The 124,469-nt window shown below is 40.6% G+C and overlaps 11 protein-coding genes and 1 long non-coding RNA gene across 14 annotated transcripts; 7 read left to right on the forward strand and 5 right to left on the reverse strand.

Annotated features, from left to right (window-relative positions):
* Positions 1–239: 239 nt before the first annotated feature.
* On the reverse strand, positions 240–7,428 carry LOC127537490 (uncharacterized). The gene is made up of 2 exons (XR_007947146.1): positions 7,368–7,428; positions 240–6,797 (listed from the first exon to the last, which is right to left on the reverse strand). It is a non-coding gene; the product is annotated as an uncharacterized LOC127537490 (long non-coding RNA).
* A 2,662-nt stretch (positions 7,429–10,090) lies between these two features.
* rps24 (ribosomal protein S24) lies at positions 10,091–13,506 on the reverse strand. The gene is made up of 5 exons (XM_022212584.2): positions 13,427–13,506; positions 12,671–12,736; positions 12,369–12,578; positions 11,739–11,852; positions 10,091–10,177 (listed from the first exon to the last, which is right to left on the reverse strand). Exons 1-5 carry the CDS (start codon positions 13,427–13,429, stop codon positions 10,175–10,177), a joined length of 396 nt encoding a protein of 131 aa, XP_022068276.1. The 5' UTR covers positions 13,430–13,506; the 3' UTR covers positions 10,091–10,174.
* Positions 13,507–16,076: 2,570 nt separating this feature from the next.
* On the reverse strand, positions 16,077–21,855 carry eif4ebp2 (eukaryotic translation initiation factor 4E binding protein 2). Its single transcript, XM_022212549.2, has 3 exons — positions 21,528–21,855; positions 18,959–19,138; positions 16,077–18,226 (listed from the first exon to the last, which is right to left on the reverse strand). The coding sequence occupies exons 1-3, from the start codon at positions 21,658–21,660 to the stop codon at positions 18,195–18,197; spliced, it is 345 nt and encodes a 114-aa protein (XP_022068241.1). The 5' UTR covers positions 21,661–21,855; the 3' UTR covers positions 16,077–18,194.
* Positions 21,856–23,614: 1,759 nt separating this feature from the next.
* Positions 23,615–29,528, forward strand: ppa1b (inorganic pyrophosphatase 1b). Its single transcript, XM_022212523.2, has 11 exons — positions 23,615–23,778; positions 24,743–24,807; positions 25,205–25,258; positions 26,132–26,251; positions 26,353–26,439; positions 27,064–27,190; positions 27,302–27,429; positions 28,671–28,756; positions 28,898–28,973; positions 29,065–29,104; positions 29,191–29,528. Exons 1-11 carry the CDS (start codon positions 23,718–23,720, stop codon positions 29,220–29,222), a joined length of 876 nt encoding a protein of 291 aa, XP_022068215.1. The 5' UTR covers positions 23,615–23,717; the 3' UTR covers positions 29,223–29,528.
* Positions 29,529–29,667: 139 nt separating this feature from the next.
* sar1ab (secretion associated, Ras related GTPase 1Ab) lies at positions 29,668–36,077 on the forward strand. Its single transcript, XM_022212536.2, has 7 exons — positions 29,668–30,757; positions 31,762–31,832; positions 33,384–33,503; positions 33,602–33,667; positions 33,774–33,877; positions 33,970–34,101; positions 34,855–36,077. The coding sequence occupies exons 1-7, from the start codon at positions 30,564–30,566 to the stop codon at positions 34,969–34,971; spliced, it is 804 nt and encodes a 267-aa protein (XP_022068228.2). The 5' UTR covers positions 29,668–30,563; the 3' UTR covers positions 34,972–36,077.
* Positions 36,078–38,114: 2,037 nt separating this feature from the next.
* Positions 38,115–42,483, forward strand: tysnd1 (trypsin like peroxisomal matrix peptidase 1). Its single transcript, XM_022212492.2, has 4 exons — positions 38,115–39,699; positions 41,317–41,447; positions 41,582–41,767; positions 41,942–42,483. Exons 1-4 carry the CDS (start codon positions 38,618–38,620, stop codon positions 42,142–42,144), a joined length of 1,602 nt encoding a protein of 533 aa, XP_022068184.2. The 5' UTR covers positions 38,115–38,617; the 3' UTR covers positions 42,145–42,483.
* Positions 42,484–44,144: 1,661 nt separating this feature from the next.
* Positions 44,145–75,102, reverse strand: spock2 (SPARC (osteonectin), cwcv and kazal like domains proteoglycan 2). 2 transcript variants are annotated; one of them, XM_022212502.2, is made up of 11 exons: positions 74,803–75,102; positions 60,196–60,204; positions 59,618–59,663; positions 50,603–50,717; positions 50,135–50,240; positions 48,983–49,091; positions 48,722–48,856; positions 47,180–47,398; positions 46,652–46,714; positions 45,715–45,846; positions 44,145–45,156 (listed from the first exon to the last, which is right to left on the reverse strand). In XM_022212502.2, the coding sequence occupies exons 1-11, from the start codon at positions 74,989–74,991 to the stop codon at positions 45,020–45,022; spliced, it is 1,260 nt and encodes a 419-aa protein (XP_022068194.2). In that variant the 5' UTR covers positions 74,992–75,102; the 3' UTR covers positions 44,145–45,019. The 2 variants fall into 2 exon arrangements, with proteins under 2 accessions (XP_022068194.2, XP_022068203.2); XM_022212511.2 differs by lacking the exon at positions 60,196–60,204.
* Positions 75,103–89,049: 13,947 nt separating this feature from the next.
* LOC110963945 (DNA damage-inducible transcript 4 protein-like) lies at positions 89,050–90,428 on the forward strand. Its single transcript, XM_022212480.2, has 2 exons — positions 89,050–89,346; positions 89,584–90,428. Exons 1-2 carry the CDS (start codon positions 89,181–89,183, stop codon positions 90,096–90,098), a joined length of 681 nt encoding a protein of 226 aa, XP_022068172.1. The 5' UTR covers positions 89,050–89,180; the 3' UTR covers positions 90,099–90,428.
* Positions 90,429–90,809: 381 nt separating this feature from the next.
* Positions 90,810–96,151, reverse strand: dnajb12a (DnaJ heat shock protein family (Hsp40) member B12a). Its single transcript, XM_022212435.2, has 9 exons — positions 95,977–96,151; positions 95,439–95,616; positions 94,592–94,737; positions 94,334–94,504; positions 93,243–93,322; positions 93,023–93,132; positions 92,577–92,749; positions 92,121–92,263; positions 90,810–91,430 (listed from the first exon to the last, which is right to left on the reverse strand). The coding sequence occupies exons 1-8, from the start codon at positions 96,107–96,109 to the stop codon at positions 92,142–92,144; spliced, it is 1,113 nt and encodes a 370-aa protein (XP_022068127.1). The 5' UTR covers positions 96,110–96,151; the 3' UTR covers positions 90,810–91,430; positions 92,121–92,141.
* A 48-nt stretch (positions 96,152–96,199) lies between these two features.
* Positions 96,200–99,461, forward strand: trmt2b (tRNA methyltransferase 2 homolog B). Its single transcript, XM_022212423.2, has 2 exons — positions 96,200–97,240; positions 97,904–99,461. The coding sequence occupies exons 1-2, from the start codon at positions 96,374–96,376 to the stop codon at positions 98,516–98,518; spliced, it is 1,482 nt and encodes a 493-aa protein (XP_022068115.1). The 5' UTR covers positions 96,200–96,373; the 3' UTR covers positions 98,519–99,461.
* Positions 99,462–100,543: 1,082 nt separating this feature from the next.
* Positions 100,544–111,580, forward strand: scdb (stearoyl-CoA desaturase b). Of its 2 annotated transcripts, none has more exons than XM_051959806.1 (6): positions 100,544–100,843; positions 103,142–103,382; positions 105,951–106,081; positions 106,405–106,610; positions 108,209–108,441; positions 109,820–111,580. In XM_051959806.1, the coding sequence occupies exons 2-6, from the start codon at positions 103,163–103,165 to the stop codon at positions 110,017–110,019; spliced, it is 990 nt and encodes a 329-aa protein (XP_051815766.1). In that variant the 5' UTR covers positions 100,544–100,843; positions 103,142–103,162; the 3' UTR covers positions 110,020–111,580. The 2 variants fall into 2 exon arrangements, with proteins under 2 accessions (XP_051815766.1, XP_022068160.1); XM_022212468.2 differs by having other exon boundaries at positions 100,544–100,791.
* A 1,376-nt stretch (positions 111,581–112,956) lies between these two features.
* Positions 112,957–119,505, forward strand: wnt8b (wingless-type MMTV integration site family, member 8b). Its single transcript, XM_022212446.2, has 6 exons — positions 112,957–114,230; positions 114,905–114,938; positions 115,981–116,119; positions 116,722–116,847; positions 116,958–117,100; positions 118,230–119,505. The coding sequence occupies exons 1-6, from the start codon at positions 114,160–114,162 to the stop codon at positions 118,797–118,799; spliced, it is 1,083 nt and encodes a 360-aa protein (XP_022068138.1). The 5' UTR covers positions 112,957–114,159; the 3' UTR covers positions 118,800–119,505.
* The last annotated feature ends 4,964 nt before the right edge of the window (positions 119,506–124,469 follow it).

Here is a 124,469-nt window from a genome sequence, read left to right on the forward strand (position 1 = left end):
GGATCCAGACGGTGATTCGGATCACCTCCAAAATCTAATCGATTCTTACTCATGCTCTTCCGGACATCCTGTAAAAATTTGGTGAAAATCCGTCCATGACTTTTTGAGTTATGTTGTTAACAGACAGACAGACAGACAGACACACACACACACACACACACACACACACACAGACGGACAGACAGACAAACAAACTCCGGTGATTACATAACCTCCTGGCAGAGGTAATAAAACGGACATATTCTTTATTCTTTATTCACAGGATAACCCCTTGAGATGAATCATCTCGTTTTCGAGGGGGTACTAATCATTAAAAAAAAATAACAAGACAGAGACAGTACATGCATTGCACAGTACAGACTGCAACAAGTGAAAACAGATAAAATAAAGTTTTAAATTCATCCAACACACAAGCAGACACCTACCACACACAACATACACACCATGCGTATACACATTCACACCCCCACACACACTCCCACAGGGTATTAACTCTCCTCAAAGTTAAAATAAATAAATAAATAAATAAAATAATAATAATAATAATAATAATAATAATAGCTGAATAAAGAAAAATAAGTTAGTACAAAATTATAAAAAAAAATGCACATACACACATACATAGATAAACACATTCAACGAGCAAAATTAAATTCAAAAACAATTACAAACATTTTGAAAATGTTGCACAAGAGTATTTTTAAACAAATTGAAGGACATTATAGAGCGGACAGAGGTAGGAAGATCATTCCAATCTGAGGGAGCTTTGTAACTAAATGAGAGTCTACCAATTGCTTTATTGGTCCTAGGAGTAACAAAGTATATTTGAGACACATGTCTCAAATTATATAAAGATCTAAATGGAATTAAATATTGCTTTAAATAATCTGGGCACTTGAAGTGAATACATTTGAATATAAAAAGTAACCAGTGGAATTGCCTTCTAGATGATGGAGTAAGCCAGGACAAATATTGATACATTTGACAATGGTGGGTTCTAAAGGGGCAGCGAAGGATAAACCTGCACAGACTGTTATATACAACATTAAGTGGCTGTAAAATGTTAAGCGTGGTGTTTTGATAAATTATATCACCAAAATCTAAAATAGAAAGTAATAATTGAGTAATAATACGTTCTCGAACAGAAAAACTGAAGCAATTAATTGAACGGTAAAGTAATTTAAAACGATATAAGATTCTGTTTGTAATAGAATTAACATGAGAATTAAAAGAGAGAGTGGAATCAAGCATGAGACCTAAATAATTTACTTGCTCTAATGGTATAATTGGAGTTGTATCTAAATATGTGAGATCAAGTTCACGGGCAGTGGTACAAATGTTATTCCACCGAAATAACATTGAATGAGATTTTTTTGGTTGAGTAAAAGTTTATTATTTTGAAGCCATAACTGCACTGCATCAAAGTCATGTTGAAGTGATTGTTGAATTTCAGTAATGTCAGATTTTGAGCAGTAAATTACAGTATCGTCTGCGTAAAGTTGAATATTACAATCTGTGCAAGTAAGAGGGAGATGATTGATAAAAATTGTGAACAAAAGAGGGCCAAGCGAGGAACTTTGTGGCACACCTCTATCTACAACCTGAAAATCTGAGTAACTACAACCAGCTTCTCAGGATTGAGGAGGAGCTCGGCGCCAAGGCCCGTTTTGCCGGCCAGAACTTCAGGCACCCCATCTGAGCGGATTCTTCCTCTTTGGGTCTCGGTGTGTTCACTGCTCATAAATAATTCCCATATTAAAGTACAAGTACCTCGAAACTGTACTTCACTGTAATACCTGAGCAAGTGTACCAAGCTATGTATCTGCATTTCTAAACTACAGATGGGGTCCATGGTAATGTGTTTCTGTTTTGCAGGTATTTGGTCATTAACTGAAGTGTTAGAAATTAAAGCACTGACCCAATGATGACACTAAATGAAATATTAAGGGACCACCAAAATCTTTACATTTCAGCTTGAGGGAAACATAAATGTCTACACCAATCCATCGAGACACACCACTTGCTGTTTATCTGACTTGCAACACTTGTTTGTTAAAAACCTGTTCATGCTTCTTTAAAAATGTCCTGCTGTATACGCACCAAAACACCACCTCAAACTCCTCATATGTGAAAATCTACTTGGCAATAGTGACAGTAATTCTATTTCTTCTGATTCTTTAAAACTACCTCATGGTGGCACTATAAAAAAAATTAAAGGGATCAACAAAGACATTTAATATCTTGGGAGCATCAATGTCTGGTCAACATTTCGAGGAATCTATCCAGTGTTGCTGTTTAGAAAATGCAGTCTTAACCCTTGTGTTGTTCTGCAGGTCAAACTGACCAGTTTTAAAGTTTGAAAATGTGGAGAAAATAAACAGTTTTCACAGTGAAACTTCTGATGTCCACATTTTCAACATTTTTGGGAAATTTTTTAACATTTTTTTGGTGGAAAAAAAAGAAACATTGAAAAAAAGGTTTCTTAAGAACATTCCCCAAAAAAATCAACCAAAATCCAGCAAATTTCACTGGATTTTGGTCGTTTTTTGTGTGAATGTTCTTAAAGAAAATATTGGACGTTTTGCTGATATATATGGAATCACTTTAGATATTTTTAGGATTTTTTTTGGAAGATTTTTACTCATTTTTTAGAAAATATTTACAAGAATTCTCTTACCAAATTTGGGGGATTTTTTATAAAATACATTTTTTAAAACTTTTAAGGAATTATTGGAATTTTCTTCCTGAAGGTTTGGCAAATCTTCAGAAATTTGGGGAATTTTTTAGCTGAATTTTTTTTTCAGACAAGGAAACTATATTTCTTGGTGCCCCTAAATGAAGACAACAGGAGAGTTAACCAAAGTGTTCGACCATGCCATTAGCATAGCTACATAGCATTTAGCATCTTACTCTTAAAGATATATGTAAATTATAATTAAATTCGGATATATCGCAATAAAGCTGAAATAATACTCTCTGTGTAAACATATTAGCATCAATACTTTATAAATTAAACGCTAAGATTGCTGAAACTAGTTAAAATCTACAAGCCATAAGCACTCAACTGCCGCAGATTAGCCTTAGCAGTCAACTGGTGCTTTTACTGAGACAGTGGAAGACAAACTGTGTCCTGATCTGTGTGTTGGGGTCTCCAACACTGGCTCTGACAGAGGTAAGGTCAGAGCCTATTGATTTTTGACGCTGCTCAATGAGAGATCAGACTGTCACAGCGCAAAAGACACCACTATAGAGCCAGTGTAAAGAAACATGGCCTCAGCTCTGTTACACCATCTGCTACATCCATTTCATGTAGGTGTGCTGTAATGAAAAAGCAATACAAGGATCCCTATATGATTGGCTTTCCACCTGGATGCTTTCATCCATTTTATCACTGAGATCAGCAATCACCTTGAAGAAGAAAGGCAGAAGAAATGGGGAGGCTTCCATTGCAGCATCGTGCACTACACAAGTGCGGCCTTTGCGCGCTCGGCAGTATAGGTGGGAGGGAAAGTGGGGCACGGGGCCTTTAATGTGCAGGGTGGCATTATATATCCTTTTAATCATACTCCCCCACCAAGCAGCAGTTTAGGATGAGAGTGACAGAGAGCCAACACAAAGCTAATTCCGCCCCTGTCACATCCGATCGTCTCTTACCTCGCAAATGAGCAGCAGTAATGACACTCGCCTGATGGCCCATGTTCATGCACATTTGCAGGGATAATGTTTGATAGAAATCAATCCATGATAATATGGTGGATGGGAGCACTGAGGTGATTTTCAAGAGATGGGTTTTGTCTAGTGAGAGCGGTCTGGGCTCTGAGGATGTCTCTTTTGGCTTCCCAATCAGGCTATAAGACGAGCAGTGTTTTCCAGCAAACGTAACCTATGGCACCTAAACACACATTAGCTGTTTTTACCTTATGCTAGCTCACAGTTCTTGATATGATAGTGATTGGCAGACTTTTAACTTCATTGAATTGCGACTAAAAGTGAGAAAAATTACACTTTTATAAATTGAAATCATATTGACAACCTTTCATTGTCAATTGAATAAACTTGCTCACTAAACTTGTGACTAAAATTTCGCTGCAGCGTATAAAGAAACCGCAGCATTTACACATCTGCTTATCTGAATTCAGTAAAAAAAAGAAATCAGCTTAATCACCTGCAAGATATTTTGGATTTAATCAATTATCCAGCTCATAATTTAGTCAGGAAATACAGGCATATTGATGAGGAAAACTATCCAAATAACCAGAATACATAGTAGGTCTTCACTGCTAAGTGAGCTTCTTTTGGTTTGCAAAACAGATCGAGTCTTCTATCTGTCTCGACGTGTCAAAGCCTTGGATTACCACAAAATGTACCAGTGGTGAGATGATCCGTCAAACAGCAATAATAACATCTATTACATTTTAATTACTTGGGCAAGAGTTAAGCGAGCGGTGAATAAACCGAAAGACCCAAACTTAAACACGAAACATCAATTATTCCAACTATGATCTGATGTAATGATGATCAGTAATTTGATTTTTCCATTTATTTCACACATGTGCAGTACATGTGGATATGTCAAGAGCCACTAACAACACCATGAATTACACTTTTTTTTTCTTCTAGCGACAGAACATATTATGGGATCTGAGAGCCAATATGAGCAAATCTTCCTTTTTATTCATGCCAGTCCTGTTTAATGAATCACTGGGAGATTGCTCTCACAGTTGCCATTAATCAGAGCTTCTCTGCTGCTGATTGAGGAGGGTAATATGAACAGGAATACCAATGAGTGGAGGAATGTGCATGTGCTGAAAAATGGCAGAATAACTCAGCCGTACAGACAGCCAAGTGCTGTGTGCAGCCCAAACACAACCTTGTCTCATCCTTACTAGGAATAAAGTCTATTACAATTTCACCATGTTCTCCAACAGGGACTATATCAAACTGCTGTGCACCCGCAGAGACTGAGACAATTTGGTTTTTGACTGCTATTGGAAAACCATGTACCACAGTTATATTGGTGCTTTGGAAGCAGCATGATGCAACGTCTAAAACACAAATTTGTTTCATTGATTGAAGAAAACTGGACCAGGCTTGTGCTCAGGGGAGCATTGTGTTCATAAATTGAATCTATAAATTTGTCTGTATGCAGTTAATGTCCCCCGAATAAGGATAAGTTAGAAACCGATCGAGTTTGTGGGATGTAATTTCTCTTTGCTTTTCATATTTTGTTACTCTTTGAGATGCCAATTCACATAAATGACATTCGGCAGCCCTTACAAGGAACTGTAATTGACATTTGAAACCGAGGAATTCAAAGGAATATTTTGATATTCTGGAAAATATGTTGCTGCGAGTGTGAGGAAAACCTGAAGAACAGTCAGACATCAGTCTGTTAGATATGCAGCAGCAGCCCACGCCATACATCCATTAGCATAGCTTAGCATAAAGACTGCAAACCAGCAAATAGTCCTGCATGGGAGCCTCTGTAACACCAGAACAGACTATTGTTACACTTCAGTTTTTGTGGCAATTAGCACATATAGTAAATAAAAGGCTATAACCAAAAAGGTGGATTGTCACAAAGACTGGAAAAAACACACAGCTGGAGTGGGTTTTATGATATGTTAATACAGACAATAACCACAGTGTTAAAATAAAATAAATAAATTCAATAATAATAATAAGAATACAGATATGGCATCATAAATATTCTAGTGCCAATAGTTTTCTGCCTGACACTTCATTATATGCCATTTGTAGTGCAATTCATTTGCAATAAATGATAAAGATTTTAAAAATGTAAACGTTTTTTTCTGGTTAATTATTTCTGATTTTCTGTAGATATTCTGACAATATCATTATTGTGAATTCTTTTGGCCACACTAATTCCGAAATGAAAATCTGATATCATGACAGCTTCTTTCCAAATTTAGCAAAAATCTGTCCTCCATCACTTTCCATCATCCATCATGTTGACACGTTAGTTTGTTGGGAGGGCAGGTGGGTGGATATTTTTTTAAAAAGCAATGTGTGAAATTAGTGAGTTTTTGAACCACTCATTAGCGTTTATTTTATTATCTTTGGATAGAGCTGGCTGCCTCTCTACTTCTAGTCTTTGTGCTGAGCAGGATTACCTGGCTGCTGGCGGTAAGGCTCCATATTTAGCATACAGGTGTGGATGTGGTATCAATCTTCTCATCTAACTCTTGGCAAGAGAGTGAATGAGAGGCTAATCAAAGCCAATATTATTACGATTAACATTAACTGTACAACAAAAGGGCATAATGGGGCTTTATGTGTAGGATTTTGGTATATTTAAGTTTAATGAGCACATTGAGGGGCTATTATGTGATGAATACTGTTGCACAAACGTTATATCAAATATCCTTCCCCTAAAAGCCAAGGACACACAACATGCACAAATGATCCCTCAGTAACTGTACTCTCTCTCACACACACACACATCTCCCAGTCTGGAGAGCATGACTATCACACAGAGCATTCCATCATACTGTCACTCACATCTGCTGCCCTTTCTCATTACCACACCCTCCCGATTCTCCCTCTCTCCTTTACCTCCCCTTCAGCCAAACCCCCTTCTTTCTCTCTCTGCTCCTCTGCAACCCTCCACACTATTCCCCCACTTTCCTTTTCTTTACTTGCTCTGTAGACCGTCCTTCCACTGCCAACGAGAATGAGCAGAATTCCCGGCGAGTGGTGTGGTGGGGAGGCAGGTGAGCTGACAGGCTTTTACACCGGTCTGACGTCCTCTGAGCCTCAGACAGCATGTTAACAGCCTGGGAAAAAAATAAAAAGAGAGAGAAAGAAATGCCACAGAGTGAATTCAATACACCTCACATGATTGAAACCGAGAAGTGATTTTTCACATGTGCACACTGGTAAGAGCGCCAGAATTAGACGGCAGGTATCATTTTTTTTCACCTCTCCCTGAACCTGTGAAAATGGAGTGATGGAAAATACCATTGTTGCATTTCAGCGACTATACAGTGTATCTACGGTGAGCTCTGTCTGTTTGGGCAGATGTAGTTTTGCTGCAGTCTCTGCAGGTTTTTTTTTTTTCCTTTCCTCCCCTCCACCGCTTCCAGAGAGGGATAAATGACAAAACCATGTCAGGCTTGGTGATGCAAAGAGGATAATTAGGATTCACGAAACACAGTTTGTCCTCAAAAGCAAATCACTTCCCCGGTGCTCAGGGGCTAGCAAGGCACAGATCATTTTATATATCAGCACCTAGCAACTGGCAGATGGAGTGAACTTAGTGCAGGCTGCCAAAGCTGATAGGACACTGCAGGACTGCAAAATGAGCTGTGATGATTCCCCTGCTGAGGCCAACAAGGGAGACATACCTCATTAAGATGCAGCACATCCTCGAATGCCCGGCCACACTTTACAGCAGCAAGTTGCCCCTTTTTGCAAAAAATAAAAATAAAAAAATTCACAGTGGTGTTAAAAACATATAGCTGAAATGTAATAATTACAGTACAGAACAACATTGCACATTAACGACCTATCACACAGTTACATGACAAGGGAAGCAACAGCTCTGTTTTGGACATGTATTGTTGCTATTGATATCTGCATGCACATGCTGGCAAAAACACACACTGAGTCACGAGGAATTCTGTCCATTTTCTTCTTAGAATACCACAATTGAACTCTGCATGGAGAGAAACAGGCCATTAAAATGGCACCTGTTGTGAGGGCATAAACATGTGTTCCTCATAACCATTTATCATAACCCTGACGGTAAAAAACACCTTTGTGGTACAAGGCGGGGAAAGAAGAATATTCTCATTACAAAGCCCCATCCCGGCCTGAAGGAAAGCAGAAGTGAATGCTATCCTTTGTCTGTTTTCATGCAGCATGTGTGGATGTTCTTAGGACCGCAGGTACCGTACAAACATACCAACATGCAACTCAGTGTCATACATCATCTTCTTAGCACTGTCAGCTCATTTATCTCTCATCTCCATCCTCCCCAACATTATTGCACCATCACACCACCAACCCATCTCCCCCTTTTCCACCGTCTCCTCAGTTTATTCCTTCAATTACTACCTCAGTAATATGCTATTTATTACAGTGGGCTCCCTCTGATGTCATCCTGCTTTAATGCTATCAGAGAATTAGGGTGGAATGAAGCCGATTTAATTTCTCCGGTGCCGAAACACAACACGGAGGGGCCGGCAGATAAGAGACAGAAGCAAGGAAAATGAGTGAGATACACTGGGAACGGGGGCTGCGAGAAGAAAGGGAAAGAGAGACAAAGACGGAGAGGCAGAGACTCCTGGGACGGACCAACAGGGCTGCGGAGAGAGGAGCTTAATTTCCCAACACCATCTGTTACCAGTCCCTGGGTTGAAAGCTCCACTTATGTCAAACCTCCCACAACCACACACCAGTAGAGCACCACAGAGCTGCGAGAGGCACCACGGCATCTCTCTTGTCTGTCCCTGACAACTTTTTTCCAGCCTCATACCTATGCTGCATCCATTCTCGTCTTCCACCAGGACACGATTACACACATTTCAGCTGTGATCGGTGAATCCGGATGCTATTTTCTGGGTCATTTTGGATTTTTGCTGAGGAAAGGATGAATATATTCACCTTTACATCTGTCCATTTAATCAATGACGTCGTATTACAGCACACTCTGTTTTGTCGGCCTCCAAATTATCTTGATAAAATGTCATTGTTTAATCTTAACCAACTGGCATCGATTGGAGAAAAGCCCACAGGGGATGCTGGGTATATATAGGCGCTTCTACTGGGAAACAAGAGCCCACGACTCAAAATGTGTCAATGGAAGTGCCTCCAAGCTACTGTTTCCCCCGTTTTTTTTCCCGGTGGTGTAGGCACTGAGGAGTGTGGTGGAGAAAATGTCTGGCCTACATTCAAGACTTTGTAGAGGCATGAAAATGTGTCAAATTGCAAGGTTAAAGGCAATCCTATACATTATGTACAACACAGAGCTTCACCCCTAACATACAGGTGTTACATCCAAATAGACAAAGTTGCAGCACTTCAATGCAATAAAGTTCTTGTTTTTTATAACCATCATTAATACAAGGCATTAGCTTTCCTGTTGCAGGCTATTATTCATTACTAGTAAAGTGTCTACTCAGTTTGCAATTAACATTTTACCTTTCATCTAGCATTTCTCTCTCTTAAGTCAAAGGCAAATTTCACGAGAGCACACCTGATTGCAGCTACATGAGGAAATTGTAGCCAGAAAAGAATGAGAGGCGGGCGTGAAGTGAGGGTTACCCTGAGGACAGACCATTCCCTGGCATTTTAATCACTTCATTTACACAGTCTCTGAAGGTATTTCAATGCAAATTATCTGAAAAGGTCACGCAGCAGAGGAATATCTATTCTGTTCCAAATGGTGTTTATTTATAAACAGGGAGAGGCAGGTTCATACACTGACTGGCTTCTGAATTAGCAGTTAAGCCAACAAGCCTCTCTGATGGACAATTATTTTATGACTGATTAGCAGTGAACAGTTTGACAGGTAAATGTTTGTAGTGCCAGATCAGTGTATCACACCAGCGTCACATTTTCTTCAATGAAGTGAGCCCTCATGTGGCCATTTGAGTTACTACAGCTAATTCTTTAATTACAAATAGCTTTAAAATTATATTTGAGAATACTTCACTCCCCCATGAAGGTGGGAGAGGTTAGGGTAAGATCAAAAAACAAAAAGAAAATATGTCTTACACAGATCATGAGAATTTCACACTTGCAGTGACATCAGTCAATCATTTCCAACCACTGGATGTCACCATCAACACAGTTCAAGTTTGTGAAATTTCAGGTAAAGCTTCTGTGCATTTTCTACTTAAAACTACAAAATAATGTCTGAATATACAATATGATGTCAAAGTATGTCAGCTGTTCACTCAGCAAACTCATCCCAAGTACTCAATACTCAACTGAATACAGAAATAGGAATTATTATTTTCATAGAGACACCCTATCGTCTTCCTGTTTTTAGGCAACGAGTCAAAACAGACTGGATGCAGAGATCAAAAAATGGCTGTTTAAAAGAACATACCCAAGGACCAAATTTTTTCCACTTTTTTCCAAATTTTATTTGATGACAATATACAAGAACATCTTGAGCACGGAGACCCTCCCTGGTTGTCCAGGCTCACTGTAAAGAGACAACAGCAAATTAGAGCAAATTCAATTTTAACAAGTAGAAATAACCACTGGCAATGTGAGTACTCGTAAGTCAAAAACTGCAAAACTGAGACAACAATATTTACAAAGTAGTATTGTTTGGTAGGAGAGTTTCAAACCAAAAATTACATTCTGAGAAACACATTTTAAAAAACAAAAAGAAATTCTAGTGTAAAATGTACACATTGGCGGGCTTTTAGTTGAGCTGCCCCACACACAAGACACAACAAAAACTAAGAACCACATGCTACACTCTGCTTCTATTAACTACAGATTTGCATTGTCAAAGCATTTGAGTTGAAGACAGAGTGGGCAAAGCCTAATGGTTATGCCCATTACAGCCGAGACAGCGGTACAAAGGACTGGGGTAGTAGGAAAACCTATTAGCCAGGAGTTTGAAACAACACAGAAAGGGGGAGGCACACTGAAGGAAAACTGCAGGGAGAAGTAGGGTGTGACATGCATGACACAACTCAGGTCTATCAGCTTTTGATGTGCAACACAATGGCACACCATGCTTGTTCTGCTTCTATACCTGCAAACTGACACCTCATTTCTGCAAAAGAAATCCATGGAAAGCAAAATCAAGAACAAAAAGGTGGAACAAAAATAATGTTAACATGTGGAAAACTGAATTATGGAATAGAAAAGATCTCTGAATGGGCTTGCAGCGGCTGCACTCAACACATCTGGATGCAAGCCATCATATTACAGATCAGACACAGCTGGACAGTGTCAACATTTTACCTGCCATCTGTGCTGTAACTACTGTAGATCAACTGTATGGTATTAAAGGCAGTGCAGCTGAATTTTGAAATTCAGAGATCAGTTCTATGTGACTTTATGTTAGTGACTGTTGCTGTTGGGGGATGCAGGAGTATGCAGGGTTTCACTGAAACAAAACTACACCAGGAGATTTCACTGATTAGTACACTACATTAACAACTTGTCTTTGCTGTTAGGAGGATCTCCTCATACTGTCTTTTCTAAAACAGGTACTACTATTAGTTTATAGTCCTCATTAGTACTGGGAGCAGGGACGGTCAGGTAAGCATTATTCAGTGGATCAAATCCTTTCATACTGGATGCATCATGTACATCCAAAGGGAAAAGCGTTAAGGCCTTTGTTCTCAGATGGATAGCTGAGGGTGTGAAAGCAGGAGTTAACTACTATCTATAACTCCTGGACTATCTGCACACTGCAATTAGTCTATTCAGGGTCAACATTTACCTTCTACAGTTTCCGAAGAACATTTGATAGGATTGGAAAGATGACAAAAGAAATTAAAACAGTAAAAGAGTGGTGAGAACGAAGATTAGCAGGATAGCAAAAGAACAGGTGGCAATGAAAGTCAAGAAAGAATGTGGAGTAAACTGCATAACTTCCTCTGAGTATATTTAGATCAGGATATATGACAAAGAAATTCTGTTTTTCACTTCCTACTATAATAGGACTGTATTTTTATGTTGTGTCTAGAAGAAACTACAAATGGCGTGTTTACTTCAAATCAAGTATTTAAGTGTGACGTTACCTTCTTGCCAGCAGCGCCAACACTGGCCTTCTTGATGCCTCGTACTTTCTTCATTCTGTTCTTGCGTTCCTTGCGCTGTTTCCTTGATGTCTTCTTTTTCTCATAGAGACCGTGCTGAGGAACACAAACAGTGTGTCATTTTACCATGGTACACTCACTTTTTCTGCATGTCTATATTCATACAAAACTACCATTGCCAAATTAATGGGTAAAATACTAATTTTCCTACCATTAACACCATTAATAGCAATTATGTATAATTGACCTACACTTCATGGACTAACTTTTCATGCCATCACATCTTTCAATTTTTACCTGTCATTCAACCTTTTTAACTGTCAAGTGCTGCTCTGCTGGCTCGCTGCCAAAATCTTTAAATTATACCCATGCAAAATAGGCACTTCAAGTAACTGACAAGTTTGAGCGGTAATAAGAGCCTCTACAATATAATTAAAAGGTCTGATAGTCAAGAAGAGTTATCCATAAAACAGCATTTGAGGTCCAGAACATAACATTTCATCTTCTTGCAGCAGCAGAATTAGAATGGATGATAACACAATGTTGGTGGCTAATGAGTGTCACTGTAAAATCACAGCTCTCTATCACACTAAACGCGCAGTTTAAACTCACCCTGGCAAGTCTGTGTTTGGGCTCGTTCTTCTTAGCATAGTCTAGAGAGTCGTACACCATGGCGAAGCCTGTTGTCTTGCCACCACCAAACTGAGTCCTGAAGCCAAAGACGAACACAACATCAGGTGTGGTCTTGTACATCTTGGCAAGCTTCTCCCTGATTTCAGTCTTTGGGACTGTGGCTTTGCCGGGATGGAGGACATCGACGACCTGCAGAGAAGACAGTCAACACATTGATGCACAGTGAGAGAGCTGCTCATGATGACCAAACGACGAAGGCGGCAAAACACGTGAAGTCTTACCATTTGCTTCCTCTGAAGCAGCCGGTTCGTCATGAACTTGCGGGTCCTGACTGTTACAGTGTCATTCTGAAGAAAGGAGAGGGCAGAAGGTGATGCCATTAGACACAAAACTACTCAATATGCAACCATTCAGTACAACTCTCAACATCACAAGCTAATAGCATGTTGGTGAACTGTCACGTAGCACTAGCATTACAATCAGCTTCCTGGCTATATTATTGCTTGGAATAGTTTTCAGTACCAGAACTGTGAAAGCTTTTGCTAAATACACCGTATTCTAACAAACACGTATCCGATAACAGAGCCGAGTAGCGGATTTTAACATCCCTATTCGTCTGAACAGTGGGCCTCGTTACAGGTAGCTGTGTAGTGTATGCTAACGTTTAGCCACGGGGGCTGCGACTGTAAATTGTTCCTAAAGTCTGTGTAATAAATGATGTACTTGGTCTTGGAACAGCTGTGTACTTTAACGTGATTCTGTCGTGAATGTATAACAACGAAAACACACAATGGGGAATATTAAAATCGGCCCCAAACAGTTGAATATAGTGTGATAGCGTCTGGACCGACATTAGCCAGAATAGCATTTGGACAATGTCGCTAAAGTTTCTCTTACAACTTCGCACTACATCAATATTCACATTTTATTATACAGCAGACTTAAAGGAGCATTTAGTCTGCAAGAAATGTGCGTTGGTGAGCGGATGGCCTCGATGATCGACGGATTTTACTTGTAATTTTCACCACAAGACTCACCATCTTGACGCCGGCCTCGCTCAGGGACGTAGAAAAGGAGGAAGGACCGGCAGGCGACCGGAATAATGCCTGCAGAAAATTCAGTGGGCACGTACTTGTATTGCCTGACGTAAAAACATCAGAAAACGAGGAAGTCGGCGAAATTATTTTATTTTGTTACATTAAACGTAATGTACTGGCAGTAAGTGATGGAGTATCTCAAATAAATGCCAAAGAAATACAAATATAAAATATAAAGCTGGTTTCTTTTTTCCCACCACAAAAACATAAAAAGTCAGCATGCATAACAAATCAATAAAACAGATAACGTTTTAAAAAGCCATATGTGTACATTGTCAAATACTTTAGGGAACAGACATTTAAGAAAACACCTCTTGCTTTTCCTCTTCAGTCCACTAGACATCAATAACACAACACCTAATATAAACTCCATTCATCTGAGAAGATGGGACAGTATCTACTATTGACTCAACTAAACCTAATAAAGAATCATAACATGCACATACTGCAATAATGAAAATTTCTAAAATATTTGCTTTGTTTCACATTATTGGATGACCCTATTGGGTGGGTCAACGGAAAGAAATGCTATTTGACCCCTGATGACCCCTGCTCCCACCCCTCACCTACCAATATCTGTACATTCTGTATGCACCCTAAAGTCACCATAAAATCCACTGCACACAGCAGAAAACAACAGCATTTTAAATTCCCCAGACACACCAACAAATAGGGCTATATTAAATTAACACTGTGTTACTGGCCCTGGATATTCTGCATGTCAGCTGGTTTGTGATAATATGATTAACAATTTTAAACATGCACAATGAGCATGATATACAATGCAAAAGTACCATCTGCTGCAGGACACTTTGATCCTCTTGTCATTGAATCGGGTTGTTGATCATTATGGCTTTATGTTAAGGATTTCTGTCATGCTGCAGAAAACATATGGCGCAGGCCAGGCATCTTCCTGATGGTGATGGATAAGAATTAATAAGCATTTAATCTTTTTAATTTTAAGTCAATAATAGAGGACTTAGGCACAAATTGTGACACACTGGCCCTGTAGTACATTGGTGGTACAAATTCCCCTACAAATGAGCAATTACCTTCACAATCTCTACCTCTTCATTATTTATGATTTTTTTAATATTTTGTCAAGTTTTTTCTGAATGTTTTTTATCATGTCTTATGATAAATGTTTTTTTAATAATGTTAATTGTAAGTAATATGTTACTACACATCCTTGCAGTTACTTTGATTTCCACTGCATATACTGTGTGAGCATGTGACACATAAAATCTCCTGAATCCCAAATAATCTAAAGATATATACAAAAAATTGTTGAAATACAGAGAACTTTGGGTGATTTGAGGTCCTGTAGAGTTTGATGTAGCCTTGTAGCAGATGTTTAGTTTTACAATTTGGGAATCTAGGCATGGAAAGCCTTGGCAGAAATCTATAAATTTCCCATCAGCACAGCTCTAACATGAACACAATCAAATATGTGCAATCGCTTCTAAAATAATAATAATAATAATAATAATAATAACAATGATTTTATTTTTAGGCATCATACAATAGGACACCGCACAAAGTAAACAAAGTTAAAACACATTCAGATGAATGATATAACACTTAAAGATGCAAAAAGTTCAAAAGAAGGAACTTTAGCAATTTTAAAAACAGAAGAAAAATTTGCGGATGAAAGTGAGTAGACTTGTTTGAACAGGTGGGTTTTGAAACGGGATTTGAAAATGCCAGTGTTTCTAATATCAGGTGAGAGGGAGTCCCAGAGACAGGGAGCAGAGCGGCTGGAGGCTCTGGAGCCCATGGTGGTCATACAAGCAGGAGGGATGATGATGTTGAGGAAGGAAGATGATCTGAGAGTCCGGCTGCATGTGTTTATGTGGAGGAGTTCAGTGAGGTATGGAGGAGGGAGGTTATGGAGAACCTTACAGGTTAGAAGCATGGTTTAATAGATAATGCGGTGAGCGATTGGGAGCCAGTGAAGTTGTTGTACAGCAGAGGTGATGTGGAGGAGAGAAGGTGTCCTGGTGATGATTTGGGCTGCAGCATTCTGGAATAGTTGGAGTTCATGGAGGGACTTCAGAGGGTGACCAGAGAGAAGAGAGTAATCCAGAGAGTGGTGGCTTCACACTCAGGTTTGATACGTTATTGTAGAAGACTGAGTCTCACCTCTGACATCCTTTCAATGCACTATTTATATTTGGAAAAGTGTTACTAATGCACATCCATTCATCTGTAATAGAAACCTTAACAGTTGGTTGCTTAAAGAAACAGTCTCCTATGAATGAAAAAAATGAATAAATGCCTGATGAAGGTCAGACAGACCAAAACATAGTAATTAAAAAAATATTTCTGCAGTCAGGGAGACAGTGCGGGGAAGTTCTTCTCTTTGTTTTGTAGAAGGAACACAAAATGCATATAAAAGGTTGTATTTTTAGTTGCTACGTACTTGTGATGAGGCTTTTCAGATGTGGAAATGGAGTTCTACTCTTTGTGAACATAATGATAAGACACTTTCCTACTCAAACTGAGTGACACTAATGGCTGACTAAGTTATGTTCAGTGATTCCAAAACATCTGCACAAAACAGAGACAATTAAAAACACAAAATCCTATATTCTTTGTTACGGAATTTTATTGATCTTGCAGCAACAGTGTCCACTGGCATTGGAGTTTCATTTTAAAATAAAGTTATTTAAAATCAGAACAGAAGGTTACAGTAAGTTTGTTTCAAATCTCTTTCAACACATAATGTTAAAGCCCTCTTTGTCAAACCAAACGGATTTGAAATGAATCAGCCATCTGAATTACGATGCCATAGTATAAAGACTTTTATCGGCAAAAATGTGCAATGCAAACTGGGCTCGAACAACCCCTCGATGTATTTGTCACCAGACATGGCCAGAGTTAATTACAAAGCCAAAAAGAAAAAAAAAGTCTTTGATAGACATCATTCAGTGGTTCCAGTCATACAGAGAAACAAACTCAAATGAAAAACAGGAACTTCATGGTGATTCATGTACCAAGTTTAGAGCTGCTACTCAAATAGAGTACAATTAGCAGACAAGACTATGATTGTGGTGCAAAAAAAATCAAACTAATTGGGACAAAATAAGTATGTGGTTCACTTTCCCTGTTGCCATCTGAACAGAATCCCACTAAGACGTGTACACCATCACAGCTGTTTGAGGAAGGACAGTTTGTTGAGAATAAAACAAAAAAAATATTTGATTCGCTCAATTGCCAAGTACAATGTTACCTGTTCAATGTTACAGTGAAAAAATAAACATCTGTTGGAAAGTACAAATTGATGAAAAGGAACCTAGTTTTAGTTACTGCATTTCATGTAAAGTAAGGCATGGGCGGGCATGACTCATGAAAAGAATAAGGTAATGTAAAATGGATTAAGGACACTGGGGACAGATTTGTAGATTAAGGGACAGCATCTATCAAGCCTTGATGCAAACTATTATTTTCTGGTTCCTTTTGACAAATCCAAAAGCTTGACAGTGCTTATACCCAAACAAATACCCTCAATACTAAGAAACTGTATTAAAAAATAAAATGCATATAAAACATCTGGATTTTCTTCAAGTTTTTTTTCAAAATTGCACCCAAAAACTGAACAATGGGATATTAACTATTTCCATGTTGTTCTCAACGGTTATACTGAGATATCGCATATTCAAAAACACCTGGCAGATGGTGCCAAGCATTACCTCCTCCTTAGATTTATCAAATTATGCACACAAAGCTCCTGCCAACACAACAAGTTAGATCAAAGTGTAGTAATTTTTCTTGGCAGACGAGAAATGTGTAAATAAAATTCACAGCGAGGCCACAATGCTGATAAATCGAGTGGCTTCGTATTGTTATACTGCGCGGAAACTGAAATCTGAATGAAAAGCTTCCTTTAAACTGCCCGATTTATAATTATCTTTATGGGAAATACAATCGTTTGATGACTACAAAACAGTTTCAATCACAGCCCAAAATTCATTTAAAAAACGTTTTACCCCTGAACGTTGAGAAACTCGCGCGGGCTTGTGTTGATAATGGAAACTAAAATCCTGGAATGGCATGAAATCTTCACCTAATCGGAAAATAGAAGCAACACAGCATCCCTTAACATACCATCACTGGAAACTAAACGATCCAACTGATAATAGATTGTGGAGCTTTTCAAGTAGTTCCAAAAACCAAACAGGAAAAAATAAAATCACTTAAATAACATGCTTACAGGGGTCTTCAAAACCAAAGACTGTGATGAATATCAAAGCTTTTGACTGATTCTAAGGCCAGTACTAAAAAGAGTAACTACTAAAAATTCTCCCCGAATTAACTTGGAGTTTGATCGGTTTTACCAGGTGCTCTGCTCTGTTAAGGGCTTACGGGAAGCTGTAGAATGAGCACTGCAATCGCCTAATTCGACAGTTTTGTTTGTCTGTGTATGTAATATTCAGGCCCGCTTCCTTGTTGTGTAGTTGCTGATTTGAGCCGTGACTGGTAACCGTGGAAATAGATTCAGATAAACCTACTTTCCAGAGTTGGCCACACGGTACCTGTATGAATGATATACTGTATCCCCATGGTTTACACACATTACATCCAGCAGTGAGACAAAGAGCTAAAGAAGATGGCTGCCATGAGGGCTCACAACATTGGTTTCTACAAGCCAAGCCACTGACACGCGTGATGCCAGGTCATTTCCTTTTGCTGGTGTGGTTTTGTTCTGTTAGATGTCCATTTCAAACTGAGCATCATCGCCTTTAAAGCAAGACAAAAAGGACAACAAGGCATTAAGAGATGTTTGGAACAGGCTGGATTAATATACAGGGTGTCCATGAAGTCTCTTTACAGTTTTAAGAATTTATTACAAAGCCAGTTGATAAGACATCGCAACCAGATTTGTTTTATTGTATTCAGCATTTAATAAAGTTTGTAATCATATTAAAATTGTGTGTTTCAGGTATCCTGTTGGTGAAAGAGGTACTGTCAAATGAAGCCCGAAAAAATGGCAACACCTCAGACCAGTGGATTGGAAGGGATGGGCCAATTCCTTTTCCACCATGTTCACCAGATATCACCCCTTGGACTTCTTTCTGTGGGGTTATGTTGAAGATATCGTGTATTGAACAAAGATATGGGACATTACTGACTTGAAGCAAAAGATTTGTGATGCCATTGCCACCATTGATGAGGCTACGATGCAGCAAACATGACAAGAAATCCAGTACCGTATTGATGTGCTTCGTGCAACTAATGGTGCCCTTATAGAGGTGTATTAAATGAGATGGAAAAAACTTTGACAACCACTGATTACAACAAAACAAATCTGGTTACAATATCTTATCAACTGCCTTTGTAATAAAGTCTTAAAATTGTAAAGAGACTTTATGGACACCCTGTATTATTATAGCTGTTAGTTTGTGGAATAATAACATTAGGAACAACAGACTGCACAAATTAAACACACTAATTCCACATTGTCACTCTCACCGGTTGTGGGTTTGCCATCATGGTTGTTGATGTGGTTGTTAGCTTCATTCTTCCGGTTCTCACTCAGGACATGTTGGCTGGTCACTCCGGGGATGACGGGCAGGTGAGCCGGGGGAGTCTGGGCGATGGGGGAGTTACGCCTGTCCAGCAGGAACTTACGGTCATAGATGATCCGGGTTCCTGAAATAGGACGCGTCAAGTTGCTGTCAATCAAATGCGCTGCGACTCAAAAAGCTGGTCTTTTTCTAGATGACTCAGATTGAAGACACTCCGTCCGCAAGCAGTAACTCGTCTTATAACAAGTGCTTTACAGCAAAACACATTCATCCCTCAGTTTGAGTTTATTCAGTGGCAGTTGAAGGTGTTTGACAATAAAAAGCAGGATGATGGCCATCAGATTTCTAAATCAAAACAGCAGAAAAAAATGAAAATATAAACAGCTTTTTAAAAAAATGTCCAAAAATGTGCTGAGGTTAATTGATTATTCTAAATATGTGAGTGCAAGCGTGATTGTTAGTCCTGTTTTCAAGTTACTGTATTGTTTTTAAGTTATTCTCACTGTGAAACACTTTGGTTACCCTTTAGACTGTTGTAAAGGACTATACAAATAAACTTTTAATTGATTGATTGATTGATATCTCCCATTATGTTCTGTTTGAAAAAGTGAAACTGTACTCCCCAAACTGCCAGAATTTAGACACACAGTAAACACAAGACTTCTCTAAGTCAACAATTTTTTTTCTTTCAAAGTTTTTTTTGGCCTTTGGTTGGCTTTATTAGACAGGAAGTGAGAGAAGCAAGCAGGAAAGTATGGAGAAAGACCTGCAGCAAAGTGCCGAGTGCTGGAATCGAACCCAGGCCACTGCGAGGAGTTGTCTGCTCAACCTGTTGAGCTACTTGGACGCCAAAATAAAAGATTTTTTTTTTTTTTTTTTCAGAATCGGTCTGTCTTGAACTTTTTGTTGCTTTCTAAACAAAGGTGGCAAAACCTAAATCTTGGAAGCCATGTTGGCACAATACCACATTCTTTATTTATTGTCGTTAAATAAATCAGAATCATTATATGCACAGCAGACATTGTGGCTTGTCAAAACTAAAAAACTGTAACAATGGCTCATTTCCCATCATTTTTGCAATGAAATGTCACAGCTAATTTTATCAGCAACACCTGTATAACAGACGAGAAAGTGTGCTCTGAAGAAGGCCAACTTTAGTTTCACTTCATTTTTCCTTGCAATTGCTCTACAGCCCCTAGAAACCACAGTTATAAATAATACCAATCTGAACAGTCGCTAACAAAACATTTTCGTGAAACCTAGCAAGTTTACAACCATTTAAACCAGAAGGCATGGAGTCTTGGATTGTTAATTGTTAATTGTCAATTCTGTGTGACAATTTATACCAGCATATACACTGATTAGAAAGTTTAAGGGAACCCTTAAATCATTGATATACACTGTGTAAGTTACTGAGAGCAAAATGATGCAAGAATGCACAGTGAAAACCAAAATTATTAACCCACTTATGCTTCCTTACTGGACAGATCGATATCCCAGAAGTTTATTGGAATCGCTGTTGTCAGAATCATAAATATTTTATTGATAGCTGAGGGGAAATTGCTTATGTTACAGTTGCTCCCATTCAAAGTCTTAGAAATATACAAAGTACAAAATGCAAAGATAAACCTAAGTAGAAAAATATGCCCAAAAGACAGAAACATAAGTAGAAACAGTATAAGCATAAATATAAAATGTGCATTTCCTAAGAAAATAGAGCATAAGTATAGTCATAATGTGATGATTAGGTGTCGCCTTGTGTTTTTGAGCAGTGCATATATCCCCTTTAATCAGCTAGAAGCCTCTTGGATGAGAGCTGAAACTTCAGTAAAAGTACAGTTGCTTTTACTAGAATGACTGAGAATGTAGACATACCTCACGGAAAACATGCATTCAAAATAGAGCTGACATACAGGATTGAAAGAAAATCTGAAACTGTAACGAGTTTGATTCTACATCTTTTGTTGTTCGGACTGCTGGTTGTTTGCAACTACGACGAACAATTACACTATTTTCTGGCATTTTATAAACAACATGATTAACCGATAATGAAAGTGTTAAAAGTGTGTTCCCACTGTGATAAGTGTAGAATAATCTTCCTAGATTTATTATACTTAGCTACTAGGAAGGTCCTTGTATTTATTGTAATGAATCATGCATCTGGCTGTGTTCCAGCAACATGTTACACAGCTGGTGCATAATATTTGCTTTTAGTCACTTGATGTCTAGTTCCTATTTGTTACGTCTGGCAAACAAAATATTTTCACCTTCTTTAAACACAGTATCAAGTAACACTCAAAATCTCTGCGCTGCAAATCAGCCAATCAGGCTGCAACTAGAGACCACAGGGGAGGGTCTTAGCTTTGTTTTTGTTTTGAACAGGATGACAAGGCAGCATAGGCCCCACTGACAGCAGCAGTTAAAGGTTAGCTGAGAGCACAAGCACCACGAAACAGCTAATTAGCCTCCATTTTCTGCAAAACGACACCAAAGCACACGGCATATCCCTTTACCTCCGGGAGTGGTAGAAAATAAAGTGCCTCCAGGGGTGGTACAGTAGTCATGAGGTAGCTGCGTTGTGTCGTTGATCAACACCGTCCTGGTCGGGATGGCCCTGCTCTCGCTAAGCTGACGACTGGTCGACATTTTCAGCGCCGATTCGGTGACAAATCCAGCAGCTACAGAAAATTGGGGTGTTTATTTCCCGACGGACGGTGGAAACCCGGGCCGTTCCCCACTCTCTTTTATCTTCCCGAAGGCTTTCTTGTCTCTCCTTTCGTCCTCCCAGCCGTCAGCACCTTCCCCTCCCTCAGCAAAGGCAGGAAGCACGACAGGCTGCGGGAGGATGTGAAGTCAGCGGCAGGAAGCGTCACCACGGTACCAGCCTACTTTTTAGTTTCTGTTTTTTTCTGGTCATATATTTTTAGAAACATGTATTATTTTTTATACATGTGCATTTACATATTTTTTTGTGTTCTCCATTAAAAATTCAGCCATTGTTGAAAATAGACAATATTTGCATACGTTAACAAAACTTATAGAGTGGACAACATAGAGCAACTTATCTACACTATGAGAAAATTATTTAAAAAAAAAAACAGGCAACAAATGTACCAAAAAAGGAAAACGATGGAATAGTGTAACATTAAAAAACTGGAATAACTACAATATCTGATTTACATACAGAAAAACTATGATTTATGGTCCCACATTATGAAAGAACAATTTTTGTGTAAAATTACACATTTTTGATTGGGGCAGTATTTAAAGTTATAGCCTTGTTTTTTGCATGTTTTTTTCAGTCGTATGTAAATAATCACTAGTTTTCTATTGTCTGACTCTGGCCATATAGTATTTTAAAATCTAATTATTATTATAATTACGTTTTAAAAATTATTTAATTAAATTTAAATTTTACCTGTAATGATTTTAAGAGCCAGCAGGTGTCAGTACGGAGCGACACAGGATATTCCATATATTCATCATCCCTGTTTGCCTGTAGTGGGAAAAGAAAATATATGTAAATTTAAGTAAACGGAGTGCGAGATCTCCCTGGTCGATAGAGTGTCGAAGTGGTTTTCTATTACCTGTGGCTTCTTACAAAAGTTTATCTAAATATGGAGATGGGTGGGTTGTCCATAAGAAAAGATCACGATGTCTGAGCACTGAAAGACACTAACTGAATAATTTAATTCATTTAGGATGATAGCTATTTGTATTGTATTCGTTAGGCATAAAAAGCTTTTAATATGATTTACATAATAACTTAACTCAGATCATAGCATGTGTCATGTTTGAGTCAGTCAGTAATCCAGTTTAAGAAGCTTTTAGTAACTCACCTGCACAGATTGGCAATTGCAAAATATTTTTAGAATGTTTCATTGCTGCAAGTTTTCAATGTTATATTGTCTTTTGTAATCTTTTATTGTATTTTGAATTATTTTTTTCTCTTGGTGTCAGACTTCAGCAGAGTGCAATGATCATTCTCTGAAGTTTTTATGGCAAATATTTGGAGACATTTGAATTTCACAGGAAATCAAATAGGTTCAAAGGAGTTATTAGCATTTACATTTGCACTAATGATAGTAACTCTTTACTATATTTAGTGAAGTTTAAATCCAAGATAACCCTTAAAGCTAGAGATGGACAATACAGGTATTGATATGTAATATATCTGATATGCTGATATTTTCTGGCTCACTTTGACCAATTTCAATAAATGCACATAATTTTTCCATTCAATTGGAGAGTACACCAAGTCTCTCTCGTGTAGTGGACTTGACATATTATACGAGGGTACTTCAAAAAATTTCTTGGCATCACTCCAAACAAGGAGCATAACTCCCATTTTGAGTCAGAACTGTATACTATATATATACTATATACAAAGGTACTAAACAAATAACGTTTATTATTAATTTCGTTATTCTAATTTACAAATGATGTTTCTCTCTTTCTATAGACTTTGACGTTAGTTCTAGTTGTATTCACAATTCTGACTTGTACGCCGAATTTATCGTATTAGTGAAAGCATCTGCATGGCCCTCTGAAAACTTCGTATTTCCGATAGCCTCCGAAGGCACCATTGGCTAAGTGCGCATGCGCTGTGCCCTCTGTAATAACCCACCCCTCAGCTCAGACGTCTCGTTCAGCTGCCATCCTCCATCCAAGAAGCCGATAGAAACGCAGATCTGCACCTAAACATGAGCTTCACCGTAGAAGAGAGGGGAAACCCGAACTCCCTGAACTACCGCCTGTTCTTCAGTAAGTAGAAAACGAGTAGAAATATTAAAGCTTTGTGTTTGTTCGTTACTTTGCAGACTCACAGCTAAACACCGCGGGGCCGGATCCGCAACCTCTCTCCCACGTGTCACTTATTTCTTCCTGCTGGTTAGTTTTATTCAGTCAGTATTAACGGTGATTAACCACCCTGCAGTAAAATAGCACGCAAAACTGCACATTGTTTGTTCTTAAGACCTTCTTTTGATCCATTCAGGCTGCAGTAACCAGTTCTTCCAGTCTTGCCCTGTAATGCTGGTAACGTGAACTGACTTACTCATGTCTCATTGTCGACCTCACACCTGTATTATTGGCTGGACTTTGTAGAAGGAAGTTGTTTCCTTCGGGAAATGGCGCAAGGTGCTTCAACACGTCCTCTGGGTTTAAAATAATGAAAGCTCGTTGGTGCTAGACAACGCCCTCATCGGTAATGACGAGTTTTAAGTCTGTTGTTGTTGCCTGGTGGACAAAATGTTCGTTTTGAATCCACAGGCAGGTTAATGATTAAAAACATTTTTACAGTTTGTTTTAGTGTTGCTCTCTTATTGTTTACAGATTTTGAAGATAGTTGAAGGTCATGTCCCAGATTTGATAGAAGAAGCTCAAATCAATAGACTTTCTAATCAAAATTTAACACTGAATGCAGTATAGGAGCTTTGCATTAATAACATATGAGCAAAATAATCCTCAGATAACATTGGTTTACTATAAATAGCAACTTTTTTATTCAGTAAGCTCCTAACTGAAAGTTAACCCAGCACCGCCTTGTCTATTATCTGCACTGACTGGTTAATGAACAGTCACATATGTAATTTCTTGCATTGCTTTGACAACAAGTGACAACAATTGTATATCTCTGGTGAAGTTGTAGACATCATACAGACAAAAAGCAGCTGTAATCAACCTAACGTATTCATATAGTGTTTAATTTATTTCTCCTGTCTTCCAGAAAATGCCGATGGGAAGTATATCTCGCCATTCCACGACATATCCATCTATGCTGATGAGAGCCAGGTAAAGGAAGCACCTGTCACCTCTGCCTCATTTAATATGCAAATATGTGTGCATAATTTAAATCTGCCCTGCGGTTAAATCCAACCTGCAGCGCTGCTATGAATCTGTAGCTGTAGTATCTCTGTTACATTGGCACAGTACCGTTTTATGTAATACACTCCGACATAGCAAGATCACAGTCTATTTGCAAAGCAGTGGCCTTTACTCTGTGTTTCCTTGGCACTATGTCAACATCTCTTGTGATTGCAATAGATTATCTTATCTGTCTGAAACAGTTGGTCCTATTGGTGTTTTTACCAGACCAATCAGAGCTGGCATGTAGCATATTTAATATATAAGGATGACAGTTAAGTAATAATCGTAGAATTTAAGGTAATTTCATTCTTCTCTCTTATAGAACATCTTTCATATGGTTGTTGAAGTACCAAGATGGACGAATGCAAAGATGGAGGTAAACCTTTCTTTTATAATCTCATAACATTAGGTTTTTATGTGATTTTAGGTGCTTTAGCTTCAGCTTGACCTCAATGTATTTATCAGTTTTTTTATGCCCGTTCATCCAGTACCAAAAATTATATGTAATTAGTGGTCGACTGCTGTGGGTTTTTAATGGCCTGAGCTGATATTTAGAGAACAGGATGGATGATGAATCATAGCTAATGCTGATATCCTGAATGAATGATAATGAAAGTGAAACAGAAAATTGCATAACATAAATTAGCACTCAGTTAGCATTGTTGTTATGACAACTATCTCTGTTTTCTAAGGGGTAGGAGGTATTTTTTGACATCAGTAGGCAATATTTCCGTACTAACTTTCCGGTGTAATGTAATTCAAGTGGTCTGGGAGGAAACTAGACTTCTGCACCTCCTCCTTTCTACTGACCGGATGAGATACTATTAACAAGTGGTAACAAAGTCAACAATGAGATCAGGATGTGGTGTTGCAATGGGTTAGATGGAGGACTTCCATTTGGGAAGCTGGGCTTGATTTTCATGTGAATCCACAAAACAACGCTACTTGTAGCTTTTAGCATATTCTTGTGGTGAAAGGGGCCTTAGAAAGAAGAGCTATATGTTTACAGATGTAGGTTTTTCAATTGTGATATTCCTGTTTTTGCCTTTTCTAGAGTTCTGCCTTCTGCAGCTTTTAGCAGATCTGCAGAGCTCTTGTTTTAAAAAGAAATATATCAGCTGAAGAAATATGCACAGGAAATAAAAAAGAATGATGTGAATTTAGCCATTTATGTCCATTAAGCATGAATAATAAGTATGTGTTTAGGTCTGATTGTGTCTGTAATCATACCAATTCATTTTTTTTTCAGATTGCAACAAAAGACCTCTTGAACCCAATTAAGCAAGATGTGAAGAAGGGCAAGTTGCGATATGTTGCCAATGTTTTCCCTCATAAGGGCTACATTTGGAACTATGGAGCCATTCCTCAGGTCAGTATTTTGTCTGATGGTGTATGAATTAGTCTTGTGTTGTAACAATGAGAAACGGCAAACATTTCATAGTTTTGTTTAATTCTGTTCTCATGTTGCAGACATGGGAGGATCCAGCTCATAAAGACAGCGACACCTGCTGCTGTGGTGACAATGATCCCATTGATGTCTGTGAAATCGGCAGTAAGGTACAGCACCGGCTGATGATGTTACAGTCTGAAGTATATGTCTGTCATTTATCTCAGAAAGAGTCTCAGTGATGCATGATTTTAAAATTTTGCAGGGGGTCCTCGACTTACATCTCAGTTCCATTCCTACAGTCTGACGCGAGTCGATTTTCACTGACAGTCAGAACTCTGGTGAAAATGTAAACAAAGCCCTTACATGCATCACCATATCAATCAGTTTACTTGTACAAGTACGGTAACGACAAACGGTCATTAGCTCACCCTGAAACACAATAAGAGTCTGACTTACACTTGGGGCTGTAATGAAAATGGTGAAAGTAGCATTATCCAATGTGGCAGCAAATGTAAACAGAGCCATCTTATAGTGTCGCGTGGCTACTGTACATACAGTATTCATCCGCTCCGCTCGTTGCGTGGCGTCTGTCAACTGGTTTGACTGAACCAGTTCCGACGTAACGCCGTACGTTAAGCCGAGGACCAGCTCGTAATCATTTCTGATGTAACAGCAAAACGTCATAAATCGAGGACCACCTGTACGCATTCCTGTAGTGGAAAATATATAGTACTGTCCATGCTTTCCATGAATACTACAAAATGAACCGCCACCTGAAACGTCCTCTCTAGGTGTGCTCCCGTGGCGAGGTAATCAAAGTAAAGGTGCTCGGAGTCTTGGCCATGATTGATGAGGGGGAGACTGATTGGAAAGTGATTGCAATCAATGTAGAGGACCCTGAAGCCAACAACTTGAACAGTAAGCGCCTCAGTTTACTTAAATCCCCTTTTTTCTGTCTTGTAGTTTCTCTGCAGTGCTGCATTACTCACATCATTAACTTGTTTTTTTTTTGTCTCTGTCGATGTCCAGACATCAGTGATGTCCAGCGCCTGAAGCCTGGTTATCTGGAGGCCACAGTCGACTGGTTCAGGAGGTACAAAGTGCCAGATGGGAAGCCAGAGAACTGCTTCGCTTTCAATGAAGAGTTCAAAGACAAGGTTTCTACTGAACACACCTCATTCAGCCATTGTTTTGGATCTGACAAATTGATTTAGATTAATCTTAAAGGGGACACATTGTGCATTTCCTTATTTTCTAGTATGCTATAATGCCAGACGTTAATTAAATGTTGCAAAAGTTTTGAATTATGAGATGTAAAAGCCATCCTTGTCAATAGTTGAGGCTTCAGGTGGCTCTGAATTCTTGGTTTGCAATATTCTTTTCTTCTTGAACAATAAGCTGATGTGAGTTTGTCACAGATTTATTTGTTTGTTCATCTACTGTTCATCTGAAACAGTCTTCTTAAGAATTATTACGGGCATTTATTGGATACAAATAATCAGTTGTACTTTTTCCTTAATATGTTACCTTTGCTATTTCCTGACAGCAGACATTTTCCACTTAAGTTGGTACTGCAGTTCACAAATACGCTTAAAACAGGGAATACCTAGAATTTTTTTATACATATCCTCGGAGTGATAGACAGTCAATCATAATGTCACACAAGGAGCAGGTATTGAATGCAGTATTCACTTTGTTACTGCGAAAGTTCGTGCTGTCTACTCTAATTTTCCAGATCAGATTTGTGCATCAACATGTACAGACGGAAATTTGACTTTGGCATGTCCAATTAAGTGGTTAGGATGCATACCACATGGGTGCAAATCCTGTCTAATATTGAGTTCCTCGTGCAGTCCCAGGCCTACAACACCTTCACTGCATGTCACTCCCCAGCTCTCTCTCCAGTTTTACCTGTTTATCTTCACACGTAAGTTTACAGTTTGCTTTTGGCATTTCCACACCAACAAGAGGATTGGACACTGCTAGCTAATAGCTGAAGAATCAGAAGAAAGTGGAATTTTAGTGATGGAGACCTTGAAGAGCTTGGCGCTAATCTTGCCTGTTTCCGACCAACGCTAAACTGAGCGGCTAGTATGGAATAAATCGGGACAGAACTGTGAGTGAGGCACAACAACGCTAGTGGAGTTCTTCAGTAAAAATATAGAGCTGTACATGAGCATAATGTGTCCATTATGCTCATAACCAAAGCTAAAAGGGGACACTCTTTTAGCTTTGGTCCCTTTTCAATTTGCAGTGCAGTGAGGTAGTTGGTTTTCAAGGGATTGCAATTCGTTGAACTTGTTGTTGCAAGTTCTGTTGATATTGTGCACTAGGATTACAGTGTAATTAACTGTGAATACCACACTTTCAACCAAGTAATTAATGTTTTCTGTTTCAGGACTTTGCCATTGAAGTAATCAAGAGCACTCACAACTTCTGGAAAGCCCTCATTTCCCAGCAAGCGAATGCAGGAGAACTGAACTGGTAAACACCGCATTTCTCTTCCTAGTTTGACTTCAGCTAAAATACAGTTGCTTTTAGAACAAAAATACACTGGCATTCAATAAAATATCGGTCATAAATCACTGTGTTTAATATAAATGTCTATATTGTCGAACAAAACAGCAAAAACACGTGTGTCTCGGCCTGTGACAGTCCTTTCTGCTGCTCAGCGGATGAAGCTAAAGCTGCTGTCAGTGAGGTAAGTAAGACTCTGTTTGCCACATTTCACAAGCTAGTTGTAAATTTTCCCACAAGTCTTCTTCAGCTGATGTCTTTTTCTATTTTTTTAGACATCTCCTTGTGGAAAAGAAGAGCCTATCCCCTCATCAGGTAGCCTTTTGTCAAATAATTCTTTCCAGATTGTTGAATTTCTGCTGAAGTCCGGTGTTGATTGATTGTCATGTTTTCATTTGCAGTTGACCAGTGGTTCTACTATGAGAAGAAATAATCCAGGAGCTGTTCTGATTGGAGCAGAATGAAAATGGCCGATGGAACCAATAGAACGATATATTAGGAACCAACAGGGTGACGGGGTGGTTGGATGTGGGTCGGTGGTTGTCCTGTAGGTGGAGGGATAGTTGTTAGATGCTGTAGGGAAAGAGAGAAGTCAAAAAGTGCTCATGTCTTGACCAATTTATTTTTCACTTATTTAACAAAGATCTCTTTGGAGATGTGCTGTCAAACAGTGTACAGGTAGACACTTGTGTCTTGTATGAGAATAAACTGCTTTAATAAAGCTTCTCTGGGTAAATTATCATCAAAGTGTGATTTTAATAATAATAGTAGGGCTATGAGTGTGAGACGGGTGCTGGAATAATAAGACATTTCTTTATCTTTTAAAGCAGTCTTGCCTTACGTAGAGCTTCCCATTTATTGAAATGCTGCCACCTTGTGTTCACTGCCCCCATTAGCTCTCTTTTTGCAATCGACTTTTTCTCTACTTATTTTAGACTATGTGGGATGTTTTTAAGTGTTCACACCTGGTTTATATAGCATAAATACATACTGCACTATGGGACAAGTGCTGTATTTTCTATTACTAGCAAGAGTGGTAAATGTTAATTATGTAGATGCTCTGCTGTATGTAATGACTTTACAGCAAAATATTCAGCATGTGCATCCTGCTGATAGTTGATTATATCCCTGAATACTCAATTCTGTGTATAAAAAGGTACATATTTAGATGTTTTTTTCCCAAGAAAATAATAAAATGTGGCCTTAACATAATTTAAATTAAACTCTACACCTTTTGCTTTATTTAAAATGCACTAATCTGTGAAGTACTGCTTCTATCTACACTCCTCTGCCACCTACGCACTACGCAAGTATTACTGGAGTAATTCAGCTGTATATGCCCAAAACTGATTCTGAATAAGGACTATGATATGCAATACCTGGCATGTAAGGTGACAGGATTGGTTCCTCTGGTTTGTTGCGTATGAAAAACAAAAATCTAAGACTATTACAATACTTTTGAAAGAGCTTTTGACTCGTGGTAAGGCAATTAAATAAAATACATAAATATGACTGGAATAACGGCTGAAATAAGTGAATCAAAAAATAAATTTACAAGATTGCTTTTACTTATTTCAGCAGGCTTTTATGTAATACTACATTCCTTTATTTCAGGATATATTTCACAGCTATCATTAAAGCATGGTTAATATGGAATGTCATTTTATGAATGTTTTTTTTTTCCACTTGCATACCTTTGTATATGCCAGTACCATGAAAAATGACATGGTAAATCTTATATTAAAAATCCTGTTGTAAAACACAGGACGGAGAGATGGCGTCAATCAAAACACAAACAAATAAACTAAACATGAGTGACGCTTGGGTCGATGCCCCTCGCGCTTCATTAGCCGCCCCAGTGACGTCATCCCGTTTAACGGTCAGACTCGGACGCTTCACGTCAGTCGACCGGACAGACTCGGACCATAAACCGACGGACGAGGAGTTCACAGTCTCGGTAGAAACAAGGTAGAATCGCAAATGATGTATTCGGTTAACTTTTTATTTGACTTTACACAGTTTTCTGCTCGTTGAAGCGTTTTTCTAACGTCATGAAGTTACTGGTGTAGTTTGTGCGCTCATGTTGTTTACTAAATTTGTCGTTGTTTACTCAGTGATAGCTGATGTCGTTACACGTAAATAAGAGCAACGATAAAATCACTACAACAACAGTTTTTGAGGAGCTTTGTTATGAGTTTAGCGCTCTGACGTCCTTTCCAGTATTATTTAAGTGTATTTATCATGGAGTACTGAATGAAGAATTGCAATAAAACCTGCTGCTATTTCTGTCATGTGTTTTTTGATGGTTAACTGAGCAGCATGCTTGTAATTGTTACGGCTTTTAATCCACAGCGGTAGGAATTAAGTGATTTGTAGTGGATATGAAGTTTGGGCTTTAAAGTAATCAACAATTGGGTAATTGCCTGAAACCTTAGTCACTAGAGGCCTCAGTGTTCCTGCAACTTGAAGTTCACAGAGAGTGACAGGTGTTTGTGAGTCAGTGAGAGAGAGAGAGAGAAGCCGGGGGTGACCACCCAGATCAAGTGTCCTTGCCACAACTTGTCATAAAAATAGTCAGAGAAAGATCAGCGTGACCGAGTGAGACAGCACTCAGAGCAAACTAGCATCTAAAAATCACCAAGACTGCTTGTTGTTTAGCTTCTTTTCCCCTGTGCTTGAAAACTTGTGTGATTACACAGAGCTTACACATACCAGGAGTGTAATCCAGGCTCAGGAATAATGATTAACAATGATCCTCAATGCTGCAATGCTCTTTCATTTTGCAACAGTGTTTGAAATTCTTCTATTTTCTGTCATTTGGGATTTTTTCCATTCATTCTCTGGAGCGTTTGAGTGAGAGGAAGCGTCTTGCATCTTGCAACTTGAACAAAACGCTGACTGATACCTTATGTACTCCACTGTGTTCTGCTTTGATGTGTCATAATGCGTAATCTCAGTTTTCTATATTTCAGGCAGTCAAGAGAAATGTCTTTTATATTTGGTTGGATCTACAGGGGCTTCAGCAGCGTCTTACAACTATTAGGTAGAGTATCGTACATTTGTATCACTGTTGTCCAGCCTACAACATTGTGCAATCTACATAATGTTTTTCTGTGTACATATCATGTCATGTTATTTGGGATGTTTTTTTAAGTGTGTGTAGCAAAAACACATACTGTGCTATGAGACGAGTGCAAGAAAAGTACTAAATGACAACTAATTGTCTACAAATACGGACAGGTGACAAATTAAAGGAAAAACCTGAATAAATGAGTGAAGGAATGCAATATATGTTGATGCTTTCACACAGGTCCACTGTATAGTACAAATCAGCAATTAACATCTAATTATGCTCTGTGGCATTTTTAACAGTGTTCAGCAGGCCCTGCTAATTCCATATCAAGGTGAACAGATGAAAAGATCTAAGTGGCTTTGAAGAGCGCTCATTGTTGGGTCACTGATGGCAGGAGCTTCAGTCATAGAGGTTACTCAGCTGACTAGTATGTCAATAGGAGTGTTGACCAAAGTGACATCTAAATGCAGATCTATGGGAAAGACACCAGTAGCTAAGGTCGAAAACTGTGGTTTACAGGAGATATTTTATGACCGTGATGCTTGTGCATTATGTTAGAAAAAACAGAAGAACAACTGATCTTCAGGTGACGGAGAATTTCAATGCAAGATGTAATCAAAGTAACAGCCAAAGCAGTCTTTTGACAAATAAATAGAGGCTGTTGATTATAGTAGGAGTGTGAAGAAAGTGATACTATCAGAAGAGTCATACTTGACCATATTCTTATCAAGCAGGCGAGTGCATTTGTAGCATACAGGAGGACACCAGTACAAGCCTGAATGCCTGACTCCTACAGTGAGGAGATCCGGCGGCTTTGTCAGGCAGTGGGGGGTGTTTTGCTAGTATGGTTTGGGCCAACTTAGAGGGAGGGCTCTGGAAGGATGACAACACCTCTGTCCATAGGGCACAAGGGTTCACTGAAAGGCTTGATGAGCATGAAAAAGTCATTGTAAATCATATGATATGGCCTTTGCAGTCACCAGATGTCAACCTGACTCAACACTATGGAGGTTTTGGGCCGACATGCTAGACAGTGCTGTCTGCTACTATCATGAAAGCACCATCTGAGGGAACATATTTGGAAGAATTTTGTTTGGTCGAGGTCTAGAGACTTGGAGAATAAATGTGAAGGTTCATTGAGGCTGTTGTGGTAGCACACTGACCTCCAATATCTTAAGAAGATATTTTATATTGGTTTCTTGTTTAATTCGTCACCCACCTAAAGCGCTAGGTGAATCTCAAAAAAGGACAGTAGGGGATAGCAAATGGAAAATGGTACTTTTCCGCGCAAATTTGTTTTGGCTTTATCTTCTTTCCAAAAAAACATAGCAATCAATGTGTGCTCGTATGTCATAAAACATTCATTCTAACTTCAATGCTATTCCTGTGTATACTTGTATGACAAAAAAGGAAAACTCCAGTGACTATGGGAGCTCCTAGTCCTCTTTTTCCTACTCATCGCCAGACTTTATAGTCATTTTATAGTAGATTTCCATCCCATTGATTCCTTTTTGTCATCAGGGTTGTACAAGAAGACCGGCAAGCTGGTTTTCCTCGGACTAGACAATGCAGGAAAAACAACGCTCCTCCAGATGCTCAGAGACGACAGGCTGGGACAGCATATGCCAACGCTATACCCAAGTACAATCAGAGATTCGGCATGTTGTCAGTTCAGCAGATAGCCTTGTGTTACTTGCTTTATCACCTATCTAAAGTCAGTGCTTCTCCTCTGCCCTCAGCATCTGAGGAGCTGACCATAGCTGGGATGACCTTTACGACATTTGACCTCGGGGGTCATACACAAGGTAGGATTAAGAATGTGCCACTGAGCTTTACTTTTCTTCTTCAAGAGTTGAATTCATGCATTTGCAGTCATGCCACATAAATACTGAAGTGCTTTTGCTCTCACAGCACGAAGGATCTGGAAGAACTACTTCCCAGCCATAAATGGAATAGTCTACTTGGTGGATTGTGCTGATCATGAGCGACTATTAGAGGCTAAAATTGAACTGGATGTGAGTTAATTATATTGGTTTCACTTTATATGTAAGCACAGATTATAGTCACATCAGTTTGACCAACATATGATCCTTTTTCTTGTGTTTAGGCTCTGTTAACAGATGAAACCATCTCAAACATCCCCGTTCTTATACTGGGGAATAAGATAGATCGCCCAGAGGCCATCAGTGAGGATGCCCTCAGAGGAATGTTTGGTCTTCATGGACATACAACTGGAAAGGTAATGAACACATGTGGGATTAAATGATGTGACTGAAAGCAGAAACCTGTCAGGTTTTTGTGTATTTCTACACAATGCTTTAATGCATCTGTGCCCTTTAAAGTAGTAGAAACAATAAAATGTATTTGCAGTTGTTGGAGACAATCTCTTTATTCTGCTTTTCAATAAATATGTAGTACCTTTGTGCACAAGCTGCCTGGTTGTCCAAGGACATTTTCACTGCATAAAAACAGTGAGGTGAATCTACTTCATAGATGCTGCAAGGCCAGATTACATTATAGAAGAAAGTGTTATTGTCGCTACTGCTGCAAAGTAATATTTTACTCCTCGACTCTTTCTAATTCAAGTCAGAGTTTTCTGATTTAAATCTCAATCGCCAAGGGCAGGTGTAGCAGTGCGTAGATCATCACCGGTCTTGGTAAATACAGTGACAGTGGGGGGGCATTATTCTGTTGAGAAACATTTGGCACATTTCTCATCATTAGTGTAAATCTTCTTAACCACCTGCTGTTTCACAGCAAAAGAGAGCAAATGGATACAGGATGCATCAGTGAGCCATTTAGAAAGCTTGTTTCAAGGATCCATGTCAGTGAGTCAGGGGAAGGCTTTACAAATATCACACGGTGCTATCCTCCATTGAATATGTAGAAAGTTATAGGTTTGAGATGCTATTTGTTCAATTTAAGAGAATGGAAAAAGATGTCAAAATGAGCAAGTCTGGATTTTTACATGTGTATTATTGTTTCCTTTCAGGGCACTGTGTCACTGAAGGAGCTGAATTTGAGGCCAATGGAGGTTTTCATGTGTAGCGTGCTGAAGAGGCAGGGATATGGAGACGGTTTCCGCTGGCTCTCCCAGTATATTGACTGATTGATGTTCTTTTATTAGACTTTTGTTAGCTGTATGTGCACACAAAGACCTGTTCCACACAAAACTACCTGCAGTAGAGAGATATTTTTTTTTAAATATACTAAGTGTAGGACTTTGGCTGCCAGTAAGAAATACATTTTAAGTAGCTTTTGTATCACTATACCCTGTTCTCTTAATGCATTCAAAGGTGGTGTATGTCATAACACAGAAGGTCAAAGATAAATTATGAATCATCAGTCTGTATTATTCAGATAGTGTGTGGAGAATAATTTTCAGTACTGTCATTTCCACCTTTACTTAAAGCTTGTAGGGAACTTTGTTCTCCATATAGAACATGCCGCTGCTGTGAACCAGTTTCTGACCGAGGTTTATTTTTGGATGCCGGTGTTGCCTTACAGTGAAGGTCAATTTAGTTGACATCGTGGGCTTGGAGTTAGTCTTCTTTGACTTAGAATGAACCCTTTTTTTTGCTGGCACAGATGGGAATCTTAAACTACCACCAGTTGTTTCCAGTTGTTTCTCTGTAAAGTGCTACAAAAGTTTGGTGCCATATTTGTTATTGTTAATACAGTAGCCTTCTACCTCCAAGGATACTGACACATCTCCTGATCACACTTTTTTTTTTTAATTCCTGAACGTTTACAACTACAGGACAATTGTATGAATGTGACCACAAGTGCATTAACTGACTTTTGCCATGAGAAGCTTTATTTAATACTGCACCATGTTAAATAACTACAGCACAGCTAAGTGATGTAACAAACTCATACTACTTGTCTGCAGAGAGGATGCCAAACTACCTGTTTCCATGATGCGTAATTTCTGTGAAATGACTTGAGTACTTTGTGATTAGTTGCTGCTCATAACATGCAGCGATATTATGAGAGTACTTGGGTAGTGCTTAAAAACTGTGTATGCACATCATATGCATGAAACTACCTTTCAGTATTATGGATTGTTTTGTGTAAAAGATCTTATTTATATTTTCCAGTAAAACTGGCTTGCCTTATGCTACGTAAAGCATTGATAAAGGTATAAAAAGTACATCATATTCTTGTTGGATGTGATGTGTGAAGTTTTAGCATAATAAATATTTTTGACAATCATTGAAACCCTGGTTGTGTCACTGTTGCTGAATTTTTTATATGTATTATTGCTAGATAAGGTCAGAAATGGAACAGGACTATATCACATTATTCCAGACTATGATGATTTAAAATGCAAGATGCACTGTCCAGAAATAACTTCTTACACAAAAATCCCAGTTAAACATTACTGAATAGCGGTTTGCAGCTTACTTACACATTCATCCACTGGTTAAAGTATGATTACAAAGAAGTTGCAGATAACAAGCAAACCCACAAAGGAAATAAGTAATCTGCTGTGGACATGGTGTACTCCTCCAGGGAACTGTATATACCTCACTGTTTCAATCTGAATAAATGAGCAGAATGATCGTCTCAGTTATCCAGGTCATGGCAATCCCAAGAACTTTAGAAAAAGGCAATTAAATTTCTCTGTTTTAGTTCTTGGAGATGCTTCACCTTATCCAAGACCTCCAAATCCACAACCACATGGCACACAATAGAGCCAAAATCTCAGGACAAGAGTCAGCAGGGACACTCATTTAAACACAACAATGTTCACATTCTGGACAGAGAAGACAGATGACCTCAGAGAAGAGCGAAGAAAGGCATCAAAATTAAACTGGAACAGCTGTATCTCAACAGAGGAGCAGCACCAATTACAACACCAGTGATACAGTACATACAGTGCAGTCTTGAAATCTTTCCTCACAATGTTATATCATGTTGACTCATTCCTAACCTTGCAGTTTCACAACCATTCACACCTCAACATTCGAGTTGTGGGCCATTAATTGTCAAAGATAATGCATCATGGATTTGGGGATAACTAATACTATTCACAGGAAACCACACGTGCACACTTTTTTCCAATTAAAGCTCCTTTGTTATATATTTCAGAGGAAACTACAGTGTTCCTTTCAGTTTTAAAAAACATAAATCCCAAGACATTGTAGTATTTAGTAAAGTAGAAATAAATAAATTAATAAAACAGAAAACTAAAAAACGGTGACATTTTATTATTAATAGAACGAAAGGTGCAACTCTTTAGGGAGGCCTTCAGTAGAAACTTTACAATATTTACATAATAATAATTCATTATTATTATTATTAATTATTATTATTATTATATGATATTATTGTTAAAATTCAAATGCTGAGTAAAGAAGCCACTACTTCCTATATTCTTGTTTTCTATTGGCTAAGATCCGTCTGTCGGCTCTGAATTTGACCAATCACAAGATTAGACGAGACAGAACTCCATGGTTACTGACAGAAATAAAGGTGGATCTAAGCTTATTGGAAAAGAAGTGTAATAGTGGTTCTGTTAATGGGTATATTTCTTATGTTTATTCAAATGATTTGGTAATTTATACTGATGCGTCAAGGTCACTTACAGGTCAGGTTGGAGTGTCCTTTGTTATTCCTGAATTAGGCATTGCTATTAATAAAAGAACAAGCGACAAGTTATCAGTGTACACCGGGGAATTGGCAGCAATATTGCTGGCATTAAACTGGACAGAGGATAATGGATAAGAAAGAACTGTGATTGCAACTGACTCCAGCAGTGCAGCAATAAGTGTTAAAAATTTGAAATCTGAGGCAAGACAAGATATTATATGTGAAATTGGTCAAGTTAGTTATAGGCTAGGGAGACAAGGCAAGCAAGTTATTATTTTGTGGGTTCCGGCACATATACGAGTGGATGGAAATGAGTTAGCAGACAAGTATGCAAAAAGAGGGGCTGCTAAAAATGTAATTGACTTTCCCATGAAGTATAGTAGATCTGAAGTTAAAACAATAGTTAAAGAACGAATGAAGAAGAAATGGCAGAGACAATGGGATACCTGCTTGAAAGGTCGCTTTTATTACTCCATTCAAAGAAGTGTAGAGGGGAATTTAGGAGAACACGGCTGTTTAGGCCGGAAAGAGGAGGATGTCTTGTCACGATTAAGACTCGGGCACACAGGGATGAATAGCACTCTGAGAATTATTGGAAAGCATAATACAGGGGAATGTGAATGCTGTAGAGTGGAGGAGAATGTTGAACATGTAATGATTTATTGCCCCAAGTTTCAGCAGCAGAGAAGAGTATTCAAGAGGAAAGTCTGTGATAGTAAAATTAAATTCGAGGTCAGGGAAATTTTGAGTAATTTATCTTTGAAACATGTTGCTAGAGCATTGCTTTTATTTATGGAAAGAACAGGTTTAAGAGAGAGGGTTTAAGGGCTGCTGGGGCCTTCCTGCCCCACACTCCATTCCAGAAGGTGGCGGTAATGCACCTAAAGTTGCGTGCCAACTGCCATTAAACAAAAAGAAGAAGAAGAAGACGAGGAGACAGAACCAGGAAGTTACAAACGGGCAAAGTTACAACACAAACCTGTGAAGAATTTTGCGATAACAGAAGAGTTGACGTTCGGAGTAACTCTCATGTATCTTTTCAATATTTAGGTTATTTCTCTCGTCTCACCACAGGTCTGTAGCTGTTTGTAGTGCGCTGCTTTTTCGACGTTTGTCCAGAGTGTGAAGTTTGCTGAACACCGTTATTGTCATATGTTGACATGGAGTTACAGGAGGTCGAGATGTGCTGCTGTGTAGTTAAAGTGTCGGAGGCATTTTCGGCAAAGAAACCTGTGAGCTGCAGCGGAGTTATCGTCCATCCTCAAACGGGAACTGTCATATGCACCGGCCTCCCTTTTTCACGATTTATTACCAGCGGGGAGCTGCTCTCCTCGGACTGTGGGTTCCTGTCACCGCACAGCTTTAGCGACAAACTTAAAATCCGCGTCAGCGTTTCCACTCCGCGACATTTGGACACCGACCAGAACGCTCAGGGAGAAGCATTCACACGCCCCATGAGCAAAACAACACGACAACGGGAAGTTGCAGCCGAGTTGCTGATGCTGATGAACTGTATGGAGTTCAGTCAGGCTTTCCAGGCAGTTTTCCAAGAGGCTGACCAGTGGCGTTTCCATGGTGATGAAGAGGATAAGGAGCTGCTGAGAGATGCCCAGTTCCTCAGCTGGTTTGCTGTACTCAAGACAAGCGTGGTGGTGGACCGCAGCTCAGATTCACTGACCATCCCCTGGCAGAACAGCTCATCCCTGCAGAAAGGCTGTCCAGTTGTTGCATGCGGTTCACCGTTTGGCTCCCTCTGCTTGGATCTTTTCATCAGCACCCTCAGCAGAGGTATCATCAGCAACCTTGCCGGGGAGGACAACGCCGTCATCCTCACAGATGCCCGCTGCCTGCCAGGCACAGAAGGTGGAGGGTTGTTTGTGGTGAAAGGTGCAGAAGATGTGCGTCTCATTGGGCTCGTCGTTTCTCCGTTTGGCTGGAAGGCGAATGAGTGGATAGGCCTCACTCTGGTCTGCTCAGTCCACTCCATCTTCAGGAACATCGTCCGCTGCATGAGCGCCCGAGATCCACTCCGAGATGTTTGGCTCCATCAGGGGGAAACAGGCCTTCACATGTCCACCACAGCTCAACAGTCAAAAAGTGCTAAATACCCCACTGTGTGCTTTGTGGACAGTGGACGGTTCTGGGGCTCCGGGGTTGTTGTCACCTCTCAGGTAGTTGTGACTTGCAGACATGTTGTCAACGGGAAGTCTACAGTCACCCTGAAGTTCCGTCACAAGGACAGGTGACGGCACATTTGTTATCTTAAAACCTGTTCAAGTGTATTCTGTCAGGTACTGCTCAGCCATATCCTCTGAACACTAAAGGATTTGATTTAGAGAGAAAATTAATCCAAATCTGTTAGATACTAAAATGAGCTGTTTATTGTTATCATGTCCTAGTTAGTCATTGTTTAAGCATATTACATGTTAAACTTCAGTGTCCTATTATGTTATTTCAAAGGGTTTTGAGATATTTTCCTAAAACCTCACAAGCTAATTTAGTGGCATTAAGTTTGAGTTTCTTAAATCCTTTGAAACGTTCAATATATAACTCAAAGTTTCTTTCATTTATTGAGGCTGTATATACATATAGGTGCTTTCTTTCATTTAGATCTTACCTCAATTTCCTGTAGGCGTATGTGTTCTCAGTTGTCATATTTATTACCAGCAGCAACTTCCACCTGACTCGAGGCTTAATTAGCCAGAATAGCTTAAAACACCTGTGTGGGTTCAGCGCCTTCTAGTGAGCGAGGCTGAATCCCAAACCGCCCCCTACACACTATCCCTACACACTACCCCTCCGTTTGCGCGTTCCCGCAGAGGGTCCTCCATATTAAGGGCCGTCCCAAACCGCGTAGTGCGGAGGGAGAGTGGACTGTTCAGCCCTTAAATAGCGAGTCTGCATCGATGCTCACTCTGGACAACTTTTTCAGGAAGTGCAACGTCAAAAAGGAGGAGGAAACAACATATCGATGTGAGTTCCACATGCGTCCTTTATTTCTCCCACGCCTTTTTCACACTGACAGAGCATCACAAAAAGAGTGGTGAAAAAAGATAAAACAAAAGAAACAAATCTTCTTCTCTGCTGACGTTTGATTTAATTGTGCACCCCCTGACACCTTAAAATTTGAACACAACTGACAGAATTCATTTATTCATTTGTTGGATTTGAAATGCCAGATAATAGGATTGGAAAACGTGAGTGAAAAAAAAGTGGGACGCTTTCGTCTTCTGGAAGCAGCAGCAATCCTTGTTAGTTGCAACCTGTGCCTCAGCGCTACAGCCATGCACAGTAGGCGTCTTTGTGTTACCATGGCGATGACGTCTTCCGTTTTCCGGTGAGGCGACAGGGCATCCCATTCCTGACGATCGCATTTATACCCTTCCCCTTCAACAATAGGTGCCCTCCACAGCTGCGAGTGTGACTTCTTTTGGAGTGACACTCGGTAGTGGAGAGGGAGTGTGTAGGGGGCGGTTTGGGATTCAGCCCTAGATTGCCTCTGATCACAGTTCTTGGTGCCCCCTAAAGAAGTTTTAGTGAGCAACACAGGAAAACCACCAGCACCAAAATGTTAAAAAATGATTAAAAAAAATAAGTGAATCATATTTTAAACAGTGGGCCTTCATTTACTCAAACATAATAGATTGAAATGTTTGTCAGGTGGTTAAAAAGTAGCAGGATAATGCATTGATCTCTGTTACATTAGGTAACATAGATGGATTTTCTTGACTGATCATGGACTGATCATGCTTACTGTGATGCATAGTAACCTCCCAAAGACCTATTCTGAGCCAGCAAAAACCCTAAATGGTAAAGAATATACAGGCCTGATGTTTGCTCACTGTTTTGATGATTTCAGGGTCCGTAATATCATTGGCGATGTCCTGTTTTCCACTAAAGTGTCTTCACCCTATGATCTGGCTTTGGTGCAGCTTAGAGACTCCGTCCCAGAGGCAGTTGTCCCGCGAATGTCGCAAACTTTCACTCCAGGTTTGATTTCAGTGTCGTCTGGTAGAAACAGTTGAATTATGTCGTTACAGTAACATCTTGGGTAATATTCAGTGCCAGAGGAGAGCTGTGTATGTTTACACTAATAACTGTTGTCTTGGTTTGACTGCGTTCAGGTGAATCTGTGGTGGTGGTGGGATACGGTGGGCTGGGTCGGCTCTGTGGTCCGTCACTGACCAGCGGTGTCCTCTCCAAAACCATCCGCTTCAATCATGAGCCCATCATGCTCCAGACCACTTGTGCAGTACAAGCAGGGACCAGTGGGGGTGCTGTGGTGCAGAAACACTCAGGAGAGCTGCTGGGTAAGGAACCTTTCATCTACAGAACCATGTCCTGCCTTTGAACAGTGGGGGGCACATGATGACCACAGAAAACTTCCCTGTAATCTATGTGTAGAGGAAAGGGAATTATACACATCATGTTGCTGCTGTATTTGCAGTTTTAAGAAAGAATAATAATCGTTTGCTGTTGTGCAGGTATCGTGTCCAGCAACACAAGGGATTTGGCTGCTAGTGTCACCTATCCGCACCTCAATTTCAGCATCCCGGTGGCTGTTTTCCAAAAACTGTTGCAACGGTTTCACCAGACAAGGGATGTAAATGTCTTCAGGGTGCTGGACAGCGCAGAAAAAGAAGTGAGAAGAGTGTGGAGGCTGCAAGGTGCTCAAAGCAAACTATAGTACCCCTGCACTTATAGATACATTAGACAAAAACATAACATTTAATTTAATTTTGTGCAATATGATATTAGATCATCAAGCTGACATGAGTATTTTTGTTTGAAATAAAACCAGTATTTTCAAATACATGACACATATTTCACACCTCAATCTGTTACAAACTGACACAATGTTGTAGCTCTGAGGAGTAAATGCTACTAAAACGTCAACAGAATCATGCCGTGAGCTGTGAAATATTTAAAAGACCACCTAACGCGAACAGCCAAGTTGGAATTCTATTAATAATTGTTTTTTTTAATTGTATTGTTTCCTAATTAAATTAAATGTATATTTAGATAACTCTGAGTGTATGCTTGGTATATTTCTGTACACAGTTGGCACAAATAACCCCCATGTGATAAGTAAAATACCAAAGGAACAGAAATAGAGCTGGAACGCTAAACAAAGTCATGCTAATTACCAATTTTCTCACTATTCACAGTCCTAAAGCATTTGATACAGTGATGGTATAAAAAAGTGCAGATTAAGTTTCACATCTGACATCTGATCCCTAATTATTTTACAGCTACAGCATCAAAGAAAGACACTTTTTTGGAAAGTTGTTAGGATGTACACCTGGTTCTGGTACATATGGGTTGTTTTTTCCAAGGAGGAAGATTCAGAGTAATAAGCTGACAGGCTGCTGAAAAGAAAATGATTGGTCCCTTTGGGTAGCTGGAGGACTGCTGTCGGTATCGGGTATTCAAACATCTGTTGGCAGGCATACCCACTCACAGCTAACACATTTGAAGCTTCACCCACTGGGACATTACTGGTACTGATTTCCATTATCACAGAAATGTGAAACTGAGAAATGTCATTTCAGAGGATTGGTTACTGTCAATTTTTACAATGCTAAGACAAGCTCTCTCCGCCTGAACTCCCGAGGACGTGCATACTCTGTAGCATACCGAAAGGCTTCTATTTCACCGTTTCCAGACTGAATAGTTCACAGTGGAGAGAGGCTTGAGAAATGTCCTGAGGAGGCTGAGGAGGGAGTTTTCTATAGGTATTGTGCTGTTAGAAGTGCTGATATGCAGCTCTGTATCTCATTTCTGCTGGTTTCCAATAGCTATAAGCTACACTTCACTGCAGAATGCAAGAGTAGAAGTGAGCTGACAATAAGATCTGCTCCTCAGAGAAAAGGTCACATAGAAAGGAGATTGATGTATTTGAAATGGAGGCTTTTAGAATTTGCTGCAGAAGTGTGCACCATGAATTCTTCATTATAGTCTATGGTGGATCCAAAATCTATCACAACACTTCATGACAACAGTAGGATTTTAAGAAGCAGCATTTAAGACCTGCTGACTATATGAAACTGCGCTTGTAATAGAATTATATTTTGTGGACAAAAGCCTGACCTACTTGTCTAATTGTCTACGTACCAGCCACAGCAATCGCTTGAGGGAATTTTTTTTGCAAAGGGTGACCGTGGTGTAGTGATGATGGAAGATGTGGTAATTAGAGTATTACCAGTAGCCATATAATAGCAGAAATAACAGTGCAGATCACTGTTCAACAGTGCCTCACATACATGTGTTTAACTGGCAAAAACAAGTGTCATGATAGTGTAAGGTGACTTTGGGAGGTGTCATCCTCACTATTTACAATTGTACTTTGCTCTACCATCACATGTTGATATATTTCAGTCTCAATGAGTTGTTTCTAAGCAATGAAATGCAACAACTTTTTATAGCATCCATGTTTCCACATTCTGACTTAACACCGTGAAGACAGAAGAATGAATTCCCAACTTGCAAAATGGGATCATCCGAGAAACATGATTTTGCAATTATGATTTGTAAATCTGTTGGGCTTTACTGGGTGTATTCTGAGAGTGTAGACCTCCACATCTCAAGTAATTTGATGTGCAGCCTTGTGTTGCATAAACTACACTCTGCTTTTTGATGATGACATTGCCACAGGAAGACAGAATTGAACAGAGAGAGAGCCTCAGATGTACGGTGGCTGGCTGGGCCACATAGATAAGTTTATTTTGTCATTTTTTTTATTAAACACAATAATTGATCCACATTATGATACGATGTACACTTGTCAACGAAGCAGTATATTCTGCTCGTCTTTCAAGGCATTAATTACGGGACTAATAGGTGACATTCTGTCTTCTGATACACACAGTATATACAAGCTAAAGAGTGACGCGTGAGAAACTTTTTCATCATAAGTCATGAATGAGACAGAGCACTACTGTCACATATGAGCCGAAGCGTATGACATGAAAACGGTAAATTCAAAGAACGATTTTCAATATTCCAATGCGGCTTCCTCTCCTCTTTATTCCCAGTTTCCTGCCCTAAAACCTAAACTGGTTCGATAAACGTTGTCAATCTGCAAATGGAAAAAGATGAAAGAGGCCAATTTGGACTACTGAAATGCTCCCCGTCTTGCTCCATTTTTTTTTTTATTTATGCAAGCACATGACAAGCACCTGCAGCTTCTTAAAGTCTCCAATATGCATCAGCTAAAAACTGCTCAAAGATAGTTCAAAGGACAAACAACAGAAGAGAACAAAGATTCACAAGTATGTAGGACAAAAGTCTTGACTCCAGACCCATAATTTCTTTACAGTGATATCTCCCCCTCCCTTGCCCATTTGTAACATTAAATACTCCCATAGCATATGCAGCTTCGCCCTCCCAAACCCGTGCAACCCCTTCTCCCTCGCCTTCTCATGAGCCAGGTGTTGTTCTGAGTGTGAGCGCCTCTTCACGTCCATCTCCTCACAGGATCTGTGTGTGTGTGTGTGTGTGTGTGATTGTGTTTGGGGCTGTCGAGTTGCTCCTGCAGAGAGGTTGGATTACACGTTGGCCCTTTACCAGATATATCCCCCATCATCCACCTCTCCCTCCTCCTCCTCGGCCTCCTCTGCAGTCTCCTCGGCTTCTTTCTCTTCTTCATCTTCCCATCCGACCCCGCTGCCAAAATCACCTGAATATGTCATTTCATAATCTGCAGGGGGAAGACGGAGAGAAAACACGCAGGGATGCAGAGAAATTGAATTATCCACTGTGGCCATGTTGCACACTGCAATAAATTCTGTTCAGCATGTCTTCCACTCAAGTTTGATGAAGTCCTTTCTATACCAATGAGAAATGCTGGAATCAATTTTAAAAACATTCACTGGAAAGACTAGAAAAAGGAGGGGGCATGTGTTTGACTTTGTCTGGATTTTAATAGCTATTTCTAAACCTTGCCAGGGAACCCATTCTTATCAGGCGCAGGTTCAGTCCAACCAGCCCTCATTTATCTTGAAAGACTTTTCTCACAGCGACAAGCAGCGCTTTAGAATGCAAATGACTCCGGACACATGAATGTGGCACTGGTCCCTGCAGTGAGTTATGTTGCAGTGGGCCTCAGTCCTTTAACATAAAGGAAGCCTTGTGCAGAATGCATGTGGGGATGCAGAGCTGGGCTGATCCGATGTGGACATGTGTTTTTTTTTCTTCCTTGCTGCTTTCAAGTTCAGATTCTATTCATTTATTGACAGCTGAAACCTATGGGACTTACCGCAATCTGGCTTGCCACGAATCCTGGATCCGGCGACTTCTCCCCCGTTTTGGTCCACACACCAGCACTCTCCCCTGTCACACTGCTGCTTCCTGTAGTAGCCGTCTTCGTCGCAGCTGGGAATGAATCGGCCTGGCATTCACACGCACACAAATACAAATCAGGTGTAGTAATGGGGGCCCTTAAGTTGCAAACAGCAAAGTAACAGCAGACAAACACATCCTGCATCACGTCTCGTGGCACCGAGCCAAGTGAGAATGTAACGCATGCAGCATATGTGACAGCCAATTCCATATTCCATGAATACAAATATGATCACGGAGCGAGATACAGAGCAGTAAGAACTAAGTCAGCATACTGCAGCACATTTAGGTGGTGGCTGGCTAATCATTGTGCTATAAAGGGAGGATTGGAAATGTTTGGATCACATTCCAAGATTATAAAACCCAGCCTGTGTTCCCATGTGGGCTTGGAAAAAGGGGCACAGCACAATTTTGTTTATAAGTGACCTTGTTGTAAGCTGTCACACTGGATGGATTTTTATTTTTATAATATAACCGTAATTCAAATGAGAACCAAAATGTCCATCCAGTCTTTCTGGGGAACATCTGAGTGTCGGGCTGGCAGAGTGCCCCCTGCTTGCTGCTCTGTGTCCTTGGAGAGTCCTGACTCAGAGCCCAGTCAGCCAGCCAAAATCTGCAGTGCGCACATGCAAACACACACATGCCCAAACACACACACATTCGCTTATACACGTACATGCAAGACAGAGCGATGGCTGCTTTCCTTTGCCGTCTGTCAGTATCAAGTTATAATCCACAAGACTGATCAGGGAGTAATCCCCACCTCCTGCTTGTCATCTGCTCGACGAAAACCTCGACCATGAAAGACAGATCTAATTGGGTTGAAATGCTCTTACGAGAAGTCGGATACCTACCGAACTTTCTCTTGCCGCCGTCTAGGACTTGGATCCTCTCAAGTTCAGCCAGGCAGGGTGGTTCTTAAAAGAAGAGAAAATGATTTGTTACAAGTGAGAATAAAGGCAGAGTCAGCCACTGAACAGAGGAAAAGACCTAATTGCCAAAACCGAATTTAATCCATGTTTTCAAGCATTTTCTTTCCAAATAAAAACTTCATGTTCTTGGGGCCTGTAACTACTTTCTGCTTGGCTGGTTGGCTGACGTGCTTAATCTCCAAGAGCTATGGCAGAACCAGGCTGTCAACAAGCAGCAGGAATGTTTTTAGTGCCTTGCGGTGACCATTTCAGCCCACAGGGGGGACAGGAGGATGAGTAGGAAGACAAATAGTGATGGACCAGCACACGACATGAAGCAGCAACACCTGAGGGGCAGCTGAGTGTCTCCAAGTTTAAATGCAAGCGCCAACGGAGGAAAAATGTCAACACACAGACACAAGAATGTGCCCGTGGACACCTCAAACCTCACGTCATCCCCGCAACACTCACTCTCTCTCCAGAAGCAGAGGCACCATTCGGCGGTGGAGACCTTGCCGTCCCTGTAGGAGTCGCAGGAGTTGAAGAAGGGCCGAATGCAGATCTCGTACTTGTCCAGGTTGATGGCGGCCAGCTCAGCCTGATCCAGGTAAAGGTCGCTGTTGGTGTCCAGCTTGGAAAACATCCAGCCTATGGAGTCCTTACAGCTGGCCACCAGGCTCCTGTCCAGCACTGCCAACACAAAGACAGAGAAACAAACACTCAATTTTTTATCAGGGGACAGCTGCACAAATGGAAAATAAATCCATGCCAGCGCATTCAGAAACATCTCCTGTTTCCAATGCAAATCACCTCCATTTATTAGTTTCAGAATCATGTCACCAGTTTATAAAAAATGCATCTCATATAAAATCATAATGGGGTTATTCCATTCTGTTTGACGATCTCTGATTTGCTTGAAACTTTTTACAATCATAACCTACGGATATTTAAAACAGTATCTGTAAAATTTTGGCTTCATAAATCAGATTATTTCCATGATAGTTAAAGAAGAAATAATTTCCCATCAACCCACTTTTGGCACGTTGCAATTTGAGGCTGTGTTTGAACGACAATAGTTCAAGAATTAATAAAAAAGAGTGAAAATTTCACTTCAAATTACACTCAAAATCTGCAATATTGGACAAGTAGATCGAATAATCCCTGATTAAAGGTGAGTTGATATATTTTAAAAAATTAAGCCATCATGAAAAGTTCCATCTTTGAACACACTTTAACAAAAAAACAGATAATGTAGAATTCAACTAGTGACATTTTATGAACCATATGTAGCTGCATGTCACAATAATCCAAAACAAAATACAAGGGAAACTTTTTAATATGAAATACTTTTTTTAGTTTTTGTTAGTTCTGTAGTTTAAAAGTAGTTTCCCAAATATAACTAGCATTTTTTAACAGAAATAATAAACTTTGAGATAGAATGACCCCATTAACTCTAAACCAGAATTTTCCACCTCAGATTTCGCAGCCTTATTAAGACTTGTGCTCCAGCTGAGCCAAACGGATCCGTACGCTCACTCCCTGTTGCTTTGAAGCACAAGCACTTGCATGTGATGCAACATTATCTTGATCCATCCACCCAAAAACTATTTCCAGCAGTGTAAGTGTGATATCCGGCACTATGCTACACCCTTTTATCCAGTCAGAGCCACAGAAAACAGTGGAAGCAGCATCCGAGGAACCATAAAGCTAAATTTGTGAGAACCTTTGTGAGAGCCTTTATTTTCCTGTTTTTGTTGCTTTTCTAATCTCACTCATTGTATGCTGAGTTATGCGAGAGAAACCAGGTAATTTATTAATGGGACCCCAAAGGGTTTTTATGAATTTCGACATCCATAGTGGTGCAGAGTAAAACCGTGGTGTCATCTGTTACCTCTGCAGGTTTGTCCTAACAGAGATATAAATTTAGATTTAATGACTTGCTTAGACACTTTTATAGTTTACTACCTGTAAGTACTGAGTGCAATTGGGATTTCATTAAGTGCTAGCTCTGACCTGATGTGGAGCTGGCTGCAGTGGCCTGGGCCCCCGGCTTGCTGCTGTTGTTCTGTTTGGCATTGTTCTGTAGCAGCTGGAACCAGTCCCTGAGACGCTCGCCGAGATCAGCCAGATCCTGCCCGGTACAGCTCTCTGTGTCGGCCAGAGGGACAGAAAGAATACAATATTTGCTCTTCCAATTTGTGGGAGAGCCCTATATTGCAGCTATCCAGTTAATAGTTTTTTTGGGGGGGATAGTTATTGTGCATTTTTTCTCACCTTGTTTACTCTCCTTGGATGTCGGGGCGGCAGTCGGACAAGGACACAGACCTGAACACTTGAGGGTGAGTTCCTTCCCTGTAAGACACGCCTGCTGTTCTAGCTTGCACTGCAACCCAAACACACACATATACCATCATTAACACACATACACACACACAGATGCACGGCAGCGACATCGACAAGGGGACACAAAGGTGAAGTAAAATGAGTTATTGCCGCAACACATATCAAATATTCATGAGGTGACCGACTGTAAGCCTTAATTTAAATCGCAGACTTTCTCCTGAATGTGCCTCACAACCTCTGCCTGCACACAAGGTCAGGAATAGTGATCCAAAAGACAAAGCATTAATCAATAAATGCACGGGATTCTGTCATCACAAGCCACCAATTGGTCCGTCTGAGGCCATATATCAGGGCTTTTTTGTCTCCCTTTTTCCCTTGAGAGCCTCCTCACACTGCTCAGCTGTGAACATGAGAGCTATACGCCAATTCTTACCTGTCTATTGCACAGATTTAAAGCTGTGAATAAATACACCTGCTGCCAGTAATAGGCGCCAGGACTATTTTTGCAGTTCCTACCAGCACAACATATTTGACTGCAAGGCATATATTACAAACATATGGGATGTTGAATGAACAAACACTTAAGCATCATTTTCACTTCTTCAAGAGCTATGCAAGAAAATGCGCTGTAAATTGAAAAGTCAAGAGGTGTTTTCTTTCCTGCATAAAGCAGTGAGGAAAGAGGTTTTAGGCAGTGACAAAGAAAAATCACCAGCCCCAACATGATTAGAATTGAGAATAGGTTTTCATTTTCTTAAACATAATATACATTTTGTTTATCAATGGTCAGAAATATAAAGAAAAAAACAGATTTCTGTCGAATAATGATGCACAGACCCCTTGACTTTACTGTAATCAGACTGATCCTGCCAAACAAGATTCAACACTAATTCTACAGCACCATATGCTACAGCCTTGCAGTAGTGATTACAGTTTGCTCGGAATGATTAAACTGGACTACATAAGTTTCAAAATAAGACTACATGAGTGTATCACTGGGACACAAAATCCCTGAAGGTGGAAACAAAGGATAATACTCGATTATTTCTCTGCCCCTGCAGTTATGTCCTTGTTCCAATGTACCTTTGAGGCATAGTTGTGTCCGTCTGACCCACACACAGGCCCGGTGGAGGAGATGGGACAGGGCTGACAGTTTCCATCAGGAGACCTAAGCACAGGCTGCTTCAGTCTGCAGGACAGGCGACACACAAACACTCAGCCTCGCTACGTCCAGCTGAGACAGCAACCGCTAATTCAGACTACAGACACAGCAGCACCAACCTGGGCAGGAAGCAAACAGCCCTTCTCCATGTTGTCTGAATGTATTAGCTTATCATTAAACAGCAGGCAGTCGAATTACACTGGTGCACAAACAAGCTTTATTGTTGCCACTGTGGCCCGGCAGGGAAACACATTCCAGACCAGCACTAGCTGCAGAGTTTATAGAGTTTGGTTGTGTTGACCTCCTGTTGGTGTGCATGAGGAAGATTTTTGACTACTTGTGTGTTTTGGGAATTAGTCAGTTCTTGCCCAGGGGCTACACATACTCACCTGTGTTCGAGCTTCTTGCGGTTGACGCAGACAGCTCGCTGGTAGCCCTGGGCGATACACACCTTGTGTCGGCTGCACTTAACCTTTTGACAAGGGTCCTTGGTGGTGTCTACATCTGGGAAACAACACAAAATGAGATGTAAACTTATCCCCACTCCTTCACTTTTTTCTCTCTTTCTCCACCCATCATTGTACATTTCGCTCACAGTCTCAAATCCCAAATCTCTCCTCTGTACTTGCTCAGCATAACCTGCGATTCAGTTTAAATTATTGGAGCTGTGCAGGACTGCGAGGCAGTGTGTGGTTGGAAAAATCTTATTATTGAACAAGAAAAACACAATACCGCCTAATAGGATGAAGCAGATTAGCTTTGTCTTGTTATAAGTTTTTGCATAATCACCTTTTGGGATAATGCAGTCTCAAGATAATGTACTTCATTCAACAAAGAACCTGATTTGTGTTCAGAGAGAGTGCACTTGTCATGCATCGCCAGCAGACTTCTTTTATTTACTTATTCAAATTTAATACTGCACTTCAGGTGAGACAAATCCTCCCTGCAATGTCGGCTAAAACCCGGACCGGTAGCTCGCTATGCTCCATCCATCACACTCTCTGCGAGCAGCTAATGCTGGACCGTGTGTCAGCACCACACACACACTCATATGTCACAGCTGTCTGTTCCAAGCGGGCCTCCTGGAGCCTGACCTGGATGTCACCCTCGATTCTCTTTAACTCCCCCGGCCTGCGTTCACCTACACTATCCATCAGTACAGTACAAAGGAAAATGGCTTATTTGCATGCTGCCATTGCGGGTTCCATCCATTCGACAGAGGCCGCTTGTAAATCATGCTTTCATTCATGTCCGTCCTGCTCTTACTGTATCCTGTTTTATGGCTCTACTACAATTTTTCGTGGGCAGGCTTAGGATCCCCTCTCTTGTCCTTCTCTGGTCGCTGAATGCATTAATGCTGCCTACATCGCGGGATTATTGAAGTAAACCGACAGATATCTGATTTGAGAAGCAAATCCAAAACAATGCCACCCCACAGCCCCCTCGTCATGGCTGAGCTGGTTGTATAACTGACTGACTGCTCTGCTGCCTGGGAGAAACAGTGAAGCTCGGAGGCATTAACGCCCAGATGCAGACTCCTCGTCCATTTAGACTGTCAACAGTGGAGCCTTATTCTCCGCTCTCCCCTTATCCCAGTTGGCATTGATTGTGTAGACTATCTCAGTGTACAGTATCACACACGGCTCACAATCTTTTCTCCATCTCTGCTCCTTTCTCAACTCTGTCCTTTTTTTTTGTCGCCGACTGCCTTCCTTTTCTTCTCAGGTTTGCCGTTTCACCCCCCTCTCTGTCTAATTCACACCAGAGCATCAGCTGACTCAAGGTGCAGCAGCCATTTCCACCTTTAACACACTTGGTGACATGAAGCACAAGGAGACTGGGGTGGTAATGGGGGCTGGAGGACAGTAGGTAAGGGGGCAACGATGTATCTTGCGATTCCATTTAACCAGACGCTTACACTAAAGAAATGACAAGAGGAGGCACACAAATACAGAGAAGATAATCCTGCCTTCTAATAGCAAAACATTTGTAAATAAATCTTGTCGGTAGTGAGCGGCTACAATGCTGGCACGGCGTTGTGTTGTGAGTACAGAAGCATAAGGTGGCTGCCTGAGCCTCATGTTAACTTAACAGGCTTCCACGGATTAAAGCAGTGCCTGCAATGATGACGTTTCCATAGCAACAGGCTCTCTGTGGTCTGGGAATCATTTCTGGGTTGACTGTGATTTGCAGCTCAATCTGGTGTTTCTGAGAACTCTCTCCCTCTCAGTATCTGAAAACCCCCGTTGTGCAATCATGTTTATCAACCTGCCTTTTTCTTCCTTATTTTCACCTTCCTTTGTCTTCTCCTCATATTAGACATTTTCACTCTGTACTTGTAATCTTGCTCTGCCCGTGTGCTTATTATTTTCCTCCTTGCATCCACTCTTTCTTCATTCACTCTCCCTGATGCACCTCCCTACTTACATTTCTACTTTTTTTTTTTTTTTTTAAAGTCTCTCCTTCGGTGTTAAACTAATGCCTGCAGCAGTAAACCTCTCCTAATTAGGCTCCCTGTGCTTCAGACTAATCCAATCCACATTTGCATGAGGTTTATCCCTGCAGAGCTCAGGCCACATCCTCATCATCAGCCCTCTTATCTACTATTTACACACTCAGCCTCTAAGGTCATCGGTGCTACGTTGTCTTCTAGGTATAGCAGTGAAGCACATCTCTCTTCTTTATAATTGTTATTGCACTTAAGCAAAAATTGTCTTGTCATTACTGCTTAATATGATGCAAGGGGCACCTGGTAATTTGGCAACTTGTAGCTTTTACATCATTGTTTTTAGGGATGCACGATGACACTGGTTTGATGAACGATGGATGAAATATCGACCCAAAATAAACGACAGGCCGATAAGATGGAGATGTTACATAAAAATGAATGTGGCATGTCTAAAAACAAGAAGAAGCCTTTTTTTTTGTCGTGAGTACAGTATAGCATCGTGAAATTAGTTTTTTCAGATTTCCCAGCTTGTTAGGAAGCAAACAGGGTTCTGGCCAGTTCATGTTTTTCAGGTCCGCAAGGGCAGACATGATTTAAATTTCGTCATCCACCCAAATCCATGAGGGTCACCAGCCAAAATTTGTGACACATCAACTGCAAATCAACTGTGCGAGTGCAAGGGAAACAAATGAGGCTCAAAACAAGTGTTTGGTATCAGGATAGACTGTTCTTAATCAACCATACCTGTATATTCCAAGATTGAAACAGTTGTGCCTAAGGTAGTCGCTATTGCACATTGGAGATGCTTTTATTTGAACAGGTTTTCCATCAATAAATCCTAAACACAGTAGCAAGTCCAGCTAAGTTCTCCAGAAGTCCTGTTCTACATCTGCCCACAGTGCTGAGGCTTGAACCCTTGAACAGTAATTCAAAGCCTCAACCACTGAATCACCGCTGCCCCTGTGTAGCTTTCGAATTTTGGCAAGCAAATATGTACATTTGAACAGGATTGTATTTAATTTCTGCACCTGCCAGTAGGTCATGACAATATAAGTAGCCATAATAGATTACTTAAATTTCTGGATAATCTTGATGTTCTCGGCAAATAAGTGGAAATAATAGGTGCCAACATCAGTTTTGGCCAAAAGGAGTTAGAAAATAGCATATCAAGTATTGGAAATAATCCAATACAGTGCATCCCACAGTAAATTACAATACAAAGTGTTAATTGCAACCTTTGTGAATGTGGCGTTAGCTTTATAGTTACTACAGAGACATGTAAATGGTCCTCAGTGGAATCTTGGCAGGAATGTGACTAGTTCCCAAATGTCTAACTTTAACAATAAAAATGTTGATTACTGCAGCTTTGTGTCTTCTAAAAACCATTACTGCATGCACAAAATGTGGAAGGAAGAAATATTGGGGAAACACGCCAGAGTGAGGATTTATTTTGGGGCATAGTTAGACAAGGTTATAATCGTGGAGATTTGGTGGCAAGACAATGATGTGAGGCTTTTCTTTTTTATATTGCTTTTAAATGCAAGAAGAGGTAAACTGCCAACTGGAGTTTGAGTATGTGAGGTTCAGAATGGGACAGAGGCAACCAAGTGGCCTGAGAGCAGGAAGTGACACCGGACAAATTTGTGAAGTGTGATGGTAAGAAGGGCAGCAGGAGTCCTTGGAGGATTGTAATGCCCGTTTTTGGAAATTATGTAGCAGTGTAGACACACAATCTGATTTGGTGGATATTGTGAAGTGAGAATGTTTTAATAGCAATGGACATGTCTTACAGCAGGCAGGATTTTTCCAAAGAACAGAAAAGAGCTGCTTGGTGGGCGGTTAAAGATTTCAATGCAGCATTTGGTGGCAGTCTACCATATGTGTCTGTGCTTCTCAAATACCAATATCCATCAATGGCCTCAAGAGGTATTAAACTCTAAACCTTGTGGAGTGTGGACTCGGCATGTTCTCCTATCTTCTTATTGTCTGCCATTGATCTGAACCCACTGATTTGCCAGAAAGCGTCCATTCACCTGGCCTCTCAGGCCAATATTGGCTTCTGGAAATTCCACTTGAAAGTGTACGAGGATCAGGTCTTTTGTGACTGCTGCACACAAGCACTCGAGTGTGGGTGTGTTCGTGCATGTATGTTTGTGTGTGTGTATATATAAACTTGTTTGTCCTTACGATTCCAAATTACAACTGTTTGCCTGCGGTGTTTACAGTGTTAAGAGCGAGGCGATTCAATCAGTAGCCGGACTGATGAATCGACTGCAGAAATCAACTGCAAATTACCCTGACCTCTCCCTCACACAGCACTGAGTTGGCTAAAGCGGAGTCAGCTGCTGTGGTGTCTGAATGCAAATTTCCATCTCGGTCTGTTGTCAGTGCATCGACTGTCTGTGCGTTAGCTGGTGTTGACAGTTCTAAAAGCTCCGTCTTCCTCGGCGCGGCGGTATAGCGGTCTGGCATTGCCTGGCTGAGAAATGAGGCCTGCAGGCGCAGAGCTCGGGAGTAAAGACATCACACTGATTTAGTAATGTCTCAGAGGGACAAATCTCCTCTTTTCACTCCTTCGCTTCATTAGGTCACTCATAAAGGAAGGCAGATCAATGGAGGGAGATAGCACACTTGTGTCAAAACGAGAGAAAGGGAAATATAGATGAAGGGCTTTATGCTGTGTGAAATGAAAGTAGTGAAGTACGATTCATCTGACAACCTGAGGCGAGCGTTTTTTCTTTAAGTTTCATAAAAACTGAAGATACAGATGTCACTTGTGAAGTTGATTTATATTGGTGGGGCTGACTGTGAACCGAGGCAACAGTTTGTGAATTATTTTATCTCCTCTGACATATAAAAGCATCCATATTGGGCAGCTCAGTGAAACCTAGCATAGTTTCAATGCTAACATTTTTCATCATTCAAATACTACTATAGTTTCCATTGCAACAAGTCTAAAAGAAAAAAAAAAAAGACTGATTGTGTAAAGAACAACTTTGGCTAACAAAGATCATGTGTGCTTGTATCAGTCGTCGCATAGAACAGCAGGAAACTCCTGGCCTTTCTTTCTCCTACAGTCTGAATGTATCATATTATTGTGCAAGTAATTTTGCAGGCTAATGACTCCCTTCTTCTTGTATCCTTCCTCTGCAACTGACAGCATCCTCTCTACAGAAGAGCAGAGTACAAAGACACCTTGTTATCTTTCCTTTGTTCCCTTGCATCCAACAGTATCATACTCTCCCACATGCGCCAAGTTGCTTTCACCCCCCAGTCCACAATTTCCTCATCACCAACCTGCCTCGGAGTCGGCAGGAATAATGTTGATGTCAGTCGCTTTACACTAAATCAAGGCGTATTAGCTCCCACCCCTGTCTCTCCCTCTTCTCATGCTTTTACGTCTCTCCCTGGCCTTTTATTGGAAACCATAATTAGTCCTTCATTAAGCCCTTGGAAATTGCGCTAATGGACTCTGCCATACAGCTGACTTCATTTAAACCGTAAATCAAGCGACAATGGTTGAGGACATGACTGTGTCATGACTTCATCTGGCAGAGGCTCAATTAGGGCCGGAGTTGTAGCAGGAGTCTATGAGGAGACATCGGACGCTGGGAGAACAAGGACTGAGCCGAGCCAAGTGGTGATGGGTTGTTCAGCATCTCCTGGGGAAGACGCATCAGATCCGCTCGAGCAGATAAAACAGAGTGCTAACATCTTTCAGGCTTTTCGCTGAGGAACCGCTGCAAGTGAGGACAGCGGGTGCCTGACCCTAGAATACACAACAACATAGAACATACACTGTCTAATCCAGTGAGCTGCTGATGGTCTGGGAAGCATCACAGGTCAGATACAAGCCACAGATGCTGTCTCCATGCAGCTAATGACATTAACATTTAATAAATCTTGTGACTTAGCTTTCACTGCATCAGCACGCATCCCAGGCACCGTTTTTTCCTTCCATTTTGTCTTTATGTATGGATTTATAGCCTATTTGTAGCTACATTTTAAGTGCATAATGAAACATTTTGAGCACAGACGGATCATGAAAGAATTCCTACCCACAGTATAATAATTTGTGCAATCAAATGAGCAAATCATGCTTTTGATTCAGCCTAGCTTTGCCTTCTCTTGTGTGTGCCCTTTAAATTCTTCTGACACGGTATGCAACATAACGGAGTATAAACTTGCGCTTAAATGTCAAATGATTCAAAATTGTATCACCTTACAGTGACTGTATTACCTGTAAGTTGAACAGTAGGGTGTTGACTTTCATATAAAATGAAAAACTGACAGTTTAGATTTACTATTTAAAAAAAACCAGTCCTCTTAGCTCAGTGCAACAAAAGTCAATTCATCACTGAGATTCTGTTTTTTTCCCCTGTACTTTTATTGTTCTGTTATTCTTTAGAGACAATATTTTTTCAGCTACTCTCTGCTGGAGGGGTTGTGTGACTCTACCTTTCTCTTTAAAATACCACTAAAGCGCTTTCAGTCAAATCAGGTGATACACTTGGCCCAGTCATGGTTTTTACTTTTTTCTTCTTAAGAATTTTGATTTTGGCAGCATGCATTGGATCGCTATCACGCTGGAATAATTCTCTTCTGCCAAGCTTCTGTAGACTGGTAGTCTGCCAGTATTTTGATTTTTTTTTTCATGATCTATAGCCACAGGGCCTCATGGTGCCATCTATTAATGTCATTTTCTTTGCACCATGGGGCGTCACATCATCACACTCCCACTCTTGTGCTTCACTGTCAGGACAATGCATTCACTGTGGTAGTCCGGACCGCATTAATACCAAACATACAGGATCCCATCTGAGCTGAATAAATTTATCTTGGTGTCATCTGTGCACAGAATGTACTCCCAACATTCATTAGGCTTTTTTAAAAATCCCGTAGCCATGTTTCATCTCTGTGCTAAAGACACTGTGCATAGAAACTGACATTATGAGATGTTATTCAAAATAATGACAAAATCTGATCTCCTTTACTCTTTCTCCATGTTTGCAAAGACTAACCCTGTGGTAAACTGTTTCCTTGTGGAGATATGATGCAAAACCGAGAAAGTTCTGGTGTTTGCAGAATATTTTATAGCCATGTTCATGCACTTAGATTGACAGGAAACAAAGGTATACTCAATTCTGTTTAGACGATCTCAGAGTTTCTATTTTGTGCATCAACAATTTTAATATAGTCTTTCTAAAGTGTTTTTGATTGTTCATATGAGGAAATTATTGGGAGGTGATACAACTTTAAATCATTTAACATTTAAATGAGATGGCTCAAAGCTGTTGCATATTGGTTTTAAAAGGTTTCATTTTGGGACATGTTGATATTCTATGGAGTTTGGCTCTAAAATGTGACACCATTAAGATCCCTGGTGAATACTGGTGTCGTGATGATCTCTGTGTCGCAGAACAAGCATTAAAGGAGTGTTGCACTACGGCTTGCATAACCTTAATGTTACAGGGCTAAAGAGTTTCTTAATGTTGTCTCAACGCAGAGAGAGGACGGTGACTAGTGAACTGAAAACATCTTCTCTGCAGAAACGGACTGGGTGTTAAGTCATGCTTCAAGCAAAGACATAACAGAGTTTCACAATGGCAAGCTGAAAAATGACTTCTAAAGCCCAGCAGGAGACTGTATGAGTCAGTGACTGACATAAACAGAGGAAATAGGCACCTGCACGTAAAAACATACTCCTGCAAGCTATGCACCTGTGGATTTAGAGTACATTATACTTTACTGGACATTTTCCATTTTCATGAGAGAAAATGCATCAAGAAGGACTATATATCACCCTGATGATATTGTTATAATCAATAGTAATAAAAATTAGGCTGGCCTTATACTTGCATATTTATTTTAAGAAATCATCAGCAAACAAAAGACTGATACTTTTAGCAAAACAAATAATGTCAGAAAATATTTTGCGATCACTAAATTTATTTCTGCTTACTTGTAATAAAACTACATTAAGGAACTAAGATGCACACTTTATTGACTTCACAATAGTTTCTGGAACTGTTTTGCTCATGATAAGTTCATGATTTCCTTTCCTAATTTATGTACATGAGTAACACACAAATACAAAGCCATAATATACCAATTGGCCACAATGATAAAGCCACCTGCCTTAATACTGTGTGCATCTCCCTTGTGCTGTAAAAACAGTTATCGCACGTCAAGGTATGGACTACACAAGATGTTTAAAGGCATTCTGTCGTATGAAGTACAAAGATATCAGCAGTGAGCCTTTAAAGCCCTGAAAGACCTTGCAACTGTGGGGATTGCTTTCTTCTCTTAAAGCATCTTGTTTCTATCTCTTCCCCGGGTAAACAGTACACAGAGACATTGCCATCCACATGATGTAAAAAAACAACAAAAAGCATGATTCAAAAGACCCGATCACTGTCTGTCATCCCTCCATTGTCCAGTTCCGTAGGTGCTAATGGTGGTGGATGTCTGACCGGTTTGTGGCTACAAAGCCCCATATATAGCAAGCTGTGAAGCACTGTGTGTTCTGACACCTTTCCATCATAGCCAGCATGAAGGTATTCAGCAATTTGTGTGACAATAGCGTTTCAGATGGATTGAACCGCCACATCAATGAGCCTCCACCGCCCATGACCCCATCTCCGGTTGTCATTCAGCCATCACAATGTGGCTGTTGTCAAAATTTCTAAAACCCTTACTCTGGCCCATTTTCCTGCTTCCAACCTGAAGAACTGCGTGTTCACAAGTTGTCTAACACATCCCACCTCTGAAAGGTGCAGCTGCATCAAGATAGCCATTCGCTTCACCCGTTGGTGGTTTTAATGTTGTGGCTGATTGATGTAGAGGAGCCTTTTTTAAATTAGCGAAAAACCAACAAAATACTTTAATGCTTAGTTACATTCAGGAACCCAACTAACCACACAGTGACACAGAAAGAAGACAATGTGAGACTTACTGTCATTGGATCCTTGATTTTCATCCCAAGTACGCACGTAATCATCCTGCAGAAACACGGAGAAAACAATCGTTTATTAGCAGCTGCAGATAATCAAGATCAACGTTATTCACACTGAGCGCACGGTGTTGTTGATACTCTAACACTGTCATCATCACAGAGGAGATGTAAAGTAGTCTGCATTATCACTGCACACTGATTATAATGTGCAACAATGGCATGAAAATTAGCTAAGTGAGTCACACCGGAGACAGACGGATACGTACTATGGCTATAAGATTCTGTATGGAAATGAGCTCAACAAATCTGCACCCTCTGCCTATATATGTGAGACATATGGTATCGGGGTGAGACGCCTTTTAAGCAAACGCCCCCCCCCCCCATTTAATTACAACATTAATTGTTCTAATTAAAATGGGCAAGCTGAAGGAAGTGCTGGGTAAAAAAAAACAAGAAAAAAAAACAGAGAAGATGGATGGAGAAGCAAAGATAAAGACAAGGAAAAGAGTCATGAATGAAAAAGACATTTCACAAAGGCAGCTAAAGGAGCTTTGCACAAAAAAGTGAAGAGAACTGACCTCTACCTCCTGGTGAGATGATGGCAAAAGGAGAGAGAAGATTTATATCGTTAGTGAAAAAGAGAAATGTAGTTTATTATACAGCATATTGAGCTGTATTCAGTGACATTGCAAGGTCAGAAGAAAGAGTTTTATGTTCATTTCAGAGCACCTGAAAGCCTGATTTTGAGTATTTATCTGTACATTGAAACAACCATGACTTCAAACGCAACTGAGTGATAAAGTTAGTGATAAAAAACACATATTTTGTCATCATTTATTAAGATCTTGACACATACATGGAGAACATCCTAACCTAACAGGAACCACATCAACTTTTCCTAAACCTTTTTCAGTTCAGAGCAGTAAGAAAAATCAAGGGAAGGAGAGAAAAAAAAAAATCTGTCCTGCTAAGATTATTTAGGAAAAATACATTATCAGGTTCTTTGATTTTATACAAATACATAAAAACTGAAGAAAATTCCCCCATTGACAGTATAGACCAGCGGTGTCAAACATGCGGCCCGTGGGATGACTTCGTAAAGTGTAAAAATTTCAAAGAAGACATTAACTGCAAATTATGAATTTGTAAAACTATAAATTTAAAATAATTTCTAGACCATGACAAGTTGTTTTGATCATAAAGTAAAATACTATCATTGTTCTTTTGTCATTTTGCATCTCATTTTTTGGAATATTTTGTCTTGCTTTTGTTGTCTTTTGTTGTCTCATGTTTTTGTCGCTTTGTGTTTCCTTTTTGTCTCACTTATGTTTTTTGTCTTGTCATTTTTTGTTTTGCTTCATTCATTGCTTTGTGTCTCACTTGTGTTGTCTATTTTTTGCCATTTTGTTTTTTCGTTTTGTCTCACTTGTGCTTGACTTATTGACATTTTGTATTTTGCTTTATTCATCGTTTTGTGTATAATTTTTGTGGTTTTGCATTTTTGTCTCACTTGCGTTATTTGTCATTTAGTTTGTGTCTTGTCCATTTTTTGTCGCTTTGTAACTTTTGTTAATTTTTAAAAAAATTTGTTTTGTGTCATTCGTCTCATTTTGTCTATCATTTTTGGTCATTTTTGTAATATTTTGTCTTGTGTTTTGTCTGACTTGTCATTTTGATAATAAAGTAAAATACTACATCATTCAGTTCCAGATAGCTATGAATAAATGCTTCGTGTCTTTGTAGATATTCTATGAATAAATGCTTCGTGTCTTTGTAGATATTCTGTGATCGGTAAGTTTTCATGTGTAAATGATAAACTGAGGCATAATATTGTCGAAATTTCAGTTATTTTTCCTAAGAAATTTCAGATTGTTCATAGTGTTTCGTTAAAAGATAGTTCATTAAATGTGGACTTTTTTTGCACTAAAACTAAGAGAAAATTTGGAGTTGTTATATTTTCTTATAGGTTATTATGCTGTGATTTTACTGCTCACTTAAGTTCAAATTGGGCTGAATGTGGCCCCTGAACTAAAATGAGTTTGACACACCTGGTATAGAACCCAAAACCTTCAAATTCAGAAATATGTAAATGTATTAAATTAGACACACTTCTAACTACATTTGCTTCAGATATAAGGGAAACTCACAGAAGACTGTGCAGATGTAAAGATTTTGGAGCATATTGCTACGTCTGAAATAATAAACATAAGTCATTTCAAGATATTTACAATCAGCCACCACCCCTCCTTAGCGATGACTTACTCATCACAGTAAACATTTACTGTACTGGAAGCGTGTGCCAAACAGCTCCCTGGAAGGCGATAAATCCCGACACAACACGTGAAACAAGCAGCCCTCGTCAAAGCTGGGACCTTCTTCTTTGACCCTCACAGTTTTATTTCACAGAGGTAAATATTTTCATCGCTGGCGAGGACTCCACTGGTGAATTGAAATCTACCAAACTGCGCTCCTGTTGCTCCGCTCGTCCTCTTTCTCGCTGCACTGCCGAGCTCAGTCGCTCTCCTCTGTGACAAAAGAATCACTTCTCATAAAATGGCCTCGGTTTGGATCTTAACTCAACACTCCAGACGAGCTCCGTGAATGACTGTCGGTTATGTAGTTTAACCTTGTTGATCCTGATGGAGTCGAGCATTAGCAGGGTGAGACCTCAAAGAGTTTAAGGCCTGGTCATTAATCTGATGCCTCCCTTGCCTCCTTTATTGATGCTTCAGGTCCTGCATTATTTAGCAGCCTCTCTGTATTTGTGTTTCTGCCAGGACCAATGAGGAAGCTGTCCCGCTGCGCTGAAAGGACTGGAAATCAATGATTTCATAAAAGAGAGGCTGCAGAAAATGTATTCAGGGAAAATAAATTCTCCTGAGTGTACAATGAAAGTGAGCATGAAACGTGGAGCAAGGTGACAAGTTTGGCACACGGCGGCAGCGAGGTTGCATCACTCGCATATGCGATTCATTGCCCAAAAATTCGGATGAAAAGGCTGCCGCTTTTTCCATGGGAGCGATTAGAGGAAGCAGGATGAGAGTTGAAAACACTCAGCTGCATCCAGGAGCTCTGTGATCTAGCTGATAACATCAGAAAGATCTCCTCTTGTTAAACAGAGCGGGGAAGCTCGCCCTCCACATCAAACATGGCAGAATGTTCACCCTACTGCCGAGCTCCACAATACTGACTGACAGATCACAATCCGTCACATCTGTAGGGGGAGGATCACAACCCGATGAGCTGTCCGCTGAAAAATTGGGTTCAACTCGGGAGGAACTGCACACAGTCAGAGATCTGTCAAAAAAAAAAAAAAAAAAAAAAAAAAAGTCTGACAGACAGACTGTGCTTGTTGTGGTTGAATGGAAAAAAGAGGAACAAACAGGGAAGTGGTTGAAATGAATGTGTGGGTGTGTGGGTGTCTGAAGGATCATATGTGTGACTGACAGATGTTTCTGAGTAAATGTCAGCTGTCAGATGCACTCTGTTCATTGCGCTTATCCTGAGGGGTTTGTTCGTGGTGACTGCAGAGTGCATCACGGCCTCATCAGTAACAAAGGACGGGGTAATAACACTCGGCTGCGGAGAACTGAGTGTTTATACTTGACCTTTTTGTGAGATTTTTGTTAATATTGGCCTCCGGTGGATTCATCAAACTCACGCTGAACCTCCCAGAGTTACGATGTAAGCACCGCACTCCCAACAAGCACCGCACAATTCACACCATGACAAAATAATTTCAGCCCACACAGAGCCCAATCTCTGGTTTTCATGTATGACCGTGTGTGAAACCTTTTTTAAGTGAGGTGAAATGCCTTAGAGCTGCTGCACGCTAAACTCAAATGTCAAGGGAGCTCCAAAATGTAAGTCAGTTTAAACTTGTAATTTAAACTCACGCAAATTTTTGATTTTTAGGCGTCTGCTACTTGAAATAGAGCAGGTCAGTCTGTGGTTCCTGGAATTTTACCTGAGTTTTTCACATTTTTTTATTTTTTTTTTAATGTACATTCTGTAAAAGAAACAAATCCTGCCACACAAAATGGCACATTTAGGCATTTTCTGATCTGATTCTGTATGATCAGGATAAAAACTTTCTGATTTGATTCTATGTGGTCAAAGTTTGGTTAGGTTAAGAATGAAAACCACTGGGTTAGGGTTAAAAAAAAATAAAATCAGGATTTGGATAAAATGACTGAGTTACAATAATACCTCAGTTATGGAATGATCATGGTGTTGAATTCCAGTAGTAAATGGGAAACTACTAGTCATCTGTGTTAAATGCAATGTTTTGCTGACCTATCCATGCACCTCAGCCTCCTCCCTCTGTGGATTTCCTGGCTTGCCTTATACCGCTATAACCTACTTGATATGAACATACTGATTTTTAGCACTTTCTGAAAAGACTAAGCTCGATCCTTTTATCCTGGAGGGGCTGTCTCAAATATGCATTTCCTCATGTAATGAAGGAGACGTTCAAGCTGGCAAGAGTTCGCCGAGTTTGACAGTCCAGACACTCAACACTGAAGGTCCCACTCATTTCCAGATTCATCAGCCCACCACTTCTGCTCCTGAAGTTTACTTTTTTTTTAAATCCTCTTTCCCATCAAGTGATGTCCTCAAGCAAATACAAGGACCCCTTCAAAGATGAGAACCACTGAAAGATGAGGGTGCAAAGAGGCTGACCACACACAGCAAGAATTGGAAACATCAATTGGCTGATCAGCAAGCAGTAGAACATCCTAATTATAGCGAAAAAGGAGACTTGCAGTGGTTTCAGTGTTTTAAAAATAGTGCAATCGTTACAAGACAATGTTTTGTTGGTTTTTTTTATATCAGCGAAGGCGCACCACTGAGATACTGTTGGATTTTTGTGCCAACGTCCCAAATCAAATAAAACACAGCTGAAATGAGAACATTATACTGCCCTGAGGTTTTTCACAGCAGCCTCTGGGCACTATAATTTGTTAACATGTATATACGATGCTACAAACTGCATCCTATCAATTCCTCCCACCTAGAGACCCACATAAAGACTCGGTGGCTGTTCACGATTTCTCCGCTTTGGTTTACAGATCACATGCAACGTGCCTGAGATGAAACAAACCGCCCTGAACAATCTTCCCATTCTGTTCGTTCTCCTCTTATCTTCATGCACAATGAGCCACGGGGCATGAGTAGCAAGCTTGCTAATTCGTATGTCTGCATGCACAGAGGACTCTGAGCTCATGATTCAGGATCGCAGAGCATCAAGTGCTGCTCTGCTTACAGGATGGAGCAAAGCTTATGCAAGAGAACTCGGAAGAATGGGTAAAAAGAAAGGTGAAGCAGAGGTTTGTACATTTTGGGAGCTGAAATAATGGCAGGGACAAAGGCATGAGGAGTCACAGTATAAATTCAAAGTGCCTTACAATGACTCACAGGAGAGAACAGGGGTAAAAAAAAAAAAAAAAACACAGTTTGAATAAAAATTGCACTTATCTCTCCATTTTCTTTTCTTCTAATCTTTGGTCTTCTCCCAAGTGAGGTACTGGGTAATTTAACCTCTTACGGCCACAACAAGAATTTCAATCATAAAAGAATTTGAATAATCCTTTTTTGGTTCTGAAAATGCAAAATTGCAATTTGCAATCGCAGAGGAAGAATTTAAGGATCCGGTGTATTCACAGCAGCCTATTGCACACCAAACCACAGCACACAATACACAGCTCAAATGACTGGACCTTATGACAGATCTGAGTTTAGCAATTGAAGTCTTGGCAACACTGTGCTTCCTGCATGTTCCTTACTGTGTAGCATGAGATCATTTCATCAGTGGGTGTAGAGAATGATGCCGTGGTCAGATTTGTGTCCAGTCCACACATAACAGACAGAAAATGTCCCTCAAGCACACTGAAATGTCTCTAGCTGCGTTAAGAAAAAAGCATTTACACTCGACTATTGAAATTCTAATTTAGAATTAATGATGTGCCTGTCTTAAAACACACTCTGGCAGATGAATAGACATATTGTCTGCACTGGACTCCTTTCTGGTACTTAAATGAGTAATCTCCTTCCTACTGAGGGCAGTGGATAAAAGGTTTTCATTTATGTCTGTGCTGAATGGCGTGACACTTAACTAGTATGGATATTGTGCATGCATAACAATTGCTTTCCTCATTCAAGAAGGGCTCTAATGTCAGCCTCCACACTCAAGTACAGAAGAGCCACATCAGAAATCCTTTGACAGCAAAAGATGGATGAAAGGTCAAATACTGAGGCTGACTGAAAATTGCACTCAATTATCTAAACAGTGACTGCTTTTTCCTTTCACCGGGTATGTCTTCAGAGGTACAGTAAAGGAAAAAAAAATGGACTGGTTTCACAGAATTTGACATGAATTTTGATGCAGTGTCACCAGTTCTTGAACTTTCTTGCTTTATCCCTGCTGTTTTTGCAATATGTGCAGCGTACACTCTCCACAGACACAGCTATAAAAATCACACTTAGTCCACAAAATCTCTGTGCACTCATGCCAGCTCTGTACTCACTATCTATAAATAAAATCAACCCTTGTGCCTTTCAGGGCCCTGCGGGGAATAAGAAAACAGTCTGCAACTCACAGGAGAATCTGGTACAAACAGCGAGAACCTTCACACTTCACTGAAAACACCAACTGAAAAACAGACTCGTACAACAATGGAAAATCAATGAAGTTGCCTAGGTAAGGGCTACAAGAAGGATAAGAATCAGCCAACGATTTGAGACGGGGTCAGTCTAAAACAGTGTAATCGAGTTGCAATCAGATCAGCAGTGACAGAAACCAAAATCTGGCATCTCGTGTGGAAAAAGCAGACCGGCTGTCATTTGTAGTGCCTACCAAATTCAATCTTACTCATACAATGCTGCTGAAATCCCTCAAAAATAGATCCAAATAATTGCTGAATGTACTTAGAACACAAACGTATCAGTCATTGTACATATCCTCACTTGGCCCGCTGCTGCTATGCCTGTCAACAAATATTTACCATCAAAGTGTTGTTGTAAGCAGCGGAGCCTTGGATACAGATTCAAACAGAGGTAGACCAAAGTGGCTTCTCATTTCTAGCTGGTGGCCACGAAAACATTTTAGTCCATTAAGCTGATGTTCAAACAGGACTTTTTAACATAACCTCGGAAAATAACGTAGCACGACATTAAAGAAATGCTCTCAGTTAACTTAGAGCAGACAAACACATTTTTATACTTTTGTTTTTGGGTTTAGAGTAGGAATAAACTCATACGGGTTTTCCAGTCTGATACTGATGCCATTTAGCCTAGCCGCGTTAGACAACCGACGGCAACGAATTTAATTCTCTGCCAGGGTGGGTCTAGTTACCCTCCATAAGGCTCGAGGTTGGATTCTCCTAAAACTGGCCGGACCAATCACCATGAAGTGTAGAGTCAGAAGGCGGGCGTAACTAAGTGACGACAGAGGCGCGACGATTCTGACAGAAACAACCGGAAACAGCTAGCCTAGCCACGCTAGACAACCCACGGCAACGAATTTAATTCTCTGCCAGGGTCGACAACAAAAACGACAACAGTCGTTGAGCTCCATTAGCACCGACTCTAAATAATCTGTTAACATGTCTGTAATATACTTCAGCTTCACCCATTGACTGTATAAATAAGGCTTCACCGAACTACCGCATCCTCTGATTTCCGGCGCTCTAGGAGCCTATTCGTTGCGCTGATTGGTTGTATACCTACCCAATTGCTGCAGAGTGATTTGATAGCTAACCTTTTAGCCCACCTCCCTCCCTGTCGAGCGTGCCAAGACCTTTGCGTCTTCAGAGCATGGGTCTAGCGTGGCTAGGCTAGATGCCATTTACAGTCGTCCCTCGCCATATTGTGGTTCACTTTTTGCAACCTCACTGTATCACAAATTTTCAAATTGTGTCTAATTTTGTATCATACATTTTTCACTATACTGTAGAATTTTGCAGTATACAAGTATTTTTCTATATTTATTATTAAAAATTTTTTGCATTAAAACAGGCCTTTTCCAGGCAAACAAAAAGTAAAATAAAAATGTATAAAATTATAATTAAAACATACTAAAAAAAATATCAAATTGAAATAAAATCCGTACAGCGCTGGGCACCGATTGGCTCAGCGACCGATGCATCAGTTTCCTTCGTCTCCCGTGTATAGCATGAGTTCAGCATCTCGCCTTGTCCATTTCACATTGACCTCTGATCACTGCACATAGTGTTGCTTTGCAGTGTTGTGGTTGTGTGGTATTTTCAAAGATGCTCATCATCGCTGAAAAGGTTTAACTACTTAAATTATATATAAATATAAAGTTGCTACTTGGCAAATTTTTGCCCGTCGCTGGGATTTCTGGACCCTAACCCCCACGATAAACAAAGGACCACTGTACTGGTAACGCAGAAAGACTGTTACGGGACAAGGCCGGAGAACCCAAGCGCAGACTCGCAGAAACCGGCAGACAAGCGAATGATTGAAAGAGATTTATTAAACCAAATAACTAAACCAATGCATAAATAGGGAACTGAACTAGGGGGAAAGAGCCAAACCAAAACTCTACAAGCTAAATTCTAAGAATACAAAACACAAGTCCACAAAACAGAACTAAATTAACCAAACTAAGCTAGAGAGGGGTACTCACAATAAGGTGGAACTGACAACCGAGGGGAAACAGGCTGGGGAAAATCCACAAACTGACAACAGGAGCACCCAAAAGGGGGGAAATCCAGGAGGCAGGGGGACACAGAAGAGTGCATGAGGCTGAAATAGCCCAGAGGTGGCAGTTTTGGTGGGGAACAGTCACTATGAGCCAACAGGGACTGAGTGACTGAGCAGGGTTTAAATAGTGAACAGAGCTATGTGGGCAGGTGAGCTAATTACTGCAATATGAGTCACCTGCACTAATCAGCTGAATGCAGACAGGTGTGCAGGGAGAGCAAGACACAGGGACGAGACAGACAAGAGGAAGAGAGATGACAGGGAGCCAAAGGGAGACAGATCAAAACAGAATAGAAAGATACAGAAAGAGCAGGAGCAAAAAGGAGAGACCAGGAGGGAGAACGAAGGACAGAAACAGGAGCTGGAGCAGGGATCATGACAAAGCTATTTGGAACTTAAATACAGTAAATGTAATGTTTAACAGCATGTGATAGCAGATAACCTCATTTATAACTTGGTTTCTTCATTAATAAGGGTGGCTATAACTGAATATGTAAGATAGAAATAGTGATTAAACACTAATAATTGGGAAAATGCCAAATACTAGTCACAATAATCATCCAGGCCAATAATCAGTCTTTTCCTAGTTTGGAGAGATAAAAACGGACAATCACCTTTAACTTCTTTAATGAAGCATCACTCTCAATTCAGCACGCTGCATGAACAGCTCGATCAGCCGTGCCTAGTTACAGTTGCTAAGGTATGACTGGACCATAAATCACGTCCTTTGCAATATGTCTCATGTTGGTTTTCATCACGAGGTCTTCTCAGCGTCATCTCAGCTGCGGGTTTCCTCCAGTGCAGTATTTGCGTGCTTTCCTGAGTCTGATTACTGCGAACATGTTCTCAGCAAGCCCTCTCTCAGGAGCTCGGTACTAATCAAATCCTTTTGTATCGGCTACTGTACCTACAGGACCTGATCTCACACCGGCTGTGACTCAGTCTGGCATAAGCCTCGCTGCATTTACTGTAGAGACAGCTTCTGCCACTTAGAGTTACTGCGAGTTTGAAAAAGGCAGAAAAGTTCCCGTTTTGCGTCTGAATTTACACAAACTTACATCCCACTGATGTGCCATTCAGACTACTTTGGGGATTTTGCTGTTGATAATAAGTGGATTGTTTACTGTGTACATGTTTTCTAACTACAAGTATCCCACAAAGAGCTCATTACAGGCAGATTTCTGGATGTCAGGTGTTCTCTGCAGCAAACAACCTATTTGGCTCACTGACTCCCAGGTGTAGTCGGTGCAGAAGCAGGTCACTCACGGATACGAAACGCTCGCAGGCTGTAAGAGAAAATGCTACACAACAAGACCCGTGTCTTTTTTTTTTCTCTTTTTTTTTTGCAGCTATTAGTCCCACCTGTATTGCAGATGTGGGTGAGGAAGCGTTTATTCAATTCTGTAAACAATTGAATTCTCTACAAATTTTGAAATTTATCACCCCACTTAGCAAATCTGTCTCCGCGACACCTGTGCCCTTCAGCTGCGGCTACTGTATTGCTGTGGGAAGCAGCTGTAGCCCGGCATGATGAAAGCCTATTTCTTTTTCCCTTCTACTCAATTACAGCCCACCTAGGCCTCTGGCAGCCGGCCGAGACACCCCACAGTGCACCAGTAGTCCTTGTGCAAACCCCCCCAACAACCACACCGCCGCTCCCTGAATGGAAAAGATGCACTCCGTCTGCATACAAGAGCTCTGGATGTTTGCGGCCTCGCAGAAAATCTGGAGAATGATAAGGAGCGGCTCACGCCTGAACAAAGCATGAATAGATAGACTAATGGACTTCTGATAAGCTGTTATCATCATTCAAAGCATTAATGCATCAGTAGCAGTCTACTCTGACATCAGAGAGCGGCTGTGCGATAGGAAAGCCAGACCGGGCGAAGGGCTCATGGTGATAATTTACTGTTTGTCTGGATAGTCTTTAATGGAGTATTTGGCTTCAGTGTTACAGATGCCATTATCCACAATTATTTTTGTGTGTCATAGCGAAATGATAAAAAGGAGCAGCGAAGGGAGTTCAAATTCTGCTGGACGGTTGCCAGTTAAAGCACATAAGAGGCTAAAATCAAGCAGGAGAGTATAGGTAGGCAAGGTAAAGCTCCTGCCAAAATGTTCCCTGAAGATTGCCGGCGTGGAGCAAAAGAACACAACATCACATCTTAATAAGAACTGTCAGAACCTACCGCGAGCGCTTCCCCCATTCTGCATTTTTAATCCACTGACATCGACAAGGGATCTGATGTTTTTGTGCACAGAGTGTTTTCTGTTCATTAAAAATGAACTGAATGGATAGCAGGTGCAGGCAGGATTGGTACAGGGTGGTCCAGAGCTGCCTGACTAGAGAGGTGTGCGTTCCTAAGATAAGGGTTTACCAGGCACAGACAGTGCAGGATAGAAGAAAACAAGAAATAGATGAAGCTAAAATCACCTCATAAACATGGAGCCCTTTCTACCGTGTTTATGCTGGAATCCATGATGGATGCCAACAATAAAGAGTCTCCTCCTGCGTGGACTCGCGCTGTCGTGTCCTAATGATCATCCATTTTTGGGCACATATCTGGGCTGATCAACAGGAATAAGGCTTCCGAACAATTTCATGGCTTGGTGATTCCGTGGACAGTATCATTTTTACGGGGGAAGTTGAGCAAAAAATTGAATTTACTGTTGATTTGCCTTTAGTAGACATATCAAATTGGATCTGCTATGCATAAAAATACAGTCATCTCCGGTCATTTCATGTCACACTGAAATGAAAATAGACAGTGCCTCAGTCCTCTCTGAATTTCAGTGTGTATTCAGAATTATCTTTTCAATGGTGCTTAAAATGGAAATGAGTATTCACAATCATAAAGCAAAATGTTTTTCTTGCATACATTTTTCCAGCTACTGAATGCCTCCATCATTGTGCTATTTCATTCCATTTTGAGCTCAATATTGTAGCAGTGTTAACATGGTTTTCAGTTATATCTTCAAATGTTAGTCGCTTCAGTTTTCATAATGACTCTCAAAAGAGCAAAGTGAAGAAAGCAATAAAGGTACAATATGTTTTAATGAATAGTTGTTTAACCCTCCGAACCCCAAAACCCTGCGGTGAGTTGTAAATGCATATCATCTTCAAAAGAATGGCCAATATTACACCATTTGTCATAGAAAGACACTATAAAAAAGAGGAAGAATAGTAAAACTTTTGACCTTTCAATGGTTTTTGAAGTGCTAATCTGTGAGCTGCTGCTTTGTCAGGAAACTTAACTAAATTTGAAATTGTGACATTTGATCAAAATCACTTTACGTAGCAAGTTTCATTTTAAAAACTGACGAAAGGGAACCAGAAACAGAAATTCTGTCCTCTACTCAACCAAGACGCCTTTAAAATTCAGGGACTTTTCAGCCAAACTGGCCTTAAATATCTAAACAAATAAAAATATAAGTCATAAAATACGTATCATATACCATTTTTTCCCCCAGTAATAGTGATGCCTGTGTGCTCTTGTAAAAATGCTGTGCATTTTAATTTTTGTCACATAAAAAAAAGGAATTTGACTTCAGTGTATTCTCTGTTATGATTTATGACATTACTGCTTTGCAATACTGTAGAAAAGGCATTACTGAGCTCTCTCTACTTCTAGTCATGGTTGTGCTGCTTCCACAGAGGTGCAGGACTTTATGACGCAGTGAAAAATGAGCCCACGGTGAGTGAAAATGTGACAGGAGCAGAAAACGCCCAGAAACTGCTAGGGGTTTAGAGGGTCAATAATTTCTCATAAAAACTCCCCAAAGATGTCAACTTTTGTGGTAAAGTAATAAATCTACATTCCGTTACCATGATTGTCCTTCCTGTTCCACCGTTTGTATGTTTTTTTTCCCAGGATTTGGTGCATTAGTGGAATGAAATGCTGAGTGCACCTGTCAGATTAAAGGATTGAAGGTATCCCATTCTATTATTATTTGTTGACTGTAACTGTTAAATCTAATCGCCTTGTCTTCCTGTGAAATAGATTGAATTGAAGTGTGGAAGCTTTTTTTTATTTTTTTATTGGAAGCAAAAAAACCTCTTACCCTGATTCTGCTTTTGCATTCCATTAAAGAATAAATATGAAATATTTAAAGCGTACTTGCTGCAGTCTATTGTGTGTGTTTATCTGTGCGTGTGCATCTGTGTGTGTTTGCACACGTGCAAAAAAAGGGAGAGTGAAAGAGCTCGTCTTTCATGTTGTGCAGCTTTGATTATTGCTTTCCAGTGTTGGATTAATATTCAGCATCCAGCTCTCAGAGGACTGCACAAGTCAACATCAATTTGTGTTATCTGAATACCTATAACTGTGTCATTGGCAGCCATTTATTTATCAAACAAATAAAAAAAAATCCAAGAGACAAAGCTGTTCCTTTTCTAGTTGCTTTTGTGTTTTTTTAGTTCAAAGACCATCATGAAGCAAAGCGAATTAAATGTTCATTACATTAAATGTTAGGCAACTCATTAAGTATAATGCAAAGAATGCCACTTGGTTGCACAAATTGTATTTCAGCTGGAAGTTCAGTTGTAATGATATGGAAAAACCCTCATAAAGGATGTTTCCTCCACCCCGAAGCAGGACTGGTGAGGGGATAGAGTCATCAAACTCCCAGTGATACATGCTCCATCTCAACACCACAATAGAGAGACTGCTGTTGCTACGGCAGCAAGCTGAAATCAAAGCGGTTTCTATTGCCGAATCCCTCGGGAGGTTCAGCGGTTCGCTTCTCTGATGTTTCTCCTGTCATCATCATCACCAGAGACACCACCACTCTTTAACGCACTCACAAACACAAATACACGCAGCAGCCCTGACAAAATCACATTTGTGCACTTGCACGACACGATCACATGTGCATGAATGCACACACACACACACACACACCAGCATTGAGACAATCACCCTTGGGAGTGACGATCATAAAAGAGATAGTGTGTAACTGTGGAGACGTTTGTGTTGCACAGCAGCTTTGATGTTAAATTGAGGAAAAAGGCAAAGCTGAGCGAGTGACATCTTCATATTAAATGGCAAACCCTTAAGCAAACTGTTTATATCTTGGGATGTTCTATATATTCTGGATGTGTCTGTGTTTTGATTCACTCCAAGAAGGATTTTTGGTTGTTTTTTTTTTCTGCATAGCCAATCATGATATGGTGAATTCAGAAGCACATTGCTTCTGTAACTAACATTTTGGATAAAAGCTGAGTAAATATAGAGCAGCATCCAGTGAGTTATAATCCCACAATAATTCTGACTTAATCTTTCCATGCCCACAATTTCATTACTTCCCTAAGTACAGTTCCAGAGGACATACTCTTTAAGTAATCACAGTCAAACTAATCCGTCCCCAGGAGGGGCAGCTGCCAATTTTCACACGCGTTCACTTTTTCTTCTGGGATGTCCATGACCCATGTTTTAAGGAGCCATGTGAAAGTGGATTGAAAGTGACACCACAATCTCTCTCTGGGAAGGTTAATATTTAGAGGAGGCTCATCTTCTCCCTCCCTGACAAGATATGCTATTGTTCTCGGATAGATGCTCCCATTTCAGATCCAATAATGATACCTATCCTGCAGTAACCACCTAGAATCAATTAAAACCCAATTAACAGGAGTCATATGGAACCTAATCCAACTGCACTACTGTCCAAATCCTATTGGGATCATTAGTAATCATTTCACAGAGCTGTAGGCAAAACTACATCCATACATTCACAGACACAGCAATATATCACTGTGCAGACCCTGCAGGCTTTAATCAATCCCTGCAACCCAGTTCAGTCTGTTCAGTGGGTAAATATGCACATCAATCAATCACTGCCGCTCTGCTCTAATTGCTTAATTCTCTTGTTTGTGAAATCTCCCGAGACACGTCTGGAAACACATCTGAGGTAACCTATATTAAGGACAGGATGATGGAATAGGTCTGCGCCGCTGTGCAAATGGGACAAAAACATGAATTGCATATAATTAACAAAGGGGCCCATACAGTAGAAGTGGGTACATCCTATAGAGTGTGGTTTGCAAATGAACCTAAGCAATTTCCTGAGCTTGGATTGGAAGTTCTGTGATTAAATTTCACTGGGCAGCTCGGATATTTAAGGGAGAAGTTCTAGAAAAGACCCCAAACTATAAATTTCCCTCAAAATATACAACCCATATAAAGCATCCACTGCAAAAACAAACCCTCGTTTTTCATTTATGTTATTAAAATTTGTTTTGGCCACATTTATATGAATTATTTCTGTGGGTTTTTTTTTGTAAAAATTACATTTAAAGTATGTTTCCACAGCTTCCTATGGGATTCGAACTGCCGCACCAAGTTTGTGCGCATTATCGCGCAATAAAGAAAGTCTGCGATAACTACTGTTTCTGTCCGTTTCCACCCCTCCATCAGCGCGCCTCGTACCGCATTAGCGCGCATCTCTCAATCAACACTTACATCTCGGAAGCGATTCCAGTGCTTGATCTTGCGGCTGTACTGTGAAATGGTGGACAGCCACTGCTCGTCTTCCATGAAATTCCCCGTTTTTTCCGCCTCCTTGGCGCTCTTCACGTCGCTCTGGAAGGTAGAGCCGGCCAGCATCGCCAGCGGGACGAGAAGGCACACGATATCCGTAATTTCCACCATGGTAGCGGACGCAAACACCTCGCACACACCGGCTGTCGGGCTTTCCTCTGCTGGGAGGAGGAGGAGGATGCTGAGGCTGGATTGAAACTACCACCTGATTAGCCTATGGGATGCTGCTTCTGCTCAGAGAGAGAGAGAGAGAGAAAGAGAGAGAAAGAGAGAGGAGGGGGGGGGGGTGGATGTGGATTTGATGATAGTATTCAGGGCTGCTCTGCTGCTGCTGCTGCGGGACACCTTTTGTGTTTCTGTGAGATTTATTTGCATATTTTTTGTCGTTGTCCTGGGTGCTGTTGATGTTTACAAGCTGCAAATTCGAATGTCACGTGACTCCCTTCCTCACCCTCCTCACTCCTGAACTCCATGTTCAGGTGGGACAGTTTGTCTGGGAGCCTTCGGTATGTGGGGCAGGCTGAATTAAAGCTGCAACAAAGGATTAGCTCCCATCAGGATTAATTTCTCAATCAAATATTAACAATATGATCTCTAAAATGTCAGTGAAAAAGCCGGAGGTGATCTATACCGGTTGCCATACAAATGCTGATAATATTTAGTTTACTGTGATATTAACAGTGTTGGTTTTGGGAATGAAAAAGCAATGTAGTATTCCCCCTAGAAGTTTTGCTCCACACTGTCCCCTCGGATGCATTGTCACATCGGGTTACCAGGTAACAATAAGCCCTTTTCCACTGCAGGAAGTTGTAGACCTATTTTAGTGCAGCCTGAACCTTTGTACATGTTCAGATCACAAGAACAACCCCATGAGAACATCTTTCAGGCATGGTGAGTACCTACAGTACTCCGTAGTAGGTACTTCTGAGTGGCCCTGAAGCACTGCTATGAGTTTTGATGCTTATGTTCAACAAGTGCTGTTTTTCTTGCCCTCTTGATGTCCAGGTCATAGGCTTTCAAACATCATATATGGGCTAACATAATCTATATTTTTCCATGTAGTGCATTCTCATATAACTGTAGTTAAACCCAGTAACTACTATTTGCTGATGGTTTGGTTCACCTCAGTCAACATCACAGTAGTCTTCCAAGGCCAGACCATCCTTTAGTGCCAACATCACACGGTGCAGAATGGTCTAGTTACATTTCATTATCATTCTGCTTTTGGGGGAAAATGCTCAGGCTCGTTTGTATTTCTTTGACCCAGTCGTAGTCATATTGGGTGTGCTCAGCCCCGGATGCAGCAGTGATGTCCCCTCAAAACTGCCGTTAAAAGGAATGAGAGAAACTGCCTCTTTGCACAATCCAAACCTTAGGGAAAACTTTCAGTGGGGAAGGTTGCTAGTCAGGAGGCTGTTTTTGTTGTTTCTCGTACCGAAAAGAATTCTAAGAAGTGTGACATGCAGATAGCAAAAGGAGAGAAGAAAGCCATGTGGCATGCGTGGCTGATGGTTAGCTTATACCTGTCGTCTACATCCAGTGAGTCAGACTAATATTGTGGCTGTCGAATTGAATCTTACACCACAATGGAAACAGAAAGATTGAAATGGCCAGTTTAAGTTTGGCCTATCCTGCACCTGCCCTGAATTCCTGCAGTGGGAAGCTGCCTAATAATCCCTTTTCCACTGCAGGAACTTGCGGGGCATTTTAGAGTGGCCAGAACATTTGTGCACCTCAAGAACCACCCCTGTTTAACCTCATTTAGTAAGTACTCCCGATCTGCCTTGAAAAAACAGCTGTGAAGGTCTCTACACAGATTGCTTCGATACTTGGAGGCCAGAAGACAAGAAGTAACATTTTTTCTGTCCTCTAAAGGTCTTTGCCAAGCAGCAGTCTTCACCTCTCAAACATCATCTCCCAGTGTAAAATTTATCTCATAGGCTAACATACCAAACCACCATTGTTTCATTTCCTCATAGAACTGGAGTTCTTTTGCTGTTGTTTTGGCAAATTTAACATCATGCTTTGAGCTGTCGGATCCAGCAGCACAATGGAAACAGAAAGACTTTAAGGGCTGATTATGGGGTCTCACACCTGCCCTGAGTTTCTGCAGTGAAAAGTTTTTTAAAAAGATTTTTCCCGCTGGAGAATTTGCAGGTTATTTTAAGTCGGTCTGAACTTTGTGTGTGTTCTGACCTTTTACAGAGTCATTTTTGAGGTACCTAGTGCAGGTTAGCTACCTCTGAGAGGAACAGACAAAACTGCTGTGCAGATCTTGATGCTGATTGGTTAGACTTGAAGGAGACAACGAGCACCATTTTTTCTGCCTTCTTAATGCCCTTGTCTATGTTCTCCTCTGTAATATCAAAATTCATAAAGTGAAATCCACCATATTGACTAACATAACAATGTGAACATTTACTCCACCTTGTAGCTGCCCCAAGTTCCTCAAGTGGAAATCTGACTAATATACCATTAAAGCTTACATGACCCCACATATCATCGCAATTTTAATAAGGACGACATACATACAGTCTTTCTTTTATGCTCTTTAATAAAATATGATCACAAAGCTAACAGCAAAGTTGCTAATACCAAAGAACTCTTCATAGTGGTTTCAAGAATAAGGCTCAGTGACGTGTGTAAGAGAATCAAAGTGGCACCAGCACTAGGCTACACTGCCTCAAAATAAAAGCAGTCACAGGAACATGATTACTGAATTGTTGCATAATGCATTACTGCATTACAGACAGATGTAATGTGATTACAGTGCTCTACTTTGTAATGCGGTAACCCTAAAGCTCCTCTCCTGCTGGTGGGACAGTTTGTTTGATAGTCTGCATGGTGCAGGCTGAATGAAGACCACAACAAAAGGTTTTCATGCAGATTAATTTTTCGGTTCATTTAATAATCATTTAGCCTATAAAATGAGAGGGTATTGTGAGAAAGTCTGAATTGATGCCACATTACTTGATGAAAAATCCAAATGCTGAAATACTCCAGACAAAGAAAAGCAGCCAGTCATCTAATCTGGAAGCTAGAAATAGAGAATATTTGGATTTCGCTTTGAAAATCAGTTATCAGAGTAGTTGCCAATTATTAACTAAACATTCTGTTGACCAGCCTAAACATTTCAGCTCTGGTTTGAATGAAAAAGCCTTCCTGCACTGAATGCCAAAACTGCTGAAGTAATATTCACCTCTACAACAACAGTGTTATTTTCTTAAACCAGGTTTTTATTAAAATGAAATGGAGAAGCTCCTTATGGTCTCTCATCTACAAAATGTCCTTTATAAATAGACTTTATTTACATACAAAAATATTTATGATGCTCAGTGACATAACTAAAGGTCTTGTGTTTTCCAGAACCTTCAGTCATATCACATGATCCATCATTGGATAGATGGATTCACTCAGTCATTATGGAGATTAATCTGTTGTTATTTACATCTAGCAATTTATTGATTTTATGTCAAAAATATGTAGTATCAAGAAAAGCATCTTTTAAGTTTGGTTATGATGCTGTCTGTGAATATTATTTTTTTTCTGAGGTGAGCAGATTTGGATAATAGACTGTTATGATCAGTTTTTTCAATTACCTGACCCTCTTGTTTCTGGATTAAAATTATTCCGTCTAGTGGCAGAGCAAGTTGTTGTAATAGTGGAGAATAAATGCACTTCCTTGAGTACAATTTTCAGGTACTTGCTCTTGACTGAAGCTTCTATTTTATTTTCAAAATTACATTTCCTCCTGCTGTAACCAGTGGGCATCTGTGTTGTACTGCTTATAAGGAAGATGCTGTAATCCACCAGATCTCTTTGTGATACTCCCATATATATATATATATATATATATATATATATATATATATATATATATATATTGTCCAAAAAGGCAGAGGTGAAAATGAATGGATTTAAGAAGAAGAAATAAAGAACGAGGGTCTATGAACTTAAACTTTGCTAATGAACATTGTGGTTTTAGAAGGTCTGGAAAGCAAATCTAAGAAAAATAACTGTAGTAAACCAGATTTTATATAAATGTAACAGATCATGTATGATCTTTTACCCTACATTATATGCTCCACTATATTTCTGAGGCAGGTTTTGTATGTTTTCCCATTTTTACTTATCACACTAAATACAAAATCATATATTAGAGAATCACTAAATAAAATCCAACATTATGAGTTATTTTATTATGAAATGGGCAATTCAGCAATGCAATACTATAACTTTTGATATTCTGATTGCATTTTGACTTTGTAAATTTTTGCCTTTTTTTCTAAAGGAAAAGACCTCAGTTCTTCTTCCGCCACATAATATTAAATAATTTTCTCTTTTAATGGCTGTTCCTGCGATCTCCAATATCAACTCCATTAGACAACTTACTAATAATATGATAATTAAAGTTGAAGCTTAACTGCCTTAGAAGTAAAGCACAAAACAATGGCTTAGAGTCAAAATACTCTTAGTTATTTTAATCCTACATGTGGTTTAATGGCACAGATTGTCACATAATTACAGGCATTTTCTGATTGATATGTGAGAGTTCCTGTCCAAATAGAACCTCATGTTTTTTTTGATGACATCAGTCTAAAATGCTTGTTGTGCATGAATGACATAGAAAACACAGGTAGTGCTTGAAATATCACCGATGCCTCTGTTCTATTTAAGTGTCCCAGTAAACCGTGACAGTGAGGCAGTGGACGTGATATCAGGGTCCTGGAACTGGGACACACCTAAATGCAGAACAGCCGTAATTACTGGTATTAATTATACCTGTGCTGTTCGTGCTGTCAAAGCCTTATTATAACTGAGCTAAATCAACACGCCCATGACAGTCTTAACAAAAACTGAACATTTAATGGCTCACAATAGTGGTTATAATATCACTGCTGTGCTGTTGTGTTGACTTATGTGAGTCAGTAGTGTGGGATAAAGGTAACTGTTAATTGCATTTGATCGTACAGGTTTTGGTTTGATCGCAGTAGGTTTAGTCCTGGATATAAAGAGACTCAACTGGCAAACTTGCGCTTTTGAACTTTGTTCAGTCCGTCTTTAGCAAAGTGTCTTTGAAAACAGCAGCTGGCCCGGATGGCCTATCAGCCTTTGTGTTAAGAAACTGTTCAGAGGAATTATCTGAGGCATGGTTTCCAATTTTTCAGAGCTCAGCCTTGTGTTGTGTTGTCCCACAGTTCTGGAAAATGTCTACTATTATTCCCATTGCAAAAACTGCTGTCCCGGCGTCTTACAAAGATTATAGACCGGTGGCTTTAACGAGCTTGGTCATGAAATGTTTTGAGAAAATAATGGTTGCTAGGCTTAAGGCAGAGGTGTTCACGTCCTTAGATCCATTACAGTTCGCTTACAGGCAGGGATTAAGTACAACTGATGCAATTGTTAGTTTAACACATCTTGTAAGTAAGCACTTGGAGAATACTCATGGCTATGCACGCGTCTTGTTTGCAGACTTCACCTCTGCTTTTGATACGGTCTGTCCATACTTACTTGTGCAAAAGTTGAAAGATCTAAACATAAGTCCATCCTTGATAAAGTGGTTCTTTTCTTTTCTAACTGAGAGGTCACAGCAAGTCAGATTCAACGGCTCCCGGTCTGCTGTTAGGTCCAGCAGCACAGGGGTGCCCCAAGGAGCTGTAAGCTCTCCCATTCTTTTTACACTATATACAAATGATTGCAGGAGTATCCACCCGAACAACAAGATTATGAAGTTCTCCGATGATACAATAATATTAAGCTTACTTACAGTGGACATGTGTCCATCTGCATATTTCAAGGAGGTGGCTTCTTTCCACTCCTGGTGTGAGGATAATCACCTCATTCTAAACTCAGTAAAAACAAAAGAGCTCATTTTTGACCCAAAACGCTTGCTAGATCATGACTCGGTCGTCATTGGTGACAGTGTGATTGAACAAGTGGAGTCTGTGAAGTATCTCGGGGTGCACATCGACCACCTCTTAAAATGGAATGTGCATGTAGTTGAACTTTGTAAAAAACTGTCTCAAAGACTTCACTTTCTTAGAAGGCTCCGGTTGTTTGGTGTGAGCCCTAAAATAATGTCTTGCTTCTACAATGCTGTACTGCAGAGCTTAGTCAGATACTGTATTGTTGCCTGGTTCGGCTCCCTTACTGTTCAGTGTAAAAACAAAATTGAGAGGCTTGTAAAAAAGTGCAATGAAAACCATAGGCCTAAGGGATTACCCTTCCCTTCAATCTATCTTTGAATCTTCAGTTCTGGCACAGGCAAAAAGCATCATCAGTCAGCCTTTTCATTTGTTGCATAAAGAATATGAACTCTTGCCTTCAGGGAGGCGCTATCGAGCTGTTAGGCACAAAAGCAACAAATTTAAGTTTTCATTTATTCCAACTTCTGTCGCCTTGCTCAACAATAACAGGTGAGGGGCATTTTTTGGTTGCTCGGGGGTGATGGGTGAGTCACCGTGTTAGAGCAGATATTTATTTGATTCATGTTCTTATGTGTGGCTTGCAATTATCTTGTTAACTACCTCAGCACATGCACTTTGAATGGGCAGCGCAACATAACCTATTATCCAATACTGGCACTTCGAAGGGACATATATAATATAAGTCTCAAACTCTTGTGCAAGCACTTTAATTTGGGAGGTGCAATAATCAGTCTGTCGGGTACTGTTCTGTATTTATAAACTGTTCTTAGAATCTGCACTTGTACTTTAGGGACGGTGCAATACTCTGGACATTTGTTTCTGTTGTAATAAGGTAGACGAGCTGCTGTTGTCCTTTGCGAATGTATGTGTTTTTCTCTTCTTTTCATCAGATGTGAGCCCAAGACAAATTTCCCCAAGGGGACAATAAAGTTGATCCTTATCCTTATCCTTATCCTTAACTTGCCACTGTAGCAGTAAATATTAAGAGTATAGAAAGCTGGAAAAGTGAAGTCTGTACTGCCCATCTAACATCGTTGTAAATCTGTTGATTTGGTCGCTTTTCTGATACATTTCAAGGACACAAAGCATGGTCACTGTACCCTGCTCCAGTGTCTGAGTGTATCTGTACTGTATCTCTTCCTGCTGCAGTCTGAGCCCTAGAGAGTCACACTGAACGACAGCTTGTAATTGAAATGCTGGATTAACTGATGCCATCTTTATTTCAGCCCGAAAGGAGTGTCTTTGATGCCCTCTTAATAAAGCCAGGCACGAGACGTCGTCTAATCTCTCAGCTGAGTGCAATCAAGTTTACATGGGGAAGATAAAAAGACAGGAAGTTATTCAAACTGAACGTGCACGCATGCATACAACCTGGGAAACAGGGGTGTGATAAAATCAGTGTCGGGAAGCAAATGAGCATGTCTTAATCTACATATAGGGAAGCACCCAGCGAGTCTCACACAGGTATGCTCCCTTTGCAATGCTACACACTCAGGTTGGAAATTAAATATTCATGTGTTCAAACAACAGATTTGCAGCTGGTTAGAACTGGACTGTACTCCGTTTGTAGTCCCTGTGATAAACTAAGTGCTCTCATGTACTGACCCATTTTAAGATGGTGCCCAGCAGCTGCTGCAATCTGCCCGCTTTGCTTTCAGTGACATTAATCAAATTAAGACCAGTGAGTCAAAAGAAGCAAAATGGCAGCATGATTAACTTATGCATTTTAAGACACATTAGGTGAAAACCTTCAGAGTCAAACGCAGGTCTGGTCATGAACCCAGACAGATGTGCTGTGACAGCCACGGAGAAGAAATCCAGAGAGAGGAGGGAAGAACATTGGTAGGCCAAAAATGTTCATCTCATTTATTGGAGACAGTTAAAGGAAAAATGGTTGAGTAATTCTAGAGTCACAAAGCCAAGGAGGGTTTCAGGTAATCTCCTTATAAAAGCTTCCCGAATACTCTCCTCTGTTAGCGCTTGGAGTGCGGTTTCCCTCAGGCTTAATGTTGTGTGTCTCAACGGGAGAGAATATAGTCTGAATGTGGTGATGGCTGCAATGGCCCCAGGATGGAGACGTGTAAAGATCAAATGATGCTCATTAACAAAACATGCAGGCTTCTGTTGGCCAGAATACACAGCTAGATAAAAGCTGAACCTGTGGACCTATGAGATACTCACGGACCCTAAGTGAGGTCTAATAGACATTACATTTACTGTGCCCTCTGAACTCTAAACCGTTTCTGAGTGTTTTTTGCTCCTATCACATTTTTACTGACTTTGGGCTGAGTTTTGCTGCAATATAAAGTCCTGTACCTCAACAGCACAACCATGAATAGAGACAGAAAACTCAAAAATATCTTCTGTGCAATAAAACACAGCTTTAGTGTCATAAAATATAAAAAGGAACCGCTCCAAATTAGCTAGATTTTTAAAATTTTGAAATAGGACATGTGGAACAAAGCAATTATGATAAAATTTACATTCTCAAGCTCTGATTTTATAAGTTTTTCAGACAGAGAGCACATAACACATGATTAGTTCGAGGTCTGTCACAAAGTTTCAAATCCGGCAGTTTATGGTTCCAACAAAAATAACAAAACATAACATTTTGGCAATTTTTTAAAAAACACGATATGCCTCTTAAACCCGCGATTGGGTTTTGGGGTTCAGAGGGTTAAAACCAATGAAGACTGAAGACTCTTTCATTAGGATATACTTAAATTATATTTTCTTAGTGTGTTCATATTGTTTGTGTTTCCATTTGGTAACAGAATATATTTTTCTATATTTTTAGCCACACAAGCACATGGCATTTGGAATGGTTGTCTAATTGTCAGCCGGTTGATCAATCTCTTTGGTCCACATCAAAATATTTTAATGGTCATGGCATGGATTGCTTTGCATTTGGTTCTGACAACAATGGTCCCCTGCTGATGAATCCTCATGACTTTGGTGTTTTCTTTTGGCAGCACCAGCAGGTTGACATTCGAGCTTTTGAATGAGATTTCTTGCCAAATATTGGATGCATTCCTGTGAAACTCACCACAAATATCTTTTTTTTTTAACCTCGGGATGAACTACAATAACTTCAATCATCTACCAGCATCAGCAGATTGAAACTTGAATGTGTCCAGGATTTTGAAATATGACCAAACAGACCAAGCACCAGCAAAAAATGAAATGGTGTAATGCTGGCATGTTAAGCTAAGATGTTGAACATGGTAAAATTAACTGTTAAGCTATGCATTTTTGAGTTGATGATGGACGGATTTCATTTCCCGTCTTACAGATATGACAGAGGTATCAGTTCCTTTATAATTCTTGGGAAAAAAAAGTGACGCAGTCCTTTAAATTGTGATGCGCACTTAACAATATCAGGTCGTATATATCGGGTAAACAGATGATATTCAGAAAACTTGAAGATTCAAAGAGGAGCTACGACAGCCCTGCAAGTCTTGTTTAATTCAAAACCAAACACAAAAAGCAGAACATTGGCAACATTGCTAAATAATGCACATGGCTCCAGAATGAGACACACAGGGACAAGTCGCAGTGAGAGTACTTATAAATAATGATCAGGATCCTTTTCTCTGTCTGCTGTCGTGTGGTCACACCTCATCACGTATGCATTGACTTCTTCTTTTTTTCACTCCCTTGCACCTATCACTTAGCACTGCAGCCTCTGTGCCAAATGACATTCAATCAATAGCAATAATGAGACTCATTCGCATAAACTGGAAACTACAAATAATCCAGATCCTTTGGGTGTTTTCTGTCAAGGTGGTAGTCAGCAAAAGGAAACAATAATAGCTTTTCAGGGAGAAATACATTTGCACTCATTATTCATATTCTGTGACTGACAGCTACGGTAAATCACTGAAAAGCACAGTCACATTTAAATACAAAATATGTGTATATTTAGTATTATAGAGCATGGATCCTTTCAAATGTGAACTAAAGCAGTTGCAAAAATATACTGAGTTGATACACTTTACATGCATACAGTGCTACTGCACAACTTGTGTCATTATGTTTAAGTTTTAATGCAGCTGAGTTAATGTCTCAGACTGTAGTGATGCTCTATTTGGATTTCTTTTACAATGCGAAGCAAGCAGGAGGTTCTGCTTGTATTAGACGTAGCATGGTTGTGACTGTATCCTGTAGCAAATGTGCTAAAACGCAAGTTAATATTTGAAGTATAGGCTGTTTGGAAATGGTGTGTGAAGTGTTAACGCTTTGATAAAGAAGAGTGCGTCTCAGCAAAACTTGCCAAACATCACAGTTTCTCCTCCCCTGAGAGTGCAGGTCTGTTTCTGCTTCTTCCAGCAATAAATCAAAACTTAAATGGAATGCTGTCCCAGCTCCAGCTTCAAGCAATGCAGGCTCACAAAGCCAAACAGTCCTGCACTCACTGCCAAAGGGTTCCCTGATGAACACAGTGCTCATATGACAGAGGAATGATGGGATGTTTACCAGTAGGATGGCAGAAGTGTTTTTTTTCTTTTTTTGTGGAAATCATGTTGTCAGAGTGACCCACAACGTCCAAATTTTTCATGCCATGAGCAATGATAAAAATGTTGACTATACCTGCTCACAACAGCATGCAGCACAATTCATGGACCCTTTTACCCCTTTCTGACTTAATTACCATGAGAGCATGGAGGAGAAGGTTGTATCAGAGCTAATTCAGGTGTAAAATGTGTTGCATTCTCCACTTAAGTGAATCATAATTGCTCTGGTAATTTGTGCACCAGTTACTGAAACAAATAGTTCTTTAGGATAAAAACATAGGCAGGTTTTTCTTTTTAATTCACTTCAATGCTTCTCTGATTAAAGTTCCAGAGGAAAAAAAACCCCTTAACAATCCATTCGGTAGTAGATTTATTATACATGAATTGCATAGCCCGAGGCTAGTCGGCCTAACAGCTCTCTCAGGCCTGTTTAAATTGTAAAACACAGCGCCTGTCACGCTTTATTTCCCTTTTTCCATTTTCCTTTTTTCCATGACATGCTACAAATAATGTCTCCCCCTTAAATAGGGGTTATGGAGAATCTTAAGCTCAGTTAAATGACATATACACAGTGCAGAGATGCATTAAAGGGGCAAAATGAAACACAATGGTGGCCATTAAAGTGCACGTGCATATAGGAGAAGGTCGGTGAAATGCTGTGTGTTTATGGACACATTCATTCAAGACTATAGGTGCAACCAGGCATAAACATTTCACCTGAAAACACATGCACTCACACTATGCTGGGTGCAGCAATTGTCTGTCATTTAAAGGTGGTATAGTGGCGCTATCATCTGGACAAGCAGTGTATTACACCATTTAGGACTGAGGGACGGTTCTCTTTGTCCATTTGTTTATTATCGAGCTGCTTTAGGCTGGTTGTCAGAGCTTGTCTCAGCTGTTTTAGGGTGAAAGGATCCTGGACAGATCACCAGTCCATCACAGAGATAGTTAACCATACACTACAAGTCAAAAGTTGGAACACACTTTGATATTCAGTGTTTTTTATTAATTAGGGTCCGAAGCACCGATGGTGTCAAGGACCGGCGGTGCAAGGGCACCGACGGTCCCAAGGCACCACGGCCATTTTGAAATACGTCTCAATTTTTGCACATTTTCAAAAGCTATATACTCAAACAGGGTAACTCCGACAGAGCTGAAATGGTTAGAATAGTAGGGAGGTTAAGGCCAAAAAGTAGGTCATGATGCAAAGATCCCCTTTTATATGAAAGGACCTTAGTGTCATACAAATACATTTATCCTAAGACACAAGTGAGAACACATTTTGTATTAGAAATAAACAAGTTCTTTTCAAAAATGGCTGCCAATGCGTCATAAATACTCTAGAACTCATATCTTTGCTTCAGTTTGGAACCGGCAGCCTTTCCATACATGCAAGTGTGACAGGCAAGAGAGCTGGGACGGTTTGGATGGAAAGAAAACAGGGGAGATGGCTGGATCGTGTGACTTTGTCCTGGGATGTAAAAAGAGTGGGAGAGGAGGGTTTCAGAGTGGGCGAGTGATTATGAAACAGTCATGCTTGCGATCCACACCGGACCACATACTGGATATTGAGAAAAGCATTTGGCTACTGTGCTTGTCGGGCTGAATCTCACAGCTTTTAAAAAGTGAGGGACGGTCCTTGAACGGGTTGAAGTTCTTCATGTTCCAGCCAAAGTGTTCCAGCCGTTAACAGCGATAGCTATATACTCAAACAGGGTAACTCCAACAGAGCTGAAATTTGGCTAGGATGTACTCCAGGCATGGGTGTACAAAAATTAGCAAAATGCTCCGCAAAACTCTGAGGGTGTGGAAATAACGACCCCTGGATTTTGACAATTCGCCATCAAACAGCAAATGCTGTGTAATTGTCCTGAACATGCTTCAATCTGCATCAAACTTAAGATATGTTCACAGTCCTGTCCTCATGACATTCACATGCAAAAATATAGTCTCAGTCATACCGCCACCTGGTGGATAGAAGGAAATGCTCTATAACTAGCCTGTACATGCGCTGATCTACCTGAAACTTTACATGTGTGATCACAGTCCAGTCCTCATCAAATCCATGGACCAATATACACTCTCGGTCGCAGCGCCACCTGCTGGATGGACATGAAAAGCTCTATAACTAGCCTGAACATGCTCCAATCTACCTGAAATTTTGCATGTGTGATCAGATTCCACTCCCGATGCCATCCATAGGCCGACATACACTCTCGGTCGCAGCGCCACCTGGTGGACATGCGTGGATTCGCCGACCAGCAACGATGCGAAGTCCATCGCTGCTTGCAGCTTTAATTTGTATTATTTTCTACATTGTAGATTAATACTGACACGTTTGTGTTTACAACATAATTCAATATGTATTATTTTATAGTTTTGATGACTTCTATGTAGAAAATAATTAAATAAAAAGCCCTGAATGAGAAGGTGTGTCCAAACTTTTGACTGGTAATGTATGGCCAGTTGAAGGTCACCAATTATCCCCATTGTGTTAGCTACATATACACTTTTAGTGGGGTTTATAATATGCTTAAATGCATACAAAGGTACATACACGTGTTCAAATTTAACAGAGGCTACTTTTGTCTCACTTTTTTCTTATACAGTCAAAGTTTGGGCACCACAATAGGACTGCCAATGACTATATTAGGTTCCTATGTTCACACAACATATTAAATGGATATAACAGACATTTAGGCCATGCAAAAACAGACTTAATAATGCAAAGACAAAAGCCATACAGTTCTAAACAGTTGGGAAGCAAACACCATCTACTGACAGGCCTGGAGTCTTTTCAAGGGTGGGGGATGGTCTGGGTGTGGACATGTCTGAAGTCAGGACTCAGAAGAGTTGTTGGAAAAGTTTGGTTCTCTAAGATCAACAGATTATTTTCAAAATGATACACACACACACACACACACACACACACGCATATATATCCATGCATTTAAAAGAACAACATACTCATGTAAAACTACACCCCTACAACACTCTGCAAACATACTGACTTTGTGTGAAATAATTAACACATTTAGTCTAAATAAAATCAACAAGAAAAAAACTGTCAAGAAAACCAAGATCTTGATGTTTTTTGTGATTTAGAAGGTGGATGAGTTTAGATCTGGTTTCAATTTTAGGATGGGGTACTTAATAATGATAACACCATTAATATATCTCTATATAAAAGCACTCTATCTGTAATAGCTCCATTGAGCTTAGGTCAGGATTTCAGACAAATGCTTAGTAAGTATTCATGAGTGAATCAGTGAATCATGCACTGATTGCGAAAAAAAGTCCCGATAATCGCAATTGCCTGTCAGTCAGCCCCCCCCCCCCCACCCCCCAAAAAACGAGGTCTACGTGCGATACGTGTAAGCCACAGTTTTGACATGAATCAGGTTTATCAGCGTTTCTTTCATCATGCTTTGTCTTGTCCAACTCTGGGTGGGTGTGTCTTTCAATACTGGATGCGAGGGTCGCTGATTGCCCAAGTTTTATCGCTTGATTTCTCATTTCACTGTCAATTATTGGGAGGAAAATGTGAAGTTGCAAAAGTTTGGTTAGGGGCTGGTTGCCTGCACCGCTTGGGGGTCTGGCCTTTGCCTCCTCTTCAAAGGGCCACAAATGTTACCAGGCAGGACGGAGAGCTGAGGACGTGAGCTGCAGCCTGATTGGCGGAGAAATGCGGTGGGCGGGGCCTCGTGGCTTGGGTATTTAACGCTTTGTTCCATTGTTGCACAGTGTATTTTCCAGCTGGTCTGACTAATAAGAGGGGCGACCCGCTGGAAGAGGATACCATTGCACTTTTTTTTGTCCTTTGACATTCGGCTCTTAGTTTTTTATCCTTTTAAAGATGTCTTTTTCTTGTGATCAGTCTCTGGATGGCAGCTTTCCTCCTTCCCCAGCGGAGGACCGGGGATCCCAGCGGCTGTCCTGGGGCAACCTGCTGCAGAGGCTGGCCGAGCTGAAAGGGATCAACCACAGGGTCACAGCAGACCAGTGCTGCAGGAGTGAAACTGGTGAGTGTCTGGGGGTGAGTTGTTGTATTTTATTTAGCTTGTGCACGCAGTAACAAAGATTTGCTTTATAATTTATTTTGAGGATAAAAAGAGAGACTGTCTTAACAAAGGGGATGGGAGAAATAAGCTTTGACTGTAGCCCAACCCCCCTTTTTAATCACCAGAAAACTGAATAAGAAGTTTACACTGCGTCCTCTACTCCCAGACTACATTGTAACCTGTCCTCCTTTGTTTCAGGATCCATGGCAGACTTGTCCCTGTCAGATTTGGACAGCAGCTTCCTCTGTTATCCCCTGGAAGAGACGCTGGCAGCAGACGTTGTGGCCACTATTGCACAAAGTCTCAACAATGCGTCACACGTCTTGGACTGCTCCAAAATCATCCTACCAGACTGTCTGCTGCACAACATCACTCAGGAGCTGCTCCACTTGGCTGTCAGTGAGCCTTGTGGCCTCAAAGGAGCACTCATCGACCTGTGTGTGGACTGGGGGGAGCAGGGCTCGCTATGCACTGTGGACCAAATAGCCGTGGATCCCTCTCTGGTTCCAACCTTCCATGTAACACTGGTCCTGAGACCCGAGTGCAGTGGGTTGTGGCCAAAGGTTCAAAAGCTCTTTACAAGTAACAAGTCCCCACTGACATCTGCAACGCCTGCGAGGCATCACAACACCCTGAAGCTGAGTACGAGCTTCAGGGCTATCAAGAGGAAACTGTACAGCTCAGGGGAGCTGCTGATTGAGGAGTGCTGCTAAGAGCTCCCATCTCTAAGATGAACTAAACTCATATGAACTGTGAAAAGAGGCTGGTGGGAGATGCATAGTTGTTTTTTTTAAATACACCAATGTACTTGTCAAAACACACTGACAAGATGGTAGAGAAACAACAATCTTTGTCTGATGGCAGCTACTGACCTTCTTGCAGGTGACTTAAAGACTTGAGTTTGAACAAAGGTCTGTTTTTCTATGAATGTAAAGTCACACCTCTCAGGGAATGGCTATTTGTAAGTCAAACATTATCACTTGCAACTTGTGTTTTGTACTTTTTAACAACTTGAAGATGAAAGAATAAATTATTTTCTTTTACCTTTTTGTGTTGCTGAGTTTTCTTCATCTTTGTCTCATATCCACACATCACAGTATACAGAAAAAGGACTTTAAATACAAAACTAACAACACAGTATTTTACCATTTTAGATTTATCATCCTTAATTTAACATATAATCAATCTGAATATTGAGGACTTTTTCGTAGCTCTTATTGGAACTATTTGTTTATTCAACTGTGAGTAGCTCCTCCATTTTCTTTTTCAACATCACACTAAAAAACATGCATCCTGCTTCGAGTTCAGCTCATTTTGTTACTGCTCCACACAATATACTCAAAATCTGCTTAAAAAAAAGTGTGGATTTATGACACAAAAACATGTGTTTGTCTGTGTGTTGTAAAAGACAAACTATGCACCAGTCAATCATTGGACAAATTTAATTCAAAGAAACCTTTATACAATTTTAGCATGTTAATTTAATAAATATGGTTTACTTTTATTTGTGCAACAATTTTCAATAATAATGATCAAACAGGCTACAAGCAAATCCACATAATGGTTTTTGTAAATGACTTCAATAAACCCTGCACTGTTAAAAGTAAAATGAATATTTACATTGGTAGGAACTATAAAAATTACACACTTTTCCTTGCGAGTGGCTCAGACACCTGTCTATGAGAAGGCCATGAGGTTTCTCAAAATGTTTAAGGAGAACAAAAAGACCAGGACAGAGAAAGCTAATCTTAGCAGCTTTGTTTACCGTTCAAATAGACAACAATGATCTTACTTTCCCCCCCTCGATGCCCGGCGGACTCTCGGCATGGTAAAGACACTAGAGTAAGATAACGTCAGCAGTCAACTCAAAGCTTCTCACAGTTCTACAGGAAGTCAATCTACAAGTTGCAGAGAGGTTCCCTGATGAGGTCTGCTGCCCACTGCACGTAAGGCATTTTTGATTCTCTTGGTTTGCTGCAGAAATATGCTCCAATTTGAGTGGGCTCCGATCGATTTCTTCTAATTAGATTCAAGTACTGACGAACCTGAGAAAAACAAGAGAACCAAAGACAGTAATTCAGCTTCACCTTTTGCACGATCTTTTGTTGAGTTCAGACACTTATGCTACTTCAAAAAACATTCATATTCACGATCACTCACCTTAAAATAATCTGATTACACAAATAATCTTGCATGTTTTATCAATTTATGGCTGCTTTTTTACATTTCCAATAAATGTTTGCAAAAAAATACGATGTCTTTGTCATGAACTTCATATTTTCATTCATTTCAGCGCATTTTTGAATTAACTTGATCTTCAAGATTGACGAGTGACCAATCAATTCCCATTACTGATGTATTTTTCTTGTTCAAAGTTCTGTTATTAGATGGTGCTGCGGTGGTGATCAGGGCCGCCTTTAAAAGCACTTCTTGTAAAGTGCTTGCGGGAAACTGACATCTGAGACACTGCACATGACGCTCGAATATCTTGTGTCAGTCCCAGCTTGCAGCAGCATTACCACGCCACGCTAAGTTTATGCACAAAACTAAATGCTCGCTGTGCTAGATTAAAGTGAATGTAAACAGCAGCCTAAAAGTTTGGACTCAATTAATGGAGTGTATGTGTAAGATCTGTAGATAAGCACACGCAAAACCCCCCTTAGTCTTTGCAGTTCATGTGCAGTACACAGTAACAATTATACTGTAAATCCACTGTGATGTTTGTAGCAACTTACCCATATGTGTGCAAGTGCTTTCTAGCCATCCAATATAACCTGAATCTCAGATAGTCTGGAACAGCTGGGAGTCCCCATTCTCTGTGCTCTTTGGTACAACTCAGAATCCCCAAAGTAACGAGCACGATAGAGTAAGCCTTCCTCTGAAAGTACAAAAAGACAGTATGTCAGTGCTGCAGACAAAAATCATCTGTCTTTAAACCACACAATCCAGTCACTGCACATTAGCTGCTACAAAATAAAAGTGTTGAATTACTCCCTTAGAATCTGTTGTAATTAAATCCCAATGAACACACCACATTTAGAAAACAGGTGAATTAAACATGGCTACAGAGTTACAGCACTGCAAACTAAATTCATCAAACATCAACTGTCATATGTAAAATTGGACAGTGTAAAATAGTAAACCTGCAGCTTAATATATAACTGTTTGGTGTAGGCCTGCTGCTGACTCACTTTGCTGCTTCTCCTTCCAACAGTTGTTTCTGAGGTTGGAGATGTAGTCTTCTTCTACGCTTCTTTCGACATTCTTTATGTTATTCCCAGAATATTCTTCATTGAAACGCTCCCCCACGTAGAAAGGCACCTTCAGGTTTGATGTATGCCTTTTGTGGATATGTCCAGCTGACCTGATGCAGAGAAGATATAAAAATAATTAGATTAGATTCAACTCTACTGTAAAAAAATAGCACCATTAAAGTGCATTATTACAGCATAGAATATACAGTATGCTACAGTATAAACAGTGTGGACAGAGCACTATGAACACAATAATAAATGAGTGTATTGATGTAGATACAGTAGAATAAATAGGTATGAGCAGTGCAAACAGTATAAATGGGATGGATGGTCTGTCACGCTCACACAACCCCTAAATGCTCTCCACACAGTAAAGCACTTACGGGCGGTAGCTAAGGCTGTATGGAGGCTGGGTGACCATCATCTGGCTGAGAGCAGAAACAATGATGAGAATTAAGATGGGCATCAGCTGGACAAACAGAGCCAGGCCTCCCTGCCCAGAGACAGAAAAAAAGAAGAAACATTTGATTATTGTTTATCTCGGGTCATACATCAACTGGTATTAAATTCAAGTATAATTAAAGTACTACAGGCAGGACCTACATCTCTCTGTTGTTCTCGTCGTTCTTGCCTGTTATGATGTGCAAAGTGCATTCTTCCATTTCTGTAAACATGTACATTACCTAGAAACAATTTAGGAGAAAAAAGATAATTGATGATGTAGAACTCAGAAGTGCTTCGACTTTAAACCGCACAAAATCAAGGATTAAGTGTAACTTTTCAGCCAAGTTAATGACACCATGATGATTATTACGCACACAACCAGACAGGAGGACATGCTTAGGACACGTCACAAATTACAAGGTAACATTCACTAAACCATGTCATTTGGGAAGACCAGTCTGGTTTTCAGGACAGTACCAGCGGTTTTAGCAAAAAAATTGATAAAATGACTCCTGCGCAGTCTGTATTTCAACACCAGCGAACATCTAAGAGTAAACAAGACGAGCCAGTCACATTTATTCAGCTGTGAATCTGATAAAACAATCTCCTCACGTGTCAACGATAAGATAATGGTGCTGTAAAGTTAGCCTCCGTTTGCACTGCAATCAACCTGTGGTTTTAGCTTGCGGAAGATAAGACGACAGGGTCAAAAAAATAACTAGATTCACAACGCTGAACAGCAGACAGAAGGCTTTGGCTCACTGCCCCAATCCAGAGAATGAGTGCTGATAAGGGCTGACAAGAGACGCAGCACAGAAACTAATGGTGATTGTGACACAAACACCGCTGACTGTAACTGCTCAACTGACGTCTCAGGGCGTCAGCCGAGTCCAAAAAACATGCCTTTTCTAGAAAATTCAATGAAGGGAGACAAGTGGAAATGACAAAAACTAGCTGAATGGGTTCATTTTCATTCCGGCATGATGAGTAATCTATAAACTTTTGGAAAGCCATAAGCCAATCTAAAGTTTTCGACATACCTTGGAAAATTGTGCAATGGAAAGACTAGTAATTGCATATAATGACTGCCAGGAAAGTTGTTTTATTTACAACAAAACAATTACACACCTGGTTGTTTTCATGGCAAGAACACTATGCAAAACGACAAACTGCTCTTGGGTCTCTATAACACTGTTCCAAAGCACAGCAAAAATCCTAACTGACACTATATTCATCATTCATCTACTTACTTGATGGGAAACCTCCACCAAAGAACATGTTGAAAAGGTCCTCGGGTGAGATGTCTGCTTCGAAATCACGATGGTGTCTGTGTCTGGTTGGGTGCGTTCTCTCCTCTCCATACTGATCGTACTGCCTTCGTTTGTCAGTGTTACTCAGAACAGCGTAGGCATTACCAATAGCTAAAAGACACACAAAATAAAATGAAATTTTGCACTTGTGTTCCTGTGTTCTCCAGAGAACTGCAACAGAGATAACTTTTAATCTACCTTTAAATGCCTCTGTGGCTCCAGGTGCATGATTTTTATCTGGGTGAAATTTCAGAGCTAGCTTTCTGTAAGCCTTTTTAAGATCCTCTTCGGAGGCATTCTTTTCAACTCCCAGAATTTGGTAGTAATCTTTACAACTTTTAATCCTGCAGTAAAAAAACAACAGCACAGAGTTAGCAGACAAAAAACAAACAAACAAACAAGCACTGAAAACACAACATATGGTGACACTTTTGAGACATTAACGATAATGAATACCTAATTAACCCTAAAGTAATGATACAAGCAGGCACTTGAATGTACATGCTAACCTTGTGATGCTTTACAAATGGTTGCAGTCAATGTCTGCACTTTCAGTGGATTTCTGAGAATACTGTTCGCTCTCTGAAGTCTCATAGTGAACATCTGATCAGTATAAAGATTAATTCAGACATAGCTATGTAACCTTGCTTCATTTTGTTCACTTGATTTTTCCATTTCCAAATACTCCTGTCACTGAAGATGTGTTGACAGTGTGCTGACTTAAAAAACATTGGTTTACTATTCAAATCTTTTGTCTGGCATTTCTCTTGAGGTTTAAATTACTCAACTTATTTGACAACTCCAGCTGAGTGAGGTCAACAATCTTGTCTACCAGCATGATCATCACATCACAGTAACAATGGTATTTTTCAGACTATATCCCAAACCTGTTCATTAGATGGACTTATCTTTAAAAAGATTCCTCATAAATAATTCAGCATTAGTAGCCAACATTCACTTTGGTCAACATTACCCAGCCCTACTATGTCATGGGTGTCACAGTGCATTTTTACTGAAGCAAAAGATTATATCAACATGCACTGACTTTCTGACAGCCTCCAGCTGCTCTGCTGTGTATGATTTGGCTGATTCGGTGGCCCCCCGTGCGGACGCATTAGCTTCCTCTCTGTCGCCGCGGTGTCTCATGGTGGGTCCATCTCCGTTCACAGGACTGCCATTCTCATCTGGAGGCTTTCCATTCTGCGCTAACGACTCCAACAAATCTGTAAAGATAGTGTGGCCATATTACTCAAGTTAGCTATCTGAGTTTATGTTTCCCAGTTACTTAATCCACTACCTTCTATAGTGAGCTAACGGTTAGCATTGTAGCTGCTACAAAGTACGTTTAACAACACCGTGAATGCCTACTTCGAGATACAATCAACAATTTAAGACAATAAGTAACCAAATACAATCCAGAAGCTGAAGGTGGGGGCTGAAAAAAACTACAAATACCAGCGTCACTTGGGAGCAGCTGTTGTAACGTTAAGACGGTTGTGCTAACGTTAGCTGATATGGTTTCACAGCAACGGCCCACCACCCGAGATAAAGTCACCGCCTAAGCAGACGCGTATTCGACGTACTTTTGGCCTGATCTGTCGGAAATAGACGCTGTGCCTTCTCCAGAAACTTCCTAGCTTTGTCCGGTTGGTTGTTGCTGACCGCATTTAGGGCTATTTTAATGCACCGCTCCGCTTCGTCCTTGTTTGAGTCCATCGCGAAACAGCGGAAATGTTTACTTGCCCCGAGACGCGCGGGGATGACGTTAGAAAGTTATATGTCCCGTAAATAAGTCGTCACGACAGTTAGCTAGCCTCAAGCGTGCGCTTCACTTCATTGATTCCCGGAACAAAGTCAGTTTGAACACGAATGCTTAGTCTCATAGGTGTTTTTTAAACAGTGCTTTTATCTTTGTTTTCATGATAGTAGCAGACACTTAATGCATCCTGAGCCATTACAGGATCTTCTTTGAAAGTCAAAATGACTTTGGCAGCAACGTGTAGCAGGTCAGTCACATCTGTCAAACGTGCTATCCTGTGTTCTGTGACGAAAACCTCCCTGTTGTTTTCAGCTAACAACTCAGTTCCAGCTGACCAAGGGAAACAACCATCAAAGAAAAGATGGAGAAAAGGCCACAAGAAAGTTCTCATAGCTGAACATCTGTCCTGGGAGGAAAGGCTGGCTGATGTGGTCACCCCTCTGTGGAGGCTGAGTTATGATGAGCAGCTTGAGCTCAAGCAAAAGAACCAGGAGAGGATACTGTCTCAGCTTTCACGGCATCTTTTAGGTGACTTCCAGCCACATTCGTCTTCACCTGACAGATGTAACCTCATCTTTCCTGTCCTTCCTATTCTGCCATCGCCGGTTAGAGATGGCTACCGCAACAAGTCTACATTTTCTGTCAACAGAGGAGTGGATGGAAATCAAAAGACTGTTGGCTTTTACGTGGGCACAGGCAAGGAGGGAAACATTGTCTGCATCAATGGAGATCACCTGCTCAACATGCCAGAGAAGCACAAACTAGTAGCCAGATGCTACCAGGACTTCATCCGCCTGTCCTCGCTGGAGCCTTGCCTGCAGTTCCACACCGGAGGTCACTGGAGAGAGGTCACAGTGAGGACCAATGCAGAAGGCCACACCATGGCTATAGTGTACTTTCATCCACAGACGCTTACCCCAGAAGAAGTGGCTGTCCACAAGGCTGAACTGGTGGATTATTTCACACATGGTCCAGGATCAGTGTGTCAGCTGGACTCCCTGTTCTTCCAGGAGAGCGCCATGACTCGTTGCACCCACGAAGAATCACCTTACCAACTTCTGTATGGCAGAACACATATATATGAAGAGGTAATGCACACTAAAGTTCAGAAACTTAGTGAGGGGCTTGACATAACATAATCTCTTGTCCAGCTGCAGCATATTATTCATTTTTGTCTTGACACCAGCTGTCAAAAAAGTTTAACAGCTGCATTAAGTGGCAATCTTACAGAAAGAGATTGGATGGAAATCAACAATTATCAGCAGAACTTCTCTTTTCAAGCTACTGTCTGTAGTCTGACAACCACATCTGCACATCTTAAACAATTCAGTTAAGAGACTAAACTATGAAATGTCAGCATGACCCACAAACAAAACCAGAGAACCACACTGATTCAGCATTGTACTGCCGTGAAGTTACAGGACTCAAAATTCATGCAGTGACAAGACCATTCTGAATTTTAGTTTATCAGAGTGAACACTGTCAAAAATATTATGCATGATACAATGTGATGGCACATTTTCTTAGAACCTTCCCACCTGGTAAACATCCATGTCTTTCAAATGCATTAAACAGATTAGTAGTTTTGTAGCACAAGCAAAGGCCACTCAAAAGATGACATTTTTTCTTTATGTTCTCACAATGTGTGGTGCAACACGACTGCTATAAAACTGATGCATATGCTCACAGGTAAAGAAAAATGAGTGGCTCCAGTTCTATGTATGCTTACATTTGCCTTTTGCCATTTATAGGTGCTCGACTTCAAGTTCCGCATCTCTGCTGATGCCTTTTTCCAGGTGAACCAGGCAGCTGCCCAGGTGCTGTATGGCACAGTGAGAGACTTGTGTGTCCCTGACCAAACCGGAGGACAAAAAAAAGTTGGTGGTACTCTTCTAGATGTGTGCTGTGGAACAGGTGCTATCGGCATCACAATGTCTCCCAGAGTGGACAGAATCATCGGTATAGAGATCATAGAGCAGGCGGTGGAAGACGCTACACACAACGCAGCTCTTAATAATGTACTGAACTGTGAGTTTATCGCTGGGAAGGCAGAGGTGGTGCTTCCTGGTCTCATGTCTCAGCTGAGCTCTGCAGGCAGAGGCCTCACAGCTGTGGTAAACCCTGCTCGAGCTGGCCTCCACCACAAAGTGATCCGTGCTCTACGAAACCAACCTGCTATCCGTAGGCTACTTTATGTTTCCTGTAAACCAGATGGAGAGGCTATGAGAAACTTCAAGGAGCTCTGTTGTGCTCCCGACCCGAAGAAGAAACTCACAGGAGAAGCATTTTCTCCAATTCTGGCTGTGCCTGTGGACATGTTCCCACACACTCCTCATTGTGAACTGGTGCTACTTTTTGAGAGGTAGCAAATGCTTTTTTTTGTTTGAAATTGTGCTTTTACTCTTCAGCAACAGCTTTGGCTACTTCTGATAGCAAGCAGACAGCTGAATAATGGTGTTCTGTATACTGGATGACAACAGAAGTGTTTGTGACCACCTACAATAATCTTACAGCCATAGTTCATCCATGCATGTTGTTTGCATTCACCTACTTGATAAGACCTCCTTTTTTGGTATGCAGGGCCGTTGCTCTGCTCGGACAGATTGTGGTTTATTCCGAAATTTGAACAGTATAATAGTGAAAACTGTGAAGTGCCTTGTAGCAGCTGTATTTGGGCAGCAGGTGGCGCCATTACAGCTTCTTCACATCAATCCATTTTCATAAAAAATCTCAACATCTGTTGCACAACTTTTGTGTGAGCTCATCCTGTTCATTTCCAGTTCACTGAAGTTCATAACACAATGAGTTACTGTTCAGTATCAATATTTGTTCCAGAGAGGTTATTCATGTTTATGTGAAGTCATGCATTGCGACAAAGTGGCCTTGACTTGAAGATAGTGGGATTTTTTTTTTCCTCTGTGGTGATGATTTCATGCATCAAATCTTTTGTGCCAACATCAGCAGATGGACAGGGGAATGAACTTTTAGGTTGTTGGGTTCAAATCTGCACATATTTCAGTCCTTTCTGCTTCTGTTCTTGTAAACTTTAAATGGTTCACAGTACATTTCTATGGTGTATTGGCCAAATGATTTATTAAAAGATGTATAATGTCACACAATAATCACATTTTGGCTACATAGTTTTTAAAAAAAAGTCTCATTCATTTCACATTAAGATGTTTTTGTCTATCATGCCTTTGACTTTAATTGTTTGCTGATTTCAACATCTGGAAAAAGTAAGTTTTGTTATTTTGGGGGGGCTAAACTATGTGCTTAAATAAAGGATGCAAAAAGTTACAGACAATTACATTACAAGTTTTATTCCAACTCCTTGCCCGTCTATTCTGCCTTTGATTACCACTGACTGCTGATTGCAACATCTGGAAAAAAAAGACGTTTTTCTGTGCTTAAATGAAGGAGGCAAAAAGTAACAGACAGTAATGACATTACAAGTTTCACACCTCTGACTACCACTGACAGCTGATTTCAACATCCAAAAAAACCATTTTGTGTATCCTTTCTACTGGAAAATGTTTTGCATCTACCAAAACTTTGAACATTCTGGCCACAGTTTACAATCATGATGTTGGACTATACATTTGAAGTTGTTCACCAAAGCTTCCAAAGCATCAGAAATTACCACTAAACTTCACATTGTGCTTAAATAATGGATGTAAAAAGGTTACCACAATAATTATACCTCAGCTGCAAAGTTACACACCAACTCCCCCTGATTTTTCTCTGTTTTGCTATGATACTTTTTGTCTATTCTACCTCTGACCACAACTGACTGCTGATTTCCACATCTGAGATAAATTTTTTGGTATCTCTGTTGGATAAAGTTTTGCAAAAGTTAGAACACTCTGACCACAGATTCCAACTATGAAGCCAAACTACACTTTTGAAATTATGCACAGAAGCTTGAAATGCCTCATTGTTTTGAAGAAAGTGCCTTTAGTCTGGCAAACTACCAAAGTTGAACATTAAAAAAAAGTTCACTATGCATTTCTGTGGTTTACTGGCCTAATTGGGTGCATAACAGTCACATTTAGGCTGCAAAATTTCACACCAGCTTCTACTTATTTTTGTCTCTTTCTGTCTTTTAATGTCTGAGAAAAAAAAATTGTGTATGTGTGCTTTCAACTGGAAACTGTTTTGCATCTACCAAAAAGTCAGAATGTTCCCACAGTCTAAAAGTGTTCACTGAAGCTTGCAAAGCGTCAAAGAAATTAGTACCGAATTCCTCACTGTTTGGAACAAGGCGAGTCATCAATTTGGGGTAAAGGTCACAGTCATTGGATTGCAGATTTATAGATGGCCACATGGCACTGCATGACATCATGGTGTCAGATCAGATGACCTTTGTTTGCAACGTTTCATCAGATTAAAGTATCAAACTGAGATCAAGACGCTGATGTGAAAGATTAGGCAACAGCTATGGTCCTAAACGTGACTGTGATAGTGGAATAGCAAGGGAGGGAGCTAAACATCAGTTAAGGAAACAGCCAATGGGACACCCACAGTCGCTGGCATCAGTTTCTCAATCGAGCGCTTTAAAACAGCCTCAGAAGAGACATTGGGAGGGCTCTAGTCACTGAGGAGCAACGAACACCTGCTCTCATCTTTACCTACATCTCAGGTGAGCTCGAGTTTCTGCAGCAGCTTGCCTGCCTCGGCTGGTAGAGAACAGAGTGAGTAAATATGCAATTTTTAATGAAGAGAGTAACATAAGAGTGGTGTTTATACACGCTGTTCACACTGGGATGCTGGCGTGTAGTAGCTAAATAGATTAGCCTAAATAGCATGTTGGAGCTGTTTCGCCGATATATTTCAGTTTATGCAACATTAATGTCCTTAATTTTATCTTATGCATTGAATAAACTAATATGAAAATACGTTGTATCACACTCATTTGGACAGTGTGCTGAGTGTGAGTGGTCAAACTTGCAATAAGGCTAACGCTTTTATTTTGTTAAGCTAGCTTAGCGGAACGGAAACGTGTAACGTCTGTCAAAGTAGTGACAAGAAACGTGAGTATAGTGCGGTGGCTTTTTAAAAATACTTCATTTTTAGTGAAGTTTATTGGGAGAAGCATTTTTTTTTAAATAATACAGTAAGGTTACGAAACAAGTAGTAGTGCTTGGCGTACTGGTAAAACGTATATAAAAAAAATTGTGGCAGTAGTAGTTTTCGGCTCACTGTGGCATCACACATGATCCGTGGGGAGGAGTTCTGTGTGGCAGTGGGTGAGTTACACTGAGTTCATGTGCCTGCCAGACACCACGCTGAAGTGAGTTTCTGTTTTGGAGCTTCTCACTGGGCAGTTAAGGGAGAAGTTCAGGGACATTTAATCTTCATTATATAAAACCATGTGTAACAGTTGAGGTGCACTCCTAAATAAACCCACATTTTTTATTTTTTTTTTGCATCTGGACCCCAGTAGCCCAGGTACAAATCATCAAAATGGGTCAAAATTTGATTAGCTTATTCAGAACGGGTTAGGCCCAGAATACATCTATGATTTGTTCAGAGAATACAAACCTAGCAGGGCTCTTAGATCTTAGGACTCGGGTCAGTTAGTCCAGGCCAGAGTCTGGACTAAACATGGAGAAGCAGCATTTAGCTGTTATGCTGCAAACAAGTGGAACAAACTGCCAGTGGAGAGTAAACTTTCACCAAATGTAGACACTTTAAATCCAGGTTAAACATTCCTTTTCTCATGTGCCTATGCATGAAATCTGCACGGTATGGTTTAATGATCTGCGCCTCACTGTAAAGCTCTTAATGTTTTATGTAAAGCACTTTGAATAGACTTGGACGTCAAGGGTGCTATACAAAGAAACTTGCCCTACTTTGCTTTGTCTTGTCTAAAGAGGCTAAAAACTGAATATACCCCAGTGAGTGATTTGTTTAACTTTTATTTATTTTATAAATATGCAGAAAAGGGAGATTTCACTGCTTGTTTTGTATGTGGACCACATCAGACCAGGTACAAATCTAAAACCATTATATATAAATGCACAAAAGCTGAAACAATTATTTGTTTAGCTGTGGTCTATTAAATTAATCTCAACCTATCTTTAGTACATTTCTAAGAAGTAATCCAAATTCTCTGATTCTGGCTGCTTACATTAGAGTATCCCCCCTTTAAAACAGTTTCTGTGACAATATTTTTTCAACCTGGTCTAATGTGGTCCAGATGAGAAAAAAACTGTCTCATTTCCATTTTTGCATTTCCACATACTGATGAAACGTTTTACAAATCATACTTTTTTTTTTTGTAGCCTCAGGGGATATAATTCAGTTTACATTAGACCAGTGATTTAGGACCTGGACCTGGTCTAATGTGGTCTGGATGCAAAGAAAGCACAGATATCACAGTTCCTTATATTTGTCTTTACCTGAAATGTCTAATTTTGTGTCATTAAACTACACAAATCGGAGAATCGGGTCTAAGTTAAGTTTCCCTTAGCGTTTTCCTTAACTTGCACGAACATGAGTCTAACTTCATATTGTCTGCTATGCACAGGTGGAAACGTAACGACCTGTTTCCTAAACTGTACAACTAAGAATTGCCTATGTGGAACATCACCTGTATGCTGACGAAAGCTTATATCTGATTAAACACATGCAAAGCTTTAAAAGTCGCACACAGCAGCGACATGTCATAAATCGCTGGGCCAATGAGAATCAGGAGGCAGTGGAAAGTGATGTAACTTGACAGAGAAACGTGGGCTATTTACTATTTAAACTATGCCAATAGGATTAAAGCGCCGTGCAAAAAAGAACAAAAACTACAACAGAAAAAAAAACTGATAAATGACTCTTGGTATGACAGTGGAGGACAGGCATGCTTGCAGCCACTACCCTAGCCCGGCGCTGCTGAATGAACACAGCCAGCCGCCGTACCTTCCTCTCTCGTTTCTGCATCCCGCTGTGCGCATTTCACTGAGCAACATCTCTGCCTTTTCGCACTGCTGTTCCAACAGGGCCCCCATAGAGGAAAAAATATGATCGAAACCAGGAACCAGCACGGTGACAAGCAGCAAAACGGAGGTGCCATGGCAGAGACTGCGGACGATGTTTTTGACGACACCTACAAAGAGAAAGAGGGGAAACCGCCGATGATGTTTGTGTGGAGAAATATCATACTCATGTCCCTCCTACATATCGCTGCGCTGTATGGACTGCTTCTCCTTCCCTCCGCATCGCCTTTAACTCTTGCATGGAGTAAGTATTTTGTAAATACTGTAGCATGCTGAGCTGTGCAGGGTTTTTTAGTTGTTTTTTTTTCCTTGCAGTGGGCCACAGTCAGATAACAGAATGTGCTGATGTTGTGTTGTCATTGCTAACTACAGTGCATACAGCCTGAGGGATCATGCCAATGGGAATAATAGAGAATGAGTCACTCTGGCCTTGTAATTTTCAGCATACAGGGCAGTGAAAAGGTATTCAACCCTCCCTGATTTCTGCTGTTTTTGTCTATTTGCCATACTGAACTCAGTGGCATCCTTAAACCGCTTCATTATAAGACAAAGACCATTCGAGTACACGGAAAGCACAAGTTTAAATTGTGATTCTGTTTGTTAAAACAAAATACTGTCTGATACCTGGATGCCAATGTGACAAACTGGACTTAATTGCAAGTTGTGCTACCTCCAGCAGCAGCAACGACTGCAACCAAATGCTTCCAATAAGCAGAGCTCAGTTTCTGATATTGTTGTAGTTTGATATCTGATCCACTTTTCTTAGCTTAGTCCAGCCATTTGGAGAGTTTGAGAGCATGAGCTGCTCATTTCAGGTCCAGCCACTGCATCTCAATGACGTTCAGGTCAAGCGCTTTGACTACTCCAGAGCTTTAATTTTGTTCCTTTTGAGTCCTCCAGAGCTGCACTTACTATTATGCTTGGCATCACCGTCCTGTTGTGTAACCGAGTAGGGCGTGAGCTTTAAGTCAGTTTGATGACCTGAAGTATCTCCTGTAGTATTTTCTAGAAGAGAGAAGAGTTTGTTTCCATCAATAATGGCAAGCTGTCCGGAAGCAGCAAAGCATCCAAACCACATTATATACTGCCACCTTCATGCTTGACTGTAGTTATAGCGTTCATCAATAAGTAGAACATTCTCTGGAACAGCTCGAGAGTCATCTGCTGTAGCAAAATGTAGACAAACATTAGTGGTGTTCTGGGTTAGCTGTGGGTTTTGTCTCACAGTCTTCAAATGGGTGCCGTGTTGCCCAATGTTTTTTAGACCGTAGAGTAACAAACATGGACCCTTTTTGGTGAAAGAGGCCTGCAGTCCCTCTGATTTTCCCCTTGATCTTCTGTGACCTCCTGGATGAGCTGTTGTGCAGTTGTCACACCGCTTTTGGATGAAATTTGGAAGTCAGACACTTCTGTTAACGTTCAGTGGTTCCCACTTTTCTTTTGACATATTGAGTTCCAGAGCCTAAGGACAGGCTTTGTAACCCGTCCCTCTGCTGGAATGTCTTTTGATTTTTGCCATAGCTTGTTACTGGTAAGCCAATTAACTTGACTTTATGCTTCTGAAAATGCCCTGTTTTAAATTCTGATTTGCCTGAACAGGCCTTGTAGAAGACAGACCTGAGTGGGTCTAATCCAGCTGCAATCAGTAATCGGTTTAGTAGATTTATTTATTTATTTTTTATATAGTAGGTAAGGCGTTGTCAGCAAGTATGTGGGTATTTCTTTTAAGCAGTCATTTCTGTGTGTTTTGATCTTTTGGAAAGCTTTTTCCACCCTCCTAACAGGGAAAGGGTCTTCAGGAACTTCAGTCACTTTTGGAAACAATGGTGCAAACACCCTCATTCACTTCCTGATTAGGTCCACATGTCCTTTCCTGGTCTGGTATCCTCCTGTCACACAACTCTGCATCTCAGCCCTCTGGTTGCTGTTTACACTGGCATGTAATATGCGTTTTCAGGCTTGGACTGAGAATATTTCTAGAGGAACTGCATCATGCAGGGAGTGTCTTTGTTTTAAAATGACAAGGTATTAGTGTGGAGCTAGCCTCAGGGGTGAGTTCTTTATTACGCACAGCATGTTGGATTTAGATAACTTTTTAGCTTTAATACAAAGAACTATCATTTAAAACTTGTATCACGGGTACCTTTATTTTATGTTTAACATAGTACTAATTTCTGTATATGTCTGTGCTTCAAAGCTTCTGCCATCCTTCAGAACTCAAACCTATGGCTGATTATTAGAATGTGTTGCATCTCCCAAATTATAAGTATTTGAGTTTCAGTGGTAGTGTCAAACAGTTTGCTGAATAATTAGAATTTGTGCTCTATAAATGTAGACAAGTGAGGCATGACTCAAATTCCTGAACAATCTCAACTTTGTTTCCAGTCTGGCACTGCATAATTTTCCCCTCTCTTTGCAATGCTGAGCTGCATATTATTTCACTGGGGAAGACAAAGCACAATCACCATTCCTATAGACATCCCATTGTGAGCTGCGTGACACCACAACAGAATGCTCTTTGCCAATCAGAAGCCCCCGGTTCTCAAATCCTGGACAAGTCTTGTCTAGGCTTCACATAGAAATGCATTCAGCAGTTTTAGAACAACAAAAAGTGTGAGGGCAGACCTGTGTGCTCCCACCGTCCCGTCTCCCTGCATAGATGACTTCTCTCTGAACAAAGAGGGCTGAGTGTTATGACAAGAACACGGCGTCCCAGTGACTTTGCTCTCATGGGTGTAAAATTTATCTCCATGCAGTGATGACGGTTTCCCATGAGATGCCTCACTTCTCCACCTCCCTCTTTCTCTTCCAGCTGCAGTGTGCTACTTTATCAGTGCTCTTGGTGTGACTGCTGGTGCACACAGATTATGGAGCCACAGATCCTACAAGGCTTCTCTTCCCCTGCGAGTCTTCCTCGCTCTCGCCAACTCTATGGCATTTCAGGTAAAACGAACAACAGTGTAAATATGTTGCACATGAATCCCCATTTCTGACTCGGTAGCACTTTTGATATGAAGAACAGTGCCTTATTTATATTCTGTCAACATTTTATATTTTTATCATATTTACTTGTTAAATCATTTATTAGAAAATAAAATGGCACTGCTGTAGTTTTCTGAATAACAGAATAGGGAAAAAAAAAGTGTAATCTGATTGATATGCATTATTGCTCTTCCACCACCTGATCGCTGACCTGAAACCAACATGCATTATCTATAGGTGCCTCACATAATCATCTCTATCTCTGGCTGTCTCTGTGTGTGCAGAACGACATATATGAGTGGGCGAGGGACCACCGTGTCCACCACAAGTACTCGGAGACGGACGCGGACCCCCACAATGCCAAGCGGGGGTTCTTCTTTGCCCACATCGGTTGGCTCCTGGTTCGCAAACATCCAGACGTCATTGAAAAGGGAAGGAAGCTGGAACTGTCAGACCTGAAGGCAGATCAAGTGGTTATGTTTCAGAGACGGTAAGAAAACATTAGAGTTTGATTTGTGGTTTACTTGCCAAATAGAAGCTCAAAAAAGCAGACAAAACAGATCTTTGTCAGTCGTAACAACTGACATTACGTAATCAGCTACTGGCACCTTTTACCAGAATTACCTGTTTTAGTACTTCCTTATTGTTTTGCAGTAAGCATATCTCCTCTGCAGCTATTTTGCCTATGCAAAAATATGAAATGCCACCTGGATTATGGAGGGCCATTTTCATTGGATTTATGTGCCAATAGTAATATGAACTGCACTTTATTTTTCTTCAGTGTATCAGACAAAATGTTAATGCAGAACGGTAAGAAAAAAGTCATTTTGCGGGTTGACACTCCCTTTATCATCTCACTGTCACAACTACTTTGTGGTTGAAGTCAAGGAAAAGTAACAAAAACCTCAAATTTCAACACCGAGCTCCATCATCAGGTGTCAAGGACACATCGCTTGTACCCATCTATTGTCTTGTCTTCTACAGCTTTACTCTCTAAAGTGACTTATGAATGCCACTCTTTATTAGCCTAGCCCTGCTAGACCCATGTTCTGAACTCACAAGGGTCTAGGCACGCTCGACAGGGAGGGAGGCGGGCTTAAAGGTTGTCTATCAAATCACTCTGCAGCAATTGGGTAGGTATACAACCAATCAGCGCAACGAATAGGCTGCTAGAAGGCCGGAAATCAGAGGATGCGGTAGTTCGGTGAAGCCTTATTTATACAGTCAGTGGGTGAAGCTCAAGTATATTACAGACATGTTAAGAGAAAGATTATTCAGAGTCGGTCCTAATGGAGCTCAACGACTGTTGTTGTTTTTGTTGTCGACCCTGGCAGAGAATTAAATTCGTTGCCGTGGGTTGTCTGGCGAGGCTAGGCTAGTTGTTTCTGTCAGAATCATCGCACCTCTGTCGTCACTTAGTTACGCCCGCCTTCTGACTCTACACTTCATGGTGATTCGTCCGGCCAGTTTTAGGAGAATCCAGCCTCGAGCCTTATGGAGGGTAACTAGACCCACCCTGGCAGAGAATTAAATTCGTTGCCGTGGGTTGTTTAGCGCGGCTAGGCTAACTCTTTATCCCACAGTAGCGCAGAATGTAGCATCACTAATGCAGGATAGCTACAGGCTGTACAAATTCCAGGCTATGCTGTTACTTTTAGTCTGGTTCTCAATGTCGTTTCTGCTCCTGCTCAGACTCTGCAGGATGTTGTACTTGTAGAGTTACAGTCTCCATGATAACACTTCATAGTGTGTCCACTTGTTATCAACTGACTGCCAACATTTCTACTCCCCTGGAAGCAGTCCCAGATTTTTCCCTCCTGCTCTCAGGTAAAGGGGATTAATGGTCCGAGCCACCCAGTCAGAAGCTCATGTTGACTGTGTGCAGTGAACTAATGTGCAAATTATCTGCAGATAATTATGCTAATAAATACATTTGTGGCCTTTATGGGAGCTTTAATCCTGACATGGGTACAGATTTTGATAATGTTTTCATTTGCATCCAGAGCATTTTACTGGATTATAGAATGTTTTTGACATCAAGCTGAATTATGGCCAAATGAGTGATACACTTTGTTCTCTTTAATTTAGGCACTACAAGCTGTCTGTGGTGACCCTTTGCTTCCTTCTACCCATGCTGGTCCCCTGGTACTTCTGGGGTGAATCCTTAACTGTGGGATACTTCGTCCCTGGATTCCTGAGGTACGCTGTGGTGCTCAATGCCACCTGGCTGGTCAACAGCGCTGCACACATATGGGGCAACAGGCCTTATGACAAGACCATCAACCCGAGAGAAAACCCAATGGTTGCTTTCAGTGCCATAGGTAAGGATCCATTACTCACCGTTATTCGTCTTATAACAGTGTGCTTCTACTGTATTGTGACTACATAAGTGTCTTTATGTGTCTGAGGGATGTTTGAATAGACATGCCATCACTTGTCTTGTCAAGCCACAGTTGGGAAATCTTACGGCTGTTGAGTCTGGTGTCTGTAAAAGGACTCTACAAATGCAGAACTAGTCAGCTTTCAAGCTATACGTTTAGTTGTTTCTGGGAGCTGTACCCTGATGTTATTTTTAGCAACATTGTTTCCCATGAGACACAACTTTCTTTGTGGTGGCTGGCACCATGGGGGCTGTGACGCTGCAAACAGCACCGAGCATTGTTGACCGCAAAACACTACCAACTCCACCAGTTAACTAATGATTGCAAAGGAATGCACAATTCTGGCAAACATTTCAGCTTCAACTGTACTTCCATGCGATGTTACCAGAATTTACATCGTCTTGGTCCAAACTTGCAGTACAACTAACTAACTAAATGTTTTCTTGCTACTGAGAGTAAATGCGGGGAAAAAGTGTGCTGGAAACAATTATGTACTGAAGTCATTTTCACCTCTCAGCTATTGTCATTTAATTAGTTACATGCAGTTTTTACACAAGACTTGCTTGTACCAAAGCACCAAGACCAGCTGTAGTAAACGCATTATTAGTAAAACACACATAGTAAAGTGGTGATAAAATCTGAATCATTTCCTGGCTTGTTTACTACTGCATACCAGATGTTTGTATCTGTAGCCTATTTTGTATGGAAGTCATCATTGAAACACTAGATCAGAGTTTTGGAATTGACTTAAAAAACACAAATCTAATTTTAGTCAGGTTTACATATGTGTATTATGTATAACAGGCATTTTTTGGTGTGTTGATCAGGTCTTTGTGCTGCATTGTTCCCTTGGATTTGCAGTTACAGTATCTCCTAAAGTTGTTATATCTTTGCTCATTGTTTGCAGTGTTGATTCTACTTTGATAGAAGTTAAGTTGAAGTTTTACTTGACTGTATGTGGGCACTGACATGACAGCTAGACAGTGTCACAGTGATTGCAGACTCATGAATGACGCATGTTGAACATGACGGCTAGCTGGGATGTTGCTTCTCATCACTCCTAAACCTGAGAATTCCACAGAATTGCATCCGGTGATTGAAGGTAAAAGTACACTGGTCTCAGTAGGGTATAGTATGTCAAATTAAACTAAAGTAGCTTGTGCATTACAAAAAGTGACGGTTAGCTTTTAGGAAGTCCAAAATGCCTCCACTTAGCATTAAATCAAATTACCAGTCACATGCTGTTTGCGTCAGTTTGTCACGCTGCCACAATCCTGTGATGTCCTCGAAATCATAGAAAGTTCTTTTTGTCTTTCAGGGGAGGGCTTTCATAACTACCATCACACATTCCCGTTCGACTACGCCACAAGTGAGTTTGGCTGCAAGCTTAATCTCACCACAGCCTTTATCGACCTCATGTGCTTCATGGGTTTGGCTACGGACTGCAAGAGGGTTTCAAAGGAAATGATCATCGCTCGCGTGCAGCGAACGGGTGACGGCAGCTACAAAAGTGGCTGAGCTCCCAAATCTGCACCTGATGCAACAAGTCGAACCAAGACACACCGTAGCAACAAGTATAGCTGCATTTCACTGGTGGGTTGGTGATTCTCTTGCTTGTTATTGTAAGTTAAACCTCTTTTCAAGACTAATATTGGCTTTAAAGAATTGTAGACCTTCCCCTAAAATGCGTGGGTCTCTTGAAGTTTTGAAGTGTCCTCACCGACTATTATTCTTTATTCTACTTTTCCTCAGCAATGTGCAGTCAGCTGTTGTCCCTTCAGCAATAAAAACTTCAGCCCATACTCCCACTTTAAATCAGGGCACCTGCTTTTGTCACGCTTCCCTTTTTTGACGTTGGATGCTCTGCACAGCAGAGCCGACGATGACAGTGTTGATTTCTGGAATTTGTTCATGTCTCTGCTCGGTGAACTCTACATATTCGTCTGACTTGGCTACATGTGCAAGCACAGCTTTTTCACAAAAATATCAAACAGGCACAAGGAGAATGAAGCCACCTTAGGATGCTAAAGCAAGTCTGTCTGAGCAGTGTGTCAAAGCAGTAATAATTTACTGGACATTGTATTTATTAATTTGCTATTTATTAATAGTCGTTGGCACTTTGAAAGCTTTATTGAAGCCCTTAATAGTGAGGTTTCTCTGCAGGCAAGAATGCCCCAACTTCTCAGTAATGCTTTGTTTAATTCCACAAGGAGTGGAGCTATATCTTGATATTTGTCTCCTTTAAGCTAAGCTTTTCTCTATTTTGGGTAAGCTAGTACTGAACTATAAGCTGCTGTGTTCAAGGCCAACATCAAGATAGTCAGCCCTGTACTGACCTGTCCCCGTTTGTCATAGCTGGGTGAATGCAGTTCAAATACTTGGGAATACTTTGACATCCAACTGTTCCGGGGGCTCTTAATGGGACTTAAATTCTCTGGTATGGTGCAATTTATACCTCGGTTGAGATGTGAAGCCACCTCAGACTTCATCATTGACCCTCTTCATGTAGGTGCCTCTGGACTGCAACATTAAATCAAACTTCTCACTCTAAATCACGGTTCTTTGCATTTTTGTATCCATTTAAAATACAGTCTCCCCTCAGATAAGGCCATGTGTAGAAGATGCATTGACCTTTCGTGCTGCGTGATATTATTGAAACATGTCAGGAGTCTTTCCCAAAATGCCTTATGAGGGTTGCCTGTTTGGGGGAAAAAAATCAAAAAGTGCAACTTCTAGAAGTAAATTAGGGCTTAAAATTTTTCTGTCTAATCATTGTTTGGTGTCTGTCCGCTTTTGAGAAACACTTGAGGGGTAAAAAAAAAAAACAACAAATCCTTAATCAAACAAATACTTTGCTCTAAAACAAGATTCAAACTTAACATTGTAATCTCTTTTACAGAGCAACAATTTTCTACAGTGTTAACGGCACATTTTTTTCAGAGAATGTTTTTGTATGCATTGTATGAACCATAAATAAACCAAATTTTCTACGTGTGACCAAGTATGTTTTGCTGTTTTTGTTGGAATTCTGTAATACTCCTTATTCATATACTGAATAAAAAAAACTATGATCACACCATTTCTGTTACGTTTCTTCCAACCGATTGTAGAATAAAGAAACAAGCTTGGTGCTTATTTAATACTGTAGAGCTATAATAATTAGTTGATTGATTGACTACTAGCTAATTGAATACATTTTGAAGAAAAAATGTCAAAATCCTCTTTTCTAGCTTCTTAAATTTAAATATTTGTGGTTTATTTACTCCTCTGAGAGTATACATATTATATTTAAGGACATAATGTTTGGTTTTGGGAAACTAATAAAGACTTTTTACTCTAATAGCATCGTCACATGTGCTATTTGACCCTTTTGACCTTTGCCAAAATCACTGGATCTTCACTGACAGTTGTACAATGAAAGCATTTGCATACTGATCCCGTAAGTAGATCCAACAGGAGTTAACAATCTCTGAATGTTGTTCTCTTTATCTTGTTGCTCAGTCGCTGCAGCTCTAGCATCTGCCTCACCTCTTTTCAGACATTTTGTACTTTTAAATTGAAAGGCTTGTCTCCTTCCTGCATGCCAGAGCTGATAGAGATCCACTTCTGTTGGTCATGCTTGGCTCCTGTGTCTCCCTCATATGCTGTTAGTTTGCTTGTCACCACTTACACAATTTTACAGGATCCGCAGATATGGTTTGAGGTGTTCTACAAGTTCATTGTGTCCTACAAACTACCGCCAAAGAAATGCACCATGTACCTGTATTTCATGCATTTTTTAAAACAGCAACTTTCTTGGGTTATAAAAAGGTTTTATTCAACAAAGAATTTTCATCCATTTGAAGACTTTTTTGCATTTGCTCCCTCTGTTGGACAGATAATTTATGGCAAGTGTCAGAGTCAGGTAGTACAGTGTGGTGATCTGTGGTCAGTGGAAAAAGCAATAAATGTTCATTTATGTTTGGAAGAAAATCAAAATTCTGCAGTCTGTTTTGGGTTGCAGCCACCTGTCTGAGTCCAAAGTGGTGTCATTACTGCTGATCTCTGTGGCCCCAGCGGTGACATCAGCCCTCTGTCCATTGGCTGCTGACTGTCAGGCCATCCTCTGTTGAGCATGCAGCACCTCAGTGCTACAGTTCACTGTTCACTGTCAGTCAGACAGCTGAAGCTCGATCAGCTCGGTAACTAAGATGAGGGTGCTGCTGCTGATCATTTACAGAAGAACTGGAATCAAATTAGAATCAAATTTAGCCACATTCTGATAAATTAACTCCAAGTTTAAAGCATTTATATTTGTTTTGGGATTGCCTGTATTTATTCTCAATATGCGTAATTATACATTCCACTCCAAAAATATTAGTGCAAAAGTTACAAGTCCCGTTTTAGAGCTACTAATTAGAACAATTACAGAACATTGTTAGACTCTTGGGCAATGACTTATTCACTAAATGGCCCTGTAACTGCTCTGTTTTGGTGATGCTTTTGTAACTTTACTTGTCATTTCACTTGAAATCTTAATCCAAAAACATCCCTCAGAAGTTCCCCCTCCTTCCAAATCACTTTTTTTCTCCCTCTAATCCTAATTTGCACACAAGAAGATTGCAAAAGGCCTGCCTGCGCCAAAGGAAAGGGACCTAAGGGTCAGACGGGGTTATTAAGGGAACAACCCTTCACCCAGTGTTAGGAAAGGGCCGTCTGGATTAGTGATGCAAATGTCTCTACGGCTATCTAATCAATAGCTATCGGCCTTCACTGTGTCCCAAGCCACCTTTTATTTTCTGCAGGGGGGATCATCACTCGGAGAAACTGTCTCTTTTCAACTCTCCAGGCACTTAAACCAATTAAAATCATCCTGCGGTGAATAAAAAAACAAAAAACCTTCCAATACTGTGGAAAAATGTGAAAATTGCGAGAATGCGCAAAAAATACCACAAAACACTCGCGTCACTTGCGGCTCTAAGGAATTAAACTGCGCGTCGCTTGTGCGCAACGGAAATGGACACGTTTTACGCATTCACCTGCAGCTCATTCCTTTGTAAAAATGGGATATTTTCTCTGAAAAATATGACAGAATTTGTGATTTTATTGCTGCAGTTCTATTCCACTTGAAATTAAACGGTCTCTGCACGTCCTCCCTGAGTAATAGTCCGCGTGCTTCAATGCGATACACGTTGATTTAATCACACCTTTGTCAAACCATGAATTACTTTTTGTAGTCCTATCAAACTAACAGTTCAAATACAGGCCTGTCTCCTACTAATCCTCGGCAATCAGCTATGCGTTAGATATCTAAATAAACCTTGATTCCAAACAGAAATTCGGAGGATCACTGTTGCACTTTTCCTGTGGGATTAAACAGATCTTCCCTTGCTCTTGAATGGAGGCAGGGAGCCCACCGTTGCCCGGCCCTGAAGGCCCAGGGTGCCTTTTTGATCATCTCAATCGCTCCTTGCTGCAATACTTCTGATTGGACAAGAGGGTAAGAAGGGGGAAAATCTTTAATTAAGCAGATAATCTCTTGTTGGGACGAGAGCAGCTCCATTTCAGAGCCCCCTCCTTGAATCCTGGAAGCCCCTGGTGAAGTTTCATGTGCTGGTCGCTCAGTCTCCTCTCCATCTCCACGGCGTCTGCAGGCTTCGGACGAGCTCACCTGTCAGGATGTTCTTGCACTGGGAGGTTTTCTATTACGTTTTCATTCTCCTTGCTCACATGCGGTCCTACTGTTGCTGGTAAGTTCGTTTTTGGTTTAATTTTTTTTTCATGCATTTGCTCCTCAATCATTAGCGAAGCATTCAGAAATGCTTAATATTGCTTGATTGAACACAGAGAGGTAAATTTAATTATAAACTTTCCAAGAATTATTTATTTATTTGGAAGTTTCCATACGTTTATAAATGGGTTGTGAGCTGTGTTTAATGGCTTTATTAATGTTAAGTAAATCATTTACAGCTGCTTTATAGGTTAATTTTAAACCGTTTAAAAGGAAATCTGGTGAGAATTTCCTTTTAATTGGTTATGAGGGCTGATTCCCAAGGAAAAAGGAATGGTCTAGACAAAAATCAGAAACCTATCAACACTTAAAACTGCTGCCATGATGGATTTAAGCATTTATTAATGATTTACTAAGATTTAAAATGGCAGGCATGATGACTTTTATACATGGATTTCCCAAATTTATTACAGCATTCTTAAAAAATATGAATAGAAGGAGATTTTTGTGGCCCTTAGGATGACTCAGCCCTTTTATTTCAAAAACTTTCCAGCAGTTTGGTTCACTTAGGTTTGGATGCCCACTGGTGTCACAGTTTAACATGTTAGAAAGTGCACTAATGTGAGATGTAAGCGAAGGAATTTGCAAAGGACACTGAGTTTCCCCGAGTGAATAAGCTGTCTCCTTTTCCAGGTCAGTGAATAATTTCTTGATGACTGGACCCAAGGTAAGCCAACTTTCTTTTGATCTTTTCTCCTCTCCTTTTCCCAAAAGAGAGAGGAAGAGAAAGCGTGATCCTTGTTGGTATCTTAACTCAAGTGTATGGTCAAGCTAGGGTACCTGTCTGTATGCAACAATGGCTCTATATCAGTGATATTCTTGGCCTTTTGTGATTTCTTTTCCCCCCTCCGTACACTTGACCTTATTCAGAGGCTCCGTGTATCCGAGGGTTGAATGTGTTAAGAGGCAAGGGCAGGCATTGCTGTAGTGGGTGGTCATCATTAGCGAGCCAGACCCCTGTGAAAGAGGTGGTACTCCATCTCCCTGAAGGCCACTTGAGACATATTAGTTATATTATCATTCACACAGTCTGAACAAGCAGCAGAGCGGCAGGCGAAAGCCAAGCTCAGAGTGTACTGGCTTGGACAAAGTTCCACAAGTTGTTGCATCCAGTGCTTCTGATAGACTTTAAAAAGTATGTCTGAGTTCAGTTTGACTCACTTCATACTTTGTTTTTCTTGAATTCAAATCATGATCCAAATCTCCAGAACATTAAGGACTTTTTGTCCAATTTTCCCACATTTAGATTATGCACTGGTCAACAGCAGGACGATATAGACGTAAAAGAGGACACTGCTGGTTCTTCTGAACTCAAGTTTGCTTCAGAAATTCTCTGAAGAACTCTGACTCAAAAATAACTGCAAAAGTTGAACTGTGGGAACAATTTCCAGCTGCACATGATCTTTTAGTGTTGCAGAATAGAATTACTGACTCTGGTATCCATCTGAAATGATTTATTGGTGTAATTTATATGCTACTTATTTGGGTTAAATTCTTTAGATTGGACACAACCACTTAATTTAGACAATTTTTCAAAGACAGTGCTAATTTTAATCATCTACAGTGCATCTATAGGCTATCAAATCATAATATATGCTATAAAAGCCTTTCATATTTTGAAATAACATTGTCTTTGTTGTAAATTAACATAATGTGGTTATGTACGCACATAGTTTTTTGGGGTTTACATCCTATCTCTGCTGCTTCAGGCATACCTGATCTACTCGAGCAGTGTGGCGGCCGGAGCTCAGAGCGGCATTGAGGAGTGCAAATACCAGTTTGCATGGGATCGCTGGAACTGCCCCGAGAGAGCGCTGCAGCTGTCCACACACAGCAGCCTGCGCAGTGGTAAGCCCAGAAACCAGAAAGCTTTAACGCCAGCTCAAACATCTCTACACAGCAACCAGGGCGAGATCCCAGCTCCGAATGGGAAGCACAGCCAATGGATTGTCAAAGGTGTTTAAAAAAGTGTTTGGTAGCCCCGTGCTTCTGTTTGTCTCAAGGTTCTGTGCTGGCGGGGAGGGTTTTATTCCTTTGTGGAATAGAAATGTTTGCTTAGTCAAAAGATTCATCAGCCTCTGGGATGGTTACAGTCGCTAGAGGCAGAACAAACACGCTAATCCATTTCAAAACATGCCCACAGAATCACTGCCTCTATCTGCAGCTTATGAATGCAGTACACTGAGGTTCACAGGGACAAAGTTAAATGTGTTGGGCAGGTAATACAAAAGCGGCAGGATTTAGGTGCAGTTTATAAATAGAATCGAAAGTGCTTCAATGATAACAGAACAGAACATAGGAGGTTAACCAATACATTTGTTCAAGCCTTTTACAAGCAAAACAGAAACTTGCTCTGCATTTAATTGCCCTGACAGAGAGGAGAAGATGCGTTGAGTGGTTTGTATAATGCAACAACATTATGTTGATTTAATGAGTCTCTCTGCTGACAGCAAATCGAGAGACGGCGTTCGTCCACGCCATCAGCTCTGCCGGTGTCATGTACACCTTAACCAGAAACTGCAGCCTTGGAGACTTTGACAACTGTGGCTGTGATGATAGCAGGAATGGACAACGAGGTCAGAGAAACGCACAAACTTGCACAAAAATATCTGCTGTAGAATATGGAAAATTTATCCTTTTTTTCAAAGAATAAATACCAATAATTGTTTCTTTTTTTTGCTCCTAGGTGGTCATGGTTGGCTGTGGGGCGGCTGCAGTGACAATGTCGGCTTTGGCGAGGCAATCTCCAAACAGTTTGTTGATGCTTTGGAGACCGGGCAGGATGCACGAGCAGCTATGAATCTGCACAATAATGAGGCTGGCCGCAAGGTACAGTAGGTGTTCCTTCGATCAACAATCTCATCGTAAGAGATGTAGTACAATTATACAGTGTTAATGCCTTAATTTAAGTCATACAGTATTTAAACTGGGTGGCAGCTCGCTTGAAATTTTGAGAATCTCTCATGGCCCTCCAACTGATTGCCGAGTGTAAAGCACCTTTTGAATCATTTTTTCCCTGCTCAGAATTACACTGAGTGTGCCACCCAAGCATCCCTTTCACGCTGCTATAAGTGAGGTGCCACTCGTCCCCAATAATAACAGTGTGTTCGGTGTACCAGAAGGGCCTATTTACCCGTGCTGAATGCTCCTTATGACAATACCTCAACTCAAGAATCTCAGGATCACTGGTGCAAGCTTAATTAGAGATCCTGGGGAGCCAGACATTGCACAGCATTCTGTATTATTCTGCTTTTTTAAAATAAGTGTTTAGTTTTATTCTTGCAATAAGGATCCCACATTTATGTTGGTCTTTGTTTGGCCCCGGGGGAGTCTGAGGGGACCACAGGCATGCAGCTGAAGTGCTCTTTGTTTACGGTGCCTTTGCTCCCCCCTGTTGGGCCCTGGGATCCCCATGGCACCTGGAGCATCATTGTAACAGAAAAAAATGGGGATAGAAAGAGAGAAAAACTTCTTTTTCATTTCTCCACTCAATGGGACTCTCCATTGGGTCTTCTCATTCTGGAAAACATGTTGATAATGAACATGCTAAATAAATACTCCTATTTATTCCGGGGGGGACAATGGGGCTCGATGTGAAACTTTGATTCAGCCTCACCTCGACAGAAAGTTCATCCCCTCCTCGCCAAAAGAGAACGCCCCTTTTCAACCGACAGCTGTTTTGTGTCGGGTAAAGTCAGGAGACACTGAGGGCGACAAAGAAACTTCCTTTCAGTGCATTCATCCCCTTTTTTTACTTGGCTGGAGAAAATTGAGAATACAATCAATTAATTTCACAACATATCAATCAAGAAACAATGGGCATGTCACACATTTGTACCTTGCTGTGTGTTAAGCACAATCACTTTATATTTTGATGCTGCTCCCGATGAAACTTAGGGCAAATCGCAACTTCAACACAGCAGACCTTACAGTGAATCTTCTCTTTCTGTGTCCCCAGGCTGTGAAGGGAACTATGCAGAGGACATGTAAGTGCCACGGTGTTTCGGGAAGCTGCACCACTCAAACCTGCTGGCTGCAGCTGCCGGAGTTCAGAGAAGTGGGGAACTATTTGAAGGAGAAGTACCACAGGGCTCTGAAAGTGGATCTTCTGCGAGGCGCTGGGAACAGTGCAGCCAGCCGAGGGGCCATCACCGAGACCTTCAGCTCCATCTCCCGCAAGGAGCTGGTCCACCTCGAAGACTCCCCCGATTACTGCCTGGAGAATCGCACCCTGGGGTTAGCGGGCACAGAGGGCCGCGAGTGCCTGAAGAAGGGCAAGAACTTGAGCAAGTGGGAGAAACGGAGCTGCAAGAGGCTCTGTGGAGAGTGCGGGCTCGCTGTGGAGGAGCGCAAAGCCGAGATGGTGTCCAGCTGTAATTGCAAATTCCACTGGTGCTGCGCGGTGAAGTGTGAGCAGTGCAGAAAGACAGTGACCAAGTACTTTTGTGTGAAGAGAGGAGGTCAGAGGGGAAGGAACGAGAGCGCCAGCAACCGTCGGAAGAACCTCAGACTGAGGAAGAAGCACTGAGCGTCACTGTCATCATATTGGTACCACTGCAGCTCCTGTCGACACACAGACTCTGCATGCGTGATCTGTTAGTGTGTGTTTTGGGCAAAAACTTAGCAAACAAATGTAATTTCAGACCATTTTCTGTGTCCATTTTGTATTAAAAGTTCATGTCAGTGGGACGTGCACAAAGCCACATGATAGAGGAGATGTGAAGGGGCGGTTTTACCACTTTTGTAGGATTTTTGTTATAAATGTATTTAAGATATATTTTTATATTTTTTACAACATCTTGAAAAATCACCGGGCATTTGAAGAGGTTTTCTCTGACAGGAAAATTCTCCACAGCATTGTTTATTTATTTTCATACAGACCCAAAAACCGTGGAGACAGTTGTGTGGGTGATTTGGCTTTTGGAGTTTGGCATAAATCATTTTTAAAATCAACTTTTTCAGGCCCTCTTTGTACATTTCAACTATCACTGTTAAATTTTGAATTCATTTTACAGAGAAATATGTTGACATTTTTGACAAAAGCATGCTCTCCCATCATCCTGACCTTTGCTGCCCTCTGGATGTATTTAATTGTACATAAAATGAAGCACTTTGTACTGTACATTGTTAATTTATTGCACAGCATTTCCTAGTTTTGCTTTATTCTTAGCTGCCTTTGTGGTTTGTTTTCTATTAAAATGAAAGAATAATAAATCCTTCAGTCGTGTATATCATTCAGCCTGAAGAAAGTGCTCGTCCTTCTTTAACACAACTCTTTGTGACAGTAATACCTCGCGGTTTGGAGTAAACACGACCACAGTCTTCACAGTCTGCTCCCACTCGGGTTAGGATACTCTAGGGCAAACAAACAAGAATAGACAGCCTTCCAGCGTACTCTTCCTTCCATCACGCCTTTCTCAATTTCGCCTCAACAAATACCTCCCGTTCTCTCCTTCATCATGGTAATCCTCAAAGAGCCCCCTAACTCCTTAGCGCTTGGAAGTTTCTTCACTGTTTAATACTAGTTTAATTAACTTTGTCCAGACAGAGTAGGGCCTTGGGGGTGGAGGGCATGAGGCAAGTTGCCCTTAAAAATCATCCTGCCTCTAATTTTGTATGCTAATCTTCTTTTTCACGCCGCACCTCCTTAGGAGTGGGGGAAAGAAATGTTGGGAAAACTTTGGGTTGCCTGTGCAAGGCTTCCTGTGGCTGTTTTATTTCTGGGCCCACCTATTTGGATCCTTTCACTCCTCTAGGGCCTTCCTTTGCTCGATTTAACAATGAATGCAGAGCTAATCAGCTCTCTCGGAAATGCACCACTGTCGAGGAAGGTAATCCCTTCTTCTCTACTCTCAATGGGCTGTCGCCTTCTAAAGGACTTTGGGAAAAGGCTTTGCACAGATTCACACTGTTCGCTCAAAAGAAGTTAGTTCAAGTATTGTGCCCAAACAAGTGGGTTTTATAAACACATGCTTGCCAGGATACTCACCCCACCTGCAAGTAAGGAGCGCCAGGCCCAGGCAGACTAGCACATGGCAGCCGAGGCTGAAACCCTTCAGACGAGAAGAGACATGAAAGGGGAGATTAGAGGTCCCATTGAGAAGGGGCGTTCATTTCTGCACCTTCCTCCTTTTACTCAATAAAGTGTCAAGGAAACACCTTGTTGACATCTTATTTACCAAATAATGATCATAATCAAAACTCCTCTCTCCTCTGATGACCCCTGTGGGCTGGCTGGATTGCTCGGCCTGGCATGCAGCAAAACCCTCTCACCAACAAAAGATCCGGCATACCAAAGCTTTAGCCCCGCGGCTCTGTGGAGGTTCTGCAATTTGCCGGTGTTAGTGACTAAAACTCATTCAGTATAGTCAAAGGTAATGCAAAAATACAATTAGGACAACTATTTTGGATTAAGCTTTGGACTTTTTCCTCATGCTGTCATGCAGTGAGTCACAGAGCAAGTTTGTCCAGAAACTGAAGTAAAAAGCTGAACATGAAAACCATGCTTGTTTTAAAACTCAGCAGTTTTTTACACATCTGTTCACCTGCTCAGTGATGCATCAGCAGCTGAGGTAAAAGAAGGCATCACTCTAGAAGGCAGCATATAAAGATAGCATGGTGCTCAACCTGGAGATTTAACCTCAGGCTCCAGACAGTAAGTTCAACTAAGACAAACAGCTATTATGGGTCAGCTCTCGAGTAAATTCACGCATGCATTGCATAAGAGGACCACGGCCAGCCTTAGTCTTTGCCCTGCTGTACAATATTTTACTGTTTGTCTTTAATGTCAGGTGTGCTCTATGTTCAAAAGATAATGGACTACTATAAGTGCGAGATTCATATGAGCAACCAGAAATCATAGTTTCAGACAAAAAGTACAAAAATATGTTTTCTTTGTCTTGCACTTTCCTCATGCCATTTCCTCAAACGCACCATCACACACTTGAAAGAAAGGCAAGACAGCTGAACTGCATGAAACAAATGTTACAGTGGGCGTGTGAAACAGCACATAGTGTTGATCAGGACACATGGTTTCCCCCCACGCAGAGAGTGACACGACCTCCGACCGAGGGGTCTGAACTTCCGTCTCTCAGGCTGGCCCTGCCATTTTCAATCTGCCGTAACGCATGAGCCCGAGGTGATAGCGAGAGAGGCGACACAACACAGGAACAGTGGGGTTTAAAGCTGTTGCCTTCTTTCACAGCCTAAATAAGCAGTTTAAACTTCTGATCTAGAGGCACAGAAAATAAAATCTTTTTACTATGCAGTATTACAGCAGAACAGAGTTTTTGTTTTGTTTTGTGAAGAGGCAGAATTTCTGTTTAAAGTAATATGTTTGGGCCTCTTTATATCAGAAAACTTTGGCATCTTAAATACGATAAATAAATACGCACAAAGTGGATTGATTTATCTGTCAGGCAGCAAATGATAATGGAAACAATAAAAGTTAGGAAAACGACTTATAATGCTTCAGAGAATCCTCGACTAATAGGATTTATGGCTTAGGAGTTCTGGACCTACAACACCTACAGGGGCGAGGGTCAGCACGAATGTGAGAGAAAGCCAACACAGATGAGTACAGATGAGCGGCACATCCACCATGTGCTCGTTTGCTCGCAAATATTGCACTGGCTATGAGTCGCATTTGCAGCAGTTGTCGGATGTTTCCACTCTTCAGGAAGCTGTTACATTGCCTGCGAGTTGCTTTGTCAGCTGTCCATCTGTTGGTGGAAGAGACGGCAGCAGTGTATGTGTTTGTTTCTGTCAGCAGGATTGAGATACAAGCTTTCTTGCGACTCACCGGGGTGTTCAGTCTCCCGGCTGTGGGTATCTGCAAAGAATTGGGGGAGATGAGCATCAGAGGGATCAGCTCAGCTCAGCTCAGCTCACTGATCTGCACAGGAAACACAGAGCATGGGAACCCACCAGGGAGCCCAACCAGTCCAGAAATTTGCTGATAAACCCTGACTCAAGAGAAACACTTCTGAGCAAACGTTTTTGAATCTTTGAGCTTGAATTGTGTCATTTTGCAGCTTTAAAATGCAGTCTAAACTAACAATTATCAAAGTGACTGATAAGGTGAGCCCCATGTAGTTCAAAACCAGCCTGATATTGACAAAAAGGAACAAGGGCTCATCAGCTGATCAGTCCACCGAGCAAGGTACATCGTTACAGCATGTGCTGCTGTCTGTTATCTCTACAAGCATCGCCCACTGATCAATACAGTAATCCTGAGGCTATGATGGCCACAGCCAAATATTGGCTCAGGATTTCAAAGGTGTTTGCTCAGCCTTCCATTACCACAGTTTCCCACAGACACAAAGACAAAGAGAGCAGAGGGGATTTCAAAACTTCAGCTTCTAAAAAAACCACTCTAATCTCTGTCTTATATTATATATCATTAGTGACACTACTCCGAAGTAAGTGTTCCTGTTGTGTATCATTTTATTCAGACTAGCAGTTTTGGAAGAAGTAGATCTTTTGTTTAATTTAAAGTAGCAACAACCCAGACACTTTGACATGTCACGGTAGGAAAGCAACAGGTTACACTGATTCACACCACTTGCAGTTTGGCTCATTGTCAAATTGAGACACTTAATGGGATTAATTATTAACAAAAATGACCTTAGTTTTGTTATGACAGGTCAAAAATATCGACTAAAGACTGAAATGTTGCACTCATGTAAATGTACATACCTGAATTAAGACAAATGTACTACAAATTACTCAAAGTGACCCCTGTAAGTGCCAATCACAGCAATATTTTTGCTACAGTTCATCAAGGTGGAGGCAGTGCAGTCTATAAGAATGCTTCATATTTTGTAAACTAGTCCTACATTTTGCAGAAACCTTATCAAAAACAGTAACCTGCCACTATAGCTGCTGAATGAATGCAGTAGACTAGAATGTATTTGTGTGTATGTAGTGAAGTTCTAAGCAGCATATGCTAGAAATACTCAAGAAAAGTGCATCAAATAAAGAAAAATCTACATCATACAACACTGTTCTCTTTACTGCTCTCCAAGTGCAATAACAAAGTGTAACACTCCTTTCTTTGTCTTTATAACTTGTGCAACAACACAATGTAACAGTGTTCGTACAATTCTATATGCAGTGTTTGTCTTACAATTTGTTTACCTCGATCCATCATGCCATACATGCACATATCTGCACATGTGAAAGGTCATTGTCTTTACCGTACTTGTAGTATTTATTGTCTTGTTTCTTATATATATGTGCTGTAATGTGTGAATTTACCCGATGTGGGATCAATACATTTTCTCCTACCTCACCATTACAGTTAAGTAAAATGTTTTAAAACATTTTTATGCTGTTTCAAACCCTGCATGTGGCTTTTACCCAGCTCTTTCACAGCTCTCTGGTGCAGTGCTTCAGTCTGGTGCCTCACAGCTGGCTGGTTGAAGCCTTTCTGTGTGAAGTTTGCATATGTGGTTTTCTTTGACTGACCCGGCTTCCTCCCACAGACATTAACATACATGTAGGGTTAAATAGTGATTCTATTTTGGCTAATAGAGTGCGAGCATGCATGGCTGTCTTGCTCTTCGTGTCAGGCCTGTGTTGGATTGAAGACCTGTCTGAGGAGGACTCCGCCTTCTACCCAATGTCAGCTGGTTAGACTTCAGCCTACTGTGACCCTCTACAGGAGAAAATGCAAATAGCTGATGGATGCATGTTTCTGTTTGTTCTTTATTTCATCATTTGGCCCAGATTTGACGTGCTTTGGCTTGGTCAATTTTCTTTCTTCTTCTTCGTCTTATTTTTTTCCCCATTGCACACTGTAAATATTGATACAAACTGATTGATTGATTTTATTTTTTAATTTTTAAAAAGAAATCACTTTATATTGCTTTATGCTTATTGTGAGCTGGAGGAACCCCACCATAAATACAGTCCTGTTTCTGTGGAAATCAGCATTTAGTATTTGTGTTCCCCTGTCAGTTACTCTGCTTTCTACATGTATTAAAAACACAAGTGTTATGAGGAGTGTCTCTTGTATTCTGTCATGCTGTGGAGGATGGATATGAACTGTAAGCTTAGAGTACTCAATCAGCGATTAAACAGCTAATACCTGTAACAAATAATGTCCACATTAATAATGCATAATTTATACATTATAATGTAAAATTATTGCATCTTGCCAACAACTGTAACTCCATTGGGCACTCCTAAGTGGAGA

The sequence above is a fragment of the Acanthochromis polyacanthus genome, chromosome 15, assembly GCF_021347895.1.
Source record: "Acanthochromis polyacanthus isolate Apoly-LR-REF ecotype Palm Island chromosome 15, KAUST_Apoly_ChrSc, whole genome shotgun sequence".
NCBI classification, from domain to species: Eukaryota; Metazoa; Chordata; class Actinopteri; family Pomacentridae; genus Acanthochromis; species Acanthochromis polyacanthus.

What these genes read in the sequence shown, in the direction of transcription:
- rps24 (XM_022212584.2), bottom strand. An exon ending in TGCTTCAGAGGAAGCAAATG is followed by an intron (nt 12,579 to 12,670) that starts GTAAGACTTCAC and finishes TCTTCTCTGCAG; the next exon opens with GTCGTCGATGTCCTCCATCC. An exon ending in CCAAACACAGACTTGCCAGG is followed by an intron (nt 11,853 to 12,368) that starts GTGAGTTTAAAC and finishes TGTGTTCCTCAG; the next exon opens with CACGGTCTCTATGAGAAAAA.
- eif4ebp2 (XM_022212549.2), bottom strand. Translation starts at nt 21,660, where the DNA reads ATGTCGACCAGTCGTCAGCTTAGCGAGAGCAGGGCCATCCCGACCAGG. An exon ending in ATTTTCTACCACTCCCGGAG is followed by an intron (nt 19,139 to 21,527) that starts GTAAAGGGATAT and finishes GTCCTATTTCAG; the next exon opens with GAACCCGGATCATCTATGAC. An exon ending in TGATGGCAAACCCACAACCG is followed by an intron (nt 18,227 to 18,958) that starts GTGAGAGTGACA and finishes CTTGCTTTAAAG; the next exon opens with GCGATGATGCTCAGTTTGAA.
- ppa1b (XM_022212523.2), top strand. Translation starts at nt 23,718, where the DNA reads ATGAGCTTCACCGTAGAAGAGAGGGGAAACCCGAACTCCCTGAACTAC. An exon ending in TCTGTGAAATCGGCAGTAAG is followed by an intron (nt 26,440 to 27,063) that starts GTACAGCACCGG and finishes CGTCCTCTCTAG; the next exon opens with GTGTGCTCCCGTGGCGAGGT. An exon ending in CTAAAGCTGCTGTCAGTGAG is followed by an intron (nt 28,974 to 29,064) that starts GTAAGTAAGACT and finishes CTATTTTTTTAG; the next exon opens with ACATCTCCTTGTGGAAAAGA.
- sar1ab (XM_022212536.2), top strand. Translation starts at nt 30,564, where the DNA reads ATGGCGTCAATCAAAACACAAACAAATAAACTAAACATGAGTGACGCT. An exon ending in CAGCGTCTTACAACTATTAG is followed by an intron (nt 31,833 to 33,383) that starts GTAGAGTATCGT and finishes TTTTGTCATCAG; the next exon opens with GGTTGTACAAGAAGACCGGC. An exon ending in TATGCCAACGCTATACCCAA is followed by an intron (nt 33,504 to 33,601) that starts GTACAATCAGAG and finishes CTCTGCCCTCAG; the next exon opens with CATCTGAGGAGCTGACCATA.
- tysnd1 (XM_022212492.2), top strand. Translation starts at nt 38,618, where the DNA reads ATGGAGTTACAGGAGGTCGAGATGTGCTGCTGTGTAGTTAAAGTGTCG. An exon ending in AAGTTCCGTCACAAGGACAG is followed by an intron (nt 39,700 to 41,316) that starts GTGACGGCACAT and finishes TGATGATTTCAG; the next exon opens with GGTCCGTAATATCATTGGCG. An exon ending in ACACTCAGGAGAGCTGCTGG is followed by an intron (nt 41,768 to 41,941) that starts GTAAGGAACCTT and finishes GCTGTTGTGCAG; the next exon opens with GTATCGTGTCCAGCAACACA.
- spock2 (XM_022212502.2), bottom strand. Translation starts at nt 74,991, where the DNA reads ATGGTGGAAATTACGGATATCGTGTGCCTTCTCGTCCCGCTGGCGATG. An exon ending in AAATCAAGGATCCAATGACA is followed by an intron (nt 50,718 to 59,617) that starts GTAAGTCTCACA and finishes GTTGTTTCCCAG; the next exon opens with ATGTAGACACCACCAAGGAC. An exon ending in TGCAGCCAGCTCCACATCAG is followed by an intron (nt 47,399 to 48,721) that starts GTCAGAGCTAGC and finishes TTGTGTTGGCAG; the next exon opens with TGCTGGACAGGAGCCTGGTG.
- LOC110963945 (XM_022212480.2), top strand. Translation starts at nt 89,181, where the DNA reads ATGTCTTTTTCTTGTGATCAGTCTCTGGATGGCAGCTTTCCTCCTTCC. An exon ending in GTGCTGCAGGAGTGAAACTG is followed by an intron (nt 89,347 to 89,583) that starts GTGAGTGTCTGG and finishes CCTTTGTTTCAG; the next exon opens with GATCCATGGCAGACTTGTCC.
- dnajb12a (XM_022212435.2), bottom strand. Translation starts at nt 96,109, where the DNA reads ATGGACTCAAACAAGGACGAAGCGGAGCGGTGCATTAAAATAGCCCTA. An exon ending in TCCGACAGATCAGGCCAAAA is followed by an intron (nt 95,617 to 95,976) that starts GTACGTCGAATA and finishes CTATCTTTACAG; the next exon opens with ATTTGTTGGAGTCGTTAGCG. An exon ending in TGGTGGAGGTTTCCCATCAA is followed by an intron (nt 93,323 to 94,333) that starts GTAAGTAGATGA and finishes AATTGTTTCTAG; the next exon opens with GTAATGTACATGTTTACAGA.
- trmt2b (XM_022212423.2), top strand. Translation starts at nt 96,374, where the DNA reads ATGACTTTGGCAGCAACGTGTAGCAGGTCAGTCACATCTGTCAAACGT. An exon ending in GAACACATATATATGAAGAG is followed by an intron (nt 97,241 to 97,903) that starts GTAATGCACACT and finishes TGCCATTTATAG; the next exon opens with GTGCTCGACTTCAAGTTCCG.
- scdb (XM_051959806.1), top strand. Translation starts at nt 103,163, where the DNA reads ATGATCGAAACCAGGAACCAGCACGGTGACAAGCAGCAAAACGGAGGT. An exon ending in CCAACTCTATGGCATTTCAG is followed by an intron (nt 106,082 to 106,404) that starts GTAAAACGAACA and finishes CTGTGTGTGCAG; the next exon opens with AACGACATATATGAGTGGGC. An exon ending in GGTTGCTTTCAGTGCCATAG is followed by an intron (nt 108,442 to 109,819) that starts GTAAGGATCCAT and finishes TTTGTCTTTCAG; the next exon opens with GGGAGGGCTTTCATAACTAC.
- wnt8b (XM_022212446.2), top strand. Translation starts at nt 114,160, where the DNA reads ATGTTCTTGCACTGGGAGGTTTTCTATTACGTTTTCATTCTCCTTGCT. An exon ending in ATGCGGTCCTACTGTTGCTG is followed by an intron (nt 114,231 to 114,904) that starts GTAAGTTCGTTT and finishes CTCCTTTTCCAG; the next exon opens with GTCAGTGAATAATTTCTTGA. An exon ending in ACACAGCAGCCTGCGCAGTG is followed by an intron (nt 116,120 to 116,721) that starts GTAAGCCCAGAA and finishes CTCTGCTGACAG; the next exon opens with CAAATCGAGAGACGGCGTTC.